General features: G+C 43.2%; 1 protein-coding gene across 2 annotated transcripts; it reads left to right on the plus strand.

Moving 5' to 3' along the window:
- The first annotated feature begins 8,163 nt into the window (after positions 1 to 8,163).
- NIPAL2 (NIPA like domain containing 2) lies at positions 8,164 to 92,228 on the plus strand. Of its 2 annotated transcripts, none has more exons than XM_066265985.1 (11): positions 8,164 to 8,436; positions 27,818 to 27,886; positions 28,901 to 29,069; positions 50,305 to 50,364; positions 61,525 to 61,646; positions 71,737 to 71,833; positions 78,325 to 78,460; positions 80,348 to 80,436; positions 86,084 to 86,147; positions 87,769 to 87,863; positions 89,439 to 92,228. In XM_066265985.1, exons 1-11 carry the CDS (start codon positions 8,302 to 8,304, stop codon positions 89,549 to 89,551), a joined length of 1,149 nt encoding a protein of 382 aa, XP_066122082.1. In that variant the 5' UTR covers positions 8,164 to 8,301; the 3' UTR covers positions 89,552 to 92,228. The 2 variants fall into 2 exon arrangements, with proteins under 2 accessions (XP_066122082.1, XP_066122081.1); XM_066265984.1 differs by having other exon boundaries at positions 8,165 to 8,436; positions 28,898 to 29,069.
- Positions 92,229 to 116,778: the final 24,550 nt, after the last annotated feature.

Consider the following 116,778-nt stretch of genomic DNA (forward strand, 5'->3'; position numbering starts at 1 on the left):
TAAAGTCCTCTAACTGTTCCATCTCTTTTAAATGCCCATAAATAATACTTTTAAAAATGTGTCTGGCAGGTAAAAGCCAACCTTCTGTGATTAGAGATTATCAGATATCTCAAGAGATTTTAGAGAGAGGGATTAGTGACTCCTAGAGTCTCTCTCTCTTCCTTAAGTGTTAAGAGGAGAAAGAAAACCATTGGGCTGACAAGTAGCAGAGCTTACAATGTGTCATTGCACATGCCAGTTCCATGTGTCCCCAAAGAACTCCTGAAAATCCCACCTTGTGTGCCGTGCAAGGGAAGAGCCAGACCTGCCCGGCTCGCTTTATCATCTAGGGCACGCTGGTGCTGTGCACCCTGACAGACAGGACTAACAGTGTGGAGACAGTATTAACTCCATGCATGAAAACAGGCAGGCTGCTTTCCTTTCTTTTAGTCACGTGCAAATCCAGAAGGGCTTTCCAGAGGATGCCTGTGCCGCTGGGTAGGACTGCAGTGATCAGCGCGGCAGGTTTAAGAAGTTGTGTTTGAGAGAAGATGCAGATGACACTTCACACTGATCCTAGAAATTTTAAAACGCACGATAAAGTAATTTTAATTGGCAATCTGGGCCTCAATCTGTTTGGGCATGCTGCTCTCCCGGCACCGAGCTGATCAACGGTGCAGCTGCCCACCAGACCACGGCTCACTGTCTGTCCCTGCATCTTTCACTCTTGTTCAGTGTATTCTCCACTCCTGACACAGTCTCTCTTCTTTCCAACACTTGTTTTGGTCCACTCTTCCCTCAGACCCTGCCGAAGGATCACAACCTTCTTGAAGTTTTTCTAGACCAGGTTCAGCCTGCTAATCTTTGATTTTCTAGAATCGAAGATTAATATCCTTCTGCAGTTAGCACTTGGTTATCTAGTTCACACCTCATTTATACTTATTTATATCTTTATGTACATGTTCTGTCTCCCAAGCTGGAATTAAGCCACTCAAAGCAAGGGACAGTTCTATTTTCCCCTGTGAATTACAGATTCCTTCCTGGAACAGAGCCATGTGAGCCCCAGGCATTCAGTAACCTGGGATGTTGACGATCATAATGACAGGGATAATAATAATGATGATGGAGAAGGAACAGGGGAGAAGGAGAAAATAGGAAATAAGTTCTATTTAAGTAAAATGTTCACAGAAACCTATAGAACAAATCAGATTCCTTAATTGTAGAGATCAAACTCCAGGCTGCAGAAAAACGATAGAAATGATCACATTTATGTCTCTGAAATTTCTGCCTGCCACATTTATCACATCTGGCTTTATAAGCCATTTCATCAATATTAAATGCAAAACAAAATTGGCTCTTTTATCTGCCTTGAGGAGCTCAATGCGACGGTTAATTTTATGTGTCAACTTGACTAGGCCAGAGGGTACCCAGGAATTGAGTCAAACACTGTCTTAGGTATGTCCGTGAGGAGGTTTCTGCATGAGATTAACATCTGAACTGATCTCCTTAATGTGGATGGACTTCATCCAATCAGTTGGAGGTGTGAGTAGAAGAAAATACTGAGGAAGAGGGAATATCTACTGGCTGAATGTTGAACTTGACATTGGTCTTTTCTTTTCTTCGAACTTGGACTTAGAAAATGGACTCTTCTGAGGTCTCAAGCTTGCCAGCATTTGGACTAGGACTTATACCATCAACCCTCTCGTTTTTAGGTCTTTGGACTAGGACTGGACCTACCCCATCAGCTCTCCTGGATTTCCAGTTTACTGACTGAAGGTCATAGTACTTATTAGTCAGAGAGAGAGAGAGAGAGAGAGAGAGAAAGAACGTGTATTCTATTGCGTCTGTTCCTCTGGAGAACCGTGCCTAATACATCCGCCTACCCAGACTGCGCATCTGAGCAGCAGCAATCCTGACTCCACAAACCAGCAGTGAACATTGGGTAATCTACTTCTCTAAGTTGAAATTCTTGCTTTTGCTATTTTAAAATGCAAAATTTAAAAATGCTTTTAAGAAACACAATGCCTTACCGACTTCACAAAGCTTTTGTAAGGATCAAGTGGAATAAGCGATGTGAGAGTGTTTGTAACTATAAACTACACAGAAGGGAAAGCAACGCCAGGATGTAGTAGATACCTCTGGACCTTGGATGTGTGACCATTTGTCTCATCCTGTATTTTTCACTTCAGAGCATTTTTTTGGTTTAGCAATTATATCTAAAATCTGTTGTGTTGACACCTAAAATTAAATATTTTATTCCTAAAATTAATATTCTTATCTAACTTCCCTCAATACTTCTACAGTTCAGGACCAGCTTCATCAGTGACAAACTTATTATATGGTAAATTGGAGGGGCAGTTTTGCATGCCCCACTCCTATCTGCCCAAATTCTTACTCCTTTGACAATATAACTCCTTTGGGCGTGAGGTCATATTACTAGAGAAGTCCATTTGGAAAGCAAATAATGCAGAGGATCTATTATGTTAGAATTTTGGTATGAGTTCATTCCCAGGTGCCTCTTTGAAAGTAGAGAGCAAAAGAATGAGACATAAGACTATGGCCTGACCAGGTGGTGGCGCAGTGGATAGAGCGTCGGACTGGGATGCGGAAGGACCCAGGTTCGAGACCCCGAGGTCGCCAGCTTGAGCGCGGGCTCATCTGGCTTGAGCAAAGAGCTCACCAGCTTGGACCCAAGGTCGCTGGCTCCAGCAGAGGGTTACTCGGTCTACTGAAGGCCCACGGTCAAGGCACATGTGAGAAAGCAATCAATGAACAACTAAGAAGTCACAACGCGCAACAAGAAACTGATGATTGATGCTTCTCATCTCTTTCCGTTCCTGTCTGTCTGTCCCTGTCTATCTCTGCCTTTGTAAAAAAAAATAATAATAATAATAATAATAATGTTGGTATACTGTTTGTGGAGGACCAGGTTGGGCTGGGACACAGTCCTGGAAAGTCCTATACAGTCAGACGTCAGTAAAGGCGTGTAGGGACAGGGTGTACAAGGACGGGGGGTGGGGGTGAGGGGTGGAGATGGGTAAGGAGAGAGTTCTCCAAAGAAGTCAAGAAACAGTCAGCATCCTAGAAGGGGTTGGACACTAGATTAACATGTTGTCAATTGACTACTTGTGTTTTAGAGCTGGCTCTGTTTTGATTTCTCCAGGCCTGAGACCAGATGCTCTCCTCAGCTCTCTCCTCCCTTGGCCTCTCTCACCTCTCTCGCGATCTCTCACTAAACCCTGCTATTGCTTGGGTCCTGCCTTCAAGTTCATATGGTTCCCAAAGATGCAGTTCAATTCGCTGCACGCCCTGAGGGTCACAGCGGGACTGTGCTCCACCTTTTAGTCCAGTTCCACCCTTGAGGGACCTCTCCCACTTTGAGAGTCATCTCCTTCTAGGGAGGATGATCCCAGCACTCCCCTCCTCAAAGCCCCCTGTGGCTTCAAAGTGATGTGCAAATAAATAAAACTCCTGCTCTCTCTTAACAGACTCCTAACCTGTTCCTTATCAAAGGTCCTTTTTAATAATAACTAACATTCTTACAGTGAATTCAAATTTATTGGAACATTATTGTTACCTATAATCTGGCAGTCACCCCAACACTCAACTGAAACTGTTCAGAGAAAAATCACCAATGACCTTTATTGGTCATTATTGCCAAAGCCAATAAACACATTTTATTTCTTGTCATGCTGTTCTTTTGCTGTCAATGGCATTATTCAACATTTTTGTTCCTCTCTCCTTAGCTTTCATAGCACTGCTCTCTGCAGGTTCACTACAATATTGTTTATTGCTTTTGTCTGCTCAGCATTTCTTCACCACACCTTGGTAACTGCCCCCACCTCCCTGAATAAAGTACACACATGACATAGGAGCGTCAATTATAGTACTAAACCTCTGTCCTCAGTGATTGACCCAGAAATGGGTCACATATCCCAAATCAGGCCAGAGTTCTTCACCAGGATTTCTAACTGAAGCTGGTTGAGAATACACTTAATCAGTCAGTTTTCCTGTATGATACTCTCAAAATCTCAGGGCTTATCACAACCACTACTTATTTTCTTCCCTATGGGCCAACAAGTCAAATGTGACAAGGATTAGCTTCAGGTGTGCTTCATAGGTTTCTTCCTTCTTTCTTGACCAGGGGCTGGTTGGGTCATCCTCTTCTCAGGATGGATCACAGGAGCACAGAGCCAGTAGAAACATGTGATACCATAAGGTCTTGGTCCAGAATTGTCACATTGTTGCTCTGTCCACATTTCCAAAGAAAGCCATGTGGCCAAACCCAATGTCATGGGAAGATGCCACTAGTGGGAGGAACTGCAGTCACTCAGCAACATGAGAGGATGTATAATGCAGATGTCCCTGCTTTGGGGGGACATCAAGGACTGTCATACTCCCTCTACCTTTTTGAACCTAAGCTCTCAATGTGAACAAAAATGGGGTGCTGTAATATATCTAACCTCACAGATTTACAAAATCAGTTAGATTTACAAAAGTAACCTCACACGGTGGTCTGATTATAGATAAATTCCTAATTTGTCAGGTCATGGTGGGTAGTCACGCCCCAGGCACACAACTTCTTCAGGAAAAGTTTTATCTTTGCCTTAAGCGAGCCCTGTGTAATGTTTTTGTGTGTCTAGATCAGCGGTTCCCAACCTGTGGGTCGCAACCCCGGGGGGTCGCCTAAAGCTATCGGAAAATACATAATGCATATCAGGTATTTACATTCTGAATCATAACTGTAGCAAAATTACAGTTATGAAGTAGCCACCAAAATTATTTTTTGGTTTGGGGTCACCGCAACATGAGGAACTGTATTACGGGGTCACAGCATTAGAAAGGTTGAGAACCACTGGTCTAGATTAAGGCACCTTTGAATGCCTCCTTTTCAGACCCATCAGGGTTATTTATATTCTGGATGTGAATTCTTTGTCAGCCATATGTGTGACAAATAAATGTTCTCAGTTTGTGATTTGTCTTTTCATATTTTATGCTCTATTGATGTATAAAATTCCTTAATTTCATTGTAATTGCATGTATTGATTTTTTCCATGTGATTTGTCTTTTTATTGTTTGTTTAAGGAATCCTTTCCTATCTTAAGGTCATAAATAGTAAAGCCAGGACTTCCTGAGTACTTTCTGTGTTTCAGTACTCATTATTTCCCTTTTACAGATGATGAATGCAAGGCACAGAGAAATTAAGCAACTTGATCAAGGTCACACAGCAAATAAGCAGTGGAGTCAGGATTTTGACCTAGACAGTCTGTCTTTAGCATCTGCATTTTAACAACTGTTCAAAACCCCTGTCGTAGAGATGGTGTCATGCTATTCTAAAATTAAATTTAAAGTTTTGCCTCTCTCTTTAAAGTATATAATCTCAAGTTGGCTTTTATATGTGAAGTAAAGTACCTGGATTAATCTTCACCATAATAACTACTTTTCCCGTTGGACACTCATCATTAATGCAACTAGTGCTGACTAATCCATGCTAAAGATGAATTTTAAAAAAACTATTGTGCGGCTGCTGCAAGCGATGATCCCATACAAAGTGGGTAAAATGTAACCCGATTCTCTAAATTCACCATGAAGCTCAGCTTCAAATGATGTGGCACCAGAATAGAATTCTTTGAATTAACTGAGGAAGACAGACCTTCACCTTTTCAGCGCTGAATACAGGATGTTGATCAAAGGCTTCTGGCATCTTGTAAAGTGAACAGGATATCCCCTGAAGAAACCCCAGCAAGAGGTAGAGGCCATCACAAAGTCCTGAACAGCATCCAGCTCCACCTACACAGCTGGGACCAAAATAGCTCACCCTGCACTGCTGCCGCCTCCCTGTGAACTGTGTGGGAAGGAAGACTGGTCACGAATTCCTTGCTTCAACCACCCCCACTCGCTAGGACAGCCCCAGCAACTGCAGTGGCGTCTTGGAATCTGGAGAACAGAACGTCACAGACTACCCGTCATACCTATTCTGTACCAAGTGCTGTCTTTCTCTAAAATTAGAGGTTTTAAACAAATACCAAGAAACTGAAAATGATTTTTTTTGTTTTTGTTTTTGTTTTTTACAGGGACAGAGAGAGAGAGAGATAGGGACAGACAGACAGGAACAGAGAGAGATGAGAAGCATCGATCATCAGTTTTTCGTTGCGACACTTTAGTGGTTCATTGATTGCTTTCTCATATGTGCCTTGACCGTGGGCCTTCAGCAGACCGAGTAACCCCTTGCTTGAACCAGCGACCTTGGGTCCAAGCTGGTGAGCTTTACTCAAACCAGATGAGCCCACGCTCAAGCTGGCGACCTCAGGGTCTCGAACCCAGGTTCTTCCGTATCTTATGCACTGTGCCACTATCTGGTCAGGCTGAAAATGATTTTTGAAATTAAAAAATAAAATGGGAATGAGATGAGTGTAGCAGAGTAAGGGGACCAGATCATAGAGAGTCTCATATGCCAGGCTTAAAAAGTATGAACTTTATTGTATCAAGGGGGAGATTTGGAAGCATTTTAAACAGGAAAATAGCGTGATACATTTATTATCATATTTTGCTTGTTAGGGACTGTGTGACTAGTTACAACCTAATTGATAGAATATCTTAAAGAGTGGTTGTGCCAGGCTCTGCTGGGGGTGCCCTCCCACAACATCCTGTTTATTTCCTACTCTGAAGGCTGGAAATGCCCAAGTCACTTTTCCAGTATCCCTTGCAGGTAAAATATGTATATGAGACCCAGTCTTGGCTAATGGGACCTGAGATGGGAAAGCTGCTCGGAGGATTCTAGAAAAGGGTTTTCTCTCTAATAAGAAGATGTATAAGAAGAAATGCCCATTTGTTTCTAAATGTGGTCATGTTTGCATGTGGAGCTGCCACCATGAAAAGGGACAAGGCTAATACCCCAGGGATGGCAGAGCAGAAAGATGCAAATGGTAACATCGTAGAACCACAAATAGCTACATTCCCCCTGGGAAATAACAGATGCTTGTAGTTTAAGCCACTTTTATTTGGATACTGTGTTACTAGTACTCTAAGCATCTCAACTGAAAGAAGCATTAATAAGATCACCAACACAAATTCATATGATTTATAGAAAATATTAAAAATAGACACTTTCCTTTCAGATATTTTAAATAAATGAGCCTCTTAAAATTGGAAATATCTACCATATTAACTGTGCACAAAACATTTTGGGTGCTCAAGCAAGAAACTATACAACTTCTGAGATGACATGCTTTGTTTCTTTCTCTGAAATGATTCTCATTTTCTTCTCTTATTTGCATATTTCCCCTAAAAAGCATTGGAAACTCTCCCTGTTCCCCAGGAGGCAGCAATTCTCTTCTCTTGAAGGTCTCTCTTTCATGAAGTCATGGCAGTCAAAACATTATATTTTATAAGAAGAATCTCAGCTTTGTGTCAACAAAACAATTGCACATTCCAGTGCTTCTGGCAACAATATAGAATCACAGAACCTTAAAAGGTGAGCTAAACCTCACCAATCCTTTGTAGTAACACAGCACGATTTGAATACAGGTGAACCCAGAACATCTGGTTAGAGATCTGTAAGACCATTAACAAGTGTCACCCGTCCTAACTTTTACACACAGTAGGAGCTGGCAACTTCTCAGCAAGTCATACTGGTGGTTCCTTTTGAGGAAACCCCAACTAGCCCCAAGCGGGGCCTCCAGGGGCCACAGGGAGTTCTTTCCTTCCTAGTGGGAAGGATCTATCAAATGTTGGCACTGAGGTTTAATCTATCCAATCTTCATTTTCGGTTTGCTTACAATATTTTCGGGAACCCGTGAGTTTTCCATATGCAAATTAAAAAATACAAGTGAGAAACACGAATGTGATTGATTGAGATCTGGAATCTCCAGGTACAGAAAGGCGAAGGTAGCCGCTTTGGAATAGCCACTGCCTCCTATCACTGCCATCCACCTGGACAGATATTGACTGGGCGCCCACTAGAAGGGCTGGAAAGGGACTTGGCGATGGCTTCATTGTCGCCCTGACAGGCGCGGACACCCCCGCAGGCCGGCGCGGACACCCCCGGGCACTGCGGTCGGCGAGGAGGCCGAGCGGGCCGGGCGGTCCCGGGGGACGGCAGACGGGGCTCGCCGCGCGCACCTGGCCCCGGCGGAGGGAGGCCGCAGGGGGCGGGAGCAGGTGGCTCGCGAGCGCCCGCGGCCCCGGCACCGCGCAGGACGTCGCTGCGGCGCGGCGCGGCCCGGGCGCGGCCTCGGCGGGCGCGCCTCCTCCCCGGAGCCTCGGGGAACAGCCCGGCGGGAGGCGGCCGCGCCCGAGCCCGAGCGCGGGGAGCGAGAGCCCATGGCGGCGCTGGCTCTCGGAGACCCCGGGGACGCCGGCAGGGCCGCCCTGGACGAGCTGTCCCGGAACTTCACGTACGGGGCGCAGGGCGGCGGCAATGGCTCCCTGTCGGGCGCGTGGTACCGCAGGAACCAGGTAAGGGCCGCCCGCCGCGCGGTGCGCCCCCGCGCCGGCTCGGAGCAGCACGGGCGGCCCACGTGCGCGGCTGACCTGCGGTTTGCACACGTTCCCTGAGCTGCCCCCTCTGGGAGGCCGGGGCGCCCGCACCCAGAGCGGGGCGCACGGGGCTGCGGCCGCGACCTCGGCGGGGTCAGTCCCGGGCCGCTGGGTCCCGACCAGCCCGTCTCCCAGCCTGAATCTGCCCTTCCCCCCGGAAGGGTTCTGTGAGTGCGGGGTGAATATGGATCTCCTCCATCCATATTCCCCCCAGAATCATTTTAAAGTGAAAAACAGTGACACCCCCTTCTCAGAAGCAGGGGAACTCAATAGGGGCCACCAAATGTCACCCCCGCACAGATGCCCGGTGTGTTCCCGCGGCCTCATGGCAGCTCTGCCATCTCCGCGCGAGGAACCGATCCTCCGGGGCACCAGCCTGCCTCCCCTGTTTCCTCTCCAGCCCTTGGGAAATATTGTCAGCCTAATAATGCCAGTTTACGCTGCAAATGTATATTTAACAACGTCAAAGGGGATTGGAGCTGCCCTTTTATTTCGTGCTTAGTTTAAGACAGAAAGCTCTCACGGCACTTCCTGTAGCTGCTTTTATGTCTTCCCAATGGCTGTGGCTAAGTGATCTCGTCATAGTGGATTCCAGGCTTCCTCCTGAGTTACTTTGTTCTGACTCTTTAACAAACCAATTGGGCCTTTTTATTTTGCAACAATATAATCATAAAATATTTGTTGCTGTTGTTCTAAAGCTTGGTTTTTAACCAATAAACAAATGTCTAGAATTCTTTTGTGTTTTGGAAATGTTCATTTTTTCCCCCAAAAAAATCTAACACAAGATTATTTATATAAAGTAAGCATGTTCACCTTAGTTCGACAGAGAGGAGAGTATGGACTTAAGTCTTATCACAAAATGTACTAAAATAGGAAAAATGTGGGATCCCAGAGCCTCTTGAATGTGTGTAACCTGCTCTGTTTCTCCTTTCTTCTACCCACAGGAGTTGCAAAGAAAATTGCTTTTTATGGGAAATCCTTTGAGTATATGTTATATTATGCTAATGTTAGTATATGTTATGGGCATGCTATAACGTGTGTATGCTAGAAGCACTCCTAATAAAAGTTTAGGAATAAATTTTTCCTTTTTGGTAAAGAAATCAGAGTGTTAAGTAGATTTGACCTACCATGGCACCATTCAAAACAGGAGAAACCATTGTTTAACAGTGGGTACCTCTGTCGTCATTAGTTTTCCTTTAATGTTTCCTGGAATTCAAGATTGTCTTGGCTCTCTAATCCCTGAATACAGATTACCATGTGACATAAATGTGAGGGCTTTGTTTGCAAAGCTTGACTTGCTTTTGACAATATATTTATACAGGTTAGAAAGGGTGTATCCACAATATGCTATCTGAAATTACTCAGCTGAAATTTAAACTGTAGCTAGTTTGAATAAGACCATATCAGGTTTTCCCATCACTGTGCAAATTTAGGCCAGTTTAGAAGACTGTCATATTTTACCTTTCAGTAACTGCATTTTTTTTTAAAGCAAAAGCAAAACTTGATTTTTTAAAAATTCATTCAGTAAGCAGTTTATTGAATGTCTCTAGTGCTGACCAGGCCAGTGAAAATAAAATGGAATTTGATTTTTCTCTTCTTTTTTGACACGAACTGAAAATAGAAAGCTGAAAATTTGGGTGGCTGAAAAAAAACAAAATGTGAGATTAAACTTTAAGACTGCCATACTCAATTTTAGCCTTGGTTGCTGGAAAGTTGGGATTTAATCAGTTTTATCACAACTTAAATATTTGGACAGTGTCTGTTCACTGATAGCCCAACTCTCTGTGTCTTTCCAAGTGATAACCATCACCTTGGATAAATGAACCTTACTCATAGAAAACAGCCAACTCCTCTGAAACCCTTTTCTGTAAGAGATGAATCCTTAACAGTGTTCTCATAGAATCAGTATTGTGTAAGGCAGGGGTCCCCAAACTTTTTACACAGGGGGCCAGTTCACTGTCCCTCAGACTGTTGGAGGGCCAGACTATAAAAAAAAAACTATAAACAAATCCCTATGCACACTGCACATAATTTATTTTAAAGTAAAAAAACAAAACAGGAACAAATACAATATTTAAAATAAAGAACAAGTAAATGTAAATCAATAGGCTGACCAGTATTTCAATGGGAACTATGCTCCTCTCACTGACCACCAATGAAAGAGATGCCCCTTCTGGAAGTGTGGCGGGGGCCGGATAAATGGCCTCAGGGGGCCGCATGTGACCCGCGGGCCGTAGTTTGGGGACCCCTGGTGTAAGGCAAAGATGTGAGTACTTTAGAGGAGGAAATTTCAACACTAGTAGGAAGTAGTAGGGGAAAAGTAGTAGTAGAGGGGAAAATGTTTTGGGGAGCCTGGGCAGGGAGGCCTTTGCCCCTTTTGTGTCGCCCAGAAGTCTGCCTATGAAAGTACATATGCAATGGACTTCTACAAAGATACTTTCTTTATGTCTGATCCACAAGTTTTCAGAATAGAAAGATACTACTTCTAAGATGGTATTGAGCTCCCTGCTTTGTACAAAGCGCTATGTTCCAAACTCCCCAGTGGATGCCTCAAACCACTGATCTACCGAACCCTATATATACTATGTTTTTTCCTATACATACATGCCTGTGATAAAGTTTAATTTATAAATTAGGCACAATAAGAGATTAATAACAATAATAAAAAAATAACAATTGTAACAATATGCTATATTAAAAATTATATGATTGTGGTCACTTTCTCCCTCAGAATATCTTATTGTAACTATTACTTGAAATAAATTGCTTGCTGTCACAGCTTCAGGTGAGCCATTGCTGATGTCATCATAGAGGCTCAGTGCTTTCAGGTGCAACACGTTGCTGTCTTGGAATAAATACATTTTCTGTTCACCTCTTCCACCCACAAATCTAATGTCTTTTCCATCTTAATTAAACACTTAAAATGCACTGTGGCCAGAACTTTTTGCAGTTTGGGGTGTGTCACAATTGCATGAGTAGAAGATTCATTCTCACTACAGATCTTAGCAACCTCAGCCTAAAAGTGTTTTTCTTTAAGTCAAGAACATTCACTTTTTCACTTAAAGAAAGCACTTTACAATTTTTTCATGGCATATCCGAATTGTCAGCATCACTGCTCTTGCACTTTGGAGCTATTGTTAGGTACAGTAAGGGTTACTTGAACACAATTGCTGTGATACTGCAGCAATCAATCAGATAACCAAGATGATACAATGTGACTACCAGGCAGGGAGCGTATACAGTATGGATACATGAGACAAAGCGATGATTCATGTGCCAGGTGGGATGGAGTGGGTAGGCCTGAGCTATCAGGCTACTCAGAACAGAATGAAATTTAAAACCTAAGAGTTTTTATTTCTGGAATTTTTTTTTTTAAGTGAGAGGAAGGGAGGCAGAGAGACAGACTCCCGCGTGTTTCCCACCTGAGATCCACCCAGCAAACCCACTAGGGAGCGATGCTCTGCCCATCTGAGGCCCTTGCTCCATTGCAACTGGAGCCATTTTTTAGCCTCTAAAGGGAGGCCAGGGAGCATCCTCAGTGCCTGAGGCCAACTCGCTTAAGCCAATTGAGCCATTGCTGCAGGAGGGGAACAGAGAGAGAGAGAGAGAGAGAAGGGGGAGGGGTGGAGGAGCAGATGGTTGCTTCTGTGTGCCCTGACCGAACCTGTGACTTCCAGATGCCAGGCCGATGCTCTACCGCTGAGCCAACCGGTCAGGGCCTGGAACTTTCTATTTAATATTTTCAGATCACAGTATGGCAGGTTTAACTGAAACCAGAAAAAGCAAACCTGTGGGTAAGGGAGTATGACTGTAGTCTTCAGACTCAAACCCTTCTTTCCAGAAATGTTATTAAGTGCTTGGGGAGATGAGCTATGCAGTTAACTCCAAAACAAGGCAGTATGTGGTAGGTGTCATGTGAGTAATATGAAGTCATATGGAAATTCAGAGCAAGGTGACTTTTAAAAGACCATCAGGAATGTTTTGTGGAGAGGTGATATTTGAGCTGGACACTTAAGGATGAACGGAATTTTACTGATGAAAGTATACATAAGGTCAGCATTCCAAGAAAAGGAAAAGTCTGGGGACAAAGGAGTATCCCACGTGGCCTGGGTGTTTTTGTACCTAGAATAGAAGTCAGTGGCTGTGCTGGTTGCAGCGGAAGATGGAGACTGACCATAAGGTGGAAATATAGTTGGGGCCTTACGTATAGTCATGAATTGCCTTGAAGGACTGGTTAAGGAGTTTGACTTTTATGGGGAACCACTGATGGTTTTTTGAGCAGGGAATTCAAGGAACCACATTAAATAAGAGAAATTTAAATTAGGGTTAGCAGGATGCAGAGGCCTCAAACTGGCGACCTGTGGACCAAATCCAGCCCATAGATGTCTTGTTAGACCTACAGAGAACTTTAGAAAATGTTTAATGCATTGCCAACCTTTAAAAATGAGTGGATTATATATGAAGTTTCAAGTTTCCATGATCTCTTTAAATATTAGAAGTTCTAGCAGCACTCAGGCCTCTTTCCCACGTGCTGTGAGCTGGAATTCACAGTTTAGAACAGCTGTGCTCCCCAGCTAAGCCCCTCTCTTTCCTCTCATCTCTTTTACCTACTGGGCCTTGCAGGCAGTTTGCAGCTAGTGTTAAGAGGCTGTTGTCTAGTCTATTCTTTGCCGTTAACTAGCTGAGTGTGTGTGTGCAAGTAACTCTTAGCTTCAGTTTCTTTACCTGCAAAATTAGGGTTGGAATAGAAGATTTCCAGGCTCCCCTTGCTATCTAGTTAAATAAATAAATTCCATACCAGCAAAGATGAATGGATGGATGAATGAATGGATGGGTGAATGTGGGAAATATTGTGAAGGGGGGTTTTGCTGCTGGTTCCTTTACGTTTATGCATAGCATATTGCTAAATATATAAATTCACAAGGACATTGTTAAGAGGTTTATTCTGCATGGAGTCAAATGGAAATTCAGAATTTTTGATGTCCTTTATTTGAACTTTTGATTTTCAATGGCTTCAATTTATAAAGTCAACATATTTACAGGGAAATTGATACAACTTGGCACTGAAGAGGCTAAGCAAAGAGGCTGACATTTGTTATGCATTTACTGTGTGACACTTTATAACTATTATCTCATTGGAGCTCCCAACAACCTCATAAGGTACATATTATCCTCACTGTTCATGTAAGGAAACTTGTGTTAAGTACCTTGCCCCAAGTTCTTACAGCTAGTAGGTTTAACTGCAAAGCTATTTTTATTCTATTCCTGAAGGCCATTGCTTACAAACTAAGACTTGCAAAAAAATGTGGTGGTAAGAGTAAATGTGAGAGGGAAAGTGAATATGGCTTGTCTCACTGTTGTAAAGAAAAATCATATTGAGTTTCATCTTGCCCTTTTATTGATTTTGCTTTACCTCCATCTAGCTCTTTTCTGCTGGTAACTTCATCTGACTGTCTCTTAAAAGTGCCAAAGTGGTAGAGCGTCAGCCTGGCGTGCAGGAGTCCTGGGTTTGATTCCCAGCCAGGGCACACAGGAGAAGTGCTCATCTGCTTCTCCACCCCTCCCCCTCTCCTTCCTCTCTGTCTCTCTCTTCCCCTCCCATAGCCAAGGCTCCACTGGAGCAAAGTTGGCCTGGGCGCTGGAGATGGCTCTATGGCCTCTGCCTCAGGCGCTAGAATGGCTCTGGTTGCAACAGAGCAACGCCCCAGATGGGCAGAGTATCGCCCCCTGGTAGGCATGCCGGGTGGATCCTGGTAGGGCACATGTGGGAGTCTGTCTGACTGCCTTCTGTTTCCAACTTCAGAAAAATACAAAAAAAAAAAAGTGCCAAAATTTACAAATAACCAAAGGGCCAGGTAGAGGTTGCTGAACCTTTCCATTTCCTTTCCAAGGAAAATCCTTATTTTGTTTTGTTTATGTGTATTATTATTATTATTATTATTATTATTATTTTCCTGTGTATCCAACATGGCACATTCCCTTTACCAGATATTCTATGAGATATATGTATTAAGTAGCAAGGAGAGGGAAAGAAGAGACATTGCCTCAAAGCACCTGTATCAAAGCTTTTGTAAGAATAATAATTATAATCCCATGGTTCTTGTTAGGGGACATGGTTCTTGTTAGAGTCTTAATTCTCTTGTGAATTTGGCAGACCAGGTGCTTGCATCTAAATCTACCTGATAATCCTCTTTGTGGCTTGATTCATGCTAACTCGTAGGAATATTTGCATTGATGCAATCAGCAAAATTCAGGCTATGGGCAACACTACCAGTTTATGGATTTACATGGCTCGGTTTCTTCATTAGTCATTTTTACAAGAAAAACAAAGGGAAAACTGTAGATTAAAATAGACCTAACAGTTCTAACAGAAAAAAAAAACAACAAAAAAACCCAGCCTTCAATTACATTGTTGAGGGATGCAGACTGGGGTGATAAGACTGTAAGGAAAAGCAAGGAAGAGACTGCTGTAAAGTCAGGGCAGTGGTTCCTTCCGCGAAGGGAGTGGGTGGGATGGGATGGGGCAGGGGATGGGCTTTGGGTGGACGCCCAATTTCTGTTTCTTGATCCGGATGGTGTTATAAGGGTGTTTGCCTCATAAGAATTCATTTTGTTCATCTTCATAATTTTTCTTGCAGTTGTCTGTATCTATTCTATAATTTTAAAAAGTTTAAAAATAATATTAGCATTGCTATAACTGTTCAACTCACATGTTTTACCCAGATAGTGTGGGAAATGCTATACCTTATTTATTTTATTTGCTTATGAGAATGACAATTTATTTTTAAAATGTTGGCGATTGTTTAAATTGGCATTTGAGAGCTTACCATGGAAAGGATGACATTCCTCTAAGGTGCCCTTTTTATTCTTGTAGAGTGCAGTTTTAAAAGCTCGATGTCTTTACTAGATATGTTGGCGAGTTTGTTAATTTCTCCAAATAGTGGCTTTCTGTGTTGAAATGGCAATGAAAATAACACTACATACTTATAGGGTTGGTGTAGGAATAAAATAAGAGAATTTATGTCAAATAGTTAGCAAAGTGCCAGGCACAGAGAGTACTCAATAATTAGTAGTATCACAGTCAACTAATATTTTGGGAAATGTCACAAAATATATAGTACTTCTAATAATTGGTGATTGGACTTAGGTTGTTACAAATGAAAATAAGAGAAATGATATCTGTTATCACTAGTTTCTCTATACTGTACCTCCTGCCTTCCTCACTCCCGTTGATATTTGCCTCCCTGTCACTCTCCGGACATACTCACATTCCAGAACACTTCCTAACTGCATTAGTTTGCTCATTGTAATACTTGTTATCTTGAAGTAGTGAGGCAAGGATTCTTCCTATGACATTTGCCTCTTTCCAGGCTTCTGGGTTGAGGATGTGGGAAGCCCAATAGAGTTTTTGGTGGCAGTAGCGGGGTCACATTTCCAGACACTGTTTATACTTTAACCCACCAGGAGGACCAGCACCCCTAGCCTGTGAAGGCTCATACAGTGTTAACATGAAGACTTTAATGCCATTTATTTTAGCTTGAGTTTTTCCCTCTGAAAGTCCAATGTTCCTCTGTTCAGTTTATACCTTTTATAACCTTCCCCCACCACCACTCCTGTGTTCTAGCTGACAGACTTACATTTTACATGAAGTTGAAGCCTTCACAAGAACATCATAATTGCCTGGGGATTGGCAGATTTACACTCTACTGCCCCTCCACGTAGCTCTCATCATGTGCCCACCTGTGAGACATTTGCCTCACCTTGTCACTTGCCTGAAACCTTGGTCACTCCCAGCACGGCTAACATATGTCTAGTTACGAGCAAGCACCACACCTCAATGAAGAATGTGTGTTGTCCTGGCATGACTCCTCAGAGACCCACCCTGGCTCTGCCTGGAGTGAACGTCCTGCTTCCTGCCTGCAGACCAGCACTGGCTTTCTGAATCACCTTCTTTGCGCCTCTCAGATTATCTTCTCTTTTCAGTAACTTGGACCACTGGCCTGACTTCTTTAGCTTACAATAGGAGCTCATCTTTCTTCTGGCCTTTGAACTTGGCTTTCCTATCAAGAATGCTTTGTAAATTAAGAGGCTTAACTTGAAAGTCACAGAAAACCTAAAGTCTAAAATTAACTGGCTTAAATAATAAAAGAAATGAATCCGTTTGGATGCTGTGCAAGGCCAGAGATTATGGGCCCACACAAGCCTTGAGTCAGAGCTCTGACCACCTGGTGGGCACTCAGTTCTCACTCTCCTCTTCGACGTTTGTTACTCAGAGTTGCTGATCTCACTTTTAGTAGGCTCTCTACTCTACCCTACATTTTCCCTTTCACTTCCAGGAGAGAAAGCTGGACTTTCTCAGCCAAGGGCAATACATGGCCTTTACTCTGACTAGATGAAGTTAGGTCCGTGTCCTTTCCTGTACCAGTCACCAAGGCTAGAGTTACTCAGCTTGGTGTCCCCAAAGGTCACAAGCTCTCTTGGGAAAGGCTGGATGATAGAGGGTCCTGTAACCGAAAGAAAGGGATACTGAGTGGCCTGCTGCAGTGCCCACCAGGTGGGCTCGATTCCTCCTCCTGGGGATGATGGTCTTCTCGGGCGACTCTCAGGCCAACCCCTCCCAGCCTGGTTGGGACTTGCCCTTCCTGGATCCTGTCTCACACGAGCAGCCCCTGGAATGCGGCTCCCTATTTAGCCTGCCTTGTCTTTGTGAGTGGAACCTGAGCCATAACCACCTTCAAAACTGAAAGGATCAAATCTGAAATATTTTTACTAACATCTTCTCTAAGCAATGACTTATTTCTAAATTCTAGACTTATCTTTCTCCTCCCTCCAAAAAAGGAACTTCAAGAAAGGCCATTTTGAAATAAGTAAATCAGAGAAAAAACAGGAACTGCATAATTCCATATGTAGGTGGGACATAAAAGTGAGACTAAGAGACATTGATAAGAGTGTGGTGGTTACAGGGGAGGGGGGAGAGGGAGAGGGAAAGGGGGAGGGGGAGGGGCACAAAGAAAACTAGATAGAAGGTGACAGAGGACAATCTGACTTTGGGTGATGGGTATGCAACATAATTGAATGACAAGATAACCTGGATATGTTATCTTTGAATATATGTATCCTGATTATTGAATATATGTATCCATTAATAAAATAAAATTATTAAAAAAAAAAAAAAGAAAGGCCATTTGTCCTGCCTACTCTTAGAGAAGTCAAAGGAAATCAGCTAGCAAAAGCCATGCCCCTGGCTCAGTTCCTATCTTGCCTCTACCTGCCTAGCAATTTCTTCACCATCATCAAGCACCTCTTTAGTAGGTACGAATCTCCTAAAAGCTTAGTGGACTTACGTGAAATAGGTATGGTATGCTAGTGCAGTGCTGTATAGAGTCCTAGATGCTACTTAGCATTGCCAGTATCTCATTCAAGTTCAAGGTGATCCTGTGAATTCTGGGGGCTCTTTATTTCTTTGGGCTCTGGACTTGCAGTGCTCTGATTGTTCTGGGCTGTTTGGGAGCTAGCTGCACTGTGTTCCCTCTTGCCACAGCCCACGTTAAGCTTGATTAGCTAAACTGACAATGAGGACCTGAAATACAACCAACCTTCCACTCGATAAAAATCATAAGCCGAGAGCCCTTCTCAACCAAGCAGTGCTGGGCAGTGGTATCGAAGAAATCAGAAAGCATGGACTGGGGCCTCAGAATGTAGCTATATATGTATGATATACAGAGTGTGGAATATGTGGGGTCCGGGAGAGAGAATGCTTTAGAAATACTTGGAAAACAACATTTAAAGGGCTGGTGTGAAACTCTTCTCTCTTACACTATTGATGGACTGTTTATGTTAAGCTTCTAGGACTAATGTGGTACAGTTATGTAATTATAAATGAGAGAGCCAAAGGAAAAGAGGGACTATTGTAATATATACCTTTGGCTATGGTAGGCTGAGTCACAGCGGTGAAGAAGTGTGTGGTTCTCTGTGAGCAAGGTACAAACAGACCTCATGTTGCAAGCAGCTGCCATGGCCATAAAGTAGAGAAAATTTTATAAGATGTAGAACATTTTATTATTCTTATGAAATATACTTGCAGACCCAAATCCTAACCACCACTGATGAGTCCTATGGGTGTCATATGTGGGTTGACCATGAGGTGTGTTGGGACTTGGCTGTTGGACGAGTGGGATGTGAGAATTTTGCCAGGAATGGGGGGCTTGGGGATATTATCTTGGCTACGAGGACCTGCCTTTTGGTGGCAATGAAGAGTTCAAGTCACAATGGCCAAGAGGTGTAGAAAACTTGAACTTGATCCCTGCCTTAATGTCGGAAAGATCTGGCCTGGTGGGTGGTAAGGGCCACAGGAGTCCCTGGTAGAGGTCCGTCAGCGAGTAACAATGACATGATCCCTCCCACGTATTGAGTTGGAAACTCACCCGGAGACCAGGGCCTGACATGGACAAGAGAGTTTAATCTCTAGGGAGGTGGGTCTGCCAAAGCGTAGCCAGAGTTCAAGGCAGGCATCGCTTTCAAAGGGACACGTACTCCAGAAATCCAGACAGGTGTGAGGAAAGACTTGTAACTAAGCCAGCTCACAAGTTTCCGGCTTTATGGTAGGAGGCCTCTTCCAAACCCTGGGCTGGCCCTGCAAAAGGCAGCCTGCAATCTGCTTTGGAAACAAAAGATTACAGATTTTTAAAATTATTATTATGAATTTGTTTTTATAAAATTTGAAAATTAAGGGAGCTTTTATTGATCTGGACCCCAACAACAGCATTCTTTCTGTTCAGAATGTCTGTCCTTGTATCAAAGATTCCTTTTCCAATATTATATGGGGTTGATTTGTTTTGTAATAGGACTAAGTTTAAGACTTCCTTAACTGACATCTCACCTTTTTTGACTATTGCTGCTCTCCTTTTAACAAAGTGTTAAAAAAAAAAAAACCCAATGGATGTGTTATGAAATGTATTCCTTTTCCCATAAATTTTTTCTGCTGAAACTTAAATTTCTTAAGAGCAAGAAACATAATGTCTTCTTAGTAAGCTTAGTAAGGCTTATCCTCAATGGAGTTCAGTTTTTAAAAATAATGAATGTACAATTATGTAAGTAAATGTGTTCCTGAGTTAAAGAAAAAAAATGTAATAGTTCTTAATTGTACAGGAAGGCAATATGTTGGACTTCTCTGCCTAGGTTTTAAGGCTGATAAAAAGTTGGCACGGGACAGCTATAGAATAGCATCGATAGACTGTGCTATGTAACCCTACCCTTTTCTTCTGGCTTGAAATTGCAGGGTTTGGATTCAGTGTCATGAGACTGTCTCAGGATAATAAGGCAATAATCTTAGAGCATGCAATCACCAAGATAACAAATTAAAAATCCATTTCTCACTGAAATTTTTTCTTCTTTTTCACACATGGGATTTTATAGTTTTAACTCAGTGTGGGTTAGTGTTGCAGACAACTTAATTATATATAAGGGCAAAGAGTTAGTGGTAAGGATAGTCCAAGCCGTTCAGTAATCTAAAGAGCATTGCATATTTCAGGTCATCTCCAATGTTTGCTGCTATGAATGTGAATATTGTTTCTTCGTGGCCCTATTGTAATGAACTCACCTGACTGCCCGTATCTCTTCTCTGACCTCCTGAAGTAGTCTCCTACTTGGTCTTCCCTTTCCCTGCTCATGCTCCCTGCCAGGCCACGCTCCACACGCAGCCAGGAAGAGTTTTCTGAAAGTCAGCTCTGTACCTACCCTTCTCTAGGGAGAGTCCTGCATCTCCCAGCACCACCTGCATCCATGGCGCTCTGCCTGCCTCTCCAGTCCAGGTATTCTGGCGTCTTCTGCGTCAAGGCCCTTCAGGGCACCCTTTTTACTGATGATGAGATTAAGTTGAAATCTTGACATGAGAAATTATTCTGGATTATCTGGATGGACCCTAAGTTCCATCACATGTATTTTTGTATAAGAGTAAGGCACAGGGAGATCTCACACAGAGGAGGAGAAGGCAGTGTGGCCACCATGGAGACAGAGATTGGAGTGCTAAAACAAACCATAAACCAGGGATGTGCCAGCAGCCACTGGCAACTGGGAGACACAAGGAGGAACGGGTTCTCCACTGGAGCCTCCAGAGGGAGTACAGCCGGTCCTTATTGCAGTGAAATTGATTTGAGGCTCTGGTCTCCAGAACATGAGAGCATAAATTTCTGTTGTTTTAAGCCACAAAGTTTTTGGCAATTTGATACAAAAGTCACAGGAAACTAATGTACTCTGCAAACGAGGCAGATTTGCTCTCTCTGTCCCTTCTGTTCCCGTGCTTCTATGGCGCATACCACTAGTATAGATTTAACCTGTGGCAGTCTGTTATTGGTTGCTTTTCTTCTTCTGAGCTTCTAGGAGGTACTTTGCATCCTCAGTTCCTAATATCAGACCTAATATTTAGCAATTGCTGAATAAATACCAAATGGATGCATGACTGAATGCATAGCATCTGATATGAGCTTCCTCGAGTTGTCTGTCTCCCATATCTACCATCTTCTCTATGGTAATTTTTATTTAAATTCTTTTTTTTTTAAACTGTGGTTTTTTCCCCAGTGTCTACATGTGGTTTTTTTTTTAATCTTTTTGTTGTTGTTGTTGTTGTTTTTGTTTTTAATTTATTTATTCATTTTTTTAGAGAAGAGAGAGACAGAGAGAGAGAGAGCAAGGAGAGAGAGAGAGAGAGAGAGAGAGAGAGAGAGAGAAGGGGGGGAGGAGCTGGAAGCATCAACTCCCATATGTGCCTTGACCAGGCAAGCCCAGGGTTTCGAACTGGCGACCTCAGCATTTCCGGGTCGACGCCTTATCCACTGCGCCACCACAGGTCAGGCTACATGTGGTTTTAAGTTGTACAATGGGTTTATTTTTCTCATTATCTTTCGTTGGTTCTGCCAGCTCCTTTTTACCTCCTGCTTTTATTTCTCTTCTTGTTATCACTTTCCCTTTTAACTATATAATTTCAAGTCAATACGTGTTCTCTGGAATTTCACTGGGTCTGTAAAACACTTTTTTCAACTTCTTACTTTGAAAATGTTCTAACCTCCAGAGAATTAAGAAGAGCAGTCTAGTAAACACCGTATGTCCCGCCCCTGGAGAGGCACCCGTTAACATTGCACAACACGTGTTTGTTCTCCCTCTGTGTATGTTTATTGTCTGTGTGGATTCCATTTGAAAGTAAGCGGTGTACATTATGAGTCTTCATCCTAAAACACGTAAGGATGAATTTGGATGTCCTGTTCCTTCCTAACTGTTCTGGAGGTGACATATATGTCTACCTGTCTACTCGGTGCAAATTCAAAACAACTCCACGTCAGTCCTGAGAGTTTCCTGTGAGATGGGGTGAGCTGAGCACCTATTTCTCAGACGCATCATTCCCTTGCAGGTTCAGGCGCTTAAGTTCATTCCTGGAATGCAACTGACCTGAACCTCTCAACCTGTGGTATTTCAAGTAGTAGAAACTAGATCTCTCATTTCCATGCTCAGGCGTAATTTACTTCCTAAAACCGGAGATAGCATTATTCTAGTTGCGAGTCGAATATGGCTATTACAGTGTTCAAAACTAGCTCTGATTGGGGTCTAATTCTGAATTCACGGTCTGTTTTAAAGACAGAGCGAGGAATACAGTTGACTTCAGAGGCAGAACTGGGACAGGCTATTACCAGTTCCACACCCCTGTTATCCTATCCCATCTCCATCTGGTCTAACTGCCCTACCCATGGATTACAAATCAATAACTTTATGTAAAAATATCGAAAGAACATTCTGGCACAAAAAAAGTAGGATAGGAGATGGTTATTTCAAATAAAACAAAAGCATCCCTACGACTAATCAGCGCTGATATTTTGAACCTCATTTTAGATAAATTGTTTGCTGTGGGTCTCGCCATCTGTTTACCAAGATATCCTGGGAGAGCCAGAAATTAAGCTCTAGTGATGACAAGAGTGAGCACTGCAAAAATTAAGAGCATCTATCTGTGTCTGTGCCCTGCACTTCTAACTGCGTTATTAAGCTGTGGAGCAGCCTTTCCTTCTATTGTCTTGGTTTTAGCTTCTTTGCACTGATAAAAAGAAACAGATGCTGCTTATTTTAAAATTGTGGTTCCTTGACATTGACTAGCCAGAAGGTTACCTGTGGCAGTCTATGAAAAATGGTCATTCAGACGTAAGCTGGGTGGCCTGGGGCCAAAACTTGCCTGCTATCAAGGTGTGTGACTTTGCACAAGTTACTTTCCCTCTCTGGCCCTGTTCTCTCCCCTCACCAGTCTCCAGACCAATATGGAGGGGAGGAAAGGGGGTGAGGGGAAGTGTGGAGCTTTAAGCTGCCACTGCTTCTGAAATGCTGGATAACAGATAACACTCTGAATAAGGTAATGATGTAAACTAGACATCTTTAATCTAATTTAAATGGCAAGTTTACAAGGGCCTGCTCACTGTATGCAAATGATACTTTCTGATTGCAGATGAGGGTTTTGTAGTCATTAAAGCACATTTACCAGAGCCTGTAATTGGAAACAGCACTTGGTAGAGGTTTCCTCAAGTTACTGTATATCCTTGAAGGTAACCAAACCACCTTCTGTTAGAACACTGCAAATGTGAAGCTTCCCTCCTCAATAGTTAGGGGCATTGGTGAGGATTTACTGTGTCACTGCTATTTACAGGTATGTGCTAAATGAACTTAATGTGCATACAATTAACCTAATTGCCGAATTAGGTAAATTTTCAGAAAAATAAAGAATACAATATGTCAGTTTATACCAGGAAACTGTTTCTAATATTTTCTTTATGCCTCTGTATTTCTTGTTCTTTTAGAATAATATCAATTAACTACATTTTAAAAGTCAGCAGGGCCTGACCTGTGGTGGCACAATGGATAAAGAGTCAATCTGGAACGCTGAGGTCACCGGTTCAAAACCCCGGGTTGCCTGGTCAAGGCACATACAAGACGCAACTACTAATAGTTGATGCTTCCTGCTTCCCCCTCTTTCTCTCTCTCCTCTCCCTAAAATCAATAAATAAAATCTTTAAAAAAAAAAAAAAGTCAGTAGGCAACTGTATATTGTCTCCCCTGTTTCTCTCTTTCTATCTCGTTCTTGCTAAAAAGAAAAAAAGTAACAATTTATCTGGCAAAAAGCAAAGATGTAAAATTATTTTTTGTAACGACTTGACTGAAATATAATTCACATACCATACAATTCCTCATTTAAAGTGTACAACGCAGTGGTTTTAGTACATTCACCGCGCTGTGCAGCCATCACCACAGTCCATTTTAGAACACTTCCATCACCTCAGAAAGAAACCCTCCACCCCTCAGCTGTCCTCCCAAGCCTCCTATCCTTCCCAGCCCTGAGTCCCCTCGAATCTGCTTTCTGTCCCTACAGATTTGCCTATTCTGGACCTTTCGTATAAATGGAATCATAAGATATGAGGTCTTTTGTGACTAGCTTTGTTCCACTTAGCATAAACTTCTCAACGCTTATCTAGATTGTAGCATACATCAGTGCTTCATTCCTTTTTATTGCTGAATTATAGTCATTCTACATTTTGTTTATTTGTTCACTAGCTGATAGACATTGGAGTAATTTCCACTTTGATCTGTTATGAATAACGCTGCTATGAAGTGGCGTATTGCTGTAGTCCTGATTTGCCTTCTCTGATAACCGATGATCCTGAACATCTTTTCATGTGCTTATTTGCCTTTGTCGTCTTTGGAAAAATGTTTATTCAAGTCCTTTGCACATTTTTATTTGGATTATTTTTCTTTTTAGAATTGAGTTATAAGAATTCTTTATATAATCTAGATACAAGTTCCTTATTAGATGTATGATTTATAACTATTTTCTACCATTTTATGGGTTGTCTTTTCACTTTCTAGATTGTGTCCTTTGAAATATCATACAAACATGTTTAATATTTGATGAGGTCCAATTATTTTTTGTTTTGCTGTTTATGATTTAAATATCTTATCTATAAGAATCCCTGGCCATATCCAGGGTCATGAAGATGTATTCCTATATTCTCTTAGAATTCTATAGTTTTGGCTTTTACATTTAGGTCTCTAATTGCTTTTTTTTTTTTTTTCATTTTTCTGAAGCTGGAAACAGGGAGAGACAGTCAGACAGACTCCCGCATGCGCCCGACCGGGATCCACCCGGCACGCCCACCAGGGGCGACGCTCTGTCCACCAGGGGGCGATGCTCTGCCCATCCTGGGCATCACCATGTTGCGACCAGAGCCACTCTAGCGCCTGAGGCAGAGGCCACAGAGCCATCCCCAGTGCCAGGGCCATCTTTGCTCCAATGGAGCCTTGGCTGTGGGAGGGGAAGAGAGAGACAGAGAGGAAAGCGTGGCGGAGGGGTGGAGAAGAAAATGGGCGCTTCTCCTGTATGCCCTGGCCGGAAATCGAACCCGGGTCCTCCGCACGCTAGGCCTCTACCACTGAGCCAACCGGCCAGGGCCCTCTAATTGCTTTTGAATTAATTTCTGTACATGGTCTGAGATTAGCAGCTGCACCGTTTTACATCCCCACCAGCAAAGTACAGGGGCTCCACTTTCTCCACATCCTTACCAACACTTGCTATTTTCTTGATTTTTTTTTGTTTGTTTGTTTCATTGTTTGTTAGTTTGTTGAATTGTAGCCATCCTAATGGTGTGAAGTGATAGCTTATTGTAGCTTTTATTGTTATTTTCTAATGATTAGTACTGTTGAGCATCTTTTCATGTGCCTATTGGCCATTTATGTATCTTCTCACCCTATTCCCCCCAAAATAAGACCTAGTACAATTCTTTTCAAGCTTAGAAATATAAGGCCTCCCCTGAAAATAAGACTTAGTTCATCTTTAGAAGTAAAAATGAATATAAGACACTGTCTTGTTTTTGAGGAAACAGGGTAGATTGTTGTACATGGAAATATAGTCACAAAAATTTTTGGTGGAATTCAGAGTTTGGCTGGCTCTGCTGATATTTGTGATGACATGACTACAGTATATTAATGTTGATTTTTTTTGTTCAATGATAAACATGAATTCTTGTTCATGGAAAAATAAGACAACCCCTGAAATAAGACCTAGCACATCTTTAGGAGCAAAAATTAATATAAGACACTGCCTTATTTTCAGGGAAATACAGTATGTCTGTTCAAGTCCTTTGCCATTTTTTTTTATTTGGGTTATTTATTTTGTTGTTGGGTTATAAGTTCTTTATATGTTCTGGATATTAATCTTTATCAGATATATGATTTGTAAATATTTTCTCCCATAGTGTGAGTTGCCTTTTCATTAGGTAAATAGTGTCCTTTGATGCACAGAAGATTTTAATCTTTTTTTTTTTCTTCTTTTTCAAGTGAGAGGAAGGGAGATAGAGAGACAGACTCCCGCATGCATCCTGACGGGGACTCACCCATCAACCCCCATCTGGGGCCGATGCTCTGCCCATCTGGGGTTATGCTTGCAACTGAGCTACTTTTAGCTTGTGAGGTAGATGCTCCACAGGACCATCCTCAGTGCCTGGGCCAATGTGCTCAAACTAATCAAACCATGGCTGCAGGAGGAGAAGAGAGAGAGAGAGAGAGAGTGATAAGGGGTAGGGGAGAGGTGGAGAATCAGATGGCTGCTTCTCCTGTGCGCCCTGACCAGGAATTGAACACGGGACATCCGCAGTCTGGGCTGATGCTCTACCACTGAGCAAAACGGCCAGGGTGAAAAGATTTTAATCTTGATGAAGTCCAATTTATTTGTTTTTTTCTTTTGTTGCCTGTGCTTTTGGTGTCATATTCAAGAAAATGCCAAATCCTGCTACCAATTTCTAAACATTTGGCCTAGTGGCATTTAAATTACTCAGTGAATTATTTAAAGAATTTTGAAGTAAGTTTTTTCTATTTAACAATTTACTTTTATAATTATGGAAGATTTTCATAATTATTCATTCAACCTCAAACTTCATCTGAATCTTTATTTTCCTGATTGCTGCCAAATGCATTTAATTGTAAATCAAAGGCATGGAAATAGCACATTGTATTACGATACAATTTTTCCCCATGAGGAATAGTACACAAAATTATTGCCAACTGCCTTTATTAGGAAAAAAATTCTTAACTGATTAAAGACTATGGATATTATATATCAATTATTAAATGGGTTTTCAACTTTTTTCATTTTTTAAAAATAATGAATTTCACTTCAGCACATATAATAAAGTTCTAAAACTTCAAAGACATTTTGCATTCTAAAAAGGGTTCCTTATGGTTGTAATGTTCATTTGAAATTCAAATAACTCTTTGGAATTTGAAGCTAGCTAGAAGTCATGTACTATAGAAGAGGGAGAAGATCCTTTACGTTATTTCTAATTTATAATGCTAGAAAATATTTTGCCTTTGTATTTATTTATTTTTATTATTACTTATTGATTGATTTTGAGAGAGACAGAGAAAGAGAGCGAGAAGCATTCGTTTGTTGTTCCACTTAGTTGTGCATTCACTGATTCTCATATGTGCCCTGACCAGGGATTGAACCAGCAATGTTGGTATTTTAGGACAATGCATTAACCAACTGAGCTAACCAGCCAGGGCCATACATTTGTATTTGAACAATAGCTGCTAACACATCTTTTAAAGACATCAAATAATAGATGCACAATCTATAGCAGGCGTCCCCAAACTATGGCCCGCGGGCCGCAATGCGGCCCCCTGAGGCCATTTATCCAGCCCCCACTGCACTTCTGGAAGGGGCACCTCTTTCATTGGTGGTCAGTGAGAGGACCACTGTATTTGGCAACCCTCCAATGGTTTGAGGGACAGTGAACTGGCCCCCTGTGTAAAAAGTTTGGAGACCCCTGAATTCTATAGTAAACATCTTGGGCGTTTTGTAACCTATTTAGTTCTTGTTATAAACCATTATACACTTTTCCAAGCAAGTATTTCTCAAGCCCCTGATTTTGTATAGTAGGTGATGCCAGAGAGCCAATAGAAGCCTAAGATGTGGTTCTCTTCCCTCAGGGAATTTGCCATTTATAGAGCCTAATAACACACATAACAATATAAAAGAAGGAATAAGGGATGTTCACTGTTTAGAATCTGAGAAAGTAGAGGTGAACTACTAATCCTAATAAAATCATTAGTCATATTTCAAACAGCCCTCACAAATGGGTGCTAACTAAATAGTTGCTGAATGAACAAATAAATGAGTATATTAACTTAAATTTTTTGTTGTTTTGTTTTTGTTATTTTTAAGTAAATATCTTACAGTGCTATTTAGTGTACCGTCTAAAGAAAACATTTTCTTTTTCAGATTCACCTTTTTGGAGTTTTGCTGGCCATTTTAGGAAACTTGGTAATCAGTGTTTCCCTAAACATTCAGGTAAGAAGCAGCTTACACTTCTAACTGAATTTTTCGAACACATGATTTTAAAGGGCCACAAACAGTTTTGCCTTCTTGGCTCTTCCTCCATTGAAAATATAAACATTATATTTTATGATCTCACTAATATAAAGACAAATATAATCCAGCTGGATCACATTTATATTTTTTCTTCTTCTGATTTTAAAAGAAATTAAATGTTTCTGTGGGCCTCTTAGTAGTACTGTGTATCTTAGGCCAGGTGCCTTACATGGCATACGAATTTGTACCGCACTTAGAAAGATGTTCATAGACTTGGCATAAACTAAGATTTTCTTTACCAGTCTATGTTTTCTTCTAGTACTTTTATTATTTTCTTTAAAAAGTTTAAAAAGTAATCTATAATTCTACATACTTTTTATAAGGAAGTTCAGTTATCATAAAGTCACTAAGGAAATAGAGCTTCATTTAATGGCCAGTTTTTCAGGAATTAATATGTTTAAAATACAAAGAAATACTCAAACTAGATACAGATGAGACCCACCCACCCACCCACCCACCCAACTCCTTCCTCCAAAGCATTCTGGCTTCCTGTGTTTATTGTGGTTGCTACTTTGACACATAAATTTGAACCTCTTTTCAAAAAGTTTTCTTTAGTAATTTCTTATCTTTATTTCATTAATGTTCATCTTTGCGTCTGGACTTTTTGATATTCAGGTGTTTGGTACTGGCCTAAAAAGGTCATTTAACTCTTTCACATACACCTAATCTTTAGACAGTATTGATACTTATTTTACAGAGTTATTAGAAGAACTAAGCGGCCTACATATCCTTAAACTCTAAAATGCCATGTCAATATTAATCACTTCTGCCGTTAATATGTTTGGAACAAACACAAAACCATAATAATTGTCCTACAGTGATCTGCAAATAAAGTTTAAAGCCATGATGTAAATTTATAAGGCCAAAAATTTATGGCAACTTTTAACAGGGTAGAAATATTTTCTTATTTACGTTCTGGTTTACTTCTAGAAGTATTCTCACCTTCGGCTGGCACACCAAGAAGCCCCAAGGCCATTCTTCCGGAGCCCGCTGTGGTGGGGCGGGGCCGTGCTGATGGCCGTGGGGGAGGCAGGAAACTGCGCGGCCTATGGACTCGCCCCCGTTACTCTCGTCGCTCCGTTAGGCTGTATGTCTGTTACAGGTGAGCCGGTTTTCTATGTTTTGACAAACGGAAATTTTAAGAGATTGGAAAGTTGGTGAAAAGTTACAACTCAAACAATTCATGCACAAAGAAAGAAAGTCTAATTCTTGTTTCCTTAGCATGTTAATTTGGAACAATTTACTACGAATTTCAGGTATCCACTGTCATGCTGCCGCATAAACCATGAATAAACTTGCATTTTGTAGCTATCGTACTGATTTCCAGTCTGAAACTTAATAAGTTAACAGTAACATCTAATGTTATACTGTGCTTTTTAATCACTAATAAGTCATCTAAAAGTATTTGTAATACAGTTTACATTTATTCATATGTTAACCTGACATTACATACTTAGATTCTTTTTTTTTTTTTTTGAGTTTAAAGATTTTATTTATTCATTATAGAGAGGGGAGGGGGGGAGGAGCAGGAAGCATCAACTCCCATATGTGCCTTGACCAGGCAAGCCCAGGGTTTTGAACCGGCAACCTCAGCGTTTCCAGGTTGACGCTTTATCCACTGCACCACCACAGGTCAGGCTACTTAGATTCTTTGATGCCTGATGTTAACTCCATAGTTTTACATCCCTTTTACATTAAGAATTGTTGGTCAAATAAGTTTGTAAATATAATGTATATGTTTGCTCACTTATAGTTTGCATTGAGTGTGGGGGACAGGCTATAAGCAGGCAGGGTCCTTATAGCCTAAGGCAGGGGTCCCCAAACTACGGCCCCCGGAACACATGCGGCTCCCTGAGGCCATTTATCTGGCCCCCGCTGCACTTCTGGAAGGGGCACCTCTTTCATAGGTGGTCAGTGGAGGAGCATAGTTCCCATTGAAATACTGGTCAGTTTGTTGATTTAAATTTACTTGTTTGTTATTTTAAATATTGTATTTGTTCCCGTTTTGTTTTTTTACTTTAAAATAAGATATGTGCAGTGTGCAAAGGGATTTGTTCATAGTTTTTTTTGTAGTCCGGCCCTCCAACGGTCTGAGGGATGGTGAACTGGCCCCCTGTGTAAAAAGTTTGGGGACCCCTGGCCTAAGGCTTAGTTTTAAGACTAAGCTTTTCCACACACCCTTGACTGTTGCATGATAGAGGCTGGTGCACTCTCATGAGGAATCCCATTTATGCCTCAGATAAGTGACTTTGTATCAGAGACTTCCTTGTTTATATATTGGATTAAAGGTTTTTATTTCTATACTATAAAAGGGGGCAGAGGAGCCCATGCAGGAGGGGAGAGCAGAGAAGGGCCACATGGAGGAGAGAAGCAGCCAAGATGGCAGAGTGCTGAAGGAGAAGCCATTTGTATAGAGTTTGTGCAGAGAGAAGGAGATGGGGAACAGAGGTGAATAAGGCTGGTGAGGTACAAACCTTTGATTCGAGGAAACTTGGATAAGTCAGTGGCTTTGGGAGCCCTGAATGGAAAGGGAAGTGTTTTCCCACTGTGTATATTTCTTGCCCACCAGGTGCAAGCTAGGATTAAAGCTAGTGGCCCACCAGTTCTTGGCTCCGTTGTTTCATTACCGTCTATCCGAATCAAATGCGAACCTGCATGGGCCAGGCGGCTGTGATGGTGGCCGGGGCTATTGGCTTTACAAGAATTAATTTTTTTTTTATTTTTTTTTGCAAGAGAGACAGAGACAGGACACAGGAAGGAAGACAAATGAGAAGCATCAACTTGTAGTTTTGGCACTTTAGTTGTTCATTGATTGCTTTCTCATATGTGCCTTGGCTGGGAGGCTCCAGCTGAGCCAGTGACTTCTTTCTCAAGTCAGCGACTTTGAGCTCAAGCCAGTGACCTTTGTGCTAAACCAGTGGCCATGGGGCCATGTCAATGATCCATGCTCAAGTCAGCAACCCCGTGCTCAAGCTGGTAAGCCTGTGCTCAAGCTGCAACCTGGGGGACTCAATCCTGGGTCCTCAGCATCCCAGACTGACGCTTTATCCACTGCACCATCACCTGATCAGGCTATATGTCCCAATTTTAATATTTCTTTAAAAGTTATAAGATACTCTTGAAGAATGCCTAGTTTAAACTGAAATAATATGTATTCAAAGAGAATTTCATTTTATTTTGCAAGTAGTTTCCCCTTCTTAATCATTTAAAGTATTTAAAATATACTCATGATATATAATAATAGGATATTTAGCAAAGAATACTTTTTTAACTTTTTAGAAATTGTTCAGTTAAAATCACCATGCTGTTACTGCTCTATATTGACTCACAATTTATGTAATCTGTTACTATTTTTAAGATTCTGATAAAGTGATCAATTTGAGCATATCCTATCTTTTATTTACTACACGTACTATGTATGTAAACATTCTAAATTTTATCTTTTCAAAATCTAAGAAATAACAGATAAAAGATCTAGTTATATTGTCAGCTTGGGACGTGTACAGGCCCCAGTTCAGAAGGTGCTGTATTGTTCTTCATATGACTATATACTTAGAGCTGGTCTTTAGTTTTGTTTCTTCTTCTGCTTTGTGCTCAGTTTCCATGAAATAGCCAAAGGAAAAAAAAAAGTGTCTACGCATATCGGACATTTACCTGGGGGAGGCCTGAATGCACCACATTGCGTTGAAATTCTCCATTTATCTAAAGAACCCCAGTCCTGGGTAATCATTTTTCTGGAAACAAGAAAAAGAGAGCTACTTTAGCTCAAAGAAAGGGAGATATAGCCGGATTTATTGTAAAGATCAAAGATTTCATAGGAATGAAATATAGCCAGGTCCTGTAGGACCTGAAGTGAAAATTCGGAAGTTGCCAGAAATTTAGGGCCAGCCTTGTTACTTCTCGCCGACCTTCATCGAAGCTGCCTGTGAAACTGCTCATTTTGGCGTGACCTGCTCGCAGCTCTCATTAATCACAGGAAGCTTAAGTTTCCCACCTTTTCCTCAGACAGCGTCCTGTCCCACTGAAGGCCCCTGTGGGGCCAGTCCCCCAGCTCAGACTCTGAGTTCTTTGCTGTGATGAGTGGGTTTTCCTAATGCTTCACATCATCGCTGTGTGCGTGGGATCTTAGCCCCAATTAATGTCGCAACTTTAGTACATTTTTAGCAACTTCCCTCTCTGTCAGGTTAAAATGATTCAAAGAAGTAAATTATAGCCTCAAGCACAAGTGATTTCCTACTTTACACGCTTGGTCAACAATAATATATGCTCATAAATAATATTCCCACACTCCTGAGCTGAATTTAGGGTATTGTGAAATATCATGGGTGGGTTAGGGACTGCTGGTGATTGAGAAGTTTCCCTAGCACAACCTCCCACCATCCTGAGACTCTTTATAAAGATTGTATATAGAAACTCTAGAGAATTTGAACCAATGGGGAAAATATTTTTTAAACAGATGTATCTTATGGCTGTATTTACAGATGAGGCCGAAGAATGTCCACATTTTTCTACACCAGAACTTTTTCCCCCTATTATTTCTTGGGAGTTTAAAGAAAAAAATCAAGCTTCCCTTTGAACTGAGAAGACAAGATAATGCCTGTTACAATGTTGCATGGAGGTTGCATATTCTTTTCTGGCCTTTGTCTTTTGTTGCTTTATAAATTAAAAAAAGAAAGAAAGAAAGAAAATCTAGAGCACATTAGAGAGTTTAGCTCTTAAATCCAAGTGAAGGGTCCTTTCTTCCGTCTTCCTCGCTCTGGCTGCTTCATACCACATGCTGTGCTCATTTCCTTTCCTGGGAGTCAGGAGCCGCTCTGCAGCGGTTGTGTGTATTAGCCTCACTGCACACAGATGCTAATATGGCAGACCTGCTGTTTCTCTTACCTAATCAAAATTCCTGCTCCCTTTGTACGCCACAGTGGAACAGGTTTTTTGTTAGGACTGGTAGGTAAGAAGCACTATGGTAAGCATTTTGGATATTTCGTTTGCACACTGCCCTCCTTCCCAGCCCAAATCATCTTTTCTGTCCTTTCTTACCCTCTGTCTGTGTGTTCTGTTATTCCTCGCTGACGTGCTCACCTCGAGACAGCATTTCTCATGCAGTAGTTTTACTGGTGCTTTCGTAAGTGTTCAAAGAAACAAAGAATTCGATAATCAAACAAGTTTATGAAACGTTAGATTGTAAAGCTTACCAGGTGTCGTTAGTGCGGGGCTCGGAGCCCTGGAACCGATCCAGGTACAGTGTCAGTCTTCCAGAGGCAGAGGCAGCAGACCGAGCTTCCCACAGCTGTCGACCACAAGATGCTTTTATATGAAGCATCTCTAGAAATAATAGTTCTGCTGAAGACCCTTTGCGGAATTCTTAAGACAATGCTAGTAAGAAGTCACAGCACCCTAGCGACTCAGCCAGGATAGATGACTCACCCGTGCCTGGCAGTGGGTTGGACACTGGGAAATAATCCTGGTGCGTAGACAGATCTGAGTGGCCAGGCTCGGGTCCTGCTTCTTGAGAGACAGTGTCAGAGCCCTTGTATCTTTGGGTCATCTTGTGCTTTTACCCTACTTTTCTCACCAAAGGTCTTTGTCAGTGAATAATAGGCCCAAAAGCTTAGTCTGCCTACTATGCTGGTTCTACTGACAGTGTGGTTATAGCTAGATGTTGATTGTGTTTGTGTTTTCATAATTAAGAAGTCTTAAAAAGGATGGTTTTCAGTTCCATGTAGAGCCAAGGCTGGATGCTCCTCCAGTAAGTCAGGACAGCAGAGTGGTCAAGAGCAGACGCTTTCGAGCCATACTGCAGAGTTCAAATCTCAGTCCGCTAGGAAGCTCTGTGGCCTTGAGTGAGCCATTTAAACTGGTTTATGCCTCACACTTCTAATCTGAAAAATGGGGATATAAAGAGTGCCAGCGTCAGAAGTTGTCATGGGGGCCTGACCAGGCGGTGGTGCCATGGATAGAGTGTCGACCTGGGATGCAGAGGACCCAGGTTTGAAACCCCAAGGTTGCCGGCTTGAGCACAGGCTCATCTGGCTTGAGCGTGGGATCATAGACATGACCCCATGGTTGCTGGCTTGAAGCCTAAGGTCACTGGCTTGACCCCCAGGTTGCTGACTGGGGGCAAAGGGTCACTGGCTCAGCTGGAGCCCCCTGGTCAAGGTTTGTGTGAGAAGCAATCAGTGAACAACTCAAGTGCCACAACTATGAATTGATGCTTCTCATCTTTCTCCCTTCCTTTCTATCTTGTCTATCTGTCTGTCTGTCTTGCTTAAAAAAAGAAAGAGAGAAAAAAGAAGTTGTCATGGGGAAGAATTGAGTAAGCACTAACACCTTAAAACATTTTGGCTGTCTAGTATGTGTTTGACTCGGTTTATCATTATTATTATGTAGAAAAAAAAGTGTATAATTCCTTTTGATGAAACTTACTTCCATGCCCCCAAATAGTTTATTTTTCTAAGAATGGATGAATCAGCCCTTGCTAGTTGGCTCAGTAGATAGAGTGTTGGCCCAGCCAAGGGATGTCCCAGGTTGTTGGGCACACAGGAGAAGCAACCATCTGCTTCTTTTCCCTCCCTCTCCCCTTTCTCTCCCTCATTCCCTCTCACAAACAGTGGCTTGATTGGTTCGCCCCAGGCACCGAGAGTAGCTTATTGGTCAGAGAGTTGGCCTCAGGTGCTAAAAATAGCTTAGTAGATTCAAGCATTGGCCCCAGACAGGAGTTGTTAGGTGGATACCTGTTCATGAACATGTGGGATTCTGTCTCATGATTTCCCCTCCTCTCACTTAAAAAGAAATAATAATAAAATGAATGAACCAATTCAAGAAATGCTTTTTATTGTTCTTATCCATGTAATGGTTCATTTTCAGAGTTCTGAAAAGTAGGATCCTTATAGCTCATTTGTTAGCCATTAAACAGTAATTACCTTTTGACTCCTCCACATATTCCCCACCAAAACATTCTTAGTAAATACCAGAATTTCCATATAACCTACCAAGACAAAATGCATTTAGAAAACAGACCCAGAAGTCTGTCAGAGGAAAAGTGTTAATAACCTACGATGTGTGTGCAACTTTGTCTTCTTGCTCTGGCTTTATAGCACTTTCCTTTACTTGCTAATTAATTTCTGAGAGCCTAAAGGCCAGATTTCTTTCATATCTAACTGCAATAAGAGTGTTTTGTGACCTGACTGGTGGTGGCACAGTGGATAGAATATTGACCCAGAATGCTGAACTTGCTGGTTCGAAACCCCGAGGTTGCTGGCTTGAGTGTGGGCTCCTTAGCTTGAGTGCAAGGTTGCTGGCTTGACTTGAGCCTGAGGTCCCATTGCTGGTCAAGGCATGTAGAAGAAGCAATCCACACAGAATTAAAGTGAAAGCAAGTACAAGTTGATGCTTCTCATTCTCCCTTCCTGTTTCTCACTCTAAAAAAAAAAAAAAAAAAAAAAAGGAAAAGTGTTTTCAGAAGAACCATGTACAGAAATCTAGTAAAAAAGAATAAGTTAGATATTCTTTGGAACTTATACTAAAATTTTAAACGTCTGCTAATACTGCCTGTCTCAGGTACACCTTCTCCCTCGAGGCCTTTCCTGGCTACTAGACTCAATTAGGCAGTCTTGTTCTCTGCTCCCTTAGCAACTACGTGGGCCCTCCTCTCATCCACGTAGTGCCTTTTTGTGAGTTAGAAAAGACAGCCTTTCTCACGATACTATATTTCTGTCTGTCTTCAAATTGTAATGCATTGATTTTATTAAAGCAGGACACTGTGGTGCCATCTGTCAGAAAATTGTCCTAAGAACTAGACAAATCAACAGACTCGGAGATGTGGGTAGTGCATCCTTAGACACAGTGTCTTCATGCACTGCACCACCTCCTCGGCTGCACACGCCGGCCCTGACCTTGTAGACAAATCAACAGACTCGGAGATGTGGGTAGTGCATCCTTAGACGCAGTGTCTTCATGCACTGCACCACCTCCTCGGCTGCACACGCCGGCCCTGGCCTTGTACCTCCTCTTTGGCAATTCTCCTCATGCTCTCAGTGACTTTTTTAATGTCCAGCCTGGCTGTTCACTAAGACCCGGGAGACTGGGGACTGTGTGTGTCTGGTTGCCTGCCATCTGCTTTTCTAGAAGAGAAAGTAACACAGGTAAATCACATAGCATGGCTTCATAGAATTGGTTTGAAATTGAATTTTGATAAAAACAAGAATAAGATGTTCTATTCTAGAGTGTTGGAACAGAAAAAAACATTTGTTTAAAAGATTTAAATTCCTGATGAAGCACAAAGGCTAAAAATTTCATTGCAAGGGACTTGTGAATGTTCACTGTCACGGTGACAATTAACTACTCATACACAAGGGACCAAGCGGAGGCAAGAGCCCTGGTCAGCGACTGAAGGACTGAAGCCTCATCTCCAGCTTTACTCAGGTATTTATTAGCCAGTACAAATAACTCAAGGAAGCAGACAGCAGAAGTTTTCAGGGGTGAAGTAAAGGACAAGGAATATGCTGACTTCTAATCTCTGTCCTGAGAGCCTAAACATTTCCTGTTACTAAATCTTATCCTGCTGTTTTGCTGTTTCCAGCACATATTGTCTCCAGTACAGATCAACAAAGGCTAAGATGGTTAGGTGGTTGCAGTGGAAGGAGAAGGGCAAGCACAGGTTTTCAGGGGTTACAGGTGTGCCTGCATTTTGCAGAACTTCTTCAGCACGCCTGGTTAGATGTTTTAAAGTGTCCCAGGTGATGTCAGGCGCTCCCTGAGTGTTTAGGAGAGAGTTAAGTGTTCTTATCTTTTTCGGGTTCATATCCAGAGATGGATTCACTATCAGCTTCTGGATCTCTGGAACCAGGTTGCTTTCTAGGCGCTGATGCCAATTTGTGATAAGGCTTCATATTTCTCATGGTATTCAAAGAGGACCTGTTGACGACAAAATTGCAACATACCCTTGCCCTCGGCTTGGTAACTTGACTGGATTCTACCACTCAAGGCCAGCTAACACATCCCGGTACAACACAAGAGAATTAGGCTGTTGCTTGGCTGGTGCAAAATGCTTGGCTGCAGTTAAGTCCAGATGAGAAATGTTCAAAAAATTAAGAGGAAAAAGAGCCTTATACAACTGTCTCTGTGGGTGAGTATCTCCTCCTGACTCCCCCTTTTTTGTTTGTGCAGTTGGGGCCTAAGAAGGCTATTGCTCTGTCTGTAATACCTGTGAGTCTGGGTGAATTTCTCAAGCTCCTGAGGCCCCTAAGAATGTTCTAATTTCCCTTTTTATTTTCCTTTCAGAACAACCCTTCTTCTAAAGTCCTTCCTTTTTTCCCTTTTCTCACCTTTGTCTACTTTCTCAGTTCTTTCTCTTTTTTTTTTATCTCTGCACAAACCTTTTACAACCTGCACCAACCTTCTGCAACTTACACAAACCTTCTTCACCATTCAGAAATAACCAGCTTTCAGAACAATTTACTCTCTTCCTTTTTCTTTCAAAAGTACCTCTATACCTTATACCTTTTATTATTAAAGCCATACAACTTCTTTCTAATTAATCAGAACTCTCAATTTTCAAAAACCTTAACTTTCAGAGAGGACTAAGTTAGTAATTAAGCAATTTTAGATGGATACATTTATGAACATATTTTTATGACCTTTAGAAACAGGTTATTTCATTGGCAAACAAAGTAATATTTTCAAAGGATATAACAGAGATAACAGGAACCTTTTGTAAGCCTAGGCCCTGGTTGGCAAACTGCGACTCACAAGCCACGTGTGGCTCTTTGGCCCCTTGAGTGTGGCTCTTCCACAAAATACCACGTGCGGGCGCTACCTCGATAAGGAATGTACCTACCTATATAGTTTCAGTTTAAAAAATTTGGCTCTCAAAAGAAATTTCAATCGTTCTACTGTTGATATTTGGCTCTGCTGACTAATGAGTTTGCCGACCACTGGGCCCTAGGGAAAACAAATATATTTTTTCTGTTAAGAACTTTAAAAGACATTAATCAAATTTAAACTAGTAGTAATATCAAATGCTTTTCTAGACTACCTGGTTAAAAAAAGTTGGTATAACTTTATAGTTTATAGTATGATTAATAATTGCAGAGAGGGCAAGACTCTTTCTTTGTCCTTGCCAGCCTTCCAAGATGACAGAAAAGAAGGGAGGGGATGGACTACTGAGCTGCTTAGATTTTAAAAGTATTCTCCTTTTTTTCCAGAGAGCCAAATCAAGATTATCCTAGTTACAGCATTGTCTAGTTTTAACTTGGCCTGCTAATTTGCATAAACACAATAGGAATAGTAATTGATCATACTGGATTTTTACAGTCTGCTTTGCTGGGACTTTATAAGGAATTTTCAGATTGAGTTTTAACTAGCTTCTCAGGGCACACACAAGAGCCAAGCTACACAGTTGCTATTAGGCTCTGCCTGAATCTTTCTGAAAATGTCTTTCTTTCTCACAGTTGTAACAGGTTTGTGGCCTTGGTCACAGACTGTCTCCCTTTCCCAGCCCTCAGGTCCCTCCTGAAGGCCTTGTCCCAAAGGCACTTCCCAGAACCTTCTGGGGAGGGAGATTTGCATAAGGGGGGGAGGAGGTTTGGGTGAGGAAGATGCTTAATGAGGAAGTTGCCCTAGTGGGAGGTTGGGTGAGGGGAATTTGAGTTTAAAGGGGCTCTGGACTTAAAGGGGCCCTGGACCCAAACCTAACATTCCAGCCTTTTGGTTTTTTTAAGGAAATGGGGTGAAAGTCTCTTCTTCTGTAGCTACTTCCTGCTGGTTAGGGTCAGTGAAATATCTAGGGGGAAGGGCTGGTCTGAGGTTCGAGCTGGGTGGTAAGGACAGTGTTTACAAGCTCTTTCCAATCCCAAGAGATCATTTCATATCCTATCCCAACTGCTTCAACCATCCCCGTGGTAAAAGTGCTTTCCCAGTCTCTAAGTCTAAACTTCCTTCCTTCAGATACCAAAGGTGGTGTTGTCCAGTCGGGAGCAAGAGGGCAGTTAAAGTATCTGACATCCTGCTGCCTGGAGGAGTCCCTGTAGCTATAACTTGAGACTCTGCTGCTCAGGGGAAAGGGACATCCCCTGGCCTGATCCCTAAAAGTGACCTCGCTGCAGCATTCAAGGGCTGTTCCCCTGCTGCTTGTGTCCCTTACCACATGGGATGAGTGGATATCCTTTTCCTTTGCCGGGCTTTGGGAGGTCATTTCTTTTGACAAGTGGTTCCCTGTGTGAGGAACTCCTTGTCATAGCAACAATGAACTAACTACTCAGAGTAGCAAACCTGCCATTTGGTTCTTGTTCCTCACAGTGGGCACCACTTGTCGCAGTGACAATGAACTACTCAGAGACCAGACGAAATGCTCTGAGGGGCCAAGGGGAGGCAAAGCCCTGGTCAGCAGACCAAAGGACTGAAGCCCTGTCCCCAGCCTTACTCAGATACTTATTAGCCAGCACAGATAATTCAAGGAAGCAGACTGCAGAAGTTTTCAGGGGGTGAAGTAAAGGACAAGGAACATGCTGACTCCTAATCTCTGTTCTGAGAGCATAAACATTTCTTGTTGCTGAATCTTATCCTGCTGTTTTGCTGTTTCCAGCATGCAGTGTTTCCAGAGTGAGTCAGAGAGGCCCCTGGACTCTCGTCCACTCAGGGTTCTCGCCCTAGAGCACCTTGCTGTCTCTAATTGTCATCCTAACTCTGCATATTTTCACATCATATTCCTATAGTTCACTCTTATAAATACTTAAAGGTCGATAAGCCTGAACTTTGGGGGTTGAGTTAGATTATTCGTGCATCTGCAAAGCATATCCTTCATTTAATGTTTTCCTTTTTCTCTTCATCCCCATGACTGTGATCTGTGCTGTGTCTAAGCATTGAGAGATGATTTAAAATAAAAAAGTTATCAACAATCCAGAGGGCCAAAGCCACGTGGAATTAAGAAAATTCATGGTAGACCTGATTCAGTGTAAAATTAACTTGTCTAGGGACATCCAGGGAGATCACTGCAGGGGCAGGAAGGTTGGAGCAAATAGAACGTGATGGACATTTTTCAGTTTTATGCCTCTGAGCATATTTATTGAAAGGAATTAGAAAAGAGTTCAGAGAATATGTCATCTTTTTTTCCAGTTAAATTCAGGCAATACTTTAGAAATAGTTAAAGGTAAGAAACTCATATTGGATGTGCATCCATTATTCCAGGTACCATCTGAGACACATAAATTTATTTTACTTAATTATTTCCCAGATGAATAGAAGTGAGTAATAAGTAGATTTAATTTGCAATGAATTATATGAGATCAAACACTTGGACCACTGAATGGAATGATCAAATTAGTAGCAGCTAGGTCTTCTTGGCCCTGGAATCATTTCCTAAGAGAAGTAGTCGCCCTCTTCATAGGCTAATGTGGATTAAGCTTGGCCAGCGAAGGCACTGAAAGGATGAGAAGAACATGAGACAGATGACGGACAAGTCTTTCCCATCTCTCATTTTCCCTAACACTCTGGCTTTTGCTCAAAACGACATTCATGATGTGGAGTCCGTGTTTTGTGCACTTCTGTTGTGCTGTCAGGAAGCTCTGGACTGAAACAGGTCTGTAATCCATTAGATGATGGGCCTCCATGGCCAGGAAGCCCGGGTGAGGCCTTTTGGAATTCCAAAGAAGTCATCTCAAGCAGAAACTTCAGTCTCCAAGATTTTTATTAGAAACAAATGAAAGGAAACATAAACAGACAACGAGCGAGTGGCCGGTCACGTTCCACAAACCTAGATGCTGCAGATTGTCCCAGTTCTTAGAGCCCTGTGCTTGGTGCCAGGCTGGATACACTCCCCGGGGCTGCAACCCTCCTGGGCTGCTTGTGACGGTGGCACTTCACACGGACGCTTATTTTCATGATGGGAACATGCGAAAATATCCTTATTCTCAGTGACTTGCTGTCTCATCGGCTTTAGCACGTTGTCCCCAAACCAGCCTAAATAAAATGTGTGGGATAAAGCCCTGAGGCTCTCAGTTTATGTCTGCTCGTGCGCTCGGCTGAAAAGCATTCGGAAAACCTAAATCTTTATTTGAAATGTCTTTTCCATCCATCCATCCTTATTTTTTGAGAATGCCACAAAGTATTTCTAGAGAAATTGCTATTAATGAAGTAATGTGCGTTTAAATTTATAATACAGAGTTAATCTTTTCAGTGATAGCATTTTTACTCTTTTTGGAGTCTTTTCAAGTTTAATCACTAATGTGCATCAAGACAAATGTAAAAAAGAAAGGATTGTTGTTCTTAATCCGGGTAAATTTCCTTATTTAAAATTATGCAAATTGCCGATGAACGAACTCTTTATTATTGTCAGTAAATGACAAAAGCAATTTTTTTATTAAGATGAATTACTTGACACTTTTATTCCTGTCATTATGGATGGTAGGCCAACTTTGCTCTCTCTAAAGAAACGTTTTTCAAACTGTCATATCTCAGATCTTCAAATCCTAACTCCAAAGCTACATTGAAATTGACATACTTTTCCCCTGCAGTTCTGCAACTGACAGGGAATGGTAATTATGCAGCAGTCGGTACCTCAGGACAGTTAGAGTTGACGGAGCCTGTGAGCACGCTCGATGTGTCCACGGATGCGTCCACGTGTTTGAAGCTTGATGGTGACTGACATGAAAGTGCTCTTGTGGTTTGCTTTTTAACAGTACAATAAAGCTGCCATTCTGAATGCTCAGAAACCACAAGCCAGATATTTACATGTGAGGATCTGTTTGTAGCATTATTATATAAATATGTTCTTTTTATGTCATGGGTTATTTTTTTTTTATAAAAGAGAGTTTTCTTTACTACTTTGTCTTATACTTTTCCTGTATTATAAACACATACCCTGAGCTATCTTCAGAGTGTAGACACTAAACAATAAATTGAATGTCCAGGATATGAATACTGATGAAATTTTCATTTGTAGACTAGATCAGTGTTCACAAACTGGTGGCCTGTCGACCAGATCTGGCCTCTGCTGTGTTTTATTTGGCTGAAACAATGGTTATAAGAGTACAAATTATTTTCCTATGTTTAAAAACTGGACTGTGACACACAAGAATTAGATTTTTGTCCAGAAGAATGAGATTTGGTAACACTGGACTTGCAGTGTTGAATTATGGCTGCCACCTGTTGCTGATCCTGTGTAGTCCTAGTCACCACAGCTCTGCTGCCCCTCATTGCTACAGCCCACCACCCTCATAAATTTTTACTCTTGACAAGATTACCTATCTGGCCACTGTTGGCATCTGAGTTTGTGACCTGTGAACCAGAGGTGTTTTTTTCTTTTCAGTTGAATCAGACAAGAATATCATATCATAATTGCATTTAAGTAATATATAAATAATTTTTTTAATGCTTTGGATTAAATTTGTTTTTTAAGAAGTCGTCATAGGCCCTGGCCGGTTGGCTCAGTGGTAGAGCGTCGGCCTGGTGTGTAGAAGTCCTGGGTTCGATTCCTGGCCAGGGCACACAGGAGAAGCGCCCATCTGCTTCTCCACCCCTCCCCCTCTCCTTCCTCTCTGTCTCTCTCTTCCCCTCCCGCAGCCGAGGCTCCATTGGAGCAAAGATGGCCCGGGCGCTGGGGATGGCTCCTTGACCTCTGCCCCAGGCGCTAGAGTGGCTCTGGTCGCGACAGAGCGACGCCCCAGAGGGGCAGAGCATCGCCCCCTGGTGGGCGTGCTGGGTGGATCCCGGTCGGGCGCATGTGGGAGTCTATCTGACTGTCTCTCCCAGTTTCTAGCTTCAGAAAAATACAAAAAAAAAAGAAGAAGTCGTCATAGACTGGCCAGTTGGCTCAGTGGATGGAGCATTAGCCCAGCATGCTGACATCTGGGGTTCGATCCCCAGTCAGTGCACACATGAGAAGTGACCATCTACTGCTCTCCCCACCCCTCCACCCCTTCTCACTCTCTTCCCCTCCTGCAGCCAGTGGCTCAATTGGTTTGAGCATTGACCCCAGATGCTGAGGATAGCTTGGTTGGTCCAAGCATTGGCCTCAGGTGCTGAGGATAGATCGACTGATTTCAGCATCAGCCCCAGACAGGGTTGCTGGGTGGATCCCAGTCAGGGCACATGCGGAAGTCTGTGTCAATATCTCCCCTCCTCTCACTGAAAAAAAAAAAGTCGTCAAAAAGGGTAAATAATGGAGAGAAGTAAATAAATGTGAACAAAATCTTTTAAAAATAGCCATACTATAACACATTTAAATAGTTATTGAACTTTCTTCTGAACTATTAAATCTTTAATTAAAAAAATTATAATTTAGGTGGTAAAGGATTTAAGTAAAAAGTACACAGGTATCTTAATGTTGCAAATTGAAAAGGGAACACCCATTTGCCTATCATTCCATAGGCACAAAAATCTAAAGTGATATGTAAAAATCTACCCTTGAGTTTAAGTGCTAACATATAGAAATGTTACCGAACTCAAGGGGTTTACCACTTGGGGTGTTCTTATTCAAGAACAAGTAGTCATGAAGTAGTTTTATTTACTTGCAGCAAGTAAGATTCACATCCAAGCCCTGTCTTCCCAAAGGGAGGTGTAGCCATTGCTTATATACACTATTTGGTTCATTACCTGTCAATTTCTTCTTTGCAGTTGGCTAAATTTATCTAGTTGGGGTTCTGGTCAAGCTCACCCTGTTGTAGCTCCATCTGCAAAATACTGTGCTATATTTCAACATTTAGCAAGAATAGCATTAAGATCCACTGAGACCTTGAGACCCTTGTCCTAGCTAACAAAAAACTGATGCTTAACTTCTGAGTTCCTAATCCTCATTAGTAGCTGTTAGAGAAGAAAATCCAAATCAAGTTTGTACAAACTATCTGAATTGTGGTGCACCAGATTAATTTATAGTGTTCTCTCTCTCTCTCTCTCTCTCTCTCTCTCTCTCTCTCTTTCTCTCTCCCTCTCATTTGTGGCCTGCTATGGATCTTAGAGCACCAGTTCTTAACCACATTAAGCTAAGTAACTCTTCCGTAATAACGACCAGGTTTTAGACCAAGTCTGAGTGATATCAAAGAGGAGATGAGTGGAGAACAAACTCAATTTATTCCTAAGTAAATCAGGAAGCATTAGGAAGCTTGATGCCAGGACAAATACTTACACTTGGAACTGGCACGGTCCCCCACATCTAGGCTTGGTTCAGCTTAAACCACCGGAATCTTATTTGGCCTATACCTGTTTTCATCTGGAAATCTGAATCACAATGCCCAGTTATAAGTTTCCTTATGTCAATCTTGACCAGAAAGCATCTTCATTCTGATGGTTAATCTGAGTGACAATGGCTGAAAAGAGTATAGGTGCCTCACCAATAGGAGTCAGTCCATTAAAACTTTTGCTAAGATTCTTTGTGGCCATAAAGCTTTATGGCCAAGGCCAAATTAATATATTAATGAACTTCCCCATGGGAATATTATTTGAATCAAAGAAAATACTAGAAAAAGCTTTCCTGTTCTTTCCCCTTTTGGATAATATTCCTGCTATCTTTTTTTCCCAATGATTCCTACATAACTACTGTTTGAATTGTGGTATATTATCTTCATATACTGCCTTCACCTTTTTAAATGGGTTGTTATATTGGAACAGCAAGAAACAGACATAAGTAAGTAGTCAATTAAGGCTTTATTTCAAAAGCCAGTGACCAACGAGGGAACTAGCGTTCCAAAAACTTGCGGCACTAAACACACTCAGGAGCAAACTTTTAAAGGAAAGATTACATTCTGGCCAGGGTATGGGAGGAGGGAAGCCTAGCAGTAAACCAAAGAGTGAAACAGACTCATTTATAATGTTTACCTATAGGACTAATTCAGGGAGAAACATTCTGGGAACACCTGCAACCTTGTGAAACTAGCCCAAGGCTCAGCCTGTAAAAGCAGCCTCAAGGCCAGGGTTAGGGAGCCTGTTAGAGAACGAAAGTTCTGCTAAAAGTCTCTTTGCTTCATTTCAGTGTTATGGTCATTCTTGTCTACCTCTGGGATCATTGTGTGACACCGTGTAATGAATTTAATCCAGAGTACTCCCTGTACAGACCTGTGTCCTATGAAGGCCAGAATGGGAAGGGATTCGTGAACCTCTGCCCAGATATGCCTGTAGTTCAAAATATACACAAAAGGGTGAGGGCAGAAGTAAATGCTCACTAATAACTATAGTTTAAGCTTACCTAGTACAAATCTATTTAATTTACAAATGTGTTCTGTTTTAATGCTTCTTAAGCTATTGATTGTGAATTTTTTTTTTCCTGTGGTTAAATCTTCAATTTTACCACAGGAAAAAGTATAATAGATTTTTACCCTTTTTAAGTGTTCATTAAATGATGGTTGTGGCTATAGTAACAACTAACAGGGTTGAGTTTGACAGACCTCTGACTGCAAATGTATATGGGAGCACTTCAGTTTCTTTTTCTCCTTTTAAAAAATTACTATCCTCAGAAGTCATGTTATTAACTATTGCTCAGATACTGTGTTTTTGCTCTGTACAGCTCTCATTGTAACAATGTTCTGCTAGATAAATGAGTTACAAGTAAATGTATCTTAATAGAATGTTCTTTTTATTACTTTCTTTGCTAGATAAATAAAACTTAAAGTCTTCTTATTCTCTTATGCAAAAATCTTATAGAAAACCTCATGTTCTATCAAATATGAAAGATGAGGATAGAAGTACCTCCAACATACTAACTTATTTTTAATAGATATCTATATATCTAAATCTACATATAGATATATAGATATATATTCTATCAAAATTCTACCACTAACAGTTTCACTGCTAGTCAAATTAGATGTCTTCAGATACCTCATTGTCTTCAAACAAGAGTCTTTTTTTTTTCAGAGAGACAGAGAGAGAGAGTCAGAGAGAGGGATAGATAGACAGGAATGGAGAGAGATGAGAAGCATCAATCATTAGTTTTTCATTGCGACACCTTAGTTGTTCATTGATTGCTTTCTCATATGTGCCTTGACCATGGGGCTACAGCAGACCGAGGAACCCCTTGCTCAAGCCAGCAACCTTGGGTCCAAGCTGGTGAGCTTTGTTCAAACCAGATTGAGCCCACACTCAAGCTAGCGACCTCGGGGTCTCGAACCTGGGTCCTCCGCATCCCAGTCCAATGCTCTATCCACTGTGCCTGGTCAGGCCCCTAATTGTCTTCAGATAAGATGTCTTATCCTCAACAGGATTGATTCAGTCTCAGACATCTTAAGTGAAAATATATATTCAATTACTTGCATAGGCATCATGGAGCTAGTAATGATCTTTACAGTTCTTCATGGAAGTTTGCCAGGTTCTTCAAATGCCTGTAATTGTAAAAAATATAAAGTTATACATTGTATTCTGTTGTGAACATAATTAAAAGCTGTTTCCTTGAGGGGGAAATAAAAGAAGTTTATCAGATAATTTTTTTTTAGAAAGAAAAAATAACATTTATGTTTCATAAAACTGATTACTATTTTACAGCAATTGATATAATTTGATGCATTAGTGTAGTCCAAGCTTACTGTTACCAATCATGTCCTTTTCACTTTCAGCAATGAAAATATCTCCTGCAGAACATTTTCCCCTATTCCTTCTGAAAGCGAAATTACTTATGAAGCTGTGACAAAAAAAGAAGGAAAACAGTGTCTTTCCTACTTCAAGGGAGGCTGTGGAGTCCCGGTTTTCTAGCCTGACAGCTCATCTGTGACCACAGTGATTAGATACTCTTACGTTTAACTTGCTTTGTTTAAATGAGTCTTATCCAAAAAGTGAGCCTAAATGTAACCTCACCCAGCCAAGTCCCTTCTGTGTAGGGACCTGAGAGCAAGTAAATTAAAGGTGTATCTCTGGTCAGTGCCGGAGCCAAACAACTCCGCTTAACACGTAGGCAGAGTGAGTAAACATAGACCCGCCTCGAGTGATTCCCACCCCTGAAAGCTATGAGTCCTTAGCCAGTCTTCCCTCCAGTGTACTCATCCCTTACAACTCCGGACTAAATGGGAGCACAGGCAACTTAAATCAGTCACAGGCCTGATTACAGAAGATTTAAAGAGATGTGAAGTTATACCACTTTCAAGAGCAGGCAGTAACACAAACTAGATTATAGAGAAATGTCTTGTAAAGCCCCTAATATATATAAATAAATACATAAGAATGATTTATAATGAGAAAAAAAAGGGGGGGGGAGGCTATGGAGGAATTAGAAAGAACTTGGACTGAAATAAGGAAATAGGTGCTGGTTCTGATTCTGCTGTAATGATATAAATGTTTGTTAGATGAACAAATCAATGAGTAAACAACCACTTTGGACTTCAGTTTCCCAATTATAACATTAAGGACCTGGAGTAGGTTATCTCTGTCTCTTACTAGCTCTAAAATTTCCTGCTTCCTTGTAAACAATGTCTTTCTTCTCACTAGAGTCCTTTGCTGTGAAAGAATCACCTATCCTTACAATGGAATGCACTTGGTGTGTGTTAGTGTAGCAATACCTTGCCTATTTTGTATAGTAATCTGTTCCCTCTGCTTGGAAACATTCCTTACCTAATTGCACAGGAAGTCAGTGATGAGGGTGGGAGAGGGGTCTTGTTTTTTATACCCTTTCTAATGTTCTAACATGTGAAATTAGTTGCCCTGAATTATTTTGGTTTTAACCTGAGACAGAAATTTTTCAAACATTTTTACATCTGTCCCAAACTCAATTCTTAATGTAATGGGCTATGTAACTGTAGATTTTAAAAATTGCTTTAATGTTTAAAACCAAACCACACAATTAATTCATGCTTGATGGACATTTCCTATGCTCTGTTTATTCTGTGTGAATCCTTCATTCCTATAACCTTCCCAGGAAAAGTTTGCAAATACATAGCTCAACTTGAATGAGAGCTAGATTGAGAAAAGGAAGGAGAGAATATGGAAGGATTCCAGTGTACTTGAATGAGGTTTTCTAGTGTAGATTTGCCACTTTGTTCTAAACCAGTTGCCAGAATACCAGATATAGTTATATTAAAATTTATTTGACTTAATGAATTATTATACAGACTCATTAAAATTATATCTATAGCCTGACCAGGTGGTGGCACAGTGGATAGAGCATTGGACTGGGACATGGAGGAACCAGGTTCAAAACCCCAAAGTCGCCAGCTTGAGTGCAGGGTCACTGGCTTGAGCATAAGGTCACTGGCTTGAGCAAGGGGTCACCTGCTCTGCTGTAGCCCCCTCTGGTTAAGGCACATGTGAGCAAGCAATCAATGAACAACTAAGGTGCCGCAACAAAGAATTGATGCTTCTCATCTCTCTCCTTTCCTGTCTGTCTGTTCCTTTCTGTTCCTCTCTCTGACTCTCTCTGTCTCTGTCAAAAAAAAATTTTATCTATGAAGAATTTTTAATGGCATGGAAAATTGTTTATAATATAGTGACTGTGCAAACTGAGAAAAGGAAATTTGCATTATATATACTTGATCTCAACTAAAGGAAAATAAAGACACTAACATATTAACTGTGGTGTTCTCTAACTGATGATATTATTTGATAATGATTTTTTCCCTGTATTTTTACTTTTTAAAACTTGGCTGATAATTTTTGTTAAAAATTTAGAACACAAATTATGTTGCGTTTTGTTCTTTGTATCATTGCAAATTTGTATTTTCCCATGCCTCTACTTGGAGAGGAATGGCTCCAAAGGAGGAGCACCTTGGAGGGATTCAACTCACCCACCTGCTGGGCCACAGTGCAGGCCATGGCTATATGGGGTTGAGAACTCAGTAGCCTCAGTAATGGGAAAGGGGGTCCTAAACATCACAAGGGTCAGCAAATGCAGAACCGATCCCACAAACATTTATATGCTAGGTTCTAATTACATACTGGAGATATTAGAAGAATAAGATATATCTCAGAGTAAAATGCACTGAGAGTGTTTTGGGAGAGACAGACGAATCTTAGGTGTGATGAAAAGGCGATATTACAAGGGGTAATCTCATATAAGGGTGGAGTGGTCAACCTCATGGTAAGGATTAGGTGGGATCCAGAGGGGATGTTTTAGTCTAGTTATTCAAGAGGATAGAGGCAGAGTTGCATAAGAAGTAGCACAAATAAAAGTGCTTTAGCATGAAGCTAAATGGTGACTGGGAGTTATGACTATTTTAGTAAGGGCGGGTGTAGACCAGAGGTCCCCAAATTAAATTACGGCCCGTGGGCTGCATGTGGACCCCTGAGGCCATTTATCCGGCCCCCGCCGCACTTCAAGAAGGGACACCTCTTTCATTGGTGGTCAGTGAGAGGAGCCCATTGACCATCTCATTAGCCAAAAGCAGGCCCATAGTTCCCATTGAAATACTGATCAGTGTGTTGATTTAAATTTACTTGTTCTTTATTTTAAATATTGTATTTGTTCCCGTTTTGGTTTTTTACTTTAAAATAAGATATGTGCAATGTGCATAGGGATTTGTTCATAGTTTTTTTATAGTCCGGCCCTCCAATGGTCTGAGGGACAGTGAACTGGCCCACTGTGTAAAAAGTTTGGGGACCCCTGGTGTAGACTATAAAACAGATCAAGGGCAAATGTGGCAAGAAAAGTGGCAGGAATGAAATCATGGATGGCTGCCTCTGGATGCTGCCTTATCCTGTAAATGAGAAGAAGCTATTAAGAGTTATACAGCTGTGGATTGACATTAGATTTGCATTTTAGAAAAATTACTGTCATGGTGCTAGGGGTGAGGGGTAGTGAAATGGGAGGCCCCAGTGGGAAGCTGTTATAGTGGTCTAAGCCAGAGGTGAGGCTGGCCGGAGCTGGGACTGACAACAAAATGCAGGGGACGAGATGGATTTGAAGAGTGAAGTTCAGATTTAACAGAGCCAGTAGTAGCCTGTTGGATGTACAGTGTGAAGCAGGGGGTGACTAGGAGGAGTCCGAGGATTGATAGTGGTATCATATGAATAAGGAGGAGGTGTTGGGAAATACTGAGTTTCAGTTTAGATTATAAAGTTAACACTTCCTTCTTTCCACCCTTTCTTTCCTTCCCTTCTAGCTCTTTCTGCCTTTTCCTCTTTCTTCCTCCTTCCCTTCCTCCCTCCCTCCCTTCCTTCCTCTCATTCTTTCTATTCATTCATTCATTCATTCAGGTATTAAGCCCTCACTATATGTGGGGCACTATTTCAGTCACTGCCTTAGGGCCACTTCCCATGTATCCTGAACCATGAGGGGAAAGAAGTCATTTTTACAGCCACAGCTACTGGGTGTCTCTGACCAGGACACAGCTAGTCAGGCCTAAGACACAATGGCTTAACTCCTTTCAAATGGCATTGCATAATATATGTTTTTATGTTGGAAGCACCACTAATGGTCATTTTCTTTCTAGGTAGTGTCTTTATTTCTGTTTTGTTTCTGAAAGAAAATTTGAGAGCCTCAGATTTACTAGGTAAGTAATTCTTTAATTCAAGTAATTATAGTACTGTTTGATCAGGAAATCAATAATACTATTCATAAAAAAAACATGTGCTTTAGCCTGGCCAGGTGGAGGCACAGTGGATAGAGCATCGGGCTGGGACACTGAGGACCCAGGTTCAAAACCCTGAAGTCGCCAGCTTGAGCACAGGCTCATCTGGCTTGAGCATGGGTCACTGGCTTGGCCCCAAGGTCACTGGCTTGAAACCCAATGTTGCTGACTTGAGCAAGGGGTCACTGGCTCTGCTAGAGCCCCCTGGTCAAGGCATATATGAGAAAGCAATCAATGAACAACTAAGGTGCCTCAACAAAGAATTGATGCTTCTCATCTCTCTCTTCCTCTCTCTCTCTCTCCTCTCGTGCACTAAAAAAAAGTGCTTTAAAAACTGGGGACAAATTACTGAAATGGACATAATCTTGGAGCTGCCATCTGCTCTTCTGTGGGAAATACTTCCATTTTCATTGTGCCCACTGCCCATGCTATTGACCACAGCAAATTGTTATTTTACAGTATATTTATTATGAATTTAATGAAATGCTCATGAGCATAATAAAATCCACTAAATTTCACTTCAAAGGCCATATCTGTTAGACTGTTCCATGAAAGTACTACATAAAAAGGAAAGCCACACACAAAGATTGGATGTCCCAGTTAACTACCTGATTTATATTTAGCTCGCTCCAAACGTAATATAGAACACTGCTCTTCAAAATTTTATGTGGAAATACAGCTGTTAGTGGAAAATAACAGTAGTCTTTCTGGCTGTAAGAACGATTTGTTATCTAGCAAAGCCATCATATATTAATTATGTCTTCTGCCGCTTGTAGGAGATATAATTGGTAAGAAGAATTGTGGAGATTCACATTTTCTTCCTTGACAAAATCCTGTTTGAGTTGCTGCTGACATATGACAGTGAATATGATGCTTTAGGCACTTTAAATAAAACAGTGTCAGCTCGCTTCCAAGGAGATCACATTTATCTAAAACATTTGAGCTTTGAATGCGATGCCAGTCGTGCTGTGTGGGGCCTTTGTTTCTCTGACCACGTTCCCCTTGAGCCTGGTGCCCTGAAAGTGTTTTCACTTTTCTTTTCTTCTGTACTTTGGTTCTGCTAGCAGAGTTTTTAGTCACCCTTGTCAAGTTTTTCATGGCTAAAATGCTTTTCCAAATGCATTCCTGTATGAACTCTATCTCATCAAATATATTATTTTTCTATGCTGTTTTTTAAGTGTGTGTGTGTGTGTGTGTGTGTTATGGTCGGTGCAGTCATTTGGGGAAATTGTGAGGAATCAGAAATAAGAATGAGCAGTGCCTGAGTTTGTAAGTTAAAAAGCATAGGTCCTACATTATTCTTCTCATTCACCTAATGTCTTCAGAAAACTTTTAAGTTGTTTTCTCTATAATGCACCATCATTTGTAATTAATGCTTATTTAATGTTTAAATTAATCTAAGGTATTTAATGAAGTGATACAGATGGATATAAAGGGACACTTGATAATTATCGTGGTTATTAGTGGTAAAAAGGTGACTAATTAAGACAGAATCCCTGTCCTCAAATAATACAGTAGTTGATGATTATAGATAGATAGATAGATAGATAGATAGATAGATAGATAGATAGGTGGATGATAGGTAGGTAGGTAGGTAGGTAGGTAGATAGATGATAGATAGATAGATAGATAGATACTGTAGGTAGATGTCTTTTTAAAGCAGGAGATAATATGTATCATAAGGCCTTAAGCCTTTAGTTTAGAACAGCTTTTCTCAACCTCACACTACTGAGATTTTAGGCCGGGTAGTTCTTCACTGTAGGGAGCTATCCTGGGCCAAGCTTGTAGGGTGTTTAGTAACATCGCAACTGGCCTTTACAGATTAGATGCCTGTAGCACCCTACATTCGTTTTGACAATCAAAAATTACTTCAAACATTGCCAAATGTTCCCTGGGAGGTAAAATCACCCCCAGTTGAGAACCACTGGTTTAAGGTAAGGAGAAATTACTCAGGCTGGGAAGCTCAGAGAATCTTTTTTACAGTAGAAGTAACATTTGAATGTGCTCTGACAACTGAGTAGGACAGACATGGGCCACATCCAAGCATTTGGAGGAGGGCATAGAGAAGGAATAACACGAGAAGTATTCACAAAGGTGCACAAAGGTAAGGTAAGTTTCTATTAATACTTTATAACAGCTGCCAGGAAGGGTTAGGAAAAGGATAAATGAAAGTCATACTGTGGAAAGGGAAGAAATAATAATATCAATATGTGCAGATGATTTGATTATATACTTAGAAAACCCAAGATCAATTCAGCATTAATAAAGCAATTAATTGACACAACATCGATGAATATAAATTAAACTCACTCTCATGGGTTCAAATCTGGATTCAACTCTGCTGTCAGCTGTGTGGCCAGTATAATATTATTTCACTTCTCTAAGCCTTAGTTTTCTGACAAATATTAGAGGCTGTTTTAAGGATCTAATTGGGTAATTCACATAAGCATTTTGAGAAATATAAAGACTTGTTAGTTGTATCATTTCTATTTCTATGACCAACTTTATTTTTTATTTTATTTTTTAAAGGTTTTATTTACTGATTTTAAAGAGAGGATAGAGAGAAAGAAAGGTAGAGGGAGGACCAGGACGCATCAACTCGTAGTAGTTTCCCCTTTTTTTTTTTTTTTTTTTTTGTATTTTTCTGAAGCTGGAAACGGGGAGGCAGTCAGACAGACTCCCGCATGCGCCCGACCGGGATCCGCCCGGCATGCCCACCAGGGGGCGATGCTCTGCCCATCTGGGGCATTGCTCTGTTGTAACCAGAGCCATTCTAGCACCTGAGGCAGAGGCCATAAAGCCATCCTCAGCGCCAGGACCAACTTTTTTCCAATGGAGCCTTTGGCTGCAGGAGGGGAAGAGAGAGACAGAGAGGAAGGAGAGGGGGAGGGGTGGAGAAGCAGATGGGTGCTTCTTCTGTGTGCCCTGGCAGGGAATCGAACCTGGGACTCCTGCACACCAGGCCAATGCTCTACCACTGAGCCAACCAGCCAGGGCCAGTAGTTGCTTCTTATATGTGCTTCTGATATGTGCCTCAAACCCTCAGGCAAAGCATTCCAGGTCAACACTCTATCCACTGCACCACCACAGATCAGACAATATGACCAACTTTATTCCCAAAAGCTACTAAAAAAAGGGTCATAAGGAATAGTAAACATACTCATAGACACATGCATAGAAATATACCAAACAAAATAAAAACTCTATTAGTTCTTTAATTTTTTGCTAATTTCTCTTATTTTAATAACAGCTAATCTTTTTTAAAAAATTTATTATTAAATAAGAGGAGGAGAGACAGAGACAGACTCCTGCATGCACCCCAACCAGGATTCACCCAGCAAGCCCCCTACCGGGCTATGCTCTGCCCATCTGGCATTGCTCCATTGCTCTGCAACCAAGCTGTTCTTAGTGCCTGAGGTAGAGGCCACAGAGCCATCCTCAGTGCCTGGGGCCAACTCGTTCCAGTTAAGCCATGGCTGTGGGAGGGGAAGAGAGAAAGAAAAACGTGAAGGGGGGGTGAGGAAGCATGGTCATCTCTCCTGTGTGTCCTGACCGGGAATTGAATCTGGGACATCCACATGCTGGGCCGATGCTCTACCACTCAGCCAACTGACCAGAGTCACAGCTAACCTTTATAAAATATTTATTCTTTCCAGATACTATACGTGTTCTATATGAAATATCTAATTTAAATGTAGGAACAACCTATTTATATAACTGATACTTAGAGAGGTTAAATAACTTGCCAAAGGTCATATACCTAGTAAGTGGTGGGCTAATATTCTAATACTGGCCACCTGATAGAACTACAGTGTAAAGTCTGAGGGCAAGTCTCTAGTGTTAGAAAGCTGTGTCACCTTTCAGTTACTTCATCTCCTTAAGCCTCAGTTTCCTCATCTTTACAATGGAAATAATATTACCTATTTCATAGGATTGAATGAGTTCATGTATATAAAACTTTAAGCATAGGGCCTATGATATAATATTATGATCATTACTATGACTACAGCCATCAGCTACCACTATACTGTAGTGGTTCATCAGAGGAAACCTTGATTAGGATATTTTTGCAAACTTGAGTAATCCAGGTCACATTTCCCACAGCTCTGGTTGGGGTTCTTATTTTTTTTTTTTGTCTTCCTAACTTGATGCTTTTTGAGTAGGGCTATATAACTGATAGCGTATTTCTTTCATACTGTAGTTAAAAGTGACCAATGACTTTAGTATCATAAAATAAGGAAAGATTTAGTCACCAATTCCATACCCACGCCTCCAACAGCAATATCATAAGATTATTATGACCTGAGATGTAATAACCAATTTCATACTTAGGGAAAAGTTTTTTTCCAGATCTCAGTAATTTGTTAGGTCACATGTCTTTTCTTTTGTCCTATATTGCTGTTGCCTTGAGAAAATTTGGCCCTTTCTGTTAAAAGCTGAAAATGCAGTTTGTTTGTTTTTTCTTTACAGAGACTAAAACCAAACAGAGAAAAGAATAGTGACTCTTTTTTTAAAAGATTAACATATAAGCATGCTAAAAATTAAATTGTCAAAATGTACAAAAGAAAATCATTTATTTTTTCCTTCTTGAAGCAAGTGAAAGTTTGTTTTGCATGCTGGAACAAATGAAGACTTTTGGACCATGTGGGAACAAGCTGAACTAATTTATTGCCAAATGTTGCTCTGTGACTATGAAGCTTTTCACCACTAGCCTCAAAAAATGACCTCACAAAAGCTATGTCTGAAAGGAATCGCCAACTATTATTAACTCAATGACAAGCTTTGGACTGTGTTCTGATTCTTAGTGGATTAATAACTTTAAATTATTTTTATGATATTTTTTTCCTTTAAAAAAAGCACCAGATTTCTCTCCCCTTTAAATAGCCAAAAATGATAGTATGTTCCCCCTCTCTTCTCCCTTAGTCATCAAAAGTACTGAATCTAATAGCCTGTGAGATCCTAGTTGATTTAAGTCCAGATGGTGTTATCATAAAAATAAAAATTGCAGTCAATTCATCAAGCACTCTCCAGAGACTTGTAACTTAATTATTTCAAGTCACCTATTAATGGTTTCCCCAGATAGAATGTCAAGAGATTAATAGTGAGATGAAGACCATCTCTTTCTGTCCTTCTCCCACACAAGAGGTCAGCTTGGTTCGGGGCCAGTATCTAGAACACTAATCTAGCCAAACAAACCATTATTTCTGTTTGAGAGGACAGATTGGCTACTTTGGTTTCAAAAGATGCCTCGAGAATGGCAGACAGATTTGTATTCACCGCATTAATTGAGACTCCTCCGTCCAGGGCTTCTTCAGGATTTGGTTGCCATAAGCCTGAGAATCTGGAAAGAACGTCCCAAATGGTTTGATGGCGAGGAGTCCAGTTTATTCTGTGACTCCTGGTACCTCACAAAATAATAGCTGGACCCCCATTTGTCAAGAGATGTGTTGCAAGGACCATGAGAATAAGATGTCAACCTTAATTGGAGTCAGGCTAGCTGAATATTAAAAAACTCGTAAGGCTACCAGAAGTAAGGTCAAGTCATATTCCAGAAGCTAGACAGTAGACAGTTAACACTAGCTAGCATCCAGCTGGGGAGTAGGGACAAAATTAGAAGGGATTTCAGGTTTTACTGAAGGGGAAGGGTGGGCTGGGAAACCAAATGTCAGCAGAGAAAGAACTTGCAAGTAGGTCTTGGGATCCAAGGCTCACATAGATGAGGAACTCAGCAGGCTGGAGGTGCCAGTGAACAGAAGCATCGGGAGTCTGATTCTAGGCTGTTTTCCCTTCAACCACTTTATACTTCATTTTCAGTCCACAAGTATCTACAGGAGACTTTACAACAGAACAGCCGTAGCCTCCTTAAATAGAGCCTGCCGTCTCACAGCTGGATCCAGTTAAATGTCAGACGTTTCCCAAAGTATAAAATATTCCTCAAAGCAGTACTTCAGGATGATATAAATGGTCAAATATGTTTAGAAAATATTACAGCCATGTCCTCCTCTAGCCGATTCACAATGAACACTAACACATTGAGAATCTGAGGAGTCTTTCAGTAAAAGAACTTATTTAAGTTTGTTTAACTCACCTCCTTCTAAATAAATTTGACTTGAAACCTTTTTTGGTGGAGTAGCCATCTTATGAAACTGGTTCCAGTGTGAAGATGCGCTTCTAAAGGAACCTCAGGGCCAGTCAAGGACCACTGCCGGGAGAAGTCAGTTTCTTCCGTCCGCCGAGGAGGTGCTGCACCTGGCCTCAGGCTATGCTCTGCGCGGCTCCTGGGTGCCGAGCCGATGCTGAGACTGCAAGATGAAGGACAGCCCTGAGCTGTCCATTCATCAACCCTGGTCCTTTATGTGTCCAAGAGGTGAGAGAGTGTAATCATTAAGAAAGTAGACTGCCTGGGTTCCAATCTAAGCTCTCTACTTAGCTAGCAAATTCCAGGCAAGATAGTTATTTCCTCTGTGACTCAATTTCCTCATCTGTCCAATATGAATAATAATAGTTTAATAGTCTACAATGTAATACATTATGTATATACATATAGTATATGTTATAATAGTATAATTATTTTTCACAGGTTTATTGTAAATATTAAGTTATATATAAAACATTTGAAATTGCCTGGCCTGTGGTGGTGCAGTGGATAGAGTGTCGACCTGTAATGCTGAGATCGCCGGTTCGAAACTCTGGGCTTGCCAGTCAAGGCACATATGACAAGCAAGCAATAATAACTAAAATAAAGCAACTGTGAGTTGCTACTTCTCGCTCCCCCCCCTCTGTAAAATCAATCATTAAAAATCCTTCAAAACATTGAAATTGTGCTTATAAGTCTTAGCTATAACCATTATAGTTATTATCACATTTTAGTGTGATAGTAATACAATATAACTCTCATGACAACCATACTTGTCTATGAGATCAATAGTTTTAAGAACATCACTTTAAAAAAATGATTGCCCTCCCTTGGCATATGCCCTCTAACAGTATATCTTGTCTGTAAAGACCAGGGATGAACTTGTTTACCTATTTTGCACAGATGGCAAGTTTATAGGAAAAGACTTTATTAATATTTGTATATCATGTCAAACTAAATCTGAAACTCCCACCAGATCATTGTAGACTCTTAAGTGATTCAAGTTGTATTTGATGAGAAAATGTATTTGCTGCGGGTCTAGGCATGAGGGTGGCCGGGTGACCACATCCCCACGTCCCGGTCACGTCCCGTTGTTGACCTGCAGCTTACCCTCAGCTGCTCCAGTTTGGTCCCCACCAATATCCACATCTCAGTGTTGTGCATACCAGTTCCCTGAGGACAGTAATGGGCAGCAAATATAGGGCTGCTAATGTTTCTTCTCTGTGACCTGTTATGTCATTTCCTTCCTTCTGTCTTCTTTTAACGCTAATGAAGAGAAGCCTGCACTAGGCGCAGCCGATTTCTTCCTGCCTGGCCTTCCGTTCTCAAATTGGGTTTTTAACCTTTTAGAGATAGCCCCAGTGACAGCCCCTGATGGTCCCTGGACTATAATATTAGAGATGCAATTTTGAATTAGGTTTTTTTTTGTTTGTTTGTTTGTTTTTTATTTTTCTGAAGCTGGAAAATGGGAGAGACAGTCAGACAGACTCCCGCATGCGCCCAACCGGGATCCACCCGGCACACCCACCAGGGGCGACGCTCTGCCCACCAGGGGGCGATGCTCTGCCCCTCCGGGGCGTCGCTCTGCCACGACCAGAGCCACTCTAGCGCCTGGGGCAGAGGCCAAGGAGCCATCCCCAGTGCCCGGGCCATCTTTGCTCCAATGGAGCCTTGGCTGCGGGAGGGGAAGAGAGAGGAAGGAGGGCGTGGGGGTGGAGAAGCAAATGGACGCTTCTCCTACGTGCCCTGGCCGGGAATCGAACCCGGGTCCCCCGCCAGGCCGACGCTCTACCGCTGAGCCAACCGGCCAGGGCCTGATTTAGTTTTTAATCTTAATTTAAGCAGTCTTTGACTCTTGGCAGTCAGCATCTTGAGATGACTCTGTCCCAGGGTCCTCTGTCATGTCAGGCCTCCAGGTGAGCTTTTCAAACCTAGTTTCAGCTCCCCAAACTGGTTTCTTGCAGAGCCAGACTTCTGGAGGCCAGCAGGTATGACAAGTTCACCTGGACCTAGAGATGAGAAGACTGAGTCACAGAGGGATAAAGAACATCCAGCTAATAAGTAGCAGTGAAATTTGAATTCTGTGGAAGAAGTTTCAGCTTAGATTAGACTTCCACAATCCAATTCTTGACTTGAAATTAGGCCGTTTCCATGGGCAAAGAGTATGTCAAGTACTGCTTCCCTTCCTTAGTGTTTCATTCTTCCAGATACTCCTTTGGGCAAATGGACCAGCAGAAGGTAAGCTAGCAAGTTATCTAAGTCAGAAATCTTTGTCTTTCAAAAGAGGTAATATTCGTGGCTTTCCTGAAATAGAAACTGACATTTCATACCACTTTTCAAAAAAAGTGGGATATAGCGCCTGACCTGTGGTGGCGCAGTGGATAAAATGTCGACCTGGAAATGCTGAGGTCGCCGGTTCGAAACCCTGGGCTTGCCTGGTCAAGGCACATATGGGAGTTGATGCTTCCAGCTCCTCCCCCCTTCTCTCTCTCTCTCTCTCTCTCTCTCTCTGTCTCTCTCTCCCTCTCTCTGTCCTCTCTAAAAAGGAATAAATAAAAAATTAAAAAAAAGACATTTAAAAAAAAAGTGGGATATAAATAAATTTTAAGGAAATTTATTTAATGAACTGCTAATGGCTATCTTCAACACTTTTAAATACTTTTGGAAAATGTGCACATGATGCATAAAGGAAACACTTAATCACATAGAAAAAATAAAGGACACCAAATACACGAGCATATAGCAGGTAGCAACTATACAGATTGCTTTAGTAATTGTTGGAGGTAGCTGAAATTAAAATTATCAAGGAAAAAGAATGTCTGACCTACTGAACTGCCATAGAGTTGCTTACTAGACTCACAATGATGTGATGCTCAGATAAAAGATAATTGCAAAATCATTAGTCATTTTATTCGTTTTTAAGGAGTTTTGAAACTCAGTGAAGATCCACATTGCTGTAAGTGGGCACAGGATACAGTTGTGGAAGCAGATGTGAAATGGGGGGGGAGTGTCAGGATGTGACACAGGGACCATTTTACAATGTTAGTTAAATAAGTAGCACTCCCTCCATATAATGAAATACTATGCAGACTTAAAGAGAATGAGGCCGCCATACATCAATGGACACATTCTCTAAGATGTTCTGTTAATTAGAAATAAAGCACAATACAGGAAAGTGTGTATAATACCATCTGTGTCAAAACACCAAAACTCATACATACTCCCACACGCACACATGCATAAAATATCTCTGAAAAGAAAACCTCAAGAATTAGTGGCAGTAGGTAACTTTGAGGTCAGTAAGTAGGAGGCCATCAGACTAGAAGAGAGACTTAACTCTTCGCTGAGCACCCTTGTGTGGCCTTTCAATTCTTTGCCGTATGCATGTGTTACCCATTCAAAGTAAATTTTAAAAAGGAAATGTGAAAGACAGTGGAGACAGTTAGATGAAACAAAGAAGTAACTGGCAGAGGAACTCAATATAAATAAGTTTAGATTTCACAAAAGCAAGTTGGTCGTCTCTAAGACTACTTATGACATTGTTTCAGCGCTTGATTCTACTTTACTACACCAAGTTTACAAAACTGTTTCTTTTCATCCCTTCTTCCTAGGTACCTCATATTGAATGATTATAAAAGATATTTTTTCCTAAGGAAAGGACAAGGCTGACCAATAACTTTGCCCAAGTTCTTATGTACAGTTTTTATAATTTTTCTTTTATTACAGTGCTTAATAATATACATTATTTTTTATTTTTAAAAGTCTCATTAGAAATAGCTTTTTAAATTGTGAATATAATTCATGTCTTCACAAAGCATAACAGAATAAATTGTTACTTAAACAAAACATTTTATAGCTTCTACAATTCTCTGAATGGCTATTGTTTCACTTGTGTGAAGAATCAAATGCTCTTTGTTCTCAGAAACTAGAGTTCAAAATCCTAAATTATTTGGTTAAGAAGAATAGGAAATTGGTGACTTCACATTGTGAGATTTTTATGGACAAACTAAATTGTTTCAGGTTGGAGTCGATGCTGGTTATAAATGATACACACCACAATGCTGACCTCCGTGATGAACCCAGTTGGATTCTGTTTTCCAGGGTGCTACCTGGAAAATGCTACATCTGTTCTTTTTCTCGGGCTGCTAATTATTAGTAAATTAGTCGTTTTCATTGTTATTGGGAAGCGTCTTTCCTTCACCGGTCCTGCCACGGTCACTCCCCCCACACACATTCCCTTCCTCCATTATTTGAAGTGATGTTAAAGCGATGACAGTAACACATTCCTTACATAAGTTTATTATGTGATCTTTTATTCAGCTATGCCTGGAATTCTAGAATCTAAGTTGGATTAAATAAATCTCACAACAAAGTCAGCGTTCACCTTCGTTATTTCTGCTAAAGGGACTCCAATAAATGGCGATGATTAAGGTGCTCATTTACCAGAGTTTAAAAATGTAAAATCACCCAAGTGTGTGTGTAAAGGCTCCAAAGATGAGTAAGTGCGGAGTGGACGGTCAGGCGATGGGCACTCCGCATGCTCTGGCTCTGACATCAGATCTAGGTCTAGCTCCCTCTTACACTTACTGGCACACAGGAAAGAAGCAGCCAGTTTAGTTGTGTTTCCTGTCTCTATATGCACATGTTCAGAGCTTCCCAGCTATGGGAAAGCTTCTCGGGAGAGACCAGCATTCATCTGGAACAACAGAGAAAAATCGGAAGTTATGTCCTGCTCGTCCATTCCCTGGTCCTTATCCCTCTTTAAAGGTAATGCGGTCAGGTGAATGTGTGATGCTATCTAGGGATGGTTTGATGAATCATGTTTTAATAGAGAGGGACTGTCAGCACTTTTACAAGCAATGCTCAGTCTATAAGAAATGTTTAACATCAACAAAAACTGAAATGTCCCTTTTCAACTTGTTTTATCTTTTCAATTTTATTTAAAGGTATGACATTGGCATTTGCAGGATCATATTTGTTGGTGAACTTTGCTCCAAATAAAACTCAGGCTATCTCTGCAAGAACAATACAGTATTACTTTGTTGGCTGGCAGTTCCTGATCTATGTGGTAAGAATTCCAATGAATTATTATGACAGAAGCATTGCTATCTAGACCACTGGTACATGTAGATGTTAAAGAACGAATCTAAGCTTTTCTTCTCAGCATTAGTATCTCATTAAAATGTAAATATATTGACATTTGGCTGGTATGAAAGTATAGGAGGTCCTTGGATTATGACACAACTCCCTTCCTATGACAGCGACATAACCTAAATTTTGGTGTAACTCGAAACACACCCTAGCCTAACACAAATGGAACAGTTGCACTTTTAACAGTCCAAAATGGCGTAGGTAAGCACGATGCCGACTCCTTCATCAAGGGTTGCCAACTCTCTCACTCATACACTGTGTTACTGCATATTCTTCCACCACTTGCAACCAAACTAGTTCACCCACATAGTCTGTAAGTACAATGCTAACGGCATAAGCCGAAACACTCATGTCTCAATTTTTTTTAAGTTTTTATGGGAGTGAGCATTGTAAACTCAAAATGTCATATGTCAAGACTGTTGTAACCTGAGGACTACCTGTATTTGAAACACTAACTCAGCAATATAAGTCCTCCAATTTCCCAGGTATCCTAACCATGGGGGTGACCCATTATTGGAACAATTTCCACAAATTTCAGAGGAACATATTTTAGGATAACTCAAAGTAAAGTAGACAAATCCCCCAAAAACCTCCTTATAAGTCAAAGTGAAGTACCTGAAGACTCATTTTATTTCATTAAATTTTATTCAAGATAGATATTCTCTTCAAAAATTGGTTTCAATGGAGAATAAGAATATTCTAGGAAGGGCAAGTAACTGGAACAAAACTGGAATAGTTGAGCATTTAACCAACGCAGCAGGTTGGTTGTATGTGGAGAAGCAGATAGCAGTAGGACAATGCTGAGAGATATGTAAAGGAAAGAGTAGAATGAGCTGATATAGAAATTGGAAGCCACTAATTGGGATATTTTATCTGATGAAGTGACTGTATCCAATGGGTATAAAGGAGAGGACATGATTGAAATGGTTGGTGTATAACTTGTTATAGAAATTGGTTTAGCCTGTCCAGGCAGTGGTGCAGTTGATGGAGTGTTGGACTGGGACATGCAGGACCCAGGTTCAAACCCCCAGGTTACCAGCTTGAGCGTGGGCTCATCTGGTTTGAGCAAGGCTCACCAGCTTGAGCCTAAGGTCGCTGGCTTGAGCAAAAGGTCACTCAGTCTGCTATCGCCCCCCCCCCCCCCCCCGTTAAGGCACATATGAGAAAGCAATCAATGAACAACTAAGGTGCTACTACGAAGAATTGATATTTCTCATCTCTCTCCCTTCCTTCCTGTCTGTCTGTCTCTATCTGTCCCTCTCTCTGTCACACACAAAAATTGGTTTATATGAAGAATAAGAATACTCTTGGAAGGGCAGGTAATTGGAACAAAACTGGAATAGTTGACCATTTAACCAAGAACTGAACTGGTAAACAGTTGTGAATTTAGTCAAAAGAATCAAAGCACAAAGGCTCATGTATTTTTAGGATTAAATGTGACCTCAGAAAGCTATCTGCTCTAGTGCTTTGCCATTAAAATAGGTAACACAGTATGATCCTACTTTATAAACTTATTATTTAAAAGTTATTGATGAGGCCCTGGCCGGTTGGCTCAGTGGTAGAGCGTCGGCCTGGCATGTGGAAGTCCCGGGTTCGATTCCCGGCCAGAGCACACAGGAGAAGCACCCATCTGCTTCTCCACCCCTCTCCCTCTCTTTCCTCTCTGTCTCTCTCTTCCCGCAGCCAAGGCTCCACTGGAGCAAAGATGGCCCAGGTGCTGAGGATGGCTCTGTGGCCTCTGCCTCAGGCACTAGAGTGGCTCTGGTCGCAACAGAGTGACGCCCCGGATGGGCAGAGCATTGCCCCCTGGTGGGCGAGCCGGGTGGATCCCAGTCGGGTGCATGCTGGAGTCTGTCTGACTGCCTCCCCATTTCCAGCTTCAGAAAAATACAAAAAAAAAAAATTATTGATGAATTTTGCTCCAAGTGTAACTCAGGATATTACAGCAGAACTGAATTGTATTGTATTATTGTCTGGCAGTTCCTTGTTTATGTGACAAGAATTCTATACAGTGTGACCGTAAAGTCATGGTGCACTTTTGACCAGTCACAGGAAAGCAACCAAAGATGATAGAAATGTGAAATCTGCACCAAATAAAAGGAAAACTCTCCCAGTTTTATACCTATTCAGTGCAGTTCGATGTGGGCTCACACACAGATATTTTAGGGCTCCTTAGGTAGCTATCCCGTATAGCCTCTACAGACTCGTCACTGACTGATGGCCTACCAGAACGGGGTTTCTCCACCAAACTGCCAGTTTCCTTCAACTGCTTATCCCACCAAGTAATGTTATTCCTATGTGGTGGCGCTTCGTTATAAATGCACCAATATTCATGTTGCACTTTGGTCTTGGATTCTAATTTAGCAAGCCACAGAACACACTGAACGAAATTTCCTCTGTACCATCCACATCTCTATTGGTATGGCGTGGGCTGCTCCGCTGTATACATGGTGTTATGTCATCATCTGTGTATGTGCACATGCTGCCACATCATTCTCCAGAAACTAAGAGGGTTTTCCTTTTATTTGGTGCAAATTTCCCATTTCTATCGTCTTTTGTTGCTTTCCTGTGACCGGTCAAAAGTGCACCATAACTTTATGGACACACTGTATATCTTACCATCTTTGATGTATAATTCTGATCAGTGGAACAAAAATATATATTTACAGGTCTTTTCTCTTTATAAACTCCCACTCTACTCCTTTCTCTTTCTCAACAAACATGCTTTGATTTCTCTATTTGAAAGAGAACCTTCAGACCTGACCAGGTGGTGGCACAGTGGATGGAGTGTCAACCTGGGATGCTGAGGACCCAGGTTTGAAACCCCAAGATTGCCAGCCTAAGCGTGGGCTCATCCGGCTTGAGCTCAGGCTCACCGGCTTGAGTCAGGGTCGCCGGCTTGAGTGTGGGGTACTCAACATGACCCCATGGTCTCTGGGCTGGATTGAAGCTCAAGGTCACTGACTTGAGCCCAAGGTTGCTGGCTAGAGCAACAGGTCACTGGGTCAGCAGGAGCCCCTGGTCAAAGCACAAAGGAGAAAGCAATTATTGAACAACTAAAGTGCCACAACTACAAGTTGATGCTTCTTATGTCTGTCTCTCTTGATAAATACATACATACATACATACATACATACATACATACATACATACATACATACCTCAGGCCCTGACTGGGTAGCTCAGTTGGTTAGAACATCGTCCCACCTTGCCAAGGTTGCAGGTTTGATTCCCAGTCAGGGCACACAAGAACCAACCGATGATGGCATGAATGAGTGGAAGAGCTAATCGACGTTTCTCTCTGTCTCTGTCTCCCTTCCTCTCTCTCTAAAAATCAATGGCTTAAAAAGAAAGAAAGAAAGAAAGAAAGAAAGAAAGAAAGAAAGAAAGAAAGAAAGAAAGAAAGAAAACAGCATAGGTCTTCTATTAAAAACAAATCTTCATACACTACACACTCTTTAATAAACTCTTATTTCCCTTCCACTCACCATCAAGCTTTATTCCCCTTCATTTTCTCAGCTTCCATTCACTCATTACTCATTATAATCCAGTGGATGCCTCCCTATGAATTACCAAATGGAGTTTTTTTTTTTGGGGGGGGGGAGGTCCTAATTCTTCTTGAACTTTGTGCAGCATTCGCTCGTGGCCCATCACTTCTCCTTGACCTGCTCTCCTCCCTGCTTCCTCAGTTTCCCTGTTTCTCCTCCTCTTCTGACTGTTCCATCCAGACTCTGTTTCTCCTCCTTCTCTTCTGCCAGCCACTCTTACCTGTTCATGCTAAATACCTGTCCAGGGTTTTCTAGGGCGATCTCATTGCCCACCCTACCATCATCCTTTAGAAGGACTTTCACATTCACACCTACATTTTCTTCTTGGGCCTCTTCTGAGCTGCAGATTGATTGTTCTCATCTGTCCACTGATTACTCATCCCTACCTGGATGTCTCAAAGGTTCCTCAAATATAATATCTCAAAAACTGAACTTAGTATCTTCTCCCCTGAACTCCTCCTCTCTTATATTGGAAGGCCCCCCTGGGCCCTGCCCTCCATCAACCTTTAAGATTGGGCTTCCCAACTCAGATTAGCCTTTCTCAGGTCTGTCATACTTTGTGTCTCTGCCTACCCCACTGCATGTTCCTACTTGTTCACCACACCCAGTCCTTTAACTATCACAGCTGTCATCAGTCAAATCTAAGAACTAGAAGGACTTGTTGAGTATTTCATGATAGTCTAAACTTGAAGTCCTACCAACACATTGTTATTCTTTGCCTATAGGCAAAATAAAATTCTTCATCCAGAAAGGGTGACATGGTTTGTGACCAGAAAAGTAATAGCCTAAGTTAAGTCTCCTTTGGAGATTACAGATGCATCAAGACTTTTTTGAGAATAAATAACATTGTTTGATGATGATGTATTTTATATTGTTTTAACACCAGAGAAAACATTTTAAAAAGAATAAAACTGGCCCTGGCCAGTTTGCTCAGTGGTAGAGCATTGACCTGGCATGTGGAAATCTTGGGTTCAGTTCCTGGCCAGGGCACATAAGAAAAGCACCCATCTGTTTCTCTACCCTTCCCCCTCTTCCTTTTTCTCTATCTCTCTCTTCCCCTCCCACAGCCAAGGCTCCATTGGAGCAAAGTTGGCCTGGGTGCTGAGGATGGCTCCATGGCCTCCACCTCAGGCACTAGAATGGCTCTGGTTGCAATAGAGCAACACCCCAGATGGACAGAGCATCACCCCCTGGTGGGCATGCCAGGTGGATCCTGGTCGGGCACATGTGGGAATCTGTCTCTCTGCCTTCCCACTTCTCACTTCAGAAAAATAAAAAAAGAAAAAAGAATAATACTACTTTTTAAATAAAATCTTATATTTCCACTAAAAAAATGAATCTGAAATTTCATTTTGCCATTTTCCAAAGTCAACTCTTAAATTTATTTATTCACTAATTCATTCAATTTTTTAGTCATACTAGGTATAGATAAGAATTGTTGTAGTAGGAATTTTACAGTCCTGGGAGAATTCCATCATCCTGTAAAATAATGAAAGGATATTTGAAAGTAAATGTCACCAAAAAATGTAAGTAATTCCAGATATTTATAAGATAGCATAAAACAAACCTTTAATAAAGTCACATTTGAATAAAACTGTTGGCATTAGATTCTAAGGGGAATAGATCTATATTATCTTAGTTTGGAATTTAATCTATTATATGTTGCATCTCTAAAGACCAGAAGTTATCAATTATATATTAAGATCTTGAGCTAAAGTTTGGTTTGAATCTGTTAAACCTCTAAGTAATTAATGTTTAATCCTTGGATGTGGCAGAGTCTGTGCTTTTGCGCAAACCCTGACTGCAGAGATCATAGCTTCAATAATTAAGTCTATTCTTTGAAATATCATTCATCTGACTGTTTTTGAATTACACCAAGTATAAAAGCAGTACCTGAATTGCCTTTTAGGACTGTTCAAAAAACTAACAAAATAAATAAAAATATTTTAAAGTCTGAATATGTTTTACATTTCTCAAAAGGGGATTGTAAAATTGTATTACAGACTGGCTGATAGCATCTCCTTGTCTCATGTGTCTCCCTGCACCAAGGGAAAGTCCATTTTACCTTTCAGGACTATTTTAAGCAAAGCCTCACCCACAAGCCCAGGAACCTACTCTGTGGGGCAGGAGGAGGATTTGAAAAGCCTGGCGTCTACCGGCCAGTAAAGAATCAAGTGCCCTTTGCTCACTCACTAAAATAGCCTTTCTTAGCCTTTATTCATAGACGGGTAGTTCTACCTGGTGCTTGCCAAAGAACAAAAACAAAGAAACCGAATGGGTTTTCAAGGTCAAACTAGCTTGGAGAGGCGCTGTGTAACATGGCCCACTCTGAAAAATTCATCATCTCTGTGAGCATGTTGGGAACTAGAAGTACTTTAGAGACAGACTTAATTTTGTTAATCCGGCATGCCCCAGGCTTATGTGACCATGGGGCCCTTTTCTGGAAAGATCTTTTGTTGATTAACACCTATTAACTGGGTCTGCAGAACCCACATGAGGAAATGCAGCCCTAAGCCTCAATTACTTAATGCTCTTTGGCAGGCTTGAATGTGGCCGGTTTGCCCACCCATATTTTCCAACTGACTATTCAAATTGAAACCTCTGTTACGAACATAGAATCCTTCACAAAATAATCTGCATGGTACTCATTTTCCCTCTGCCAGACAAAAAATTAAATCAGCAGAAGCAGGGGCCCAGCCTGTCATCTGGTGTAATTTCATGCCCCAAAGCCAATTAGCAAGTCAGAGTTTCTGGCAAAGCTGCTTTAAAACCCACCACCAGGTGTGCAAACCTGAAAGGGGGAAACTGTGTTTGTGAGACCTCAGTATCTACTGCCTGCGGCGTGTTTGCTCCGTAGCGTGAGTGCAGGCAGCTCTTGTAGCTCTGCCCGCGAGCACGCTTCTGCAGTAGCAGCAGCCATGCCCCTCGCTCCGACTGCCCTCTGCCCTTTACCTGCACGACAGCCCTGTATGTTAGCAGATAGGGAACCTGAGGTAGGGAGGTTCAGTAACTTGCCAAGGTCACAGAAATACCAAGGGCAGAGCCAACATTTAAAAGCAGGCCGTCCGCCTCCGGGCGCACACTCCCATGCACCTCACTGTGCAGATTCATAAAGGCTGACCGCCGGGCTGAAACCTCTGTCCAGACCTGGCCTTACAGAGAACCTTTGTAGAGCTCATTTCTTTTGGACAAGGAAGCCGTAGCAAAGCCCTTGTTTTCCAGAAAGCACTTGGTGAGAGAGGATGAGGTGAACGCGGACTCGGATTTTGGTCCCGGGAGTGGGCGTCCGTGGTGAAGTTCTGCGTTTCTCTGTCGTCCCATCGGCCTATGGACGGCCAGTGCTCTTTCTGCCACTGAAAACGGGGTGAGAGCGAGTGCCTCTAAATCTAATCACAGTAGAGAACCAATCCAAAAAACCCAGAATCAATTCAGAAAACTCATTTTGGTCCCTAAATTAGTTTCCTATTGCTTCCGTAACAAATTGTTATAAACTAGTGGCTTTAAAACCACAGAAATTTATTAATTTAGTTTTGAAGGTCAGACATCCAACACAGGTATCACTGGACTAAAATCAAGGCATTGGCAGGGCTGTATCTTGCTAGGGCCTCCAGGGGAGAATCTGTCTGCCTGCCCTTACCAGCTTCTAGATACCACCAGCTAGAAGGTTCTCTCTTTTAAACACTTGTGTAATTACACTGGTGCCTCTTGGACAGCAAGGTAATCTCCCCATCTCAAGATCTATAGCCTTAATCGCATCTGCAAAGCCCCTTTGTCCTGTAAACTAACATATGTGAAAATTCAGAGGTTAGGAGATGGACATCATTGGGGAGCCATTATTCTGCCTACCATAGCTACATAACGCCTCTGGGCCTTGGTTTCCCCACCTGTAAAATGGGGATAATTAGCAGTGCCTACCTCCAAAGGTTGTTGTAAGGACTGAGTGAGTTGCTTGAAATAGAACGTATGGTGAGCACACAGAAAGTGCTGTTATTTTCTCTGACCTCTGAGACAGCAGCAAAGCCACCTCCTCGTGGCTGCAGCAACCTGCAGGCATCACGGCTCTTTAATATTGGCACTCTCAGGGAGGGGAAAATGTTGCTAGAAAAGAAATAACAGTAATTCATGCTGCTTGAATATTTTATTCCTGTGAGCTCTATGAGTCTTGCCACAAGACGCAACCCAGGGCACCTGCAGTCGTTGTATGAATAATAAAAATTCATGTTTTATTTATCTGAAGCCTCAGAGGTGGAATTTACAAAAAGTCATGCATGATTGTTTAGAACTAATAACTACCCTTATCCTCCACAAAAACTTAATAATGGCCCTGCTGACTGATTTAGTTAACATGCTGTGTGGAAGTGCAGGAAGAGCTTGTTTCTCTCCACCAATGAATACTGGTCCCTGAATCCCGTGAGAAACGCAAGCCTGTGGCCGAGCAGAGACCAAGCCAGGAGGGATGTTTCTGTTTACAACTGATGAGTTGCACAAAGTCTGGACACCCAGTGTTTTGATGGCAGCTTTTGGGAAGGCAAAGAGATAGGGGTTTAATAGCTTTTGTAGCACTGCTTTATTGAATCAAAGGCCTTGGCAAATAAGTTTTATAAGGAAAAGTTACAATAATTGGTTTAATCTACCACGAAAAGAAGACTAAGGGATGACTTAATTTTCCATATTAGATGAAAAGGTTTTTAAATGAGGAAGATTTGGTCCTGCTGCTTTCCGTGCCCACAGAGGATTAAAGGAAAAAACAAACCAAACAAGCGAAACCTTGAATGGAAAGAGTAGAGATTTGTGCAGACAGACGGCGCGGTAAGATGCAGTCCTGAGAGGCATGTGGTCCTACACCCTGGCAGTGTTTAAGGAAGAACTAGGGTTGCTGTTATTTATTTGGTCTGATGTCAGAAGAGTAAACATATTTATGATTTCAGTTCCTGGGTACCGTCTCTCTGAAAATATAAGACAGTTGTTTTAGGTTATCTTAAGGACCTCAAAAAAGAAAATATGATTAAAATAAAAATAAAATTGAAAACTCAAACTCACACTAGAGTCTTCTTAAGGTTAGGAAAATTTTAAACGTTAGGTCACTATTTATCGAACCTTCGGTTCTTAGATATTAGGTCTGTTTTTTGACATGTTGTTCGGAATAAATTTGAGGTGTAACTTATTCACTAATTCCCTAAAGCCTTACTGAGTGACTGACTCAATACCACACACTGGAGCCAGATAAGGGCCCTATTCTCACAGGGCTGATGTGCCAGTGGGGGAGACAGACAGGAAATACATAAAATAATGAACAAGAAGTTTGAAAAATGATGATAAAAGGCCAGCTGAAGTCCGGGGTGTAATAGGATGACAAGGTGTCTCTGTCAGATCAGAGTAGTCAAGGAAGAAGTCTCAGGGGAGGCGACGTTTCAGCTGAGATCGCCGGGAACAAGTTGCGCAAGCTGAGGTCAGAGAAGTCGGCTGAGGCTTTGTGAGTGAGGAGGGAGTTTGGAATCTATCTTAATGTGATAGGAAACCATAGGAGAGTTAAGCAAGGAATGACTGGACCTAATTTATATTTTTACTACATGTGTCATCCTGGATAAATCTCATAAACATAATGCACAGTGGAAAAAAGCAAGCAAGTAAAAGCAATATGATCCCACTTGTATAAAGTCCACACATATGCAAAAATAAACAGGATGTCATTTGGGAGATACATAAAAATGTGATAAACTATAAAGAAAATGAGTGGTAAACACAAAATTCAGTACAGTGGCTCCTGGGAGGTTGCAGGAGAGGGGTGTGCAAGGGGGCGGGGCGCAAGGCAGACCTCAAGGGTCTTGGTCACTTCTGTCCCTTAGGTAAGGAGCACGTGAGTACTTGTCATATCACTGTAAATACCTTATATGTTTATTATATGTAGTCTCTATGAATAAAATATTTCACTATCCAGATTGTGTGTTTAAATGACTCCTCTTACTGCCGAATGGCTGGACTGTAGAGAAGCAAGGGTGAAATCAGAGGTGAATGACAAGCAATTGCAGTGGCCAGAGGGTGGCAGAGAGGGAAGGAAGGGAGGAGTGTGGTGCTGTCACCTGCTGGGAGTGAGGAGCCCGGGAAGAACAGGTAGGGGAGGTAGGCAATCAGGAGTTAAGTGTTGCCCAAACACATGTGATGTGGCTGTTACACATGCATGTGGAGATGGCTGGTAGACATTTGGACAAATGAAACAGGAGTGGCAGGAAGGTTGGGACTGGAGATCTAGATCTGGGCACCATGGGCACAGAGGTGATGTTAAAGCTCTGGGTCTGGACAGCTGAGGTTTCTTATATTCTTACCTATTTGTAATTGCCCTTACTTAGGAACTCCAGTCACCTCACCCTCAACTCTCATGATAACTGTTGCAAAATCAAAACAGCGTGACATTCTGAAGACTTGTATGGAATAATTTATGCTTTACTCTTTTATTTCCAGATTTTCGAAATATTGATTTTCTGCATTCTCCTATATTTCCACAAAAGGAAAGGAATGAATCACATTGTGATTCTGCTAACCCTGGTGGCACTTCTAGGTGAGGATATTTTGTTTCCTGATTTTCTAATCTAGCCATGCTAAGTCATAAAAGATTTGAAGGAAAATACTTGAGCATTCTGTTTCTTTCTCATTGTTTCTACTTTTCAACTCTGCTCTACAGGAAAAAAAAAACTGTGTCTCAATTATGCAAAATATACTTTGAATGTCTATTGCTACAATTGATATATATTTAATTCTTTAAAAATACATTTAGCAATTTTTACTTTTCTGTAATCTTATTTATTCTCTGACAACCTAAGGATTTTTTTTCTTAGTAAATAATGGAAAAAATATAAAAACAAATATCAAGACCTATCCTGTTTACATTTTCTAAACTTTAAGATGTGGCTAATATGAAACATAAATGTGAGCAGTATGATTTTCTTATATACAATATTTCTTCCATTCATTGTTTACCTGCTCATTTCCTTTTTTCCCCCAGAGGTACCTTATAAGACTTGAAAACTGATGCTTAGATAAATCCAGTATGTATATATTTCTCCTTCACTACTCCTCCCCCCCCTCTCTCTCATACACACACACACTCACACACACACACACAGACACACACACACATACTTTCATACATATCAACACTAAGAAGATCTAAGTAATCATTGAAGAAATCTCTTTTTAAAATATTATTTGTAGTTCTTCTCCCCTTGCCTCTTCTTTGCCCAGACACCCCCTGTTGTTTGCTGACCCCGCACGTTGTATTTATCCCAGGGCAGGGGAGCTGCCCGGTTAGTGAGGTGCTGGGGCTTTCTTTTTCTTTTTTCATTTCATCAACTAGTTCTCTCCTTTGAATGGAAAGATTTGTATTTGTAATAATTGCTTATACAATAAAAACAACTTTATACCGCATTCAGGTATGCTGTTGATCAAAAGAACAGACAACAAATTTTATATTTGTTTCCTTCCAAATTACCAAACAGGAAGAAACAAAAACAACTAAGAGAAAATAATGTACATTATGCAGGAAAATATTGGGGGAAAGAGAAATTTTTAAATAGGAACGTCAGATAACAGAATTAAGATCATACATATCAGTTAAGAGCATTAAATGTAAATGGGGTTAGTTTACCCAATAAAGAAGAAAGATTCCCAAATGGACTTTAAAAAAATTCCCTAATGGATTTTGAAAAAGATTCTGAAGTTGTACTCATTCAGTTTGCGGTGGTTTAGTTCTAGAAGAGTTAGTTGCGCCTTTTCTGATGAGCTCTTGTTGGTTGTAAAATAGTTGGACTTAATTTATAAATTTTATCTAAAACAAAATAATTCAAATTGAAACTAAAAGAAAGCAGAAGGTCATGATATTACTTTCTAAATTAAAATCAAGGCAGAAGTATTAAATGCAACAAAGGATTCTGGAGGTTTCCCCATCGTATTTAGTTGCTAGTCAGACAGAATAGGGGTTGGGAGGAGAAGGCATCAGGAAAGGAGGTGCTTGGGCCCGGCAGCAGCTGTTTCTAAAACTACATTAACAAAAAAGAAGAGTAGGATACTTCTCTTAGATCATGGGAGATAAATAGATAGAAAAATAGGTAAAGCTAGAGAAACTGAGTATTTAAGTTTGATTTGGCAGCTCTAATATTGAACTCTAAATCCTAAAAATAGGGAATACAAAATTGGTTGTATAATTGGCCACAAAGAAATCCTTGACAAATTCCAGGAAGTTGAAATAGTACAGACCAGCCTGCCCTGTGGTGGCGCAGTGGATAAAGCTTCCCCCTGGAACGCAGACGTCGGCAGTTCGAAACCCTAGACTTGCCTGGTCAAGGCACATATGGGAGTTGATGCTTCCTGCTCCTCCCCCCTTCTCTCTCTTTCTCACTCTCCTATCTAAAATGAATAAATAAAATCTAAAAAAAAAAAAAAATAGTACAGACCACATTCTCAGATCACAGTGAAATAAAAAACAAAATAAATGCCTGACCTGTGGTGGCACAGTGGATAAAGCGTCGACCTGGAAATGCTGAGGTCGCCGGTTCGAAACCCTGGGCTTGCCTGGTCAAGGCACATATGGGAGTTGATGCTTCCAGCTCCTTCCCCCCTCTCTCTCTCTGTCTCTCCTCTCTCTCTGTCTCTCTCTGTCTCTCTCTCTCCTCTCTAAAATGAATAAATAAATAAATAATTTAAAAATAATAATAATAATAACAAAAGAGAAAGCAATAAAATCATACCATGCAGGAATGTTAACACTACTACTCTTAAACTGTAGTTAGGCCAAAGTAGAAAACAAGATTTTATTGGAGTGTACATTTTTAAGTTATTCTGAAAACATCTAATATTAAACCTTTATTTATAACTAATGCTGTATTTAGAAGGAAATTCATTGTTTAAAATGTAAGTCAATTAAGCACTCAACTTAAGAAGGAGGGGGGGAATGCTGAAAACCTTAAACAAAAAAAATCAGCCAAATATTTTTCCAGCAAAATGGCTTTATTTGGGAACAACAAAGAATTGAAATCTGGAACATGCAGTCATGGTGGGCCACATGCAAGTCCAATAAAAAAAAGGAAGAGGAAACTCTTACAGAGGGGAAGAGGAGGCTGGGGGGACCGTTACACTATTCGTAAGACTTCTCCAGGTTGTTCTTCGTGACACATCAGAGCTCCCACTTGGGCCTTCCTATTTAGTTATTTTTCTTCTTTTCCAAGTGAGAAGAGAGAAGGTAGAGAGACAGACTCCCTTATGCGCCACAACCAGGATCCACCCAGCAACCCACATCTGAGGCCAATGCTCTGCCCATCTTGAGCCATGCTTGCAACTGAGCTATTTTTAGTGCCTGAGGTGGAGGCTGCATGGAGCCATCCTCAGCACTTGGGGCTGATGCACTAGAACCAATCGAGCCATGGCTGCAGGAGGAGAAGAGAGAGAGAGAGAGAGAGAGAGAGGAGAGAGGGGAGGGGGAGGGGTGGAGAAGCAGATGGGAGCTTCTCCTGTGTGCCCTGGCCAGGAATCAAACCTGGGACATCCACACACTGGGCCGACGCTCTACCACTGAGCCAACCAGCCAGGGCCCCTTACTCATTTTAAAATGAAGTTTTTGTTTACTAATTTTTTATAGAAATAAAGCTGAGCCAAGCAGAAAGGAATAATTAATAAAGGAAAAGATTAATGAAATAGAAAACAGAAAAGCAATGGATTGATAAACCTAAGAATCAGTTCTTAAGAGACACTAAAATAGATCCTCTATAAGAAAATAAAAGGGAAATCTCAAACACCCAAAATTAGAAATAATACATACATATAAAATGAAGATAAATATGAAAAGTTGAATAAATTTCTTATTTTTAAGTGAAAATAACTGGAGAAAATAGAGTAGTTGTGAAAAAGCTACATCCTAAAAAGGACCAGACCTAGACTTTCTTTCACTTTCAATCTAGAAGGTAATACCTTTAAATCTGTAAGGAACATATTATTCTGGTGTTGTTCAAACGATTTGGGGACATAAGAAAACTTTTACTTTCTTTTTTTTATCATAATCAGTATAAATACAGATCCCAAATAGCATAAATAAAGAACACTATAAACTAATTTCACTACTGAATATTGATGTAGAAATATCAAATTATAAAATTTGCAAGTAGGGTCCAGAACACACAATACTTCTGACCAAGGATATTAATGAAACCAATTCTTTTCTTTGTAGCACTTATAATAATTTCTGCTTACGTGTTCTACTTAATGGTGTAGCAAATACTTAATGGAAAAGTAGTATATATTGCATGGTTCACAGGTTATCATACATATTTATAGTCAGAGATAGGAAAATAACTACAAAAAAAAATCCCAAATGTTAAAAATGATATGGAGATGAATGTTGAGATTACAAGTGATTTTCATTTTTCCTTCCAGGTTTTTCTGCATTTGCCAAGTTTTCTTAAGTGAACATATATAGGTTTATAGTTTACAAAAATGAGTTTAAAGATTATTTATAATCCCAGTGCCTAGAGATAACCACTGATAATATCTTGATGTAGTTTCTTCTAGCCTTTTTTCTGTGTCTACATAAGTACTTTCTATTTTTATATATGTACTATTAGAATGAGACTACATTACAACTTTGTATTTCTACCTGTCCTTGTCAGCCACTTTCCTCCCCCCAAAAAAATCTTAAAAGAATTTGATACCAGTCTAGAAATAACTTTCAGAATTATAATAAACAGTGATTAATCAGTTGGTGATTGTGCGTGCTTTGAAAATATAATGATTAACTATAACAACTAAAAGTTTAGCTGTTTAATAAAGAATTCCAGTTTTGTTTTTATTTTGTGTTTAATTATAATTTAACATCAGAGGGTGGTTGAATTAGATGAATTTTTTTAAATTCGATGACCTTTAAGGGCCTTTGCAATCCTGAGGTTCTGCAGCTAATGGAACAGTGTGTTCAACTGTTTCTTCATTAATGATCCCTTTGGGAAACCAGGCTGTTTGGACTACAAGACCGTAACTACATTGTGCTCTAATTGCAAGCAAATTGTTTAGGAGAAAATCAAGGTCCTTTGAGAGCTAACCTTACAAACTTAAACCATCAAATGACACACATCTCGATAGATACTTTTTTTTTAAGATTTTATTTATTCATTTTAGAGATGAGAGAGAGAGAGAGAGAGAGAGAAGGGGGAAGGAGCAGGAAGCATCAACTCCCATATGTGCCTTGACCAGGCAAGCCCAGGGTTTCGAACTGGGGACCTCAGCATTGCAGGTCGATGCTTTATCCACTGCACCACCGCAGGTCAGGCTCTGTAGATACTTAACATTCCCAGATTCGCTGAGGTACGACTATTTTGTCATAATCTGTAGAAAACATGTAAAAGGATCAGGTTAAAAGACATTTTAAAATGAAGAGGTGCCTGGCTGTAAGGGCTTCTTTGTTCAGATTGGGGGTTAGTTTTTAAAATTTATCACTGGGCCTCCTCAGTTAACTTCTAACAGAAAAAAGAGCCTGATTTGGAAGTGTGCCCTACAACCCTTCAAGTTAAAGTATATTTTCAGTTTTGGGTAAAAGAGATTATGGAACACTTTCCTGGTTAGAACATTTCATCTGCTATTTTAAACCTACCCTTTATATAATACCTTTTCAAAATCTAAAAGGAATAAGTTCCAATATCTTATGACCAGATAGCAACAGCAACAAATACAATATTTCTCCTTCACATTGCCTTTGACAATTATATTGATTTCATGTAAAAATTATTTTTGTATTTTTCTGTTGGTTTCACCCTATTTATGGAATTATAGGTGACAGTAATTTTAAGGCACCTACGAGAGAAAGAAAACACTCTTTTTCCTGCAGAAACATTGTGTTTCCAGAAAATGCTTCATTGCTTTCATACTGATATAACCAAACCAAGTCACTTTTTCTTCATTGCTATTTGGAACCTAAGAAAACTTTGTGGCCCTGGCCGGTTGGCTCAGCGGTAGAGCATCGGCCTGGCGTGCAGGGGACCCGGGTTCGATTCCCGGCCAGGGCACATAGGAGAAGCGCCCATTTGCTTCTCTACCCCCACCCCCTCCTTCCTCTCTGTATCTCTCTTCCCCTCCCACAGCCAAGGCTCCATTGGAGCAAAGATGGCCCGGGCGCTGGGGATGGCTCCTTGGCCTCTGCCCCAGGCACTAGAGTGGCTCTGGTCGCGGCAGAGTGACACCTCGGAGGGGCAGAGCGTCGTCCCCTGGTGGGCAGAGCGTCGCCCCTGGTGGGCGTGCAGGGTGGATCCCGGTCGGGCGCATGTGGGAGTCTGTCTGACTGTCTCTCCCCGTTTCCAGCTTCAGAAAAATACAAAAAAAAAAAGAAAAGAAAACTTTGGAAGGGACAGCTTTCTCTTTAGCACAGAGAATGAGTACACATGCTTATGTAAATCTTACAGTAATAGTTGACTGAGAAATGAATACCCAGCTTGATCCTGCCTCCTATTGATGTCTTCAAAAGCTGTTTTTAATGAAACATCTAGGCATTTATTAACAAAGGGTTCATGCATAGATGAAGTACAACTCTTAGTAAACTCACAGAGTAAGTTGAGTAAGTTGCTTTTCACACTCTTCTCATCTATTTGGCTTTACGGTTTTTCCGTGTAGCTTAGTAGTTATTTTCCTATTAATATCACATATGCAACCTGATATTTCTTACCTATTCCCTTCATTGTTTTCTCCTTTCCCATCTACCAGTAATTATAACCTCTGTGGCATCCTTTCAACAGCTAGGGCTAGAAGATAAGCATCTTGCTCCAAAGATAAAACGCACATGGTCACCCAGCACATCTCTAGGCTAGCTGATATAAATAAGCAAGTCTGAAGTCCAGCCCAGCCTGAACAACAGGGCTACTGCCTAGCTGATGTTACAGCCTGCCCTACACCTCTCACAACAGTCTTCTTTCTTAAAGCATAATTGGGGTATTGACTACTCTACCGTGTAAACTTAAGATATTCATTTGCAATTCTATCTCAGGTATGTATTTTATTTGTGTTCTCTGTTTTCTTTTTCAGCCTCATTGACTGTTATTTCAGTAAAAGCTGTCTCAGGCATGATCACTTTTTCTGTGATGGATAAAATGCAACTAACATATCCCATCTTCTATATAATGTTTATCATCATGATAGCATCTTGTGTTTTCCAAGTCAAGTAAGTTAGCTTCTACGTCCTCACCAATCTTTCAACATTCCTGTGCTTCTTCGAGCATTAATCTCTATTGGCATCAGATGATAATTAAAATGAGATGCAACTGATTTCAAAGGGTGAAGGGGCTACAGCTTATCCTCAGCTAACATGCCTTGCAATATCCTTCACATTCAATAAGAAGTTTTTGCTAAGCATTGCCTTCACATCCTGTGAGTTCTAAAGTGCAGCCATAATCCAGCTAAGTGCACTTTGATACTTTCCTGATGCTCTTCTGCTTGTAATTAATATCCATTGTACACAGGTTGTCATTAGCAATAAATCAAAGGGGCAGGTCCACATCCAGGACTTCATTCTAAGTATAGGAAATGCATGAACCCTTCACCTTCACTTCTGAGCTCATGCTCATTAATTGCCCAGGGATGGACAAAACCAGACGTTTGGCCGGGAGGGAAATCCTTTCCCCAAAACTTTGCATCTTTGGCCAGAATTTGCTTTGTGCCCAAGGGATTGTGGAATGATTGTTTTATGTTTCTCTTGGGGCCTAATAGTGGTGACATGGAACATTTTTAATTTCTGCTCTTCCTCCACCTCCATCTGCTCTAATCACCCCCCTCCCCATTTCACATCGTGAGTATGCCTTTGCCTGCGAGGCTCGCTTGAGTTAACCAGAAAGTTTTCTGTTTACCCCAAAATGCTATGCACAACCACCATCCCCATGCCAGCTAGGAAGTCAGAGCCCGAACTTGGGAAGGAGTGGTTCCTTCCTTAGGTCTTAGAAGTAGTCTAGTTTTTACAGGTTGTCTATAGGCCTTGTAACGAGGAGTGTGGAGAACAGCCAGAGGAACCCAGTGTTTTGTCACTGTTTCATTTGTCACTTCCTTATAAGACTGTGTTCCTAATCCCTGAACCTTGCTATTTTGCCTCATCTCTTTCCTCTTCTGAATTGGTACTGCTGTCCCACCTTTTAGAATTTAATGATTAGCACCATTATCTTCACTCTGTGCTGTGTGAATGTAAAAGGCAGCTAGAATTGAAGGTAAACTACATTCTTACCCCCTGTTTCGGTCCTTGCATCTTTCACACTAGAGTTGTGTGAACACACTCAAATGTAGAGCTGTGCCTTTTAGCCCTGGCTGCCTTTATTCTTAGCTGAGGAGGTTTGTTATATATAATATACACACACACACATATATGTTTACACACATGCACACATGTATCTATATGTACAGGAACACCTGGGCTCAGCCCACACAAAATTTTTTTTTTAATTTCTCAAGAATAGGACCTAAGCATTAATGCTTTTTGAAAGTGCCCAGGTGATGCCAGGGCAGTGCCCTGCTTTAGAAAAGCTTCTGCCCCAGACCGCGCAGCACAGCACAGTTGTGGGAATCTGAATTATGTTGGTGGCCAAAGTGAGAAGCTGAGTTTCCACATGTGCTCTGCAGCTGGAGTCCTAAGCATTGTTTTTGAAACATTAAACATTCCTTTACTTCTCCATCTTCTTTCTTGGCACGTGGCATGTCAATGCATAGCTATGCTATTCCCCAGATATGATATTTAACAGATTCTAGGGTCTATCGTAATGAATCAGCCCCAGTGTGATACCGGTCCAGCAGCTTGAATTGCTTCCAACTCAAACTTCTGTGGCCTCAGAATATGATTAATTGCTTTTCATTGTTACTGTTGTTGGTTTAAACAGACCATAAAACCTGACATCTGATCTCATACATCAGATGCATATAAGCTATGACTGCTGATTGGAAATGCCCTTTTACTACACTTCCTTTCCCTTTGTAGTTGTAACTAAAGAACATGCATTTCTTGATGTTATTGTTAACATTGCTGAGCATCTCTTAAAGCCAGAGCTTCAGTAAGTGCCTTCTGTTCTAGGTTCCTGAATCAAGCCACGAAACTCTACAATACAGCGGCGGTGGTGCCAGTTAACCATATCTTGTTTACAACCAGTGCCATTATTGCAGGTGAGTTTGGGCTTCCTATACTTAGGTGTTCTACCCCCACAACAAGCATATTGAGAAAATCAAGGAATTTTTAGGTTATTGCGATCTATGTAGCCCATATCCCCCCAGCTTCCATTCCGTGTCTGAATTTTGTCCATAACCTCATCTGGACAGGTTATTCTAAGTGGGCAAAGGACCTCATATGAATGCCCCCAGTACTCTCTGCTTCCTGAGACAGCTCAGTCTGCCATTATATTACTCTGATTATTTAGAGAGCTTTAAATTATTGGAAAGTGTTTCTTTATATTAGACTGAAATTAATTCAGTCTAATTCACAGCTTCCCTGTGAATTCAAGGCACTCATCTTAGTTCTGCTTTCTGGAGTCTTCTCCTTGCCAGCCCTCTGATGATCAAAGCAGTTGAAGGGTCCTCTTGTGTCTTGTCTTTGGGCCAAACATCCCCACTGTGAACTCTTACCTCCCTGCCCCTCACCGTCTTGATCAGAGAGTGGGTCCAAAACTGGATCCAGTGTTCCAGGGAAGGCCAGACAGGTGAGAACAGAGACTATGACTTTTACTGTTCTGGCCTCTGTTTTTCTACTATTGCATTCTTTTATTTTTATGGACAATTTTTAAAAATATGTCAGACAGAATAGTGTTTTTAAAAAGTATGAAATTGAAACTTAGTCCAAACTAAAATACAGTAGATTCAGGTATATACCACTCCTAAATTTGGTATTGGTTTGTTCTAGCTCTCTGGCTTATTGGGTGAATTCACCACCATCTTATATTGGGACTCCATTTCCCATTGCAAAATGTGTATATTTAGGAGGTGATTAGTAATTGTCTGTTTCCTAATAGGTTCATTTTATTTCATGACAAACTGTGACTGCCAATGGGAAATTTTTAAAAGTAATTAATATATTTTCTGTTTCCCAAAATTGAACCATATTATTTAAATTTTTTTTAATTTATTGATTTTTAGAGAGAAGAAGGGGGAGTGAAAAAAAAAAAACTACAACACATTGATTTGTTGTTCCAGCCATCCATACTTTTAAAGAGAAAGATTATGCCCCAGACATTTTTTTCTGGGGTTTGTTTGTTTGTTTTAGATTTTATACTGTTGACAAAAGAAAGTGAGAAAAATTTGCTCATTTGTGTGCCCTAGAATTATTAGAAAAGAAACAAGGTAAAAAAAGAATTATAGGCAGCCTGACCAGGTGGTGGCACAGTGGATAGAGCATTGGACTGGGATGCAGAGGACCCAGGTTCAAAACCCCAAGGTTTGCTGGCTTGAGCACAGGCTCACCAGCTTGAGCGCGGGGTCACTGGCTTGAACGTGGGATCATAGACATGACCCTGTGGTTGCTAGCTTGAGCCCAAAGGTCATGGGCTTGAGCCCAAGGTCACTGGCTTGAGCAAGGGGTCTCTCGCTCTGCTGTAGCCCCCCCACCCCAGTCAAGGTACATATGAGAAAGCAATCAATGAACAACTAAGGAGCCACAACGAAGAATTGATGCTTCTCATCTCTCTCCCCTCCTGTCTGTCTGTCCTTATCTGTCCCTCCCTCTGTCTCTCTGTCTCTGTCACACACACACATGTTACAGGCATGACATTCAGCCTAATCATTAATATTAGTGTGCTAAAAATATATAAAAAGAGTTCCCCTCCAAAGAAGGTTTTGTAGGAGGGCCCCCAGGGCTGGATCTCACTACTCAGCACACAGAGTAATTGACAAGTCAGGGAGGCTGCAACTTTCTGGGAGTGATAACAGTTCATCTGATGTTACCGAAGTATTGAATGGAAGTGAAGCTTCTTCCTGACTTCCCCTCTTTGTCTTCATCAAAAAGGGTAGCTTGAAATTAAAATTAAAATGAGATATATTTTGCCTACTAAGTTAATAAAGTTTTATTTTGTTCTTTTTATCATAATAATCACTACTGACAAGGCTGCAGTATCACAGACATGCTAATGGAGTTCTGGGTAGCATGGTACTACCTTCCTAGAATTGAATTTCATGGTTTTTATCAAGAACCTTGAAATGTGCCTGACCAGGTGGTGGCACAGTGGGTAGAGCATCGGACTGGGACGCAGAGGACCCAGGTTCGAAACCCTGGTCAGGCTGCCTATAATTCTTTTTTAACCTTGTTTCTTTTCTAATAATTCTAGGGCACACAAATGAGCAAATTTTTCTCACTTTCTTTTGTCAACAGTATAAAAGAGGTCGCCAGCTTGAGCGCAGGCTCATTGGGTTTGAGCAAGGCTCACCAGCTTGAACCCAAGGCGCTGGCTTGAGCAAGGGGTCATTCACTCTGCTGTAGCCTGGTCAAGGCACATATGAGAAAGCATTCAATGAGCAGCTAAGGTGCTGCAATGAAGAATTGATGCTTCTCATCTTTCTCCCTGTTTGTCCCTATCTCTCCCTCTCTCTGTCTCTCTATATATCACAAAAAAAGAACCTTAAAAATGTTTTCACTCTTTGATTCTATAACTCTACAACAACAAAGAAATAACCCAAATAAAAAATGGGCAAAGGACCTGATAGACATTTCTCCAAAGAAGATGGACAAATGGCCAATAAGCATATGCAAAGATACTCAACATCACTAATCATTAGGAAAGCAAGTCAAAACGATGAGGAGGTACCACTTTATGTCTATTAGGATGGCCACTAGAGAAAAAACAAAACAAAACAGAAAATAACAAGTGTTGGTGAGGATGTAGAAAAACTGTAACCCTTTTGCACTGCTGGTGGGAATGTAAAATGGAGTAGCCATCTGGCAATTTGGATATATGTTCAAAAGAGCTGAAAGCAGGGACTCAAAACAGGTATCTGTATGCCTGGGTTCATAGCAGCATTATTCACAATAGCCAAAAGGAGGACGCAACCCAAGTGTCCATCAACAGATGAATGGATAAAGAAAACATGGTATATGCATGCAATGAAATTTGAAACATGTATATATCAACCTCAAAAATGAAGGAAATTCTAACACATGATAGAACACAGATAAACCTTGAAGACATTATGCTAAGTGAAATAAAGCAGTCACAAAAGGACAAATACTATATGATTCCACTTCTGTGAGGTTTCTGGAGTAGTTAGACTTATAAAAATAGGAAGCAGAGTGGTGATCGCCAGGGAGCAGAATGGGGAAGGAGGAGATGGAGAGTTATTGTTGACAGCGTATAGAGTTTCAGTTTTGCATGATGAGAAAGTCCTGGAGACCGGTTATACAACAGTGTGAATATACTTCACACAACTGAACTGTAAACTTAAAAAGGGTTAGGATGGTAAATTTTATGTTATGTGTATTTTACTACAATTCTAAAAAAGAAAATATTTTTTTAAAATAGAAATTCCACTTAAAGCAACAACAACAAAAATCCAAAAATACTTGCAAAAAATATGTACAAAGTTCTTTATTGCTACTTTACTAAAGCAAAAAAAAAATAAATTCAAAATTGTCTTGTGCTTTGTGATATCTGCAGCACCAAGAACAATGATTGGCATATAACACCCTCAATAAATACTGTATTGTTAACCAACTAGCAAGGCTGACATCACACACTCAAAGACTTAATTTCAGGTAATATATAATTTAGAGATAGCTTATTTAATAAAAACTCTATGGAGGCTTTGGGATCTTAGACCAAGAAGAAATCATTGAGACCAACAAGGAGAGAAGAAAAGCTCATCAGAGTAAATGATACATCCATATGTTTCTTTACCCAAAAGGGAGCACCAAAAAAAAAGAGATGGGAAAGTGAGTAATGGAGCTGGGGGTAGCATCAGATGCTCCAGGGTTCTCCAATGCCTGAGTGAGCATGTGGCCAGACCGACAGGCCACAGGACATTGCCAAAACTGACAGCATGGGCAGCAGCTGGCCTCAAGCACGAGTGCTATGTGAAAAGGCCACAGAGTCCATCCAGACTCTCAGGTTATGCTAGCTGACCCCTGGCTTAAAACTGTAGGTGGGAAATGTCACTAGAGATTTGTCTTCTTGCATGTGCATGTCCTGGACTGGGTGAAATTTCTGTTTGCGAAAGTTATTTCAAAGCCCTGGCCAGGAAGGTCAGTTGGTTAGAGCATCATTCCAATACACCAAGGTTGTAGGTTTGATTTTCGGTCAGTGCACATACGAGAATCAACCAATGAATGCATAAATAAGTGAAACAATAAGTCAATGTTTTTCTCTCTCTCTTTCCCTTCTCTCTCTCTAAAAATCAATCAATAAATTTAAAAAGTTATTTCAATTGTGTTGATTTTATAATATGATACATTATGTAAAGTCTACAAGTCTGTTATTTTTTTTAAATCATTGAATATGCCCTGGCCGGTTGGTTCAGCGGTAGAGCGTCGGCCTGGCGTGCGGGGGGACCCGGGTTCGATTCCCGGCCAGGGCACACAGGAGAAGCGCCCATTTGCTTCTCCACTCCCTCCCCCTCCTTCCTCTCTGTCTCTCTCTTCCCCTCCCGCAGCCAAGGCTCCATTGGAGCAAAGATGGCCCGGGCCCTGGGGATGGCTCCTTGGCCTCTGCCCCAGGTGCTAGAGTGGCTCTGGTCGCGGCAGAGCGACGCCCCGGAGGGGCAGAGCATCACCCCCTGGTGGGCAGAGCATCACCCCTGGTGGGCGTGCCGGGTGGATCCCGGTTGGGCGCATGCAGGAGTCTGTCTGACTGTCTCTCCCCATTTCCAGCTTCAGAAAAATACAAAAAAAAAAAAAAAAAAGAAAAAAAATCATTGAATATGTAACAATGCCATACAAGTATTTTTAAACAAAGCTACTGAATGTGCATTATTAGGGTTACTGTACTTATAAAAAATACCACATTTCCCCATGTATAAGATGCTCCCATGTATAAGATGCACCTTAATTTTGGGGCCCAAAATTTGAAAAAAAAATGTATTACATAAAGTTATTGAACTCAAGTTTTATTCATCATAAAATTTATACAACTCCCCATCTGCACAAAAAAGCAGGAAATGCAAGTAAAAAAATCTACAATCACTGATAAAATGGACCCAGTTTTTAGACCCCACATTTTTCAAAAAAGGGTGCATCTTATACATGGGGAAATACGGTATATACAGTAGTGTCCCCTTATCTACAGGGTATATGTTCCAAGACTCCTAGTGGATGCCTGACACTGTGCATAGGAACAAACCCTGTCTATACTATTTTTTACTGTACATACATACATTTTTACTTACAAGGAAGTATTTTATGGCTTCTCTTTGGCATATTCAAATTGCCAGCATTACTCCTCTTGTGCTTTGGGGTCATTATTAAGTAAATTAAGGGTTACTTGAACACACCACTGCGATACCACAGCAGTCAATCTGACAACCTAGATGGCTACTATGTCACGGGCAGGTGTATATACAGCATGGACATACTGGACAGAGGGATGATTCATGTCCCAGGGTTGTGGGATTTCATCATCCTACTCAGAACAGTGTGCAGTTAAAAACTTATGAATTGTTTATTTCTGGAATTTTTCATTTAATATTTTTGGACCAAAGTTGACTACGCGTAACTGAAACCATTCAAAGGGAAACCAAGGATAAAGGAGGTGTCCTGTATTAACACAACTTGAAAAACACTGTGTAGCTATTATAAATATTCTTACCCTAAAATTAATTTTGTCTTCTGTTCCTGTTATAGGTATCATATTTTATAAGGAATTCCTTGGTGCAGCTTTTCTCACTATATTTATATACTTTTTTGGGTGAGTAAATGTCTCAGAGGTAAGGTATATGAAATCCTATTACTTTTCTGTAGGATTTTTGGCATTGTACCTGAGGCATAGAAAATTGGAGAGTAATATAAGAAACAACTGTTTCCTGAGCTCCTAAAGAAACATTTTTCAATTTAACACCTGACGCAAGGCTCGGTGTCTTTACTTTTTTTTGAGGGGGGGGGGAAGCAAGAAAATGAGAGAGAGACAGGAAAGGAGAGAGATGAGAAGCACCAACTCATAATTGTCACTTTAGTTGTGTATTGATTGCTTCTCGTATGTGCCTTGACCGGGGCCAAGCCAGTGTCCCCTTGCTTAAGCCAGCAACCTGGGGCTTTTCATGCCAGAAAGCCCTGGGATCTTGTCGACAATCTCTCTCTCAAGCAAGTGACCCTGCACTGGCAAGCCCGTGTTCAGAGCCAGCGACCTAGGGCTTCGAAACGGCCATCTCAGTGGTCTGGGTTGAGGCTTTACCCACTGTGCCACCACTGGTCAGACAAGGTTCAGTGTCTTTAACTTTGTGATTTAGGTATCTGTCAGAGGGTTCTGAAACATTAGGGATTTTCAATTCCAGATAAAGTCAAGATAAATTCACTGGCTCCGCCTGACCTGTGGTGGCGCAGTAGATAAAGCATTGACCTGGAAATGCTGAGGTCGCCAGTTCGAAACCCTGGGCTTGCCTGGTCAAGGCACATATGGGAGTTGATGCTTCCTGCTCCTCTCCCTCTTCTCTCTCTATCTCTCTCCTCTCTTTCTCTCTCTCCCTCTCTCTCTCCTTTCTAAAATGAATAAAAAAAAATCCACTGGCTCCTGTAGCTACACCATGGCCTTTTCATACTATATCAGACCTGCCTTGCCCTTGGGAAACCCTAGGTTAGATCTCAATCAGGGAGCTATGGCTACCTCTAGGATCACCTAGAATAAAAGGCCAAGATGGGCAGGTCTAGCTTTAGGCCTAGTAACATCAGGCTGTAACACTGGTTTAATAGGTCTGGGTGTCTAGCTTTCATTGTTCATTGATGGGCATCATTGCTGACATCCTTGCAAACAGAAAACAGAACTTTGACCAAGTATCACCACTATATAGGATCTTCAGTTCTTGATCTGGTATTCTGCATGACCATTGTTATGCAAACTTGAGCCCAGACTACGTTCAGCATAGAAAACCATCTATCTTCAAAATTCAGTTTCATAAGCTATTTGGGCAAAGTTAAACTTCTGGGATCTGGAAACTGTGACTATTCTTATTGCCAAGGACAACTAAATTTCTTAGAAAATTAAAGAATAAATTATTTTTTGCTTGTGTTGCATGCCAGTAATGGGTTTGGGCATGCATGGATAGAAAATGAGACCTAATGTCTACCCAAAGGGTTTTGAGCCTGAATTAGCCTCCAGATGGTAAAAACCTGGGGCAGAGATTTATTGGAAGCTCTCCAGGTCTTGGTTCTGAGGACAAATATTACTGGCTGCAGCAATTAAGACAAGTTTTAGGCAGCTTACCATGAAAAACAGGAAGAACAAAACCAATGGAATTTATGTCATCATGTAGAATGTGGAACTCAGTTATTTAATACTGTGAGTTCAGTGTTTTTTATTAATATTTTTCTTACAGGTGTTTTCTGTCATTCCTCGGTGTGTTTTTGGTCACAAGGAATCGAGAAAAGGAACATCTGCCACAGTCTTACATTGATTTTGGAAATATTCCTGGTAAAACTGTATATTCTTTCATTTATAATAAGAAATGTTATTCTCATGAATTAATATAAAGCATAATTCTTATCTTCAAATAAAATGTACATTTAATGATAATACCAGAGGTGATGTTTTAACCGCAAATGTTAATAGTCATTTATTTGGATGTCGGGTTCACGCGGAACACTAGGGATATAAAAGAACTGACCCCATTGTCTTGATTTGGGTGACGTTGCGCATTTCCTCTTTGAGTCTCCTTACACGTGAACAGAGTAGGAAAGGTGCCTGACCTGTGGTGGCACAGTGGATAAAGCTTTGACCTGTAACGCTGAGGTCGCTGGTTCAAAACCCTGGGCTTGCCTGGTCAAGGCATATTATGGGAGTTGATGCTTTCTGCTCCTCCCTTCTCTCTCTCTCTCTCTCTCTCTCTCTCTCTCTCTCTCTCTCTCTCTCCTCATTTAAAATGAATGAATAAATAAAGTTTTTTAAAAATTTAAAAAAAAAGAGTAGGAAAGGCATAAGGAATGGCTCCCAGCAGCAGCCCCTGAGGCTCAGAGAGCCTTTGAGGGAATGTCTACAGACAGAGGCCAGGCTGTTAAGGAACATCGTTCCTGGGGAAAGCTGAGGGGGCCCATGCTGTGTGGGGCCAAGACAGATGTTCTTCCCAGACACCTGAACCTGAGTGCCTCTTCCCGTCCCCCTCGCCTCATTCATCCTGGTCAGTTTACCATGCATCGCCTTCCCGGTTAGTTCTCCGCTCTCACTGAGAGTCACTCACTTTAGGCATGTAGACCACAGAAGCACTGTCCAGAACAAAGGAAACACTCCTCCCTGCCTACCACCCTCAGCAGTCTCTAGCTTTGCTAGGGATTTGGGGTGACCTATAGGTTTCTAGACAGGAGTGGTGATGTTCTCACAGGTTCCTCCACCACTCTGTTAGGACCCAGCCTTTGAAGCGAAAACCATTAAAACTTTATCCCTATGACTGAGAAAATATGGCCCTTTGAATTCTGCGTTCTCTCTCTTGCATTTGAGCCATCTGATCAGCTAGAGCTTTCAGTGCAAGAAATGGTGTTCGTGGCATGAGTGTGCATTATCGATGACTGGTATGGTTAGAGGTTCTTCGGTAGGAAATAAAGTGTACTTATTTTTAACTCGCTTTTTCATTTCACAAAGCCCCATACATAGGATCAGGAACAGCTTTCGAAGCCACTGTGAAAGACTGATTTTCTGTGTTATTATGTAAACTCAACATGGAAAAAGAGTCAGGACACTGAGGAGAAAGCTTTGGAGAGGAGTGAATGCTTCACCTTAACCTCCCGACTGACCCAACCTGATTCCCACGCCCAGCGTGGCAGACCCTGTGCGGGGAGACCACCCTCACACTGGGACGGTGCAGGGTCCCATATCTAGGGACACAGTTCCAAGGGCTTTTTCTTCCTTCACGTTTTTCTCTTCTGTTTAGAGGGTGATCACACAGTATAAAAAAGGGGAATAAAATGTGGCCTAGACAGAGCTGAAATTATTAAGACTTATTCTTCTGTAAGAGCTCAAAAGATTTTTTTGTGTGTGTGATTATTATCTCCACAGGGAAACAAATGTTGGATAAAATACAACCAGATTCAAACGGCTTATCCTATGGAACTTTGCCTGATGGAAGTGACTCAACAAAGAGCCAAAGTGGAGAGAAGAAAGAGGTCTGAAATGCCGAGAGGGATGGCTGCTGGCCTGTTACTCAATACCACCTTTTTAAAAAATTGCACATGTTCCATTTGTGTCAGCAGCTATTTATCGCTGACATGTGCTAGCATTCGTTCCAGTTCTTTACCCCACCTCCATTTCTGTGGACACTCAGGCTTCCTCAGCTTTGACAGTCTAATGTGTTCATGGAATGTAACTTGAAGTGTTCCCCACACCATGGACCTCTCCCCAGTGACCATCTAACCAGCTAGGTCTTAATTAGAGCCTGGCTACCCAAGAAGGAATGTCACACAAAAATGTGCACCGCGATTCGGCTGTGGAACACATAGGCTGCTTTTCCCAGTGGCCTGTAGTGTCGGTTGCTTTGCTTCAAAGAGACACTTTTCCCCGCAACTTGACTCCTGAAACAAAGGTTTGAGAGCATTCATTTTTTAAAACCTTTTGTTAACTGCCCCATAAAGATCTCACCTTTCTGTTCCTAAATAAGAACAGTGAGTCATCTTTTCTGAAAACTAGCCCTACTGAAACCCTCCTTTAAAAATTAAGCGTGACTTTAAAATTAGAATTTATAAATGACATTCTGTGATGAGACATACCAAAACTAAAAGACTTTTAAAGCAAGGACAAATTTGGTTGGTGGACTTTTAAAGCAAGGACAAATTTAAGAATTAGGACCAAGTTTTTAAATAAAAATATAAAATTATGATATTTTCTTCAGCTGTGAGCTCCTATTATTCTTGAATCGACACTGAAGAAAAAACTTAATATTCTGTGCCTTCATTTGTTTAGCTGTTGTAATTTATCAAGTGGGGTTATATGTTGTAACTCTTAACATGTCTCAAAAATCATATTTAAATTATTGATGATATTTTCACTAACACCATTTCTCCTAAGTCATTGTTTCAAATTTTATAAATGTGTCTAGGTGAAAGGAACAATTGGAGAACTGGATACAAGCCATTTAAATCCTAGACAAAGCATACAGTCAGGTGGTCCATCTGAGTCTAGAGAGGGAGCCCAGGGCTCCTATGCCCTGAATGGCTTTTCTGTTGCAATTAGTCCCAAATCTACTAAGAAAACACATGCAGGTAGAATCCATAATCATCTGGTACTTGTGATCTACCTAATAAATTTAATAGAGAAGAAAAGGGTTAGCCTTTGTTGTAACCAACATCCTAGAATAAGCCCTGTCTTTAAGGACATTTTAAAACCTTTCATCACTTCTGACACGTCAGCACAATAAGGCTCCAACCAATTGTCTTGCATTAGTGTAGTTTGTTTCACTCATACCTATTGAGACTGTAATCTTAATTGTTGCAGGTCTTTTAGCTTTGTTCTTTATAATACCCTGCACTCCTGACCAGACCAACCAAACCTGGCCACAAAGACAAGATTTGAATCCATCTCCAATGTATGACTAATAACCTAGAGCCCACGTCTGGCTTTTCAACTCCTGGTAAGAATCCCTGCCATTGCAGAAAGTGTTCCATTACTTCAAATGAAACAGTCATAATTTATGGCATGTTTTACTGAATTGGTCCAACATGTTGGTACTGGAAGGCTCAGCTAAGAAATGTGTCTGGTGTCTTAACTACAGATTTCTGGTGACTCTTAAAACTGGTTCAAAAAGATTGGGAAAATAATTAGACTGAAGAGTTTTACTTGAAGTAGGACTCTATTTATAGCTACAGCACATGGTTTGGAGCATTGCAGAATTTTGCACAGACACAAGGATAAGACCAGTATTTCACTGATCACCAACATTTGTATCTTTTTTAAAGTTTTGGGAAATGACATTGACTCATGCACATTTAAGCAACCTAGCAATGTTTTAGAAGTCAAGGTAACATATAACTATATTCAGACCTAATTTTACTTTCCATATTGCTGCTCCAAAATAAGGTGAATAGGAATTTTAGTTGTGCTGGCTTGCAAAGATTTTTTTTTTAAAATTATACAGCACATAAAAAAATTACACAGTGTATGACAACAACCAAAGCCAACCCAGTCCTTCTTTTGGCATCAAGAGTTGGGGACCTTTAGCCAACACTTGACTCATCTGACTAGTTGTCTAGACCAGGGGTCTGCAAACCTTTCCTTTAAAGACCCAGAAGGAAAGTGTTTGGGACTGTTGGCCGTACAGCGGTGCGGTTGTTGCATGAAAGCAGCCATAAACACCGTGTAAGTGAACGAGCCTGGCTGTGTGCCAGTAAAACCTAGTTACAGAACAGGTGGCTAGTTGTCAGACTGTAGTTAGCCAACCCCTGGTCTGGACTCCTCTGCCCTTGCTGTGTAGCTTCTTTCTCATTCCTTGGGCACTCAAAAACTTAAAAAGCAACAACTCATGGTTCATGACGAACTAAGTACTATGGGAGTATTGAACCACGTCTTGATATTTTACATCAGGATCTTTTTGCTTCTATAAAATACAAATGATTCATTATTGTTGCCAAAGTTTCTTAAGGCAGTGGTTCTTCTGTGAATACTGCCACCTATATTGGAAGAGTCTTGCCAATCCCACACTCCAACTCAACAATAGCTTCAGAAATAATTAGCAGTTGCCTCTCCTGTAGTTGATTAAAGCAGAAGCCTTTACTGTCTGATTGTTTTAAGTTTAAATGTTTTCTTGCTCTATAATACTTTCTCTATTAATCACTTGAAAAAATACAATAAAAGACTTTTCAAGCAATGACTCAGAAGGTGTTTTTCAGCCCCCATTCCACCCCTACAAGCTCCTGGAGATTCTATTTCATGGCAGAGAAAGACAGGGGGGGAACAAACCAGATTTCATAAATTAGTGCGTTTTAGCATTATTGAAGAGTAGTAGTGACAACGTGCAGGTTTTCCTCCAAAAGCAGCAGGTGCAACAGTGGACATGACTCAATGGATAGGAACATGGAGCCAGATTCCTGAAGCCAAGAACCCTCTTTCTGCTTCTTGCTTCCAAGCACACAGCTCATCCAGGAGTGGTGACTGTAAACGCGCAGCCACACGGAGGGGTGCTTCGTGCTTGCCAGGTTAATAGTGATATTATGGACATAAATATAGCAGTTGCTAAAATCAACTTTCCCAACAGCCTTCCAGACCGCTTTGCTGAAACTCTGTGGCTGCTTATGGAGGCAGTCCTTGCACTGGGCAAGGAACTGCAAACCTAACACATGTGTCTGGCACCAGCAGAAGTGAGTGCTTTAGTGGGGTTGCTAGATAAACACATTTTTGAACTTTTAGGACCAAGATCTCAGAACTGATCTTAACATGATGGTATGGGGAATTTAGAAACTGCTTCAACTCATTACATTCACCAATAGTCTGGCTCTTATGGTCATCTTAAAGTAAAAAAAATAAATAAAATTCCTCACATACACAGTTTCCATGCAAATATAGGCCTGCCTTGGGCTACTAAACATAGCGTTTTAGCAATTGTGGTAAATGCAGGGAAAAGCCTTCCCATCCAGGAATTCTTGAGTCTGCCCCTTTCTCACGAGCCTTAGGGTCCCACAAAACATGCTGTCTTGTGTCAGGAGAGCAGATCAGCTATAAGATCTGTGGCCTGTCCAAAGAAACATTTGGGGTTTTTTTGTTTTGTTTTGTTTTGTTTTGTTTTACTAGACAAGGAGGAAACTCCCCCTTCAATGTTGGTCTTTATTGAGAGCTAATGAGTCCCAACCATGAGATAAAAGAGGAATATCAATCCCAATATCAAATAAATGTTTGGGGTGCACCCACCTGGGGCAGATGCTGCCAAGAGTTTCATGGAGTTCCAGGCAAGATGGAAGATAGTCTCCAAGTTCTAGGAAAGAATCTGCTGCCCAGGGAGCTGGCAAGTGCGTACCCGAGAAGGAGCCCAGCTGTTCCTGATGGGACCAGCATGCGTGGACCAAAGCCACTTTGCACATTTGAGCTGCTGCTCTCCAGACGCGAGCTAATCCTCCCAGTGTGCACACAGCCTGCTTTTGGAGCCTTTTTCTTCATGGTTCTAATTTGAAAACCAACCTCAGCAATTTACTGAGGCTTGCGCTCTGCTCCTTCCATCCAAAGCACCTCACCTAAACCCTCTAAACACTAAACACGAACAGGGAAATGAACCAGCTCGAGAACTCTTGATCCAGAGACTCAGAGCTTGAGTGGTTTGCCTGATTATAGACCACTAACCCAATTACTACATGCCTCAAACTTAGCACATGTCCATTAATTCGCTCAAACATAATTGATCACATACTATTTTCAGTGTATTGTGCTTAAAGTTATTAGGAATATAAAAATGAGTAAGATCTGAAGGCCAGCTCTTCGGAAACTTACTGTCTCATCAGAGAAATGGCAGCTGTCATTTACTGAGCCCTTGCTATGTGCCAGGCATTGTGCTGAGACTATTCCTCTGTCAGGGAGGTCATTATCCCTGCCTTACAGGTTTAAAACCAGGGGAAAAGGCCTGGTAGGGGCTAGGGTCCGGCAAGAGGGACACATAGGGCACAAAGTTGAAGGAAGCTTGTGGGAATCTCCCCATTGCTGGTGAGAGGGCTGATCCTGCAGTTGCAGGGCTCTGGGAGTAAGCACCTCCTAACCGCTGTAGCGCCTCACTGCAGGCTGGCCCTGCAGGTGGAGTGAGTGACGTGGCTAGTGCCATTCAGCTGGTGAGTGGCAGAGCTGGGATTTGAACCCAGGGCTTCTAACTCTGTAACCCACACTCTTAGCAATAGTACCAACATATCTACACTGCGCAACAGAACAACAAAGGTGCCTTAAGAGACTTGAATAATGGGCATGGGAGCCCAAAGAAGAGCGGTCACTTGTGGCTAGGGGAGCATTCAAGGGAATTGCGGGTTATAGTGAATTAAATGTTGCCACCCAAAAGGTATGACCACTGCCTAACCCCCAGAACATATAAATATGACTTTATTTGGAAAAGGGGTCTTTGCAGATGTAATTGAGTTAAGGGTCTTGAGGTGGATAGAATCCCGGATTACCTCAGTGGCCCCTATATTCAATGACAAGTGTCCTTATTAGAGACAGAAGAAACAATACAAAAAGGCAAGGGAGGAGGCCACCTGAGACTATGGCACAGCTGGGGATGCCTGGAGCCATCAGAACTGAAGAGGCAGTGGCAGGTCCTTCCTCAGAGCCGCTGGGGCATGCAACCCTACCGATACCCAATTTCAGACTTCTGTGGTCTAGACTGCGAGAGAATCAGGTTCTGTTGTCTGAAGCCACCAAGTTTGTAGCACTTGGTTGCAGCAGCCCTAGTGCAGGAATACAGATTGAGCTGGTCTTTGAAGTACACATAGAATTTGGACATGGGAGGCAGCCCAGGAGCAAGAGAAACCTAACACCTCAAAGTAAGTTTAGAAAATGACCGTATCGTGGGTCATACAAGAAGGAAGACAGCCGCTAGGATGAGCAGGGTAGGTTAGAAGGTCTTGAGTGGTGAGCCTTGATCTAGACTCCAAAGTCTGTGCTTGATTTGGGAGGTAAATAAAGGCATTAACTTCATTTCAGGGAGTGGTAGGGGACTAAGAACACTGTCTTTTCAAAAACTCATCCATCAGAATGCAATGACAGCCTGATGAGAGCATCGGACTGGGACATGGAAGACCCAGGTTCAAAACCCCGAGGTCGCCAGCTTAAGCGTGGGCTCATCTGGTTTGAACAAGGCTCACCAGCTTGAGTCCAAGGTCACTGGCTTGAGGAAGGGGTTACTCGGTCAGCTGTAGCCCCCCAGTCAAGGCACATATGAGAAAGCAATCAATGAACAACCAAGGTACCGCAACTAAGAATTGATGCTTCTCATCTCTCTCCCTTCCTGTCTGTCTGTCCCTATCTGTCCCCCTCTCTGTCTCTCTCTCTGTCTCTCTCTCTCTCTCTCTCTCTCTCTCACACACACACACACACACACATCCAATGACATTTGCCTTGTATCTTTCTTAGTCATTCACTTTTGATATTAAATGGCATAATAAACGTTCAACAAATAATGGCTAAATTCAAGGTTCACATTTGTGGCACTCATATCCTACCATAAATGTCCAAGAGCAGTAGGGCCGTAGGCTGGACAGTGATAGCTGAGCTGGCCCTGGGCAGAAAAGCTTTGTCCCGAGAAGGATGTGCTGGGCCACCCAGACCCCCACTCTCCAGATCCTGTATCGGGAGACGTGAAAACAGCAAGGAGTTAGGAGTGAAAGCTGAAGCTGGACGGTTTCAAGAGTTGTGATGGTGGAAGGGGATAGCTAAGGGTCACAAGCAAGTCACGTTGGTATAAACTCAAGTTATAGGGAACAAGGAATCATGAGAGTAAAAGAGCTAAGAGCCTTGGGCAGAGGAAGAGGAGGTGAGTGGATGCTAGAGGAGAAGCAAACACTCAGTAAGGGGCTGACCAGGAGAGCTGCTGGAACTGAGCCCAGGTGTATGAAGCTCCCTCCTTAGCTCATGACAACAACAGCCAACCCCTTCCTTCTCCAGCTGGCTGGAGAGACTGTCTGTTGCTCCCAGCCACCAAACAGGCCTCATTTTCACAGTGCTCACTGGGTTTCCAACAGACATTAGATGGGGCTGCTAGCATGTAAAGGGAGAGAAGGAGCCCATTTGAGAAATGCTTCATGAAAACTGGGGGGACGTTCTTTCACGTATTCAAATTATACTGCAGAACTGTTCAGTGAGAGTCCAAGCCGATCAGGGACAGTCTTTAGTTCAGAGACGGAAGAAGGTGGGCCCAAGAAAATGATCAGAAGTCCCTGGGTTTGTCTAAACCTAATCTTAATGAATATTCTGACTTTGTTCTTTTTGAAAAGTGCGGCAATCCTGCTATGTGGTAATTTAAGGATGGCAAGGCATCTGCTGAGTGAAGGAGGAGAAGAAAGGGGCACGAGGGAGACAGGAGAAAATACGAAACCTTCTCCATGTAGAGAGAAAGATTGGTCACCCCAGCCACACAGGAGAAAACCAGAGAGCCAACAGCAAAAGGGCCCTTTAAACACCCCCAGTCCTCCAGGCTGCGCCACCAGGGAGCGCAACCTGAGCAGGTGGGCCTGAAGGTGGAGGTGGAGGCAGGCGCCTCCTAGCAATGCACCCCTGCCCCAGACCCCGCCCCGGTTCTTGCCACACCCCCGGGCCGAACGAATGAATCTTAGGCAAGTTCGCTCTGCTTTCAGGAAGAAAGGTTCGGGCATTCTTACGGCCCCGCGTTGGCCACGGCCATCTTCTCTCTTTAGCGTGGAGGTCTCCGGGACATTAGCAGGAACCCTGCAACCCCCTTGTTCTCAGCTGCTGCCAGGAAAGCAGGGCTCTGCGGAGGCGGACAGACACCTGTCCCCGGGCCAGCGCCCCCCTCCCTGGCCGCTCCGGGGCCTCTCTCCAACGCGCGCCACCTGCTGCCCTGGCGGCCAGGCCCAGCCTCCCACGGTCTCCGCAAGGAGAACCGGGCCAAACCACGGCGGAGGAATGACAGCTTGGCCCTGCCTCTGCTCCTCGCGTTGTTCACTAAAGAGTTCTGTGGGATCCAGAATCATTTTCCACCGAAGCCACGGAAAGGAAAGACAGCACCAGATAAAAATAGATCCCTGGCGTTTCCGGTTGGGCAGCACCGGGGCTCGGGCACAGCGGGCTTCCCTGGACACCTACCTGGACAGGGGCCACCTCCACAGGACACAGACGTGATGATGTTTCTGTTTCCTTTCCTTCTTGAGTGTAGGTTTATTGGGTTGATTCCCCAGTCTTTTTCTAGCCCTAATTAGAGCTAGACAAATTGCTGGGAGCTTGTTTTCCCAGTTATAAGGCAGAACTGATTGTTTCTGGCCTGCCGGTCCGCAGAGGAAGATGCGAGAGAAAGAGTAGGTGAAAGGAACTGAAAAGGACGGCGGAAGAGGGCGTTCTCCTTCAGAAACAGGCACAAAGCAGGGTAGGTAGCAAAGGCGCAGGTGAGGAGACAAGCCCACCCAAGGGGGCTGGGCAGCAGTGCCCCGGACTCAGGCCTAGCAACAGGTGTGCGAGCAAATCCTTCTTGAAAACCTCGGGGCGATCAAGTATGGAAGGGTCTGACTAGTGACCCAGTCTTCCTGGGTGGGCCGGGGTAACAAGTCTTTGCTACAAATTGGTATTTGGCCCCTCACACGGCCCACGTGCCGAACATGTTTTCTCCATCCAAAAGCAACGAGCACAGCCTCACTTTCCTGACTGATTTTTGCACCACAATAATAAAGTCAATAATGAAAAAAACATTTATCCCATGGCCGGGGACACTGCACCAGCAGAGCGTTGGATCGACAGTCTATCAACAGAAATTGCTGAGAGAAACTGAAGCTCGTTAACTGATTTATATGAATGATTGAAACAGCAAAGCAGATTTATTTAATTTCCATAATTTAAAAATTGACAATTTCATAAATATCTTTTTTAAACCATCAGGATGAGAACCATCCTGTTCTTGAAAGGAAAAGAAATGAAGCAAAGTTTTTAAAAGCTAAACCAACATGTGACTATAGGGGAACTGTTAGGGACTGAATTGCGTCTCCCTAAAAGATAGGTCGGAGTCCTAATCCCACTACTTCAGATGGGACCTTATTTGGCAATAGAGTCTTTATATAGGTAATCAAGTTAAAAGTGAGGTCACTGCTCCCATAGGATGATGTCTTAATAAATATGGGAAATTGGATGCAAAGAGACACGCACAAAAGGGAGGCGATGTGAGGACACCGGGAGCAGACAAGCCAAGGAGTGCGAGGCTCCTGGAGCCAGGACAGCGGCGTGGACAGGTGCTCCCTTCAGCCCCAGGAGCAGCCAGCTCTGCCTACGTCTTGATCTCAGACTTCTAGACGCCAGAACGGAGACAATTCCTTTCTGGTTCTATGCCCCCTGGTCTGTGGTGATCTGTTACAGCACCCCAGCAAACTAACACAGGGACCTTTCTCTTTAGGCTCCCAGTAGGTGGCCCCTGCTGTGCTGGGGAACCCTCGTCGTCCTGTGAACCTTGCGGGGAAGCAGAACCCTTCTCCACGCTTCTGCTATGAAAGCTGAAAGGCAAGAATCCTTGTCCCCAACCCCTGAAAATGGGTGCCCCCTTCCATAACACTGACTCTAGAGCACAAGGCAGTTTAAAGTACAATGTGTCCGTAAAGTCACGGTGCACTTTTGACCGGTTACAGGAAAGCAACAAAAGACGATAGAAATGTGAAATCTGCAATCAAAGGAAAACCCTCCCAGTTTCTGCAGGATGATGTGGCAGCATGTGCCCATGTGCAGATGATGACATAACACCGTGTATACAGAGGAGCAGCCCATGGCCATGCCAGTCGAGATGTGGATGGTACAGAGGAAAGTTCAGTGTATTCTGTGGCTAGCTAAATTCGAATCCGTGACCAAAGTGCAACGTTAATATCGGCGCGTTTATCATGAAGCGCCACCACATAGGAATAACATTACTCGGTGGGATAAGCAGTTGAAGGAAACCAGCAGTTTGGTGGAGAAACCCCGTTCTGGTAGGCCAACAGTCAGTGACGAGTCTGTAGAGGCTATATGGGATAGCTACCTAAGGAGCCCTAAAAAATCTGTGCATGAGCCCACATCGAACTGCACTGAATAGGTATGAAACTGGGAGAGTTTTCCTTTTATTTGGAGCAGATTTCACATTTCTATCATCTTTTGTTGCTTTCCTGTGACCGGTCAAAAGTGCACCATGACTTTACGGACACACTGTATATACTTTTGCCATCAGCAGTGGTGGCATCTAACATCCAGTTCTGACAGCTCTGACACCACCCAGAGCCTGCAAGAACCTGACCTCGGCCAGAGGGCCAGCCATTTGGTTTCGCTTCATTCCTGCCCCCTTTCCAAGTCTAATGTCACAGTCTTTCCATTGGTTCTGTGAGTGCCCCCTCAACAAACAAGTGGGTGAAAGTCAACAGAGAGCTGAGGCATGGCCACTATGTCTTGACCAGCCACTATGTCCAACCCCTGCCTGGCCACTGGCCCTCAGTCATCATCCTCTCAGTGTGTTCAAAGGTGTTCCCTTTCTCTTTTCCTCTTTTCTCCACCCTTGCCACTAAACTACTTCTGTTAGTGGCACCTCTGTGCCCCCTATGCCCAGGCTGGGCCTCAGGGCCATCTCCAACTCCTCTGTTGGCTGACAGCCAGTCACGAAACAGTGACATTATGAACCATTTCTCCAGAATCCCACACACACTTTCTCTTCTTCCCAGACCCAGAGGCACTGCCGTTGTTTCAGGTCCTCACCTCCCACCTGCCATGCCGCCCAGGCCTCCCCGCTACTCTGTCCCATTGTCTCTGCGCCTCAGGTTCCCCTGTGCACTGTGGGCTGAGGCTGGAGAGCGGGACGGAGAAAAAGGCCTGACTCTGTCCCTACCTTTCCCACCTCACGCTTCGCCCAGGCTACAACCCTGCCCTACCCACCCTCGCAACCCTCCCCGCTCCTGGGTGGAATCTATCCATCCCTCAAAGCCCATCTCTAACACTTGAAGAAAGGTTAAATGATTTTATCAGCCAGACATGCTCCTTCTTCCCTGGAATCCCTTCCACTTCTTTTTCTGTGCAACTTTTAAGTTGCTGCACTTTGAGTTGCAGTCGTCTGCATGCTCATCTGATTCCTGGCAACTACTTGTTGAATACAATTTGCCCTGGACTTTTCTCCACCTCCACTGCCACCAGCATCACCTCTCACTGGATTAATGCTACAGCCTTCTAACTGGTCATCGGTAGAAAAGCCCAAGTCCAATGACCTGATGAGATCTGATCTCCACAATGTCTCTGCCCTGAAGGCTCCCTCCTCCCTCCTTCTCTCACCTCCTTTTAGCCACACTGTATCCTTCTTATTCTTTGAGCACACAAGGCACAGTCTTGCCTTCAGGGCCTTTGCACATGTTGTTCTCTTGCCAGGCCAATTCCTGAAACTACTCCAAGTCTTTTCTCCAGTGTCACCTTCTCAAGGAGGTCTATTCTGACCACCTTATTTAATATCGCAACCCACCCCGTTTTCCACCCAGCACTTAGTCCCCATGACCTCTTTCTCTTCTTCCTCTTTCTCTCCATACCATGGCTCACCTTCTAAAATACTGTATAACTTATGTATTTGTTATGTTTACCATTCACTGTCTGCCTCTTCACCCCCACCTGCCACTATGTGAGCTTCTCAACAGGGATCTGTTATGCTCACTAAAGTATTCCACGTGCCCGGTACATGGTTTGTGATCAATAAATATTTGTAGCATAAATGAATCTCTGTACTCTGCACACACAGAGCTATGATAATCACTAGGTTCCCAAATCATGCTACTTTTTTTTAAACATAACTGCCTGGTTGTTTAGCTGCTCTTCCCTGTGCTGCCATGGAAACCACCAACCTAGGGACAGGTTGCTTCTCATCTAGTCCAGCGATGTGTAGCGCCCCCCACAGAACAGAGAAACATGTGCCCATGGCCTCCACGACTGGGGGAGTGCCACAGTGGCCAGTCAGCCGGAAGTGTCCGGGTTGCCAGTGGCCCCAGGACCAGCGCCCTTGCACACTCAGGCAGCCTCATGCAGTGAGACTCCCTGGAGGACCTGCCCCTGACTGGCTGTTCCCATGCAGGTGGCTACTGCTCTCAGGAGACTGTCAATTCCAAATGTTTCCATTGCCTGCCCAGGCATTGTTTTTTCTCTGTCCCCATAATAGCAGGCGTTCACTGAGCACTTACTGTAGACAAGGTACTTCACACATACTATCTCCAAGGTTCACGGCATGCTAAGTAGCTATGGCTATTCCCCCTATGACAGCTGAGAGGGCCAAGGCTCAGGTCAGCTAATCAGCTTTGCCTTAGTTCACAGAGCGAGCCAGCAGTCGATAGATTTGAATTCAGGCGCCGAAGTGTGCAGCCTTCTCACACACTGCGCTGCCTCCAGCTGTCCGCACTCCTCCACAGCAACTGTCTCAGACCCCGTGTCTGCAGAAGGAGGGCAGGAGGCAAGGCTGGGGCAGGAGCCATTGCAGGAGCCCTGGATCATGCACATCTCACACACACAGCCCAGTGTGGCCTGGGGAACATTGCATCACCAGAGCAGGTTTCTGGAGGAGGCTGAGCTCTCTCTGGAGGTCTTTAAAAATAACAAATAAAAGATCATTCCCGGCCCTGGCCGGTTGGCTCAGCGGTAGAGCAACAGCTTAGCTTGTGGAAGTCCCGGGTTCAATTCCCAGCCAGGGCACACAGGAGAAGTGCCCATCTGCTTTTCCATCCCTCCCCCTCTCCTTTCTATCTCTCTCTTCACCTCCTGTAGCCAAGGCTCCATTGGAGCAAAGTTGGCCTGGGTGTTGAAGATGGCTCCATGGCTTCCACCTCAGGCACTAGAATGGCTCCAGTTGCAACGGAGCAATGCCCCAGATGGGCAAAGCATTGCCCCCTCGTGGACACAATGGGTTGATTCCAGTCAAGCACATATGGGAGTCTGTCTCTCTGCCTCCTTGCTTCTCACTTCAGGAAAAAAAAAAAAAAGATAATTCCTTCTCTCTAGAATGACATAGGTGTGGTCATGCCTAAAAGCAGAGACTAGCTGACCCCTGCTGCTCCCAGCTAGCTTTGTGACTATGATAAACCATTACTGGACACGTGGGCTCACTACATGGAGCACTACTAAGTCTGTTTTTAACAACGCCGCCAGCCCAGGACTAAACCCTGATCTGTTGCTGCAGTAAAGGTGCAGCATCTCTGGGGAGAGCACTGGTCACAGATGCTGTGGGCGGATGTGGAAAAGAGGAGGTCACAGAGCACTGGGCGGATGTGGAAAAGAGGAGGTGACCTGTTCGTGCCAAGCTTGAGGCTTCATGAGTCACAGACCAGCTCAGGGAGGGGTAGAGGACTTGAAGATTTGTGTCGGATGAGGTCTCGGAATAAAACAATGACAAGGAGACGTGTAGAACTGCAAGGATAACAGTCCAGCTTGAAAAGTGCTTAGAAAAAGGGACACAGAGACACATGTCTTCAGGACACACCCAGCATGGATATGTACAAACCGCAGGCTCACATGGAGAAGCCCTAAGGTTATCAGACAAAGTTTGTCTCAGGCCATCTCGGGAGTGAGCAGGCACCCATTCATTCCAGGACACAGGCATGAGACTGCAGGTTCACCACAGGCAAACTCCGGTGGGAGCTGGAGAAGCAAGATGGGCGTACTGAGGGCAAGAGGGCCCAGCATAGCCACCCGCCAGGAGCTGCAGACCGGTCACGGGGACATAGAATGTGACAAGAGGAGAAGAGTGTGGACAGCTTCTCAGGGAGCAGTAATGCCAGGGCCTAAGGGCAAGCATCCCCAGGGCCTCGTGCGGCTGCCCGGGACCCTGAGAGATGGCTGGTGTTGACAGCCCTCTGTCACCTCCCGCCCCCACCAGTTCATGTCGGGTAGAGGAACAGCAGTGAGCAGAGGAGGGTCCTGAGTGAGCACTCAGGCAGGGGAGAACCACGCCCCAGGATGCTGCTTGCTGGAGACCCGGCTCCCTAGGTCCCGTAGCAGTGTGGCTTGTGCAGAGTTGCCAAAAGTGTCGCAAGCATGGAGAGAGGGCCCCTTTCCTGCACCTGCCCATAACCGGGAATGTGCACTTAGGAGACCCGCCCCGGTGCACTTGTGTGGGGCTCCAGCAGTGCAGCAATGGTGAGCTCCCCGGTCCTCTGAGCACATGTCAGGGGTGCAAATGCACCACCTGAAGCCCCTGGGGAGAAAGAGAAGGCCTGGAGACCCTATATGAGCAGATAGGGACTAGAGCTTTAGACTTCTGTCCCCATCTACCAGGGGACATTCAGGGACAGGAGACACAGGCAGGGTGTACTCTGCAATAAAAGGCTCTGGTGCTGAGAACCTGCCATAGTTCCTCAGCTTACTCAGAGCAAAGCCAAAGTACTTACTGTTCCCCTGTCACCCAGGACCTGAGTCCCATCTACTTGTGTGTTGTTCACATTGCTCCAGACATACAAGTTCTTGCTCGCTCTTTTTTTTTTTTTTTTTTTTGCAACAGAGACAGAGAGAGGGATAGACAGACAGGAAGGGAGAGAGATGAGAAGCATCAAGTCTTCGTTGTGGCACCTTAGTTGTTCATTGATTGCTTTCTCATATGTGCCTCAACCAGGGGTGCTACAGCAGAGCGAGTGACCCCTTGCTCAAGCCAGCGACCTTGGGCTCAAGTCGGCAACCTCGGGATTTTGAACCCAGTCTGACATTGTATCCACTGCACCGCTGCCCGGTCAGGCTCCTGATCTCTCTTGAAATCTCCCAGGTGCTCCTCCCTCAGGGCCTCTGACTGCTCCTCTGCCTAGGCTTTCCTCCCCTGGGCACCACAGGCTGCAGCGCCCCCTCCTCAGGCCTTCGCCTCAGGCCTTCGCCCACCCGCTCAGGGAGGCCTTCCTGATGCGTTAACTGAAACTGCAGCCACGCCCTGGCACTGGGTCTCCCCCACTCTTCTTTCTTGTTTCTCACAGTCCATCGTGCAGTCAGATATTCAAGCGAATATTTTTTACTTATTTTGGTTATCATCTACTTCCCCAATGAGACAGGAAGCTCTCAGAGGGCAGAGATTTATTGTCTATTTTACCCTTGCTCTGTCTGTCATGCTCACCACCACACCTGGAAGCTAGTACTTACATGGGCTTTACTGAATGAATGAATGAATGAATGAATGAATGAATGAATGAATGAGAGAAAGGGGAATGTCACAGAGTCCTTGCCTCCAAGGCCCTTGTCATTTGTTTTGAGTACTGTGGGTCTTATTGCTCAGAACAGCTTAGGAGCAAAATAGGCTCATTTCTCCTGAGAGACACTTAAAAATGTTTCAGAATTTGCAGCTTTGCCCTCTGATCCCCAGCAGGAAATCCCATCAATCTCTGTCCTTTAGTCTGAAACAGGCATGGCCATGTCTGAGGCTCTGAAAGGACCGGGAAGGAAAGTCATCTGCTACTTTGTGGTCCTTTCCCATCCAGCTGACCTCGGGGCTGAGGCAGGATGCTGACGGCTGGCGTGCTGAGTGACAGGCAGGCGCTGAGGGACACTGGCGACACCAAGCATGGGAACATGGAGCAGCAAGGCTGATGAAGGGCAGGGGCCGGCAGCGGGCAACAGCACAGGACACATGGGCAGCAGGACGATGGTAGAATGCTCCCAGCAGCACAGCACCAGCCTTACTCCAGGAGTGGGCGGCTCCATTCAGGACAGGGTCTTCATGTCTCAGATTCTGCCATGTGAGTCCTGTCTGTATTCATTAGCTAATGCTGCAAAACAAATCTCTCTAAAACTTAGAAGCTTAAACACAAATAACCATTGACTATCTCTCACCATTTCTAAGGGTCAGAAATTCAGGAGCGGTTCTGCTGGGTACCAGGTCGGGCTGCATCATCTAAAGGCTCAGCTGGGACTGGAGGCTCCACTTCCAAAGTAGTCACACACCTGCCTGGAAAACTGCTACTGGTGGCCCCTGGGGCCTCTGTTCCCGCCCATGTGGAGAGGGGCTGCATAGGGATGAACACCAGAGGTGACGCTCACTGGGAGTTCTCTTGGAAGCCAACTACCGCTCTGCCTTTGCGCCATCGAATCGTTGTTCGCAGCTGGGGTACAAGGGCCCTGGTTCCAAGCCTGGATTAGAAATCAGGTTTGCATTGCTGTGTCATCTAGATCTCATTACTTAAACTCCCTTTGCCTCAGTTTTTCACCTAGAAAATGGGTCTAATGATACTGACCTGGCAATTCAAGGATGAAGTTAGGTAACGGTCTCAATCCGTGTGAGCTGCCATCGTGGAACCCCATAGACTGGGTGGCTTACACAACAGAAACTTACTTCTCACAGTTCTGGAGGCTGGAAAGTCCAAAACCAAAGTGCCAGGAATGTAGATTTTATTTTGAGGCCTCTTCTCTTAGCTGGTAGGCAGCCACCATCCTGCCGTGAGCTCCCTTGACTGTCCCTTTGTGTGAGCGTGAATAGAATGAATGCCAGAGAGCTCTCTGATGCCTTTTCTTAGAAGGGCATGAACCCCATCATAAAGGCCCCACCCTCAGGACCACATCTAACCCTAATGAGCTCCCAAGGGCTCCATCTCCAAACACCATCACATGGGGGTTCGGGCTTTGACATAGAAATTTGAGGTGGGACAGATGCAAACATTTAGTCCATAACAGTAACTTACTATCAAAGGAGTAAGTTACACCCTGAGGGGTCCCTGTGTGCCAGGTGCTCGTTTCTTTACCCTCCTTACCTCACTCTCACCAACCCCAGCAGAACAGCACTGCAGATAGCTTTGTGGCTAACAGAGCAGACTCAGGAACCAACTGCCTGACTATGCTAAGTGCTCAAGCAAGATTTAACATTGCATGCTCCACTTGACAGAGAAGGAAACTGAGACTAAGTCAAGACACATGCCAGAGGCGGAGCTGGGCTGTGGAACAGGCTCCCCAGCTCCAGGCTCCCGGTGGGAAGCAGCTGGTAGGAGTCCTGGTAAAGTGAATCCTCAGTGAATGGTAACGCTGGCCACTGGTGACAACCACTGTTCTCTTCTAGCTCAGGCAGCCGCCCCGGCCGGCCGTTGTGGCCTGGGGGCCGAGGGCAGACGCCGCAGCACCAGACCCTGTCCCTGAGGCCACTCCCGCCTCTCTCCACCGCTGTCTGGCCCTGCATCCTCCCCCACGCCCCTCTGCCATGCCTCAACTGCAGCATGCAGCTTCTGGAACTAAACGGGTGCCGACCTGGAGCTTCCCACCCGCCAAGGTCAGCCGGATGTCGCAGCGTGCAGAGCGGCCGGCAGTGCCTGGCTCCAGCTCCACCCCAACCTGTCCGTGGACTTCCCTTCCGGGCCAGCGGCACTGTGGGCGAGCTCCGGGCTGCGCCCTTCTCTGCTGTTCCGGTTAAGGGGCTAAGTCCTGCTCATGTTCCAAAGGCCGGGCCTGAAGACTCCTAATCACTGTCCACATACCTCTCCCTACACACACACACACACACACACACACACGCACGCACACACGTGTGCACACAACATACCAGCTGTGGGATGTCCGACTGTCCTCTGTGTCTTACCGTATTAAAGCACGTGTGTTCTCTTTCCTGCCAAACTGCAAGCTGCCTGCAGGCAGAAAGCAAGAGAACCCTGTGCGCTGAGAGCAGGAGAGGGGCAGTCACTCCAGATGTTTACCAAACTGGGTTGACTTGGAGTGAAACCCAAGCTCCGAGGGAATCTCATTCTCGCCTGAGCAGAGCCAGAAGTGCCGAGTGAAAGAATGTCTTTGTGTCCCAAACACTCATTCCAGCCCCCCTACAGGGGGGAGGAGAGATCAGTCAACACTGAGGACTCAAAATCTCTGCTTTGCTTTTTTTTCTTTTCCTCTTAAGGCATGTTTAGTGTTATAATTGGCCCAAATATTTTAATTCCCACAAAGATGTGTCACCTCCAGTCTCTGTAATGTCAAAATGTCATCAGGTAACCTCCCTGAAGTCACTTTTAACTTCCGCGTCAGCCATCAACACCCACGCGGCGGGCGCGGCACAAAGCCAGTGAGGCGGTAGGTGCAGGGCCCCCTCTCTCTGCCTCGCCCATGTCTATATATATGCAAAATAGTTATAAGAAATAAAACAATTGTCTCTGTGCTCAAGTGGAATCTTGCAGACATGCCAGGCTGCTGCCTCTGTAAGCCGCCCGAGCACGGCTTGTCTCCAGAGCTCTATTATCCTCAGAAACCGAGAACATCATCATCTCTCTGTGTCATCCTCGCTGCTCTTCAAATTTTCCCCAGAACGTCATTTTTTTTTTTCAGTCCTAAGCATGTATTTTTAAATAATGGTGGTGGGAGTAATCTTCTCTAAGAAATGCAGCATTTGTGATTTCTCAGCACGCAGATTATTTTACACACGTCCGTTCTTTTTGGATACATGACGTCCTGCGGGTTCTGTGTCCATGTAGCTCATTCCATACTTAGTACTCGTGTCGCAGCATAAGTCATAGGTGTGTACACTGAGGCTTGTGCATTCGTATGCGCATGTGTGCATGTGTGCAGATATGGATATAAGCACGTGCTGTGGTCTGGGGATAGGTTTGATAGTGCTCCCCAAATATGCACGTGTTCCTCCCACTTCTCAGCTCCCTTTGCCTTTATATTGGGGCTATACCACTAGTTTCGGCCACTGAGTTGTGAATAGAAGCGACTCCTGGTTCAGGGCAGCCCTTGTACCCATGTAGTGGCAGTTGCTAACAGACTAAATGTGTTTCCCCAAAATTCATATGTTGAAGCCCTAACCCTCCGATTGATGGTATTTGGAAGTAGGGCCTTTGGGAGGTAATTAGGTTTAGATGAGGTCATGAGAGTGGGGTCCCATGATGAAATTTGTGTCATAAGAAGAGAGAGACCAGAGTTCTCTCTCTCTCCCTCATGTAAGAACACAGCATGAAGGCGGCCTCTGCAAGCCAGGAAGAGAGTCCTCACCAGGAACCAGATCTGCTGGCACCTTGACATCGCCCCCACCCCAGAGCTGTGAGAAATGAATGCCCAGCGTGTCAGCCACCTGTGTATGGTACGTTGGTATAGCAGCCCACGCTGACACAGCAGCCGTCTTGGAGAGAGGAATTCTAGATGAAGAAGAGTGCTGTCCAGCACACACCAGGCTGTGAGGTGAGACAGAACTTCTGGTGTGCTACACCACTGAGATTTCAGGGTTTGTCTCTTGCAGTAACACATGACCTCATCTATAAAACAATGCAGATAATACCAAGTACACAGGGTTAAGTTAGGTAATAAAAATTTAAAATCCTGTGTGCATACTCTCTCAAATAACCTATTTAAATTAAACAAGTGCCACCTGACCAGGCGGTGGTGCAATGGATAGAGCGTCAGACTGGGATGTGGAGGACCCAGGTTTGAGACCCCAAGGTCACCAGCTTCAGCGCGGGCTCATCTGGCTTGAGCAAAAAGCTCACCAGCTTGGACCCAAGGTCGATGGCTCGAGCAAGGGGTTACTCAGTCTGCTGAAGGCCCACAGTCAAGGCACATATAAGAAAGCAATCAATGAACAACTAAGGTGTTGCAATGAAAAACTGATGAATGATGCTTCTCATCTCTCTCTGCTCCTGTCTGTCTGTCCCTATCTATCCCTCTCTCTGACTCTCTCTCTGTCCCTGTAAAAAAAAAAAAAAATTTAAACAAGTGCCTGAAGAGCACCTTCAACCTGCCTGGCATTGTGCTGGGTGCCCACCAGGGACCCTGCTGCCCTCAGGACCCCTTGTCTAGCAGGGCAGACGTATAAAGAGATTACTACATATCGTGCTAAATGCCCAATTATTGGATATTTCACAATACAACGGAGGGAGTGGTTAATTCTGGAAGATTCAGGAAAAGTGATGCACAGAGGGCAGAATGGGCCCCATTTTGAGGAAGAACTAGAACTTGTGGGTTGAAGGAGGCAGGGGAGGTGGAGGTAGTTGTGGGTGGTGGGTGTGCTCAGTGACAAAGCCCTCCGCTGGTCTGGAGAACATTCCCCTGAGCCCCAGAAGTCTCAGGCTCCACTTTCTATTGCGGATGGGAGAGGGTCTGAGGAAGCATGAAGTTCTCACTTGCTCCTGGCAAAAATAGAAGTTTAAAATTTTAAGGCCACGAAAAGCTATCCGGCTTTCTTCATATTCAGTTTATAGGGAGCAATGATATCCCTGTCTAACCCCTCCCTACACACATACGTGGACTGTGGGCTCCCAGGGGACAGGGACAGACTGGGCCATATATGCCCCTGGGTTCCCCAAACCTGGGCCCGCTCTGGGACTAGAGCTCTGCAAAGACCTGTGGACAGAAACCTCGTCTGCTTCCCGAGCTGCAGCCCTGAGTGACAGAACCAAAAGCCCCTTCTGCGGTTGCTTTCCTGAGTCTCTTGAAATTCCTGCATCCGCACCAGCCCCAGACCCAACTGAGGCTCCGCTCTCTGGGACCTCTGGGAGCGCCTTTGTTGGTCCACGGCACCACCGTGTGGCCGTGTCTGGGAACTGCCATCACGATCACCCTCTTATTCCCAGTTTTAAAGAAAACAGAGATCTCAGGGGCTGGTAATACTCAACCCCACCTCCTTTGCTTACAAAGTCTCTGAGAGTGGGCAGGCAATGCTTTGACCATGGCTAATTCGGCCTTTGTTTTCCAAGAGCCTCCTACAGGCAGGTCACTGTGAGCACCCAAAAGGTTGGTTAAGGACACTGACAGATAAGGGTTTGATTCAACCATCTCTGTGACCATGGGCAGTATCCTCACCTCACTGAGCCTCAGTTTCCCTCTCTTTAAAATGCAGATTATAAAACTCATAGAATTGCTTGCTGTGAGGATTAAAAGATGTAGGTAGTCTGTGTTAAATAAGCTAAGGCCCTATTAGGGGCACATAGCAAGTGTTCAACAACTATAAACACAAATCACTTTTGCTTCTACACTGCACTCGAGTCTTGCTTCAGGATACTGGTGGATGTCAATAATATTTCCATTTTATGGAAAAGAGCCCTGAGGGTCAGATCGCTTTGGTGACCTGCCCGGGGTCGTTTGGCAGGGAAATGAGCTCGGTCTGACCAGCGCTCCAGGAGGCCCATGGAGAGTGTGGGGGTGGGGGGAGGCAGTTGCTGAAGAACAAACAGTTGGGAGCATCAAACAAAGGAGGAAAGAGGAGATGCAGAACCCGAATGCAGCCTAGTAACCTCTCTTCCTCCGTGGATTTTAGGCTCTTTCTAAAAACATGTTTTATTCAGAAAGTTGGTCCTCAGAAGCACCTGCCCTATCAGGAGACCTGGGTTCTGTGTGACGGGGCAACTTTGGAGTTGGAGGCGTGCCCTCCCCTCTCTGGGACTCAGTGTCCTCCTCAGCACGCGGACAGGGCAGGGCAGGGCCTCTGAGCTCCCAACCTGTCCCTCAGCAGGCTGTGCCTTTCAACCGCTCTGTGGGGAAGCCCCCGCGAGCTGCCCTGCGCGCCTGTTCGTGGGAGGGGCAGTCACCTCCTACTCAGAGACCTCTGGGTAGGAGGAAGAAAGGACACAGAACACTGGCCTGAGGGGTGACAGATGGAAAGAATAACTCTTGAGTGAATCACACGAATGGGAGATTAACACCAATCCTCCCGGGACCAAACGCCCGTGCCCAGAGGCCCGCACGAGCTCAGAGCGGCGCAGGCTGCGGAGCCCGGCCGCTGATTGATGGGAGAGATTAAAAAGAATTAAATGAGTAGAGGCTTCGCAGACCGAACTGGGCAGAGCGGGAGGAGAGGGCCAGTGCGTGGGATGGTGGGGCTGGGCGCAGAAGGAGTGCGTGCAGCGTCCCCGCTCCTTCTGGGTGGAGCGGTGGCTGCGCTTCGGTCTTTTTGTTTTTGACTGATGGTTTAAACAGGAGAGGGCCAACTGGAACATGTAATCATGGCTTTCCATAAACTCCTAATGACGGCAAGAGAAATGGCCTGGGTGGTACTCCAACGGTAAATGACAGCGGTGTATCAGGGTAACATTAAAAAGAGAGAAAAGCAAATGAAATCAACTCACTTGGGACTCCAGGGCCATCTCTCAGAGAAACACAGCAGCGGAGAAAGGCTGGGGACCGTGCCAGACCACGCGGCCGAGTCCCCATCACCCTTCACGTGGCACCAAAGCAGTGAGTGAGCTGTTGACCTAGAACGGCTTAAGGACAGTTCGTGCTTGATTTGTGTTTGTATCTGACCCCTCCGGACCTGGCCTCTGGTGGCCCGAATGGACAAAGGACAGCCAGGAACACAGAGAAGCGTGCAGTGGGAGCTCCGGCTCAGTGAGCTGACCCAGGCCCAAACCCCCATCCGTGTCTTCCCGGCAAATTAATGAGCCCTCCAACCTCAGTTTCCACGTCTGTAAAGTGAAGACGACATAAGAGCGTGGTTATAAATACTACACGGAACACTGCACATGTAGCCTGGTGTGTAGAGCGCTCAATGCTCCCTCTTCATTATCGCTAATCACTGAAGCGGTTGGAAACTAAAAATCCTCTCACTGGCCAATCTGGGAGACACGTGCCAAGGAATCACTAGCGACTGTGATGAGGGACTGTCGTGCTGGGGTTTGGGGTTGCCTCTCTGTCCCTGCTCCCAGCTTGACCCCATGTCTCCGGGCTCCCACCCTCCACTCCCACTCCCACTTGGGGAAGTGTCCACAGATTCAGCTGAGGACGGGGCAGAATCCTCTGTGGGTGTGACACTGGCCCGGGAACACTCCCCGCCCCTCGCTGGCCCCTGCTGAAGGCCAGCTCCCCCTCGGCTGCTACTTCCTTCCCTGGGGTGGTACCTCGCCACCCCCCATCCCACCCAGTGTGTTCACCTGAACGAGTGACAAGCTTTCTTTCTTTTTTTTTTTTTTAATATTTTTTATTGATTGATTTTTTAGAGAGAGAGGAGTGAGAGAGAGAGAGACAGAGAGAGAGAGAAGGGGGAGGAGCAGGAAGCATCAACTCCCATATGTGCCTTGACCAGGCAAGCCCAAGGTTTCGAACCGGCGACCTCAGTGTTCCAGGTCGACGCTTTATCCCACTGCGCCACCACAGGTCAGGCAGTGACAAGCTTTCTAAGGAAACCCTTTTTGGTTTGGTGCTTCCGCCACCCTGTGACCTCTCAGCCTTGGTGGAGGTGCTCTGAGATCTTCAGACCTCAGCTTTTGTCTCCTTATGAGGGTGGGTGCCTCCAAAGATGCCCCAGCCAAGGCTCTGAGAGCAAAGGATTGCAGTTGCTTTCGAGAAGGCCATTCAGGCTTGTGTGGACGTGATGGATGGAGGTGGACAGGACTGACCCGCGAACGTCCAAGATGCTTGGTGAGACCAGATGCAAACAGACACTCTGACTTCTCTCTGCAGTAGATGCTCTGGGCTTCCTCTCTCAATAGCAACACCAGGGAGTCAGGACTTGGCATCTCAGACACAACCGTCCAATGCCAAATGGCTGAGGGGCTGGGGCAGGATGCCCCGCAGGCGCCACCGGGGCAGCCCTAAAGTGGGAGGCCGTGGGAGCTTGCAGGGGCTGGCAAAGTGCCCATAAGTTACTTTAAGGAACTGCTATTAGATGTTGGAAGAAAGACAAGTTCCTGGCCAGAATATTCAGCAGAAACTAGTTCTGCTTTTGAAAAGAAGAAAATCCTAGGCCCCACTAATCCATAATACCAAAACGAGCAGCACTCAAATTTGTGAGAAGTCAGGGGCAAAAATATCAGATTTTTCGAAGTAGAAAAAACCCCCAAAGATTCCCATCCTGGTGGCTCTCAGACGTGACTGTATGGACGACCAAGGTTGGAATCCTGGAAAATCACCACAAGCATAGGCTTTAGGGCCTCACCCAGAGGCTCAGAAATGTGTTTCTCTCAAGTTCCCAGATGCTTCCAATGATAACCAGGTTCAGAAGCCATCGGCTGAGTCCTCTGTTCCTGCAGCAACCCTGGGACACAAGCCCCCACATCCCGTGACCTTGTTCAAATGCGCACTCCTTTCGGGTCGGGGTGCGGCCTGAGACCCTGCGTTTTCTACTGCGATGCCACTGGCCCAGGACCCCGCCGTGAGTGGCGAGACTGTTCTCCAGCCTGCCCCACTTTACTGCGGAAACATAAGTGACCTGCCGGCGGGCAAGCCAAGAGGGGCACGCTGAGGTGGCGAGGGAGGTGAGCTGGGTAGGCTTGGGCAGAGCAAGCTGGGAGCCACCTGGGCAGGAATGAAGGAAAGCTGGCCGCAGAGCCGGCAGAACATTTCCACGGGGTCACTTTCTGACCAGACAGCAGCCTTGGGACTTGTTTCCTCACGACGGTTTCAGGAATTTAGTGGGCAATATCCTCAACTGCACCGGGTAGTGCCCACTAAAGGGAGGGAGCTCTCTGCACGGATGCCCGGGCCTGAGAGCTTGCTGGGCAGCCGGGCTACAGCTGCTGCCACTTGGGCAAGATCGACGCTCCAGTCCACACGCCACCTGCTGGCTCTCGCTTCCGTGCTCAGCAGGCACCCCGACATCTCCTCCCACCCTCCCCACACACGCACACAGGAACAGTCCCCGTCTCCTGAAGGGTCCGTGCCAGCTACCTTCCCTCCCGCTTCACGTCCCCCGGGGTCCTTTGCTGCCCCTGACCACAGCAGTCTGCTGGGAACAAGGGTCGCCCCACCTCGCTCGGCCCCGCAGCACCTTGTTCCCACCCTTGGGGCTCTGGGCCGCCGTCTGTGGGACCCCTCCGCGCAGACTCAAGGCCAGCACTTGTGCAGACGGGCAGGGCAAGGCAGTGAGTGCGCCCAGGGGCGCCACGTGCCCCGCAGGGATGAGAGCTGGTGAGCGCAGGCTTCCCTCTTCGGGCCTCACGTGGACATCGGAGGCGCGTTCACTTGCCCCCACGGGGAAGCAGTTGAATAATGCACGCTTGGACTGGTTTTCACTTCTTCCCCAGTTCACTCGGCCCAGTCTCCCCTCTCCCGTTTCCTCAGATCACTTCCTAAAATAAACTACCTCCATGTAAGCTGCCCCCGGTTCTGCCTTTAAGGAAGAGCAAGCTCACACCTGCCTGGAGCGGTAGCAGCTGGAGCCTGCAGTGCAGCGGAGGAGGAGGCTGGAGAAGGCAGAGCCCCCAGGGACCCCGAACGTTCCAGGTTCTCCCTAAGCCAGCATCCCTGCCCTGGGTTCAGGCAGCTGTGCAGGGTTGTTCTGAGAACAAAATATGTCTTGTACAAACATTAATTTAATGTCCTCTGTGAGATAATGGAAACGAGAAGGAAATGGGGCTTGTTTGGCCCGCAGAAGAGAAAAGCAGAGGTTAACAACTGACTTCCTAAAAATAAAAGGTTGCTTCTCAATGTTTGCTGGCACAGTAAAGATGAGGCTGAAGAGGCAGTTCGCCCATCACTACGCTGCCAAGGGGGAGATGGCAAACCCAGGTGAAGTAATGAGCTCCCTGTCATTGAAGGCATTCAGATCATGATGGGTGGGCAAACTTATTCAAGGTAATGTGGATGGAATTTGTTCATTAGTCAGGGACTTTTACTCATTTCTTCTATAGTCCCCTCTTTTTAAAAATCACAGAGCCTTTTCAAACTACAGTTTTGGTAGGATAGGTCTGCCCCTAAAGAGGGAATCTTGACTGATCTGTAACTGCATAAACTCCCTCTTTCCAACAACATACACAACTGAACTGTGTCTTAGTTCTGATGTTTTTCTAGAGCAGCCGTTTTTCTTATGAGGTCTTGGCACCACCTAGTGGCTAATTTGTGCATTGCAACAAATGCCTGTGCTAAAATGGTATTGTAGTTTAATACAAACACCAACGTATTTTAAGTAATGCATCAACAAAAATACATTAAACGCAAATTATGGGTTAGGTACTGTGCTAGAATCTGAGAAACAACAGTGATCAAATATGAAACAGTCTCCCTCCCCTTCTGGAGGCTCACAACCTAATGGAGTGTGCAATAAGCAAGAACAAAAGAATTTATATTTTTATGTCATCAGGAAATAAACCCTCATGATGGAAAACAATGTGAGCGGGGGAGGCTTCTCTGAGAACTATGAAGTTAAGCTCGGAAGGACGGGATGAGAGGGGACGGGTGCGCAGGGAGGGAGCAGTGAGAACGTTGCATGGAGGCAGAGCACAGCTGGGGCCGCGTCATGGAGGCACCAAGAGCTGGACTGTTCACCAGGCACTGAAAGCCCAGCGCGTCCACAGCAGTGAGGCTGAGAGGGGTGGGATGAGACGGAAGGGCTCCACGTTTGCCAACATTTCCTTTGGTGAAAGCACACGGATGATGAGGTTGGGTTCTTCCAGAACAGTTACATTCTAATTTTTAAAAAGACAGAGAAGGGAGATGCCATTACGTGAACTTGGCTGTTTGCTCAGATCCGGCAGGACCCTCCCCAAGGACATCTCTTGGTGACAGCTGTGTGCCCCACTCAACACAGCCTCCATCTGCTCCTGTGCTTCCCCACTGCTGTTAAGTTTTTGTGTCCTTGGCTAATGACACTGGGACCTCATATTAAACATCTAGAACAGATGCAAGTCTGTTTAAACCAAACTGCAAGTCCCCTGGTAGCTCTCAAGAGTCCCAGCGTCCAGGCCACACCCCTAACTAGTTAAATCAGCTCCTTGGAGGCGGACCCGGGCTCCAGGGCTGTGAAAGCTCCCAGGTCCTTTGACTGTGCAGCCTCGGATAACAATAGCTGATCTGGAAGGATCCTCACTGAGAGAAAACAATTGAAAAAGATGTCATTTTATACTTGTAAGTAGTCAAGGTCATATAAGTAATGAACCAGGATGTTTTTGGGTTCAAGACCAGGCCTCTTCCCCTGGGGCAGGTCCCCACTCTGACCACCCAGATCTCGCCACCACGCTCTCATGAGGTTGCTACCTGGCTGCTTCATCCACAACAGACTGTGAGCTAGGCCTGCTAACTCCATAGGAGTCGTAAGGTTCCCCTGGCCTTGTCCCTTATTCACACTTGCCCAAGGGGCAGGGCGTCCAAAGAACCATACCTTTTAAAGCCGCCATCCCCAGCCTGAGTCACATATCAGAACAGCCTGGAAGTTTCTAAGAAATACTAATGCTTGGGCTCAACCGAGAGTGGGGGGAGGCTTGGGCTATCAGGTGATTCTCGTGCAAGGAATGAGAGCCACTGCTATCAAAGAAAAGACTGCACCTGTGTCCTGGGGTGAAGAGAATCGCTTCTGTGCAACGGATTGCTGCTCTGACTGGCCCGCAGCTGCTAGTCCTTTACTTTCTACCACCTGCTAGGCAGCGCAGTCCTGGACCTGGTTTCTGTGCTCCCCGGCCTCAGACCGGCTGGCCACAAGGAGACCAGTTAAGTCTACTATGGAGTCCATCCAAACATAACTGCCCACCTCACTTCCCACTGGCTGTGAAGAAAGAACTCACCCTGGGCCTGCAGCAGGCAAGACAGCAACGCTACACGGAAAACTAGACACACCTGCTAACTTACTATTTCCAATAAAAGGAGCATGAACCTTGGGGTCCTCATGCTCCATGAGGAATTGGCACCATGCACACACGCTGCACGTGGAAAGGAAAGGTTTTTATATAGGCAGTTACTGATGCTACTTTTCTTAAAAGGAAACTACGACACTCATCTCAAAACCCAGGAGGATGTGTACCAGGCAGGTACAGTGGTCACCTCTGGGTGGCGAAAAGCCAGGTGATGTTCTTATTGTCACTTATCTGCATTTTCTTGAATTGGATGAATATGGTTGATGAATATAAAAATATCACTTACATAATGTGAAAGCAGAGCATAACCA

Source organism: Saccopteryx bilineata, chromosome 3 (genome assembly GCF_036850765.1).
Source record: "Saccopteryx bilineata isolate mSacBil1 chromosome 3, mSacBil1_pri_phased_curated, whole genome shotgun sequence".
NCBI lineage: Eukaryota > Metazoa > Chordata > Mammalia > Chiroptera > Emballonuridae > Saccopteryx > Saccopteryx bilineata.

Coding starts and splice junctions, on each gene's coding strand:
- NIPAL2 (XM_066265984.1), top strand. CDS start 8,302: ATGGCGGCGCTGGCTCTCGGAGACCCCGGGGACGCCGGCAGGGCCGCC. Junction 71,834..78,324: donor AACCCTGGTGGCACTTCTAG/GTGAGGATATTT, acceptor TTTCTTTTTCAG/CCTCATTGACTGTTATTTCA. Junction 87,864..89,438: donor TGATTTTGGAAATATTCCTG/GTAAAACTGTAT, acceptor TTATCTCCACAG/GGAAACAAATGTTGGATAAA.